Source organism: Pelmatolapia mariae, linkage group LG12, assembly GCF_036321145.2.
Source record: "Pelmatolapia mariae isolate MD_Pm_ZW linkage group LG12, Pm_UMD_F_2, whole genome shotgun sequence".
NCBI lineage: Eukaryota > Metazoa > Chordata > Actinopteri > Cichliformes > Cichlidae > Pelmatolapia > Pelmatolapia mariae.
This window is the reverse complement of record NC_086237.1, coordinates 7,041,439-7,184,957: the sequence shown is the minus strand read 5'-3', so window position 1 is coordinate 7,184,957 and position 143,519 is coordinate 7,041,439. Positions and strand designations below refer to the sequence as shown.

Genomic DNA, 143,519 nt, shown 5'->3' with positions numbered 1-143,519 from the left:
AAGACTACAATGTTGTTTTTCAACACAACACTGAAAAATGAACAACCCAAAGCCTTGCTGAACATCAAATAGACAGGCAAAAATGTAAAAACAGAAGAAGAAGAAGAAAATCTAATAAAAGGAAGAACGTTTAATCATAGAGAGAAATTCAGGTTAGGAACACATTTCTGAGCAAGTAGTGAACAAAGAATCAATTTGATCTCTTAACCACCTTATTTAGAGGTTAAACTAAAACCACCCCAACCATCATGAGAAATAACCCTTCACTAGTGGTATGCGGATTGATATTGAAATATCGATTCTTCCAATACCAGTAATTTATGCTCTAAAATCGATTCTCATATTAAAATATCGCCATTTTAGTACTTTGGGGTAAATTTGTAGTTTTTCCATTAACAGGAACACAGTGGAAAGAAACTATATCATTCGGATCATCTAAATTGGAAGGAACTACTTCCTCTTATGCATTTCACAGTCATATGCGAAATACGGCTTTATAAATGTGTTGCAGCCCGTGGCGTGCGCACTCACAACAATGGCTGAGCGTAAAGAAAGTCATGTGTGGACGTATTTTACCTCCACAAACAGCCAAGACGCGGTTTGCGATACATGTGGCAAGCCAGTGAGGTTTTGTGGCAACACTACTAACCTCGTCAAACACCTCAGAGTAAATCATATCACAGAATATGACGAGCGTATGTTGAGGCGAACTGAAGAGGAGGAGAGGGACAGGTGCTGCTAGGGCGAGACAGACGTCTCTTGCAGAGTCCTTTAGTGCTGCAGGCAGGCAACATGCTCAAATAGCGCACAACTTCAGGTTTTTTATTTCTATATGATTATTCTGCATTATTAACCAATAAGAACAAGTAGTCTGATGTCCTGTAATCATTATGAAGCTATATTATTATATTATTACTACAATTACATAATACAATTATATATTGTATTATGAAATACAATGAAACATTAATTTTTGGTAAAGAGTATCTGTATCAGATCAGTATCGTCGATACCACCCCGAACTTTACTTCGTATCTGATCAGAAAGGAAATCAGTGGTATCGCACATCACCTCAATCAACTAAACTGATGAACGTTTATAACAGTTGGAAATGAATTTACTTTTCGCTTCATTTTCTTAGACTAGTTATATAAGGTTGAGTAGCCTCCAAGACTAGCTTTTAAAACCTGTCTGGTCTTCAGACTGGTTGTTTATCAGCAGCTCCAGCGGTTGTGTGTATGCCATCAGGCAAAATTTGGCTATAGGAAAACACTGCAGGGCAGTTTTATACTGCATCTTTATTTGGTATAGACCATAATATTCTTTTTTTTCCTGGTGTGATCCATTAAGAAAGAAAGTAAGAGAAAGCGGAAGTAATTCTCATGTAAGTTAGCAAGCTGTTTGATATCAAAACCATTATCAAAAATACAAGAAAAGCAAAGAGAACTGAAGCAATGGATGCACAACACGACTCGGCAATTGACTACGTCATCAGGCTCAATCTGAGTACGCACCAAGAGCTTTTTAGAATAAATGTCGTGCCTAAACCAGTAAAGGCAATTTATACTATAATATAATAATCATAATAATAAAAAATACATACACACACACACACACACACACACACACACACACACACACACACACACACACACACACACACACACACACACACACACACACACACACAAACACACACACACACACACACACACACACACAATTAACATTTTGGGAGGAAAAGAAAACCAGTCCCATCCTCACAACATGCCAGAACATGTCTGTCAGACTGGGAAATGCAAGGGAAAATAAACACATGCAGAAATATTACATCAAGTTCACCTACCAGGTATGAGAAACTTGAAGGGAAATGTGTGCGTTCCCTCTTTCAGGGTACCTGTTTGGGACAAAGCACAGATAAAATTCTTCGATGGAAACAGTAACAATTGCCCTGTTGTTTCCCAACAGTCAGATATGCCTCAAGGCTGCAGTGGAAAATGAGAATCTGTAGTCTTCACATATTTTCACATCAACCAGTTCCATTTGCAAATTTGTCTCAATTATCACAACAAACCATCTCACAAGGAAGTATTTTGTGGACACTGGACATTTGCACACGGTTTTAATTAGCATTTGGAAGCACACCTTTGTCTGCCACTGAGATCGTGCTGTTGAAGTACTGCTCTTCCATCGTCCATGCTGTGTCATTGACCTTATTGGTGATGCCGCAGAAACCATTGCAGTTCACTTTGATAGCTGCAGATAAGAAAATACACAAGTTTAACTACAGACGATTCTTAGTAGCCACAGCAGGAAACACTTTTCGTAATCAGTCTTTTCCTCAAGGGTGTGTTATTGATCTGTTTAATGGCATATTACTCCAGATTTATACAACATCAATATGTGCAAAAGACCTGTAATAAACACCCTTCAAGAGAGTTTAGGATAGGGCTGTTCGATATAACGATATATATCGGATGACGATATAAAAACGTCTATCGTTTCCTATTACGCTATCGTTTGTTTCGTGGTGTCGTAAAATAAACTGTTTACAGCAATATTTTTGATGGTCACTGTAGCGGCTATATTAATTTCTTAAAGTTCTCTCTTTCTCTTATAGTTAATATAACCACACTACTGACGGACAAGCGCCTGTTTTTACTTGTTGTCGTTTGCAACAATGATGGTAAAACCATCGCGTGGCTCCGCTGTCCGCTTGTTTGTTTTCCCATGTAAACCTTTCACAATAAAGCTCAAGATCCTGTTGAGACTTTTCAAAATAAAGAATCACGTGAAAGAGTATGCGGAGAGTTTACGGATGAGAAGCAAAAAAGAGCCGTCAGGTGCTAAAAAAATAAACCTTAGACTCAAACTTTGAAAGAAAATGGTGGCTGTTACAACTTATGTCTAAAAATGTATAGTGTCATGCATCGGTTAAAACACTGGACTCCAGGTAAAGGATACCCAGCTGGAAACACTTCACGCAAGTTGCCCGAGATTCACAGAATTTACATAAATGTTACATTTTTTTTTGATTTATATCGTTGTCAGGACGATAAATGTCTTCTATCGGGATATGAGATTTTGGTCATATCGCACAGCCCTAGTTTAGGATGCATTATTTGATTTGGGAAATAGCCTAAGCCAGCTAATGTTTTGTAACAGAAACAGACAGAAAACAAATTACTGGTCAAAAGTATAAAGAAAGCTTGACTTTATACTGAAAACCATAAAATGCTTGCACCAGATTTTCACCAGATTAGGAAAGTGTTAAAGTCAGCCAAATATTCCAAAACATTGACCAACAGTAGACTGTAGTAACAATAGAAAGTCTTATGGTTATTTAACTAGTCTGAATGCTTTATTATTGTTTTATTATCTTTATTATTGTAATCCTTCATTAATAGAAACAAAAGTAATCATTACGTAAAATCCAGGTCCTACATTCTATGAACATAAAAAAAATACCCCAGCTTTACAGCTTCAAGCAGGCCAATCAATGTTAGCCAAATTTGTTTCTATTTTGTTCATACATCATTATTATTTAAGCAGTTTTTTGCTGTTGGTGCCTTTGGAGACCATCTCGATTGAAAAATGATCTAACAAGTAATATGGTTTGTTAAAATAATGACTTACCAAGAAGTTTGTGCTTCAGCTTTTGTGATTAAAATTTTAGAATTGGGTTATTGTGTCTATTACTGAATGCCAATTAAATTTCACGCGTTTCACCATATGCTCAAAATAAAGACACATCTACCTCTGAAAAAAACATACCAGCAACAATAATACCTGCTAATAATGTCCAGGACTTACAATGTGGTAATGTTTGGTCCAGAAATTTAATGGTTGACATCAAGGTAAGAATGTCCATCTTTTCAATACAGTCTGTGGTCCAAATACAGGTTGTCATATTCCCAATTTTAAGTCACATAAAAATGTTCTCAGTAACACATTTGAGTTAACAGCAATAGAAGAAAGCTTTGGTTTGTTGTCCAGGGGCACACTGCTATAATGATGGCGCCACATGAACAGAATGAAGAGCGGCAAAAAAAGTTTACAATATTAAACAAAACCTTTAACCTTTACCAGTCTCAAGAAATCCCAAAACAGAACAAAACATATGAAAAGTTGTTTGTAGGTTCTTCAATAAACTGGCTGTTTAAGTGAATAGTGGTGAGTGAAACTAAGATTTTTATTGCAGTGTTAATATTTTTTCAGTGGCGGGTCTCATCACAGTACTTAAAATAGTTCAATATACCATTAGTATTTTAAACTGTCAAACTGTAGCATGTAGCATAAGAGATCTTGAGCTGACAGTCCGACCAGCTTTACCTGAAGAGGAATGCAAACAGACCAGAGGCCTTGCAAGCATTCAAAGTAACATTCCAAAACACAAAGAAGCCACTCAGCAGGTTGAGAGCTACAAAGACGTAGAAAAAACCTTTCCCTTGCAATCTGCATTCAAATGTGTTACCTTTTATTGTCATTGTTGACACAGTAGAACCTTTGAGATGTTAAATATCCCAAATAAGAAGAAAGAATAAGCGTATTCAGATGGATGAGATGTTGCTTTGGAGAGCAACCTGGACAATGACACTCACTTTTCCTGTTTCAAGTTTCATTTTGGTCTCTTGATGACAGTCTTAAGTATATTTTCCAATGGATTAAAATGGACAGTTTGACTATACAACACTACAAAATAAATAAAACAACAGAACCAATTAGACACTGCTCAACCCCAGTGCATTACTTTAGAGCATAGGTGTCAAACTCCGGCCCGCAGGCCAAATTTGGCCCGCAGCCTAATTACATTTGGCCCGCGAAGCCATACCAAATTACTATTAGAGCTGGCCTACTGGTATTATACAGCTAATATTGTTTAGTATTAAGCTTTGCTTGTTCCATATTCAGTTTTTCAGCAAAACTTGTTTGAGTCCATAAGAAAAGATTCATTCTTATATCTGGAGGAAGATTTTATTTTTCAATAAATATTAATGTTAGCCCGCGACTTTGTTCCAGTTTTGAATTTTGGCCCACTGTGTATTTGAGTTTGACACCCCTGCTTTAGAGGGTCGCTTCAGAGAGGGGGGGCCTTGACACAGAGTCAAAACTGGAATAAGGCAGCAAAGTGATAGAGTATTTAGTACAGTCGCCTCACAAAAATGTTCCTGGTTAAAATCCTGGCTGGTGCTTTTCTTTGGGGACTCTGATGCCTGTGTGGGTTTCCTCAAGTTAGTTTTCACCAAAGCCATGCATGTTAGCTTAATTAGTCATTTTAGATTGAATATGAATGTCGGGTAGGTAAAGTGAGGTGTATAGAATACAGTACTGCAATAATGTATAATTAAACTTATTTTCCGAGCCAATCTTTCAACTTTTAACTAAATTTAAACTACACGTAACATAAAAACAGTAAGAAATCTATGCTTATAAAGCAGAGTAGGACTGAGGAGTTGAACTAGGAATCATGTTAAACAAATTATAAACTATCAAAACAGAATATTTACATAGTCCAAAATACAGGTATTTTGTTGTAATTTAATGAAAGACCGTCATTTTTTTGTTTTGGATAGTTTGGGAAATTGGGATAAAACATTGAACTAAGTGTTACAAAACACAGAAGCAAATTTCCCATTAGGCCTCATTAAACATTTTCCATTGAATCAGTGTGTAGAGCTACACTGCGGTAATCGGCCAATGAAAAATCATATGTAAGTTTTAGAACCACAAACACAGAATACCACAGGATGGCTTTTCAACCTCTGAGTGATCTTCAAATAGGAGAAGTTATTTCTAAAACGAGGTGTAGGAACAGTGTAGGAATTACGACTCGTTACCAAATCACCCCACTTCCTCGTTTCTCGAGGTCGACGTTTTCCCACCTGCTGAGCGCAGATGGCTCTTACCTTTACACTGCAGCGGTTGGCCCAGTTTTACTGTCACGGTTCCAGAGATGGACTCTCCCGGACTGTACACTTCTTTGTTTTTCTCAAAGGCAATCTTAAACTCCTGAAGCTTTCCCATTTTCTCACCCGACGCAATGCGAAACAAGACTGAAAATCACCTGTGCGTACAAACAACAGCACGCACTTTTACCACCTCGTCCCCACCCCTTTTAGTGACGTCATGTTCACCGGACGAACGTTACATAAAAGACTGTTTTTTTCAGGTGTATTAATAACGAAGTTGTCTCTTAGCACATCTCTTAGCATAAAACAAGTAAAGTTTTCCAAATGTTTCATTTTCTTTGCCCAGTATCATATGCCTGAAAATATCTACATACATAAAAACCCATTACACTTACCTGCAGCATTCACAGCCTCTGTATTCTCAGCGTAGATCAACTCCCAGAACTTAATGGCTGAAGGAGAAGGACCGCCTCACAACCATTAGCAATTCCAGAGTGTTTTTTCCCCAGAAACTGGGAAGCAGAATTGACGAAGAGTATCTACACACCACATACACCATCAGACCAACTGGTGAGCACTTAAACACTGTTAAATTAGGGATTACTTTATTAATCCCTCGGGTGTGGTTCCTCCTGGAAATTCAGTGGTGTCATTAAAAATGACACACTTTTTACATTAACACAGCTGAATGAAGCATGAGCCAGCTGAGGGGCAACTGTCACATTTAAGATATTTAAGTATTCTCAGTGATATTACTAAGGTTAGCAGTGAGCAAACTAAAATTAACCCATCAAACCAACAATATTTTCTCCAGACTGTTTTTTTTTTCTTATTTAATTAAACGTCACTCAGCTGCATCCCCAGAAGGTCTATTGTTTGGTGGCTTTCCATAACAGGTTAATATCAAATGAGCTTAGTTGCATTTGAATGAAGCTTATTAATAAAACCACGAGGTTGTATTACTGCATACTTACCTTGTTCTTATGTTAAAACAGTTAGTTAAGTATGTCAAAGACAATTAATTATCAGTGATACCAACATTATCTTCAGATAGTGACTTTTATCTATGTATGCAATGTAGTATAATGTGCTGATGTCATTAGGGAGTGCTCTTGCAGATTACATTCTTATGACTTAATGGAACAAAGTAACAGCTGCTGGATTGCATTAGGAACTGTTTCTAAACCTGTTCTTGTTTTCAGTGGTGAAAAATAGGGTGACAGATGAGGTTAGGCATCGGTCCCTGTAGACTTCGATGCTTGCATACAACATTGTGATCTGTAGAGAGACTAGGGACCAGGTGGCAGAGAATTTGGAAATGGAAAAAGTATGCACTGCAGAGAAGGGAAATCTAGTAGGTAGCAAGACAGATCAGAATCAGAATACTTTAATAATCCCTAAGGAAATTATGTATTCAGATTACCCAACCCTCATCCCCAATCAGTCGTGGCAGATGGCTCAGGCTCAGCCTGAGCCTGGTTCTGCCAGAGATAGAGAAGAGAGTGCAAGAGACAAGTGTTGGGGAAAATTGTGACAGAGGGATTGCAAAAAGAGTGAAAGGGAACATTTACAAACTAGTGAGACCTTTCTCCAACAGTTGGCTGACCTCTCCTTTAGTGATAGGATGAAGAGTACAGTCATTCAAAGGGGCACAGAAGAGAGCCACTAGCCCTCCACATCAAAAAGAGCCAGTTGAGGCAGTTTGAGCATCTGACTAGGATGCCACCTAGGTTCGTCCTGGGTGAGGTATTCTGGGCATGTCCTACTGGGGGGAAAGATATTAATAAACTTGTCTTTTTCACCTCTGATATTTGTTTTTGGGCTGCTTACAAGACAGGTAGACTTACCTGGTGAAGAGGCAAAAGGTTTAACCAAAACATCTTTAACCAAAACATATTGCTCAGACAAGGAGGAGAGAGAGGTGTCGTTTGGTCTTGCTTCCCCCGAGTTAGCCAGGGAGTACAGCCATTTATTAGCATTCAACAACAACAACACAACAGCGCTCTCTCACCCCACACAGAAAAACATAGTCGCAGAGAGAGCGCGTCATGTGGTAACCATGGCAACATAACGCTGCCGCCTGAAACAACAGAATACAGCTGCCAAATAAAACCCAAACAGCCCTGACCCGCTACATATCCCCCACCTAAGGGGTCAGTCATCCCCGACAACCCCATTACCCAACACAAAGTCCTGCAAATGTCCCGGTGTCTTGTCCTGCCCTGGCGACTGTTATGCGAGCGGTCGGTACGGTGAGAGTCTGTCCCGATGCAACACCACCATACCCCTCGGGCCCAGCATGTGGATCCTGTACACCACTTCTGGAGGTCGCTCCACAACCTGCACAGCTTGGAGGACACTCCTCTCTTATGGACAGGGCAGTACACCCAAACTTTGTCACCAAGCACAAAAGCTCCCCCACTGGCACCTGGTGTTGTAGGCCCTCTTCTGTCGTACTCTGGCACAAGGCATCACTGCATGCTGTTGGAGGCTCAGCATGTAGGTCAACAGAGGCAGCCCACAAAGCATTGTCCTAGTGTCTGTCATGAGAGCACTTCACTCTCAGGCTGCTGGCTTGCTTGTGGTTCCTAGTGTATTTAACCCTAGAACACTATCGCTGGGTGATTTTCACCCGAGCAAATACATTTACATGATTTCTCTCTCCTGCAGCTGTTAGTGTGTCGAGGAGATTGTGCCTTCACCAGGGAAGTCTCAAATGTCCCAGGAATGGGTGCATCAAAGACCAGCTTTCCAGCGTCTTTTTTTTTTTTAGGAATGTTTTGTTCTTGAATTCCAGATTTTTCTGTAACTTTGGAGCATTACTTTAGCATCCCCCATGACACTTTTTTTCATTTTGTTAGACATGGCACAGTTGAAAGTAAAAGCTGACCACTCTGATTTGTCATGTGCAGTGTTGGGGAGTAACGGAATACATGTACCGCCGTTACGTATTTAGAATACAAAATATGAGTAACTGTATTCCGTTACAGTTACCGTTTAAAAAGGTGGTATTCAGAATACAGTTACTTTGTTGAAATAAATGGATTACACGGCGGTACTTTCCTGTTTCATATTATCGCGAGTCAGGACTGTTTGGGTTTTGTTTGACAGCTGTTCTGTTGTTCCAGGCGGCAGCGTTGCGGTTGCCATGGTTACAGGGTGACGCGCTCTCTCGCTGCGTGTTTCCTGGGTGAGAGAGCGCTTTTTTGTTGTTGTTGTTGTTGTTGTGCTAAGCTAAAAGGCAGAATGCTACAGGCATAAAGAATGTAGCATCATGGGCAGTGTAGTCCGTGCTGCAGCGAGAATGGACTACCATACACGTTATGTGTCTGTGAGCGAGGGAGGGAGAGAAAGGAAAAGTCCGAGCTGTCACGGAGCAAAAACGGGAGCTGGAAGCATGTAAATATAATAATAACCACTGCAGTCAAGAAGAGTGCCTGACGAGCCCAGTTGTAAGTAAGCTATTAAGACTCGACTGTACACTGTGTTCGTGTTTTCCTCCGGAAAAAATAAGTTCCTTGGAGCAGCCTTTCAACGCCTCTCTCTGTCTCTCACTAGCAAAGTTGACCCAGACAACAAAGTAAAGCTAGTTTTCAGCTACCAGCCCGACACGGAACCCACCGTATTAGCCAGAGGTCCCTTTACTACGGTTCGGAGCCGCGGACCTTCAGTAACAGTAATAAATCACAGCAATAGTACATTCATGTAGTTGTAAACAGCATGATAATATATTAAGTAATCCAAAGTATTCAGAATACGTTACTCTCATTGAGTAACGTAACGGAATACGTTACAGAATACATTTTGGGCCATGTATTCAGTATTCTGTAATGGAATACATTTTAAAAGTAACCTTCCCAACACTGGTCATGTGTTTGATATATTTTGATGACAAGTACTTTTAGTTGGTCATATTATATCGGGTAAAAATCACCTGGCGTTAGTGATTGTGTTACTATTTATAGCGATAGTGTTCTAGGGTTAAAAGTAGTGTGGGAGGCAGAGCGTTCAGCTTTCAGGCCCTCTTCTGTTGAATCAGCTCCCAGTTTGGGCCTTGGGCCCCTGCCCTTGGCCCTCGTCAGGTTGGCTACCCTCTGGTGGGATTGCCTATTGCGTCTGGCTCACTGGGACGCTTGCCCTTTTGGCCGTGGGCCATGTGGAGCCTCCCTCCTTCTCTTGCTGGGATGGAAGCTAAATTGTCTCCGAGATGCGTGGGCTCAGGTCTTCAGGTACCCTTGGGGACTGTGGATACCTTGAATCTCCTGTATCGTTCCTTGGCTTCCCACCTTTATTATCAATTGATTGTTGATCTGTGTTCCTGTGCTCATATTTTTCTGTTGAAGGTGCTGTATGTTCTTTCTTTCTTTCTTTCTTTCTCTGTTTTTTTCTTACAGGTACAGCAGTTGGCGATACATCATGCTTTTGTATTAGTGCTCTTTCCTTTTTTTAATATTTTCTACTATTTTCTCCTGTCTTCAATTTTTTTATTTTCTTGCCTGTCAGCTTAGACATTGTCATACTACGCATTTTGTGTAGAAATGAATGAATAAACAGATAAAAGTAACATACAAACTCAAGGAGCCCATAGAGAATTTATAGAGCTCATCTTGTAAAAAGCAAAAATGTGTTTGGCACAACATCGCATCAGGTCATCATTCTCATTGCATAAGATAGGTTTGAAAAACACACATACTGATAGAAGAGAGAGAGAGCAAAAGAGAGAAATGGGTGAACTGGAACAGGAGGACTGGGAGACCATGACACCTGTTGGTGGAACACCACTAGAAAAAAATCTAGTATCTAGTGCAGGGGTGCCCAATCCCAGTCCTCGAGAGCTACTGTCCTGCAGCTTTTAGATGCATCCCTACTCCAACACAGCTGAATCAAATGGTTTGATTGCCTCTTCAGCATGCCATCAAGTTTGGCAAATGCCTGATAACAAGCCATTCATTTGATTCAGGTGTGTCGGAACAAGGATCCATCTAAAAGCTGCAGGACGGTAGCTCTCGAGGACTGGGATTGGACACCCCTGATCTAGTGTGTTGGTTAAATCTTTGATGCAGGCCTGTATGCTGAAATGCATTGGAGTTTTAGTTTAAGTTGAACTATGCAATGAGAATGCCTCATTGGGCACCTTTAAAAAAACAAAATAAAAAACAAAAAGAGAATGGCTTGGAGTTTTTTTTTTTAAATTTTATTTTAAAGCCCCAACTTTATTTATGTAGGATACTGTTTTATTATGAATCGAATTTTAGCTGCAAATATTTCTTCAATTACTTCACATCCCTGTGGCAAAGGTGTGGCTCTGCTGAAGAGGAGGGGTGGTGCAGTGTGTTTGGCAGAGGCAAAAGACAATCTCCAGACATTCTTTCATGAGGTGGAGGCTCGAGAGAGGTTTGGACCCAAAACAGACTAAAAAAAAAGCTCTCCAAGTAACACTTAAATATTAAATAAAATCCAGTTGTGAAGCTGAACTTTAAATGGGTGGGCAAGGGGGCAGGGGTGTGTAGAAAACGATGTGCCAGGAGTCAGGTGTTCTCGCCGGTTCTAGTGAGCCTCGACCTCCCGGTCAGTTATCGAGCTGGTGGGTAACAGACATCTCTGAAAACGTCAGAGCACTTTTGCAAATTTGTAATGTCTTGATATATCGAGCAGATAATGTAGAACAGGAGCACAGAACAATGATACAAAGATAATCAAAGTTAGAAAAACCCAAAGCCTCCCCAAAATTCAAAAACCATGACAGCCCTTCATTGCTTGATCAATGAAATAGAATTTGGGAGTCCTACATCTCTGAACTGATTTGCAATAATCAGATAAATTCCACTTTTTTGAACAGCAGTTTGTTTCCCTTCACCTTTAGCGTGATGGCAAAGGCTGTGAATGCATTTTATTTTAATATGAATTTCAAGGAAACATTCTTCACTTTATTTTGTGTTTCATTTTTGAAAATCTCTTTTAAAATTCTGAATTCAAAGATATTTTATATTAAAAATTTTAAATGATGTTTCTGTTGAGAGTCGAATCTTTTTTTTATTCTGTTAATCCCTTCCATTATGCCAGTTTGGGTGTCATCCTCAACAGTACTCTATCTTTCAATTCACACATTAATAATGTCACTCAGTCTGCATATTTTCAATTGTGCAACAATAATCGTCTCTGCCCTTTTCTCACTCCACATGCCACTTCCATTCTTGTCCATAGCCTTGTTACTTCCCGGATCGATTACTGTAATTCACTTCTTTTTGGTCTTACTCAAAAATCCATCCACAAGCTCCAACACGTCCAGAACTCTGCTGCTCATATTATCACCAGGACCCCTTCTATCCATCACATCACTCCTGTCCTGCAGCACCTTCATTGGCTCCCGGTCAAATATCGCATCGATTTCAAAATACTCTTCTACACATTTAAGACTATTCATCATCTCCCCCCTCCATATCTCTCTGATCTGGTTCAGATAACCATCCCATCTCGGTGTCTCAGATCTTCTTCTTCTCTTTCTCTCTCTGTCCCCTCTCCCCGTCTTGCCACCATGGGGAGCAGGGCTTTCAGCTGCTCTGCTCCTCGACTCTGGAATTCCCTACCTCCTGATTTAAGAAATATCTCTTCCTTCTCTCTCTTTAAGTCCCAACTCGAAACTCACTTGTTCAAAATAGCTTATCCCACATAACCTCTCCACTCTGCTATTTTAAATTTGTTTTATGTCTTATGCTTTTATCATTGTGTAAAGTGGTTGCTTTTATTATTCTGCTGTGTACAGTGTCCTTGAGTGTTCTGGAAGGCGCTTTCAAATAAAAAGTATTATTATTATTATAAATATATATTAATACTTGTATTATGGTCCCCCAGTCCTTCCTGGCTGTCTGCTCCAGGTTTTAGTTTTCTGTCTGTCTCTCCTCTCTTGTCTCCCTGTGCTGTTTGATTATGACTGTGTACACTGTCAGAAGTATCAGGTCGAGAGGAGGCAATTGATCCAAAACCTCAGTAAACTAAAAATGAAACTGGATCTTATTGATTTATTGCAAAAGGAATCGGGAAGTAAAAGTTATCAAGCCTTATTTTAGTTTTAAAATAGAGGGGAAATTGTTTGGAAGGATTTGAGTTTGGGTTTTTTTTGAGCGACATTCCAGTCCACACTCCATACCAGTTTGTGGTAAAGCACCATTCAGTTGTTTGCCATCCGCCAATAAAAATGTAAAAAGAAGAAGAAGGAGAGTATGACCGTGTTTGCGGGCGGGCCTCATTGCGGTTCCCGCCTTTGGCTGAACACATCTCTTCTAATCACCCACCTGTTCCTGATGATCTTGTCAAGAAGCCAGTACATAAGGTAGTGGCTAAGGATCAGTCTTTGCTGGATTGTTGATGTGATCAGGTAGAATCCTGTTTCTGCCTTTGTGGACGTTTGACCATCTGTTTCATGTGCACAGATCCTATGGATTTCCTTCCCTGGTGTGGTGAGCTTTACCCTGAGTTGAGAGGGAGTGTGAGTTATATCCATTTGATGTGTAAATTCTGGTGATGGGCAGAGCGAGGCTTTGTGAAACACTAAAACATTATTTGTGCCATAATTGTACCGAGGCTTTGAAACAGTCTGAAACGCATCTCCACAGTGACATCTGCTGGCCAATTTCTCTATTAGATCATCATGATGATACCTTTTTTGTGACACATCGATACAGACAAGCCCTACACAATTCCAGACAAAGCTACTTATTATACCAGGCTGTTAATTATAATTACACTTTTGTTTTGGGGGGGACATTTGTGTACAAACAAAACCAGAAAAATATTGGGACTGTTAAAGATATCAAGCTGTTACTCTGACTGTTTCAGCAAAATTATCCCTCTGTTAATGTTCCTGTTGGTCACAGTAACTCAATATCTAAAGTAAAAGACAGGTAACACACAGGTTTCTAGCTGTTTTGGGGCTGGGTTGGCTTGATTTTTTTCACAGCCCTTAAGCTTTGGATGATTTGTTTGTTTGTTTTGTAGGCATTTGTGTAGCTGGTACCACTAAGACAAAGACTAGTGAGCCTTCACGAAAGCCTGCCTCGGTTATGCCTTTATCCACACCTGACTAGGTGTAGTCAATTAGCAACAGCTAAACATTCATGCACTGCCACTGCAAAGAGATTAAGGGCTGCAGAGGAAAGGGTTCTGCTAGGACCTCTAAATTAATTAACGAGCCCCTCTGAGGTCTTCTGGCCCTTGATCGCCCAAACCTGAAAGAACAGTAAAAACTAGCAGAAACACAGTGTTCTCGTTCAACAAATGACATTCTAATAGACAAAGTAAAAGGCAATCTACATTTAAGTTTCACCCAAAACACAAACTTTTCATTTCACCATCAGATGTCTTACCACACAAAAATGCTCACATTACTTTAGTTGGTATCTTTAAGCACGAGGATCTCAAGTTGCCACACTAAACACACAAAAAGTAACATGTGACTAACACAAAGGAGAACAACAATCACAAAACCCAAAAGGATGACTGAAACTGCTACAACATAAACTGAAAGTAGCAACGAATAATCACAACCAAGTGATTTGTTGTCTCCACCACACAAATGATCACATACAAGTAGCCCTATACCACAACAACTTATTTAATGTTCAAAATTCAGTAAAGCAAGCGTACTGGTGACGAACCAGAGCTATGTCCACACAATGATCATATCAAGAGTGGCTCAGCATCCCACAGTGTTATTGACATCACCTGGCCAGTGCCACTCACAAGTGATGCAACTAAAGTAGCCAAATTCTCCACAACACTAAAAGTCACAGCACAAAACACTCACCTACTCATTTGGCATCCATAAATACAGATATGCTAGATCTAACCACATGGTGTACACTCTATGCCAACTCAAAAAAACTGATATTCAGTCTCCATATAAATGTCCAAACTACCGGATGAGTCCCCATTTATATTACGACCTGGCTCAAAAGCTGCAACATAAATATGGAGACTAATACCAAAATTTCACAGAGAAGAGGTTTTATTTTAAATTACATAACCAGTTGGCTAAAATAGCCAACTTTGCTGATACCACTAAGACAAAGGCTGTGTCCCAATTTAGCGACTGCATGCTTTGGGTACGCATTTTGAGACCTATTACGTCACAGCGACGCGACGACGGCTGTCCCAATTCGAAGTGTACTCCAAATGCGCCGTCGAATTCCCCAAATATCAAGCATGGTCCGGTGTACACTTCGTGGTCCCATATATGTTTAATAATGAAGAATATGAAAATTTTACTGTTGGCCACATGTCGGCAAAGTTATGTGACATTAGTAATGTTTGTACTAATTTGGTTTTAAAGCCTTTACTTTAAAATATACGCCGTTCAATAGCTGACCTTAATCTTACAGAGAATGTGATGATTTTGTGGATAATTAAAGTCAGTCATATATCCACAAACACAACAAGCTGAAAGTCAGTGATGCTGCTCGGTTTGCAGTCCTGAATATCACGGCACAAGCAGGATTCACTGCACTGTTAATGTTAGCTATGTTATATTGCTGCCTCTGTTCGGTGGTGTTGAGCCAAACGGACTTTAACGTGTGTTTGAACGAGCTGACGGTTCACTCGTTAAGCTGAAACAAAGACGCTTTAATCACAGGAGTCACACATGTGTCCACTGTACCATCTGGGAACTCTTCTTGTTTAGCACTCGTAATAACACAAACACTAAATCCTCCTTGTGAGGGTGCTGGGGAGCATCTCCCTCACTAAGTGATGTACGCACTCACAGACTAGTGAGCCTTCATGAAAGCCCGCCTCAGGTATGCCTTTATCCACACCTGACCAGGTATGGTCAATTAGTGACAGCTGAAGACTCTTGCACTGCCACTGCAAAGAGATTAGGAGCTGCAGAGGGGCGTAACACCTATACGCTGTCAAGCATTGCTAGAAGCCAGCATAATGGTATCCATTTGTTAAATTAAAATCTATTTAAATGAAAACACTCATTCTTCCTTTATAAAAAGGAAACATTAGCCCATAAAAATTGGATTAATTCTGACCAATGGTAACCACAATCACACAAGACTGCATGTCTCGCTCACTCTCTGTGTTCGATGTCCTTCTTACTCCTCTGTTCCTGTAGTCCCTGTTTATGTGTTTATTTTCATGTCTATCACAATTTAGCTCTTAATAGCTCCCCACACAGACCGCACGATTGTACAATTGACCTTCTGCCTTGACCTAATTGGCCTAGTGGCGTAGTCTTCACATATCAGGTCAGGCTGTCAACAGAGAACATGTTTGAAAAAGTGCTCCGATGCTTTTGCAGATGTCGCTAGCTTCACTAACAGTCAAGCTCACAGCCCCGGTGATCCAGGTTAACTGTTTATGTTAACCAGTTAGATTTGTTTACATATCTCACTCTCCATGTTCCAAATGTTGCTTCCGCAGTGTAGTGGCTTTCTTAATTTCTTCAGTTGTCTATTTTTCTTATATCTAAAATAACACTCTGGATGGACAAGAGACTGTTTTACGCATCAGTTTGTGCAACAACGACGGTAAAACCATTGTGTCGCTCCGCCATTCGCTTGTCCCCCCCCCCGCCCCCCCCCACAAACTCTCCACAATAAAAGCACCATATCCTTTTGAGGCTTTTCAAAATAAAACATGGAATAACTATAAATGGCGCTAACATTCCGGTCCTTAATTGTTACTGCTAAGGCATAACAATTACATATTAACACAATAAAGCGTCATTTAATAACAACACTCAGAATTTAACTGGCTTAACCAAACATTATATGAAACAAATCATTTGTGTTGAACATAAATCTGTTACACATGAGGCTAAGATTCAAACTGTTGCCTCCATTTCAAGCAATAAGCATAACTTGTCGATAGGCCTCTCCAAAATGCTAGTTTTAGTTTTGACAAACACACGTCTGACAAGTTCATGTGAGTCTGGAACTGTTCTCTCAACCTTTCCCATTAACCAGGAACTTCTTGGTGCACTGTCATCAACAATGAGAACGAAATCTCCTGGTCTCAGATTTCTCCTAGTCACTAAGCACTTCCTAACTGTCTTGTAGAAGCGGCAAATACTCTTTAGTCCAACGCTTCCAAAAAATGGCTGACAGATATTGCACCTGTCTCCACCTACCTCCTGGCTGCCCTTTACAGTTTTTGCCCGTTGCTTGAACACATTTTGCAAAACTTCGCTCATTGTGCCAAAACTCTAAACACAAGTAAACATGACACAACACTGGGAAATATACCATTCACATCTGTGCCAAATTGAAACTCTACTCTCAAAACCTAAACTCTGCTATCAAAACCTAACATTCCTTTGTCGAAATGTAACTCTGTTGACAAAATGACACATACTTGCATCATATGCAAACACTTTCAGATCAGGGGGAACACACTAGTCTACTTTATATAAAACACTGCAGTCTTTGAGTTTCATTCTTTATTCAGAAGGCATATTTTCAGGAGACACATTTTCAAACAACCAAAAAAGCAAATAGGCCTACTCAGTATTGTACATTGCAGCACTGTACATTGCAGTACCATGAATTCAGATAAAGCAAAAAACAAACAAACCATAATACAGTAATAGAAAAAACACTATACTGTAAACACAAAAAATCATGACAATTGTGCATACGTGGGCTCATGGATCCCGCCGTCTGTTGGGGTCTGGCCACAGGACATCATCGACATCGCAAGCAATGTCTTCTCCCGCTAGGCACCGGGGAAAATATCCCCTTGCATGTCGAAACCATCCATGGATTGCTGTCACCTGAATGTCGCCGCAGGCCTGTTCCATTGCCTGCAGAAGAGGCATGCGGGCATGTGGTTGGCGGTCATATACACGCCATCTCCAAGCTGAAAAAAATTCCTCTATAGGGTTTAAAAATGGTGAGTAAGGGGGCAAGTATACCACTTCAAGTTGACTGTGGTTGGAGAACCAGGCCTGGACCAGAGCAGCCCGATGGAAACTGACATTATCCCATATCACCACAAACCTGGGCTGATCTGGTCTGTTCTGTACAACTATATTATGGAGAGCATCTAGAAATGTGAGTATATGTTGGCTATTGTATGGACCTAGTTTTGCATGATGATGCAGAAGCCCTTGAAGGCTTATGGCGGCACACAATGTGATATTTCCCCCGCGCTGCCCTGGGACGTGCACAATTGCCCTTTGGCCAATTACAAGACGACATTGTCGTCTTGTTTTGCACAGGTCGAATCCAGCTTCATCAATGAAAATGAATTCATGAGGCTGTGCAGCTCCATCCATGGCCAAGATTCTCTGTAAAAAAAAAGAGAACATATTACTGCACTACAGTGCTACACATACAGAACCCTCACCCCGTCACACAGGTACCTGTGTAGCTCTCAGAATGGATCCATGTGGTACTGATATGGTACATATTCAGCTGCTACTGGATTTCACCAATACTGTATTGTAAATGTAAAGGACAGTTAAACTTACCCGTACATATTCAGCTCGAAGGCCTTTGACCCTGTCACTGTTCCTCTCAAATGGGACTCTGTAGAGCTGCTTCATGGTGATGCTGTGTTTTCCCAAGATGGGTCTGATGGTGGTGATGCTCACATGGTTTATGTTGTTGAACACTTGCCTGTCTGCAAGTATTTTCTTTTGTAGCTGGTGGAGACGGATGGCATTGTCTGCCCTCACTAGGTCCACAACAGCAAGTTCCTGCTGTTGTGTGAACAGGTGTTGGCGTCCTCCCCCAGAAGGTCTTCGAGTCATTCTAGAGACATACAACCACATATTGTCATCGGTTTGCTTATTTTTCTTACAGTACTTTACTGTATATACTGTACCATCCACTGTACAACACTGTACTTCAATATAAGTAATCATGGTATGTTTCACAAAAACTACCACTTTGGCTGCAAAAGGAGCATTAGCACCCTGCAATACCCTGTACACTTGATATGGTAATGTGATATACTGTAGAACAGTGCTATAAAAACCATCTGAGTAGAGTAGAAGGTAGAGAGGTGACGACATACCTGTTTTCTAGTCGGCATGTTCGTATTACAGATGCCACTGTGAAGCGGCTTAGATGTGGGTGGACTCTCTGCCCAGCTTCCCTCGTGGTCAGGCCATGGTTGATGACATGGTCCACCAAAGTTGCTCTTATATCATCAGAAATATGGGTCCGTGCATGGCCTCTTCGACCTCCTCCTCCTCCTCCTCTTGCTCTCCCTCCATCCATGCTTGCAAAGTTCTTGAAATGGCTAAACTGAGGGCTTTTGTAGTTGGCTAATTGGTGTTCAGTTTTGCAAGTAAGTGCCTTCAGGTGTGTATTTGAGTGGTTGCAATTACCCGATGTGTTTTGTATTTTGGATACATGTGTTTTCCAAATGGCACCCTGAAATTTCATTTTTGAACGAAGTGTCTTATGTATGAAATAGAGTGTAGTATGCAGGACCATGTGTGTTGCATAATTGCAACTAGAGTGCAAAGCAGCGCTTTTGTTTAAGGTATGGGTGCATGTGTTTGGGGTATGGTAACAAAAGCTTCAAGTTGTGTTACTTTAGTCTAAGCATGGGTTTATAGTGTTCAAGCAACGGGCAAAAACTGTAAGAAGAAGTAGATGATTGGGTGTAAGTGTGTCTTAATCATTGGGGTCATTAGACGCTCTTGTTATTGGCCTGCCGTTGACAATTACCTCAACTTCACATAGCAATGTCAGCAAGCGTTCATCATCCAGAGGTTGCTGCTTCAGGATCTGGTTAAGAATTATCCTAACTGAGTGTATTTGCCTCTCCCAGATTCCTCCAAAATGTGACCCTGCTGGGGGGTTAAATCCAGGTGATGCCTTTTTGCATGAGCATTTCTGAGATTTTTGAATGATTCCATCCCTTGATTGCTTCACGCATTTCCTTTTCTGCACCCACAAGGTTAGTGCCATTGTCTGATCTCATGACAGACACTTGACCTCGGCTAGCAATAAACCTCCTGAATGCATTTATGCAAGAATTAGCTGGTGCTAATTGGCCACACCTAGTCAGGTGTGGATAAAAGCATACCTGAGGCAAGCTTCCCAGAGAGCTCACTTGTCTTTGCCTTGGTGGCACCAGCCATTTTAGCCAACCTGCTATTCTCTCTTCTGTTGCTGCCCCTCTCACTGACTTAACCAGTCCCTCAAAGCCGTTTATTTGGTCTGAGAGTTGCCAGCAGGCTTTCGAAAGCCTTAAGTAACCACAGACACTGAGAGGCTGGATGAGTGAAGTATCCTTCATGTATCTTTGAAACTAAAAATCGGTCGTTCATCAGCTGTGCAGCTAGTTTTACAGCAGGGTCCTGCTGGAAAACTGCAAAACACATGTCTGCAAACCATGTGTTGACTGCAAACAATTTTACATATATGATTTTAAAACTGGACACAGACACTGATACTAATTGCTGACCTCATATCAAATGTGTACTTTGACTGAGCCCATGTTTGACGTTTGTTTTTATAACTAATCTTTGCTCTCAAACCTTTAAACAGCAGCGAGTCTGCAGCTGAGAGAATACAAACTCAAACTGTCGGAGGACGTTTTCACTCAGTCTTTTATTTACAGCATGTTTTAAGTGTTTCAGATGGGGAAATTATGGAAGAATGTGTCTTAAATGACCAGCGTGCAGCCTGCTGTACTAAATTCTCTTTAGAACAGTCTTATGCTGATGGAAATGCAGATAACACACAACACAAATCACAAACACCTGTACAAGCAATCATATTCATTCCACTTTGACAAACTGAAGTGTTCATCTCTTTTACAACAGTGTTACTTTTGACTGGTATATTTTTATATTCTTTGTACTGCAGATTTTCACATCTCTGGAATAGTTGGCAGCAATAAGGATGATTTTCTGTAAAAAAAATCTATACGACCCGTAAATTACATTCGCAGATGACCATTAGATTAGTTTGACGCTGCTAACACCACTTTTACATGACCACGCTGGGAAACCCTGGGTTAATTCACAGAGCTGATAATCAGCTTCGTGTGACCACTTATCATGTTGCCAGTGTTAGGGTCAGTGATTTCAGATAAGGGAAGATCCTGGATATACTGACCTAGCTCCATGGTGCACAGGGATCTGTTAGGCATAAAAGAAATATTTATAATGTGTATCTGCTCATTATATTGTTTTATGTACTTTAATAATGAAGGCTTGTAGAGCAAGGCCACCTTTGACTCACAAATGAGTGCTCAGCCAGACTGAAAAAACAGGAAGTTTTAGTGCACAAGGCATATTAATAAATCAAGACACAGAAAAGAGGAACTTTCCGTATAAACAGTGTTCAAGCCTGTGTGACGTGTAAAGTACCGAAATAACACCATATAAGTCACAGCTGATGATTCTAATGTTACGGTGTGTTCACACCGAACGCGATAGAGGCGGCCAGAGCGTCAGGTTTACATGTAAAGTCAATGGAAAAGCGCGATGACACGCGATTGCGCGTCCGCGAAAATTTGGAAGCAGATTTCCATCGCGAAAATGCCAAAACACGTGAAACGCGCGTCACAGCGCCAGACGCGCTGCTGTGACGCGCTGCTGTGACGCGCGTTTCACGCGTTTTGGCGTTTTGGCGACGCAAATCTGCTTCCGAATTTTCGCGGGACGCGCAATCGCGTGTCACCGCGCTTTTCCATTGACTTTACATGTAAACCTGACGCTCTGGCCGCCTCTATCGCGTTCGGTGTGAACACACCGTTAGAGAGCTCTTGCAACTGGCGTTTGAGCTGTGCAGGTCTCTCTCTCTTCCGGAAGATGATTAAATAAAGAAATATAAATGTTTTAACACACTATGAGTCGGTTTTCTCTGTTTTGTCATGGGGATAAAAGGATCGGGTTTAATATTTGGTGTTTCCGCCCAGTTCGTCATGCAACAGAGAGAACAAATGTGGCCGAAGGTTGGATCTGATATGAGGCGAACAGAGGACCGGTCTAAAAAGATTTAAAAAGGTAAGCACAAACCTGTTCAATAAGCAAATTTGTGCAAATTGGCTGAATTCTAAATTATCTGTTCGCTGAGTAGATGATCTTAACTATCAAAATTGGCTCAGTAGTGATAAAACTGAATTCTTGAGAATAAAGTAAAACGTCGAAGTAATGAAAGTGAAACTTTGAAGTACTGCTGTGTTCAAGGTCGACTCGTAAGAAGCAGTACTGAGCTAAAAGTAACTCGAGACGTTGTTTTAAGGAAATAAGAGAGAAAAGAGACCAATGTAGTTGAAGAATAATGAAGAATGTAAGAGTTTATTGGTCATTTTATGGTTTAATAAGTGTCAAGTTCAGGGGTGCAGACCCCCTCCCTACTGGAGACGTCCAGTAGGTGGTCCGGCGTGGCCGTACTGGAGACTGACCATCTACCAAGACTTGGGACCTTGGTTTTAAAATAGGTTATGATCAGAGGATCATTTTGAGAGACACTTATTTGTGAGTAAAAAGAGTAACAGTGACACAGAATTTCAGAAAAGCGAGTCAGAAATGGTTTTTAAGACAGCAGCTGGACTGCCTGTTTACACTCATGATTAATATTCACAATGAAAATATTAGTTGAACATTGCGAAGTCTGTATGTGTTTCATACTGTCTAACAAGCCTGGTACAGTTTAAAGCCAGCGTGACGGAAACACTAACGTTATCTCTCTTTTTTTTGCTTTCAAATTTTTATTGAACAAAACAAGAGAAATAACATTTATCGTACTCTATTTTACATGCACCAGACCTACCACTCCCCTGTTACACACCTCTGCACCTCAAGTGGTGGAGAGCCAACTGATAAAATGAGACCAAATACAGTTATACTGATAGAGTTACTTAGAGTCAGTTTAATCATTGTTGTTAGCCATTCTTCATAGGGAGGGGGGCGGCTTTTCCGCCAGTGTCTTAGCAAAATCCGTTTAGGCGTTGTAAGGGCAAAGATGAGCCATCTCTTTTGATGAGGGGAGAAGTCGCAGTTCTGTGGTTGTACCAAGCACGGACAGTTTTGGTGAGATGCGAAATCTTCTTTTCAGAACACTGAAGATGACCTCCATAATATTTTCCCACCACTACTGAAGAGTTTGGACAGCTCCATAGAATATGTAGAATCGAGGCACTCTGGCCATCACATCTCCAGCAATTGTCCATCGGTATCAAGTTCCATTTTTGCAATTATTGCAGTGTTCAATGCCACCTGTAAATTATCTTTAACTGGATAAACCTGCTGCCAATTTCCTTGTAAACCCTGACAAATTGTTTGTCAGCTAGTTTTATATTAAAATGTTAACACAACACACTGACACCACAAAAACAGTGGAGAGTTCCAGTTCAGTTACTTGGAGAGAAAGTGCAGTTGCCAGAGTAAGGATATCTGTAGATCAAAGTAGCAATGCCCCTAAGCCTTGACAGATGAAATTCACCCTAATGAAACTGTTGAGAACTATCTAAAACTAGCACAACTATTTAAGTGAATATGTAATGAGCCTATACACTAGTACACTATATGGGGAAAATTGTGTTTTGCATATGAATGAATGAAAATGGGTAAAAATATAATGGAATTTTACTCCACTCACCAAAAGCAATACTCGTAGTCGTAGTGTAGTTGCAACACAGACTAGTGATAGATTTACTTTTACTAAATATATTGAGCTTTGTTTTATAACCAAAGGCTAACTTTTTTTTGTTCTTGAGCGCCTGAAAACACACAATTTATTCTAGCAGAAAATGAAAAGCCAACAAGTTTGAAGTCTCTTCCTGTTTTGCTGACATTGAAACAGTGAATGCAGAATGCAAGTAAATTCCATTCAAATGACTGCACTAATCTGCAGTTATGATGCTACATGGCAGCACGCAGGCAGTGCATGCAAACTAGTGTGATTTTTCTCACTGCTTTTGCATGTACTGCTGCGAGCACTGCAGACGTTTCATAAGTATTTTTGACATGAAGAAAGAAAATGTTCTCAATTATGGAAACAGCCAGAGGGTTTATTTATGTTTGAGGTGTGATTTACATGTGTGTGGCTGTTAATAAAGTTGGCGCTCTCTCAGGGGCGTGAGCGTTCATCCAAAATGGCAGAAGGCTGATGTGTTTATTTCTCCCCAAGTATCGTCGGTGCAGTTTACCATGTACATCAGATTTTCCTGCGCATCTTCATACTTCTGCTAACAGGTTATGAACCCAGAGAGCTAAGAACCTTTCTAAAAGAGTTCATGTGTTTTTGCCTCATAGAGAGAAATGTCGCAACGTACAGCGTGCTTGGTGAGGATCAGCATACCATAGCGCCATGATCCGACGAGCCGCTGAGTCAAATAGCCGTTGGTCTGCGCTAGTTTTTGATGGAGTAACTATGGCAGACAAAGTTTTGGGCCACCTTCATTTGCAAGGACTAAAAGACATTATTTTGAAGCAGCCTACCGACACAGAGGGAGAAGAAGACAGAGCAAGGAATGTAGAGGCCTACGCGGAGCTGATCCAGTTTCTGGATGATAAAAGTTTGTCTCTTGTTATGCGAGAAGCTGCGGATGATGGATGGTGGAAGGTGCTGGGCATTCTAAAAAACTATTGTGCAAGTAAAGGGACTTCGCTCCAAAAGTCCAGCAGTGAGATTGTGACTGAGTATGTGATACGATCAGAGACAGCTATCACAGCCCTGAGAAATGCTGGAGAAACATTGAGTGATTGGTAGCAATGGTTTTGAAGGGACTGCCATAATCATTCAAACCGTTTGCTATCCATGTCACACAAAGTGGAGCTGAATTGACTTTTGCTGAATTCAGAACTAAACTGCGAAGCTACGAAGACACAGAGAAAATGCGCGCTGCAGCATGAGATGACAACGTCATGAAAGGACGTGCACGACCGAGTGACAAACCCATGTTTGAACATTTGAATGACCGGGGAGCCAGCAACAGAGACATAGTGTGTTTCAGATGCGAACTAAAGGGACACAAAGCCAGGATGTGCCAGTGCAAGCAGTGGTGTAGATAGTGTAAAACCACTTATTGGGACTCAACCTGTAGACGGAGACAGAACAATGCACGAAAAGTTTCTGAGGAGTTGAGCAGCAAAGACTACGCATTCCGGATAAGCAGCAAGGATACAGAGTTCCAGTCAGAACGTGGCATCAACAAAAAGGGTCTGATGGTGGACACAGGGGCAACTTCGCATATTATTACAGATATAATGAAGTTCGGAAAATTTGACGACAGTTTCCAGACCAAGACGCACTACGTAGAGTTGGCTGACGGCACTAAGTGCACCGGAGTTGCAGAGCAAAAAGGGGAGGCAGAGTTTTGCTTAATGGACAGCAGGGGGCAGTGCCACAAATGACAGGAACAGTCCAGCTTATATGGGCTACTACCTAGACAGTGGAGAAGTACAGAAGCATATACTGGTGAAGTTTGAGACCAAAACAAGAGTAGAGACAAACATAAACTGATGATGATGACAGTGACTTTGAGACACAAAACAGGTCCAGTAAGACCAGAGAAAAGAGTGGGTACAGAACACACAGATACTCAGGAAGAGATCCCAGTAACCATGTCTGAGATGAGCAGCCAGTCACAGGAGAGTGAAATTGACTGCGAGGCTGCAAGGTACCCTTCCAGAGTGAGAATAAAGCCTGGGTATTTAAGTGAATATGTTACCGACAAATAGGATTGTGATCAAGTACTCACAAACATGGATTATTGTTACAGACCAATGTGTAAAATACCCCAAACATTCAAGGAAGCAATGGCTTCATCTAACTCAGAGAAATGGGTCAGTGCAACGAATGAGGAGATGCAATCACTAAGAGAAAATGACACCTTTGCCTGAGGGTAAGAAGGCAGTGGGGGGTAGATGGCTGTACACAGTCAAAAACAATGTTGATGGTTCTGAGAAGTACAAGGCACGTTATGTTGCTAAAGGATACAGTCAGAAGATGGGTGTGGATTATGAAAGATTTTCCCCTTCTGCTAACCTGACTACTATCAGAGTGTTGATGCAAAAGGCAGCACAAGAAAACATGCTTTTACATCAGATGGATGTTAAAGCTGCCTATCTACACGCACCAATAACAACAACAACAACCTGAGGGTTATGAGGTGAAACCTGACACAAATGAAAAATGAGTGTATAAGTTGAAAAAGTCGCCATATGGTTACAGAGCTATGGGCTAAAACAAGGTGTTGCATGAATATCTGAGTGAGAACAACTTTGTGCAAAATCCCACTGACCATTGTGTTTACACAAAGATGACAGGAAATAAGAAGGTGATTTTGATAATATGGGTAGATGACCTGATCATCACTACTAGTGATGAAAGTGAACTAACTGTTGTGAAGGAAATGCTTGCAGCAAAAATCAAAACGAAGGATTTGGGTAAACTGAGACATTTCATTGGAGTAGATTTTGACCAGAGTGATAACTGTGTAAAAATGTCACAGAAACAATATGTGGAATAAATACTTGAAATTTTCAACATGCAGGATTGTAAAGAAAGACTGACACCTTGTGTGAAAAAACTGAACTACACTGATGGTGCAGAAAAAACGAGTGAAGAATTTCCCGGAGGAACCCACCCAGGCGATTAATAAAGTTTCATCTAATCTAATCTAATGTAAAGGTACAGAGAGGCAGTTGGTAGTCTGAGCTATTTGGCTACATGCACAAGACCAGACTTGAGTTTGATAGTCAGTAAACTGTCACAGTATTTTACTGAGCCAACTGAAGACCAGTGAACCACAGTAAAACATGTACTGAAGGGAACATCCGAGAAAGAACTGTGTTACAGAAAATGTGACAATGAAGAACTGAGGTTGTGGGCATACAGTGATGCTGATTGGGCAGCTGATGTAACAGACAGATGTAGTACAACTGGTTATTGTATAAGTCTGGCTCTAAATGGTCCTTTGATTTCATGGAAAACCAAAAGTCAACCTACTGTTGCATTATCTACCTGTGAAGCTGAGTACATGGCTTTAGCTGCAACCCTACAGGAGTGTTTGTACCTAATGTAACTGTTACAAGGTATCGATGGACAAACATATGCACCGCCAAAGGTTTATGAAGATAACCAGGGTGCAATTGCGTTGGCTAAGAATCCTGTAACGAGACAGAGATGTAAACATGTTAACATAAAGTACCACTTTGTAAGGTCAACTGCGAGTGAAGGAAAAGTAACTCTGGATTATTGTTCAACAGAAGAGATGGTAGCAATTGTAATGACAAAACCTGTAACAAAAGTTAAGTTGTTCAAGTTTGAAAAGTTTATGTTTGGACATTAATCAGGTATACAGACATATATACAGTACCGGGTGAGAAACCCTATATGTGTTTTTGTTACTTAAGAGAGTCATAATATGAGAGCAAGTGGGGGTGTTGACATGAAGAAAGAAAATGCTCTCAATTATGGACACAGCCAGAGGGTTTATTTATGTTTGAGGTGTGATTTACATGTGTGTGGCTGCTAATAAAGTTGGAGCTCTCTCAGGGGCTTGAGCGTTCATCCAAAATGGCAGAAGGCTGATGTGTGTTTATTCCTCCCTAATTATCGTCGGTGCAGTTTACCATGCACGTCAGATTTTCCTGTGCACCTTCATACTTCTGCTAACAGGTATGTTTTTCCCCTTTGTTCACGTGGTTTAACTTCACTATAAGTGTATTTGACATGCGACACATGATGGGAATTCTGTTCTTTAAAAATAAATGTCCCTGCAGCACAAGTGTGTATACACTTCAACACAATAAGAACAGTAACAGTATATATTTGTGTGTGAAAGATTCAAGACATAACCACAGTGCTTAGGGGCTAGTGGAGCTAAGAGCAGACCGCCGTAACCTCCCTAAACAGGATCCAGTAACCATCGCAGTGGCAGATATCCAGGAAACAGTCCCCAGCATGAAGACTTGTCCTGATCCCCAAGGATACATCTGCACTTCTGCCATCTTTGATCATTAACTTGGGGTTGGTGAAGCAAAAATAAAAATCCTAGTTTGGGGCCATTCTGACTGGAAATTTGAACGCCTAACTTAATTTGGAACCTGCCTTTGACCATATAGCAGAGAGGATAGCCTTGCTAAAGCCAGCCCATGTCTGAATTGACTTGCAACTAGATCAGCTATGCAGAAATAATATTGGTCTCTGTTACTTTGATGTGCTTGACAAATAATTTATAAAAAGTAAAAGTCTTGTGTTTTTGAACATGGTGCCACTTGAAGACAAAGCTAGTGTGTGTAACATAGACACCACAGGGTCTACGTTACTTAATCTGACTGGATTCAGTGATCCAATCAGATTGCAAAAAGTTGTTTGCACTAATGACCCATTATATTTGTGGCTCCTCTAAGTTACAGGTTCCTGGGCTCAGCTAGTAAACAGGCTTTAGGTGATAGAAGTAATTCTTAATGGAACGCAGTGATTATTCTAGGAATACCTTTCTGTAAATGCTAGTTGCAGCCTTTAAATTACTTATTACTATTGATGCATCCATTTAATTTGTTATTAAAGTGCAAGTGTCGATTAGCTGTGTAAAGTAACACTGAAAAGGTGTGGTTCTGCCAGCCTCTCACTTTCGACCACTAAGAAGCTAAATGAGTCACTAACTTTCACACAACAATAGGCTCATTCTGCCTTACAGATTTTTTTTATTTTTGGCAAATTATTATGTGCGAAGTATGTAAGTCTGTTCCTCTGTAATGCTTACTGTGTTTGTCACATTAAAAAATAGTTTTCTTGAAGTTGTAACATTATTATTCAAGAAAGTGTGTTGGGCACTGATTATTGCGTCACTACAAGAATGTATTAAGAGGATAATCGAAGTAAGTTATGGTAAATGGACTGATTCTTATATAGTATAGATTCTTTTCTACTCTCCCAGAGTACTCAAAGCGCTCTTTACAACATGCCTCATTCACCCCCAATCTCACAAGCACTTCTAAACACAAGTGCAAACTAATCAACATTCACACTCCGATGAATGCACCCCAAGTTAGAATATAATATGGAGTTTGTGGTTTGGAGTACTGGGTCATTAAATGGCCATTGCATTTTCCAATTCTCCTTTTTTTTTTGTCAGTTCGAAACACACCAGCATTTAGTTTGTGGTTATTTGACTTCTGCTGGCACACTCAATATATTTTTTTGTTGAGTTACGAAAGTGGCCACCTGACACAGTAGTGGTCTGTGCAGCAGTGCTTGTTAATGTCACTTGAACAGTGTTACAGAGTCTTGGACTCTTGGGACTTGAGCTAAGGCAATATTTCACAAACCCACAGTTACTGCGTTACTAACATTGAAACTCCTTCTGTGTATCACATCTGTGCTATAGAAGGAGAGGAAACTGACCTTTTTCTAAATTGGGGAAGGACAAATCTAAATTTGCAGAGACCTTATGATCTGCAATGGCAAAGTCTGTTAGTTTTTGTAGCATTTTGGTCAAAGAATCAATGGGCATAGGAAATAAGTGGTGCGCTGGGAATTATTATATCAAATTCTTAGCACAATAAAAGCATTGCTGTATGGATTACAGTGTTGGTTGGCATGAATACAGCCATTCATCATTTTTAGTCAAAATGAAGACATGAGTGATTGTGTGATGGCGTCAGCCACACATAGATAAAACAAGTCCATTCATTCACTTTATTAGTTTGGTTTGCAGTTGCTTCACTAATATAATTCATTAATGTTTTTACTTAAACCTGACACTACTTTAATGAAGCGTGCACATAATAGTATTGTGTGGTTTTTCTAAAGATGTTTTTTATTATATTAATTATGTTTTTCTTTCTTTACCTGGTTTGGGGCGGTGGCTGTTTCCTGTCTGGGCAAAAGGCGTGGCCAAGGGCTGAAGACTTTGAATGCCAACCAAGTGCTTATCAGAAACGCTTGGGTGTTTTAGGTTTACTTACGTTATTTTGTGCTTAGTTAGTATTAGTGTTTTTTTCAGGGTTAAAAGAAAGAAAACCCATTTTGAAGACATTATTTCTGTGTCCTCTATAATATAAAACTTGCACAACCAAGATATGGAGTTGTCTTTTATTATAAGACAGTTACTTTAATACACAGAGAACACATTGACTTCAGAGTCAACATTTTGTTTCACACCATGGTCTTTCCTTTACCTTAACCTAGGTGCTTTTATTGTCTAACCACAGGCTGGAGTCTGGATGTGAAACTTGGGGTGTGGTGTGGCAACACATGACATGGTTTTCTTGCTGGCAGTTTGGCATGTGACAACAGTAAACGCACAGGTGATACTGAAAATGTTAGAATACATGAGATCATTCCAGAATCCCTTATAATACAGACTGTCATGGTTTGGTGGGATGCAATCATGAATATCTGCTGTATGGTTTGTAAGTTTATTATCAATCCCACCCACTTGCTGGTCCCCTGTGCAGTTCATAAATATGGTGATTACTACCACCACCATTTAGTAATAGATATAGAAAAGGAAAAAATACAGAAAATAGTTTTGTGTATAAGATAGTTGTGAAATAATAGATAAAAGATGGGTGATAGGTACTGTATGATATCTGTTAATATTTTGGGTTTTTAGAGTACATAGAGAGATCTTCATCGTAAACCAGCTAACAATATAACATCTGTATTGTTTCTAAATGGGAATTTCAAACATAGTCTTCCGCCAACACTGGATCTTGAGACTCAGATACCAGTCATATCCATGTCATATCCACATGTTAGAAATTTCCAGTCATTTCTGAATCACTTCTGTTCTGAATGTCAACCTGCCCCATCCTGAAAGACTGGAAGGTATCTCGAAAGTTTTGCGAACCGAAGTAGTACAACAGTGGATCCAGGCAGCTGTTTACTCCCGCAAAAATCCAGGTTGCATAATATGCTGTCTCAAACTGAAGGAGAAGATGGCATTGTTGCGGGTAGTATTTTTTTAATATGACTCCTACAGTCCGTACCACATTCAGAGGCAGGAAGCACAAAGCGAATATAACCAGACACACACCTATCATCCTCTGAGATTTCACCTTCACTTTCAGACCTTTAGCTGTGCTAATGTTTAAGCGAGTTAAGGTGTTTGCTAGACGGCTATAGCATGCAGCAGACACAAAGAAAGGGAGTAAAAACCCAAAGATAAACAGGATAAAGTTAATGACAAAGTAGGATTCTGTCAGTTTGGTCTGATGGATGGAGAGACATTGTTTGTTTTTCCCTTCTGTGGTGGTAGGAAGAGTAAAAGCAAAGATCAGAGCCTGGATCAGTAGCAGAGACCAAACTCCAGCACAGAGCTTCCTGACAAACTCCTTCCGTTTTATACAAGAGCTCCTGTTGAAGTGAACAACAGCCACATACCGATGAATGCTGATGAGAGTGAGGAAAATGGTACTGCCATAGAAATGTGAACTCAGCAGGGCAATCTTGAGTTGACACAGGAACTGACCAAATGGCCAGTTGTTACCCATAGCAAAGTAAACTGCCATCATGGGAGTGACTGGTGTGGCGATGGCATCGCTGAGGGCCAGGTGGAACTGCAGCGTGGTTCCAGAAGTCCAGCAGGGCAACCGGCAGCAGAACACCCACAGGCTGAAGGTGTTCAGGAGGAAGCCAATGAAGAAGACCAGGCAGAGCAGGATGGTGATAGACACATGCTGACTCTCCGCCAGGCAAAGGCCAGAAGCATTGCTGTTATTCCCAAGCTGAGAGAGAACTTCACCAGGCATCTTTTAGTTCCTTACACCTGTGAGAAAACAAAACAATCATCACAACACAGTCATGTGGCAGCCTCTGTGGCTGAAAAATGAAGCCAGCGGGAAGTGGCAAAAGCTGTAGTTTGACCGCTTGAGGCTGGCTCCAAAGAGAGTAATGGGTAGTTATGCTCACTGCGTTGCCTGTGTCGTGGGTGTCACACCATGTGTATCTTTTTGTAACCTGTTCAGCTGTGCCTTGGTCGCCACAGCTGAAGACGCAAGTGTATGGTTGTGTCGGTTTAATGATGTTCCCGTACAGAGGCGCAGAGACATACAGATATACAGAGGGAGATGTTGGAATAGTTTGAAAATTCTGGACCTTGTGAAAAACAAACACATGACAAATTCTTGGCTTCTGGTTTTGACTTCTTCCTCTTTTATATCAGCGTTTGTGTGACAATATTGTCTGAGTGTCGACACCTGTTGTTCAGGATAATACTGCAGCGGCTCCTGTACCTCAATGGCGGTTTTAAATACAAGTGACTGTGAGACAAGGTTGCAGCAGTGAATATAAATGGGCCCTTTGTACTCGCTGTTCTTGCCCAAAAATGACACACATACTGGTGCAAGTCACATTTTGGTATGGTTTTGGCCAGTTGTGCACATTTCAGTTTTTGTAACCTTGTGTGTTTGCCTGGGGTTTATGGACTGTTTCCCACTTACATAACCACCACAGTTCTCTAGGTGATTTTTGTTTGCTTGTTTTTTAAAAAGCTTATTAGTTGAGATTTTGTTGAGGATATGGCTGTTTTGATTTGCATGTAAATGAACCGGTGCTTACATAGCTCTTTTCTACTCTAACCCAGCACTCAAAGCACTTTACACAACTTGCCTCATTCACCCTTTCACGCAAGCAACCCTAACCCTCCTTGGGATTGATCAAGAGATTGCTGAAAATAAATGAGGCCTTAAATTACACGGAGTAACATTTTACTGGCAATTTTTACCATCTGTTTAATAGAATGGGTTGAGATAAACTGGGTAATCAAATGCCATTAAAGTGTTGTGTGCTGTTAGGAATCCTTAACTGACCAATCAGCATGCAAAAGTATTAGTATTATTGTCCTGCTTCTGGATTATTATTTTAACCGTTTAACCATTTAATGCCATCTGCTCCTGTTTATTGAGGACTATGAGTGACAGTCACTTCAGGCTCCCAAAGCCTTTGTTTGAACTCTGAATTGGCAGTATATTTAGCCAATTCCTCCTAAAAAGAGAAAGCTCATGGAGAAAAATCCTTTCATTTTGTTGATGCTGTTCTGCAACTGAGAAGTGTGTGTTTGTTTTTCCTTTATAAACACACCTACACATCCGTGTCCATCATACTGCTTCCCCAAAACAAGGCTTCCTGACATTTTACTGTGGTAAAACTGCACAGCAACATGTTTAACCTTGAAACCATTCAAACAATTCACTTCAGTAAAGTAAGAGTAAAGTACTCAACAGATTCAGTTTCAGTGCCTCGTGTTAATCTCACTTTATTCATTCTTTTTTCCTTTGATCCGTTTATTCTTACTGAATCTTTTCTATATTATTGCCCTTGCACTCTTTTTGCATTTTTTTCATTATTTATTCATAATGCTGAATGAATAATGAACAACTTTTAAGAAATCCGGCCACATTGTTCTACAAGAACAATGTGGCCGACAATCTCAGTCTCTTCAATCTACTTCAATCTCAGCACAGTTTGAGATTGAAGTAGTTTCCTTTGTTGCCCATGCTGATATGACTTCAGGCTCAGCTTTGAAACTGCCTGTCTGAGTACAACAGTCTGCGTTTTTTCTTATTTGTTATTCACAAATAAATAAATGTCTCCTGTATGCATCAGGCTTAAATAGGCTTATTAACTGCTTTGTACTTTCTTACTGTCAGCCTTTCTATGATCCTGTCTGAAAATTTTGAATTGCACTATCCTATATGCTGTAGTAATGAGTGAAGAGCTGCATGGATTCCAGATTCTGGTGACTCAGACATCATCCCAGCATGATGTGGCAGTTTTCCAAACAGCGTCAGTGTTCAGTGGAGCTAAGGTCAGGTGACATGGCAGTTATGTTTGCCTGTTGGTCTTCTTCTGTCTTCAGACTTTAACCTCCCTGGTAGAGGTAATGTAAAAATGATGTCTGTTTGTAGAATTCATGATGCCTGTGATTTCAGAGATTTTAGAGATCTGGATCCAAGAATTTTTGGAAGAATTCTATTAACCTATTTTAGATTCAGATATACTTCTGGAGCTATGGATCTATATGCAGTTTTGAATCTTGAGGTGCTGCTTCTTCTTGTAAACTGTTTGGATGTCTTTGTCTGCATGAGCCATTTGTCCTGCTTTATCTTTCTGAACAGTGTTTTGAAGATTTTCCTCATCCTCTAAGAACACCAATAGCTACCTGTTGATAGGACCTGTGCTTTTTTGTGGAATCAAATCCTGTATCTGTGATTGGTTTACTTTTCTATCTCTCACTGAACTGATCTTCCAATAGTGAGCTCACCTTTGGTCTGCCTGTTCCTGCATTTGATGCAACTGATTCAGTTTCCACAAAGAGTTTTACAGCTTCACATGCTTAACTCTTACCAACCTTGTGTCTAAGATCAAATTAACAGCTCTTCTGACACTTTTAGATGCCATACTGTCCACTATAACTGTTTACATTTAAGAGTGTTTTTTGGAACAATGAGTTGATAAAATCAGTTTCATCTCCTTAACTCAAGGAAATTTGACCTTTGGTTCGGAGGGGCACTAAAGTACATCGGTTTTCTTGCTCATTAGTCCACAGTCTGAAATATTAATGTTCTTTTATTTTTACAGTTAGAACTGTACTTGTGTAATTTCTCACAGTTTCTTATTATTTCTAAGCTTACATGAAAATGTGAAAGATTTCCTTGGCTACAATCATACATATGTGACGCATATATATGAATTAACCACATGCTTTAAAGCAAAAGCAAAACATGTAAAATATGTAAGTCTTGTACTTTCTTGTAATTGCAATTGTTTTTTAAAGATCTTACCAGAGCTGAAGTTATCCTCAGTAATTTGTATCCAGTAACACAATGACTGCTTCTCTTGAGGAGTGTCAGCATGTAGAGTTGTTAGGGGCGGAGCGCTACAGTGACAACTACTGACAGCAGCTTTTTTTCTGTTTCAGAAAGCTGCCAACTATGTCAGGACTCAAAGTAACAATTTCCTTAAATGTGCCTTGTGTAGATGACGTGATCAGCTGTTTCGTATTACAACACATATTCTTGTTACTGCTCGAGGGCATAACCATCAATATCCTCGCATCTTTTCATGATTTCATGTTTTTCCGTCTGACCAGATGCAGCTTTCTGCACCATCTTCTCACCATCCTTATACTGATCACCACAATATGTTTAAGTGCTAAAAGAGACATAATTTCCTTCCTTGTTAGTCAAAGTAATTATGAAGTACTCAGAGGGTGTAGCAGCCGTGAAGTGTCTTGAAACAACAACTCTAATCTCCACATTTTTTTTGTTTTTCACACTTTTTTTGTAACACAGTTTCAGTTTATTCTCAAAATGACCAATAATAACTTTGTTTCTCTCAATATGGCCCTCATACTTCACTGCGGTTAAAGGTAAACATTCTTTTTAACATTGCACCAGCACTGTTAAGAGTCTCCTTCTGTGACTTCTCTTAGAGAAAGACTGACTGGCTACAGCTGCCTGTTGGGATGCCCATCAGACAAAGCAGTCTTTTTTTCTGTTTCAGTTCTCTTTAGATTTTTCAGTGAATGGATCTATACAAAGATAAGACTGCTGCTATATAACTGATAAATAATTAATCAAATCTTCCTTCTGTTTACGTTCTAATAGAGTTCTTCATTAAAACACATTTAAAAACTCAACCAAAGAAAAAGTGTCAGGAGTGCACACTAACGTGTGTGCCTCTGCAGTATGCAGCTTTTCACATGAAATGAAAAAGCAGTTGCAACAGAAACTAATGTGAATTGTGAACTCTTTTACTTTTTTGCAATCTGCAGTTTCATCAGACCACATGAGCCCGAGACCTCCGTTTCCACCCACAGAGAAAAAAATCAGACTCTTTAAGAGAATGAATTTCTTATTGCTGATTTTATGAGGGGTACTTCATATACAAAGTATATTTATTGTCTTGTGTTTCTGTCTGTTTTGTGACTCTTAAAAAAAAAGGATTTTGAGAATTTAACCAAGATAAACTGCCTCCGCTGTTCTCTACAAAAGCCTTGTGTAGATTGTCGGCTCGGATCTGTCTTGTGATACAACATAAATCCACTTTACTGCACGAGGATGTAACCATTGATTTACAGGCATATGTCTTATAAGCTCTGAAAAGCAACAGAATGCAGTGCCTTGTTGGTGCTTTTCAAAGCACAGCACATAACACAAAGCAACAGAAAAAAGTTTTTGCAAGTGACCTAAACACACTTTCCTACATTTTTTTTGGTGCAGATTTTACATGTGCCTTTAATATTTTCCAGTCATGTCAAGAAAGGCATGGAGTATGATTTTATTTTGTACAATATTAGATCTGGATTGTCACAGTAAAGCATTCAGCAATAGTTTCATTCCAGAAACCCCGGTAGCAACCCTCTGTTAGCTGAATATCATGTTGGAAACGTTCTCCTTTGTTACTCACCATGCACAGACTTTTCAAATATGAATGTAGGAAATGGATTTTCAGTGACATGCAGCAGCCCATTTTCTGTTTTGTTTTTTGTTTTTTTTAAACTACTTCCCTGTATGCAGGTGATTAAGTTTTCACAGAGCCACTTGAATGCTTTTCAAGCTTAAGGCTTGGTTGCTTACAGACGTAGTCGAAAACCATCGTCCTTACATACACATGCAAACAGCAGACCGCTTTTACCAATAAGTCTTAATTTCCTTTTGTGCTATATGCTTTGACTTCTGGTCCAAAAATACTGGTCAACAAACACAAAATGTATAATAAAGTTCATCAGAAGAACTAATGTCCTAGAGAAAAACTAGGTACAGGTTTGAAATCATTGTGAAAATAACTAACAGAAAAGTACCTCTGATGATTATTACCTGCTGACCTGTGTAATGGATGAATGCTGGAAAGTTGCATTGAGCATGGAGCTGAACATTTTTACTGCCACCACACTGATATGCAGAGAATGAAGGGTGACTCTAAGAAACCAAGAAATACTGCAGACACATATGGTGCTAAATTTTCAGCCATAACACAGGGCCACCCGACAGTATGTCATCTTAGCCGTCTTTCTGATTCTAAAAGGACCAAAATTTACTAAATTAATTTCATGGTGTTTTAAGTGACATGAAACGACCTTAAATCTATCAGAAAAGTGTACTAAGGTCTCAGGCAACACTGTAACCAAAGAAGCCACCATGTTTGGCGTCACGTTTCAGACCTGAAAGCTAGATTTTTTTTTAAATATACATGCTATGTTTAGTGAGCAGGTGCTTCAATGGTGACTTGCAGTTCTTTAATGAAACCCGTGTGGCCTGAAAAACACTTGCTCTTTCACTATGAAAGAAGAGACATGTCCTTTTGCAGATGACAAACTACACAAAGAAGGAGATGCAGTGTGTGTGTATTAGCAGATATTACTTGTGAATTCAAAGAGTTCCTGTTTTGTCCTGTTATGCCACTATTTGGTTTGTGAAGAAGTCCAGTACTCAAGACATAATCCAGCATAGCTAGTAACATTTTAAAATGCTGTGAGGGGCAGACCAAAATCATCTTTCATCTGTCTGATGGATCCATTTATATTAAAATAATGTTGGAGAGAAGTAGTCTACTATTGAACTGCGTCAGCTGTAAACACATGGAGAAACCTGTTCCAATTTCTAGTCTTAGTGTGAAAAAGTATGCTTTGCATCTTCTGTTGACAACGGACCTGCTTTTATTAGTAACACATGCCAGGGACACATGATAGTGTGTAGAGGATGTGAGAGTCAGTAGGGAATTGCCAGGTAACCTAATGGAAAAACAATAAGGGGAACAAAAACGGTGCATATTTCCAGCTGGGGAAATATTGTCAACATTGTGGTATAATGTAGAATCCTGGATAGTACAGACAGAATAACACTGTATGCTCTGTCTGAGGGCAGACAGTACACTGCTTTTTACAGAATGTGTTCTGCAGTCTTTTCTTAAACTGATGCATTTATTTGCAGCTTTCAGACGTCTGAGATTTGTTTGGACTGCTTCATATTATTCTGTGTTATTTGTGTTATTGTGTTATAATGTTATAATATAAGAATATGTAAAGCGCTTTGGGGTCCTTAGGGACTAAGTAAAGCGCTATACAAATACAAGCCATTTACAGTTTACCATGTTATACATTACAGTGACAAAAGGATTTGTCCCCTTGCAAATTTTCAGTTTTTTGTATACTTTTCACACTTAAATATTGTAGATAATGAAAAAAAAGTAATATTACAGAAAGCTAACCCACATAAATGAAAATGCAGTTTTGAAATGATGATCTATTTTTTAAACATAATTTCCCTCTAAAGTTAATACCTGTTTTTTCCACCCTTGGCAGCACAAACTGCAATCAAGTGTTTGATACTTGATAATGACTCTTTCACATCCCTGTGGAGGAATTTGAGGTGGCTCCTTTTGCAGAATTATTTTATTTTGGTCACACTGGAGCACGAACGAACAGTTTGAATGATGTCAATAGCAATTTAGTCTGGCCTTTTAGGACTAGGCTACTCTAAACCCTTCTTTTTCTTCCTTTTTGAGTGATTCAGGAGTGCACTTGCTGGTGTGTTTTGAATCACTGCCCTGCTGAATAACTCTGCTTAATTACAGTTAACAAGGAAGGCAATTACTTTTTCACACCAGGCCAGGTAGGTTTGGATAGCTTTTATCCCTTAATAAATAAAATCATAATTTAAAACCTGCATTTTGTCTGCATTTTACTTGTGTTGTCTTTATCTGATATTAAAATGTTCTCAATGATGATGATGATGAGGAAATATACAGAAAACTAAGAAAAATCGAAGGGAGTCTGTTTACTGTATACTGTCCACATGGGTCACACTTATTGCTCTCCACCCTGTTTGGTCACATTCTGTTCTCTTTTTACTCAGCTTATCTCGGTATTGCATAGGAACTGAAAGATCAGAGTCACAGTATCTGTAAATACACATTATACTACAAGTGTTTCCAGGATTGTTTTTAAGGGCTTGTACAGAATGGATCACAAACAACAACATGAGGGCACAGGAAATAAAAATATTTGTTTAAATACACTGAGGACAGTTTTGAGGCATGAAGAAGGTTCGGCCCTGTGCTCTCATATCGATGTATGTCATTAAAATAAGCTGCACAAAAGTTTAAACATTGTTTAGTATTGAATAAACATTTTGCAAAGAGAAAACATTTAAGCATCAAAATACACTTTAGGAACCTAGAGTGAAAGTACTCATTATTGATGGAGATTATTTTAAGTATTTGTATGCTGCTTGGTACCTTTATCTACAAGTACAAAATGCAACATTTGCAAACAGCATGAAATAGCCAAATAAGGTATACTGGAAGTGCAGAGTACATTCAAATATCAAAGTATATGTACGAAGTTACATTGCTACCCATGCTATCAGTGGCACTAGGCACTGTGAGATTACAGTACTGCAGTGCAGGGGCACTGGGAGAGACCAATCATCTGCATTACAGTCAAAGTACAAAACAAATACCCTACAAAAGTATTTATTTTTTAAATACGCTGCAGTAGGATTACAATGCCTACTAAAGTATTTGGACGATCTTAAAATACGATGAGTCAGAAATAACATTACTTCTGAAGAAACAGCAAAAACTGTTTTACAAAATAAGTTCAGATTGATGAGGAAAAAAAGTACTTGTACTCTTATTTTCTGTAGAATAAAGTTACTTTTTAAAATATGGTTTGGCACCATTTTGCTCACAGCACTAATTAGGACCTCAACCAGTTTATGTAACAGCTGTGTTGAAACCTCTGGGTACAACACAAAAAAGCACAAAAGCTTAGTAAGGCTTCATTAAACTTGCAAGTAATGAGGCAAAACATTTGCCATTAATACTGTTGCTGAGTCAACATATACATATGTCAAAATGTGACAATCAGAGTGCAATGAGCCTTTTGTCTGACATTAAGTTACTTTTACATCTTTTGCGTGAAAAAATTCATCTCATTTACGTTTTAACTATATTAATGAGATTTACTGAAGCCTAGGCAACAATTCCCAAACTTCAGATGTTGTTCTTGTTGTACAACAACTGAAAAGAAATACTTCATCAAAACTGCCATTTGGATTAAAAAAAAAAAAATCCTTTTTTTCAGCTGGTCTGTGTGCAGAGGAATACCTGAGAGCTAGAGGATACACAGTGAGAACACATCACTGTATATGCATGTGTGTGTGGTGAGGATAATTAAGGTTTTATCATATTTGAGTAAAAAAGACCCACTGATGAAGAAAACAGACTCGTCAGAGGCATCACTGATCATTTTTGTTTCACTGTGTGTGTGTGTGTCCCACTCACTCATGCAGTTTCCAGTGGTCTCGGAGCAGATCCGTACTTGGTAATTCTCACTGTAATCCCTGTTTTTCTGCTTTGTTTTTTCAAAGTGTAACAAATGCGCAGGGACATCTAATTGACATGTTCATGCTTGTGTGAGATCTTACCAGAGTCAAAGTCTTCAGCATGTCGAAATCTGCCTCTATGTTTGGCTGTTGGTAAGTTAACCAATGGGGTTTACACACATCAGTCTCTTATTTCCTGTTGCAGTCGAGTGTGTCTCATCAAGTGATTGTGTTAGTATCGAGGTGGTGCATTTTGCCTGGCTGATAGTAAATCAAACTGTATTTGCAAACAGTTCTTTATTTACAGGGTTCTTGCACTACTGACACACTTCATAAACACACACAGCCCAGTTACATATGAAAATACTGTATATCTGAACAATAATGCAAAAAAAAAAAAGAACTTTGGCTGTGGAGTACACTGTCAGAGCTGGAAGACACATGTCTACAGAAATTAAACCTTGATGAAAAAGAAAAGAAATCCTACACAACTGTAAAATTTCCAGCCTTTCATGAATCAGCTGGAGTCTATCAGTGATTAAGATCTTCAGAGAGGTGTGGTTGGTGTGGAGGCCGTAGTGGGAACGGTCACTGGGTGCAGCCCCAAGTCCAGGGATGGAGTTTCATCTGTTGGAGGCGGGCTCTTTTTCTGCGCCTCCATTTTCTCTGTCAGCTGGTTGTAGAGCTCCTTCAGTGGCTCACTGCACTGTGAACACACAGCACACATGTCAGCACATACAATATACTGACATTTATCTTCAACTCGCGTTCACACGTGTGTGTTTGTGTGTGTGTGTGTAAGACTACAATGATCACTGTCCGCATTTTAAAAATGAATTAAAATTAAATTAAAAATTCTGTTCTTAGTGAGTAGAGGAGCTGTGTGTCTGTCTGCAGCGGTACAGTGTGAAGTGCAAATTTCAAAAACAGAAAGACTATTACGAGAATTGACAGCGAGGGGGAGGAAGTACACGCCACTGTGGTCGAGGAACTGCAAGTTCTACAATGTTCTAAATGCTTAATTACTTTCACCAACATGGTCAGCTACCAGTAATTATTGTTAAGTCACATTTTTTTAATTAGATATAATTGTTATCTAAATATTCAAGTTCATCCTTATATACACAGGTATTCGGGCCAGTTAAGATAGATATTTTGAAGGAGGAGTAAAAAATGAATGATGTGATCAACCATCATTGAACAGAGGGAGTGGCTTACAACACCAACTGCCTACCACCTGCAATGTAGCAATGTACTCTTGAGAGTCCATCCCAGGCCCTTCAACCCCCACTCACACCTTTTCTCAGGTGACTTTAAGTGTTCGCATGATAGGGTGGGGTAATGTCTCACAATAGTTCTTCCCGAAACCTCTGGTGAAAATGACCAGTGTTGTGCAAGTTACTTTGAAAGGGTAATTAATTATAGTTACTAATTACTTATTCAAAAAAGTAACTGAGTTAGTGACTGAGTTAAAATTAATTACTAGGAAAAGTAACTATTGCATTACTTTAAAAAAAAAAAGTTTAACCCTCTGGGGTCCAGGGCATAATTGGCTGTTTTTGACCACTTTTGATGTTTCCTCTACATTTCACCTTTAAAAACTGTTTATTTGCCTTGTTTGGTATTGCCCTTTTCAGCACAACCTCACGTGCCTGAATTTACAGTTATGTTTTCATTTTGATATACTGTATTAACACAACTGAACTGAAATCAGAGAAAAAACATAAACTCTGAGTAAAAAAAGTTAAATTTTTTACTGTAACAACCACAAACATGTTTACTGAATCATATTTCATAACTTTAAATGCAAATATAAATGGCAAATTTTAAAATCATATGCACAAATTTTACAAACAACAAAGTTATTTGCAGCCATTTACCTTTTACCCTTTTTTAAATAAACATTCCAACCTATTTACAGAACAATCAGGTGTTCTGCATGAAATAAGATGCCACACAAATTATTTGTGCCACTCCAAAAAATAATTTCTGTCCACTTTAAGGAGAATATCACAAGCCTGACACCTGCAGGTCTGACATAAGGTCATAAGCAGAGTACTTGCTAGCGCTGTCCTTAGACAGTAAACGTGACGAAACTATTCAGGAAAAAACGCCGCGTATATATTGTTTATCATGATTCTGGTTTTACATGGACTATCAGCACAATTTAAAACTGGTATATATCACCTTGTTGCTTTGTCATCGTGAAGTGGTCATGTGATTGGTTTGCCACGACTACTTTATTCTTCCAAACAGCAGCACTCATGCAATTGTTTTGCTCCCTTAGCTCCAGGTGTTGTGCCAAAAAGTGGTTCAACACGAGGGTTTAAATGGAGCTCTCCACCTGAAGTCAAACTCAATGTAGAGATAAAACCTACCTGTTTTGGAGGGTCCAGAGTTTTCATTAAAGTTTCCATATATGATGGTAACACTTTGTGGTGTAGATGTAGTAACATCCTCAGGGTGTGTCTGTGGACATTTTCTTTACTGTAACGAATTCAGACAGAAGAAACAGTCGAGACAAACGACAGACATGTTTACTGTACACGATCACACCAAAGGTGGTTTTATCCTCATCTTTTAGAAAGAAGCTATTCTATCTCACAGTTAATAAAAAATGCAAAAGATACACAAAGAAGTAAATAGATAAATACTTTGACGTCTTGGTTAAAACAACAACAAATCATGTGATGAGAGATGGGTGTTTGCTCTTTGGGCAAAGACTTGTCGATCATGAGTCTTTAGCCCGTGATAATCCTCTGTTCTCGAACACTGAATGACCAAGAGTGCTCACTGCCCCAACTGGAGAGCTGTTCACTGTGCTGTGACCTATGTAAAAGGGACTCTAGGGGGTGAGACCTATGCAGCACAGTTTATTCCAGACTTGAAGGTGACTTGTGTGATTGCCTTGTTAGCTTCCTGTATTATGCTAAAAGGAACTCAAGTTTACATGCAGTATTATGTTCCACAGTCAAATTGTGTCCAAAAGTTCACTGATACACACAGAATAAACTTTTCTTCCATGTTTTCATGCTTAAGGACATGGACTGGCAGTTTTGGGATGGCCCCTTTCAGCACCTGCTTACATCTTTAAAATCACTTTTAAACTTCTGTAAAACGTGTTTATAAGATGCTACAGAAATTAAATCTTTATTGTTATTATTATCACCCATTCACCTTCCTAACTGCTCAACGAATTTAGGCTGGTGGCGTTGAAAGGGGACGGTCAGCAGTTGGGGATCTGAATCTACTGAACCACTAGGCTTTCCGCTATTGTCAGAAGCTGGGTGGTAATAAGAGCTTTGCGTATTTTTCAGTCAACTTTGGTGGTGTGGGATGAGAATGGTGATGTAGTCTTATACTGTAACACTGAATCAACCTACCTGGAGAAAGATGTAAGGAGGAATCCATCAAAGACAACTGAACAAAACTCTTCTGATCCAAACTCATCAGAGAGAAGTGTGAGGTGTCCAGTCAGCAGGTGAAGGAAGATATCACCAAAAGCCATATCATTGTAGGTCTCCACTATGGGGGAACAAAAAAGGAAACACTTGTAAGACTCAAACTGTTCCTATAAAGTGGAATGGTCTGTCATTAACACACTGAATGTGAAGTGAAGTTTTTGAATATATGTTCCTGGTGACTAATTTCTTAGTTGACTAAACTAGAAAAGCCTAAACATTGAAAGTGTCCTTACTCTACTGAAGAAACATTTCTGTTCAGCGAAATTAACATAGGGGTGAAACACGTGATTTCAGTTCATTGGCAATAAGTCCAGCAGCAGAAAAACTCTTTCACAACAGCAGATGTAGTGGGAACATAGACAGCGACTTGCAAGTTGATGTAGTCATGGGAAACGACTAATACATGGCTGACTTTGGGGTTGGGAACAATTTTATAATTGAAAATTATTCATTTCTTCCCTCATGTGTTTTAATTATGTTAGGAGGGTATTGTTCAGCAAACTCATGGCACTTTTGAGGGAATACAGCACAGGGACCACGCCCTTAATTGTCATCTGACAGCTCTAAGGTAGGGACACACAGCATGTGCGTCCATCAGTTTTGTGACTGTCCTGTTTAGATCAGAACAGTCAGTTTTCATCAAATTTCATCATCAAAACAAGAAACTGCTTCCTACTCCAACATGATGTTGTTTGCCACTACCTTATTGCTTCTGTTGTCATGGATACGTAACGACCTTGTCTTCCAGTCCCAACTTGCTAACAGCACCTCGCAGATATGCTGCCAAGTTTTCCTCTAATCCACAAATTAAAAGCATATCTAATTTCCTTCAGTAATAAAAGTACAGATTTTTGACAAATGACTCATTTGTCATGGAATTTGAACAACCTGCTGTTGTATATTTAGCTTAATTTCCTCTGTCATTTTTTAATGGTTGTGCTACAGTCTGCCAGGCACCGTGTATTCAGGCTCATTATATTTAATGAACTTTTGAAAGCCTCTGCATTCAACAACACTGAGTGAAAGCATATCTTCTGCAGTCATTGCTGTGATGAGCTACGGACTGTAGCATTTTCAGGTAAACAATGTCATACTGGTTTGCCGAGTGTGGCTAACGTTAGCGTGCAAAAAAAAAAGTAAAAAAAGAAAAAAGCTTTCTTTACATGAAAATGAACATCCCCGTGCCTGTGCTAAATATGTGTATTCCTCATGTTGAGTGTTGACAGCCAGTTTATTCTGACAAAGCCTAGATACAACTCTGTTTTCATTTTCTGGAGCAAAATACTTTCAAACCACATTAAGAGGGGCACAGCTCCATCTGGGGGCAGAGGGCTACATATCAACTATGCACTGGCACTGGTGCGTCTGTTGCAGACTGCCGAAAATATTGAAGAGTAGTCGACTAATCGTGCCCATCTTTGTTAATATTGTGATTTATTAACAAAAAAACCCAAAACAAAACAAAACCAAAAAACAAGCAATGCAACTGAGAGATCAGATAGGTATAAGACTCAGTTATGTGAAAAAAAAGGCAGTGATACTGCATTTTGACTCAAGTTACAAGATAAAATTGTTGTTGTTATAGTTATAATTCAGACACTCACCAAGTGCAGGCAGTAACCGTTGTAAGGCATTCTTGTTCCTCAGTTTGGCAATGTGGAGGACATAGTAGAGACCCATTTCACAGGCCACTCTGTTCTCCTGCAGGTATCTGAGGGGGTAGGGAAAAAAATAACACGCTCAATTAAAGCATTTTAACCTGCTACACTTCTGTGTGTCTGTGTGTGGTCCTGGAGACAACCACTGTCACCATTTGTTCAGCTTAGTGAACCGACTTAATGAATTGCCTCCACAAAGGGATCCACCCACTAATTCACTACATCCCATTTCAAATTCCACCCTTCGAAAGCTCAACAGGACAGAATCAGAATCAGAAAGACTTTATTTATCCCCAAGGGCAATTAACATACAGCAGAGCAGCATAACGTTGAAGGACAATAAGAACAGGCAATAAGAGTGAGATAATAAATACACAGAATATACAGTATATACAGTTTTCAAATTAAAGTGACTGAAAGGTGAATAAATAACTGTAAGTGACTAAAAGTGAATAAAGTGTCGGTAGTATATTATTTTATGTGTGTCATCGATAGTCTGGATGCCCATGCATCATTAGGGCAAGGTGAACAGGCCAGCTACTGGTAGACAGAGCAGACATTGAGATTGTAAAACCAGAATGACCAACCCGTGTACTTGTGTAGGAAAGCCTATGATTCAATCCAGGAATGCCTACAACTGCAAGATTAACAAAACCCCAAGAGCCTTCAACATTAATTCAGTGGGCATATGGAAAATGACACTAGAGGCCAACTTCAAGCCAAAGCCACCATCAAGTGCGGGATTTGCCAAAGAGATGCTCTGTCCCTACTGCTGTGCTGCATGGCTCCTCACCCAGGTCCTTAAATATGACAGGCCACTTCCTCTACAGATGGTTGACTCTAACGTTATGCCAGAAATAAGTAAGATATCAATTCATTGATCCACAATACTTGGATGCAATAAATCGGTGTAGCTGGAAGATAGACGGAGCTGTAGGGACTGCTCTAATAGAAGGCAACATTGCAGACACTGAGGATCGTTATAAATACCTTGAAATCCGACAGGCAAATTTTAACCACAAAGAGGCCACTGGGAAAGATGCAACTACCAAACAGCTGCAGAGGAAGCACGAGATCTGTGTAATCAACATGTATGCCCTGCCAATCATCGGATGCTACTGATGATTGGCCTGCTGGGATAATAAACTGGCCAAAGAAGAAGTTGCTAGAAGCACAGAGGTCATTGTCATAAAGACAAACATGCCCAAGGTTTCAAGTAATGAAGTCAATGCAACTGATCTCTTATATCTCATACATGGTTACATATATCATGTTACATCAACATCTCTATAGTTTATAATTTAAAACTACTATCTCTGAGAAGAAAAATAAAGGAGCAGTACAAAAGACTTGTGGTTTATGATTTCTCACTCGTGCTTGGTGATATTTTTTTTGTACAAACATGTGAAGAATTTACATTTTATAATTAAATTTAGAATTGAGAAGTGACCTACATTAGAGTAAGATGTGAGGGTTAACGTGGTAACAGTGCTTCTTACCTCCCCAGAAAGGAAGCTATGAGATGAAAGTACTGATGACAACCTACATTTGATGCAATATAACATCTGCCTCTTTGCTGCTGTGTTTTTACCTGTTGAAGGATTCAGGCAGGGTGGTGGGGTATGACAGCGAGCTCTTTTCTTCACTTGGGAGCTTCTGTTCCACAGTAAAGGTGTGATCATCCACAACCACTGACATCATTGCAGGCAAAAAGCGAGTAACCACTTCCAAATCCTGAGGGTGACATAAAAATACCAATAATGTCACAGTGACTTCTTCTGTGATACTTGCAGTGATATCTTTTAAAGTAATGTTTGAAATTATTACAATGGAGATTTATCATTTGTTGATTTGGATTACTGTAACCGGACAATATAAAAGACTTCAACAATGCGCATAATCACTTTTAAAAAGCAAAACGAGGAAGGAACAAGGCACGTGCAAAGGTAAAGAGGAGGTGGAGAAGGAGCTTTTCCCTGTTGCTGTTACAGTACAAACAGGGAGCAGAAAATGCCAAATCTAAACTCAGGTTGAATTAGAGTGCTCTTGGTGCTTCTAAAATGTTTTTATTACAGGGGTAGGGCTCCCATCTCTGATGAATTGAGACACCTAAGCCAGTCAATGTGGCTGCATTGGTCACTCTGACAAGAACAGCAGACCCAAGCTGATCCCAAAAATATTCAATGGGGTTGAACCTGCATGCAGGCCACTTCATTCTCTCCACTCCCAAATAGTGGATGTAGTCTTTGAGATTGCCTCCGGTGATGACAAGCCTAAATTTCCAGTGACAGAGATGCTGCCCCGTGCCATCGGCAGAATCTGGACTCACTGCTGAACATAATGCTCCTCCACAAGTTTCCAGCATATATTACCATCACCAGTACAAATGGACCTGACAGTGAAAGGCAGTGAATGGCGATTGGATGTGTGCAGTGTGTTCTGGATAGTCTGGGTAGAGGGCTAATCTCAGCATATCTGTAGAAGACTGTCTATGGTTCCTAAGTGCTGAGAGGGTAAGGATACAGTCGTTGCGCGGCGTGGTCTTCTTGGGACAGCCTATTTCTGACATCCCACGTTACACTGGAGCTTGGCCTTCAATTTGGAGATGGTACTAGGCTTCACTTCAAATAATGCTGCAAATTGGTTTTGGGGAGCACCAGCTTGAAGTTGCCATATGGCACAGGGCATAACCAGATTGGCATGCACACACAATCTTACTACTGTAGCAGGGTCCATGCTCACAGGTACAAACCAGGCATTTGACTATCAGCGCCTGGGGTACCAGAAGCTCAAGACAAGAGTCCATAGAAGAATTAGCTGTATGTCTTGATGCATTCAACAGATTCAACTTTTGGAGAATTAGCTGTATGGCACTGGTAGAGAAGATTTGGCAAATTTTAGGTGCAACCCACAGTCAACTTTGCTGCTCAACCTATTAATGGATTGCCCTTACAAATGTGGCACAATTTAATGGGACATAAATAGGCTTTCCAACAGCATAAGATTTAGGGCTAAGAAGCATTCTTACAAGAAAGAAATAACTGACTAAACATGAATGATCTTACTTTTTGTGGTAAGTGTATTTAGTTCTGTGTCTTTCAGTTTTAAACTGAAATTCAAGAAATCAAGGTTTATTGAGATATTCAAGTTAATGAGCTGTGTAGCTCTGCCTATAACACAATGCAAGGACAGCATGAGGGGAGTAATTATTAAGTCACTAGGGCCATGACCTTCTCAAATTTTGGAATTGAAAATACGAGTTACAGGTGTAGTGACCACATCAGCACTGCGATGGAGACATGCGTCTAAATTGTCTTCACCCCTACACTTCTATGGGATTAAGGCGGCTAGTTTATTGTAGACTTCCCTACGGTGAGATAAAAGAGAATTTGTTTTCATAGCTTTCAATACTTGTTGGGAAAACACAAAAACACAGAGAATTGGAGAGATTATGTTTGTTAGACAACAGGTGCTTATGAAACCACTTCCCAATCAAAATGATAGAGAATTGAAAGCCAAACTGATTTTTGAGAAACGTGATGTGAGGTTCTGAAGGTTTTCCAGAACTCAGATGCATTTCCAGAGATGTTTTCAAGAGAGGACATATAGAAATCAGATTTAGCTTTTCTAAATGAGTCCAAAATAGTAATGGGTTTTGTTGTATACGGTCTGATTACTAGCAAAAATCTGCACTATGGGCAGTTTTTTTTAATGTTATGTATGTTTAACATGACACATGAAACAAATGCAGAGAATATTGCATTCATACTGGGGTGATGAAATTAACGTATAAGAAGACCAAAACAGTTGGGATTTGTAATAAATAAAGAAAAGAAAATATAGATGATAATCACTATGTGAGTGACAATTTTTACGCAAAGTTTACCTCAGATTGGCCCGCCCATCAAGAAGGAAATAAGGTACATGGAGACATACACACACACACACACACACACACGTATATATACATATATACAAAATAAATACACACACATATATATATACATATATATATACATACACAGGGAGTGCAGAATTATTAGGCAAGTTGTATTTTTGAGGAATAATTTTATTATTGAACAACAACCATGTTCTCAATGAACCCAAAAAACTCATTAATATCAAAGCTGAATGTTTTTGGAAGTAGTTTTTAGTTTGTTTTTAGTTTTAGCTATTTTAGGGGGGTATCTGTGTGTGCAGGTGACTATTACTGTGCATAATTATTAGGCAACTTAACAAAAAACAAATATATACCCATTTCAATTATTTATTTTTACCAGTGAAACCAATAACATCTCCACATTCACAAATATACATTTCTGACATTCAAAAACAAATCAGCGACCAATATAGCCACCTTTCTTTGCAAGGACACTCAAAAGCCTGCCATCCATGGATTCTGTCAGTGTTTTGATCTGTTCACCATCAACATTGCGTGCAGCAACAACCACAGCCTCCCAGACACTGTTCAGAGAGGTGTACTGTTTTCCCTCCTTGTAAATCTCACATTTGATGATGGACCACAGGTTCTCAATGGGGTTCAGATCAGGTGAACAAGGAGGCCATGTCATTAGTTTTTCTTCTTTTATACCCTTTCTTGCCAGCCACGCTGTGGAGTACTTGGACGCGTGTGATGGAGCATTGTCCTGCATGAAAATCATGTTTTTCTTGAAGGATGCAGACTTCTTCCTGTACCACTGCTTGAAGAAGGTGTCTTCCAGAAACTGGCAGTAGGACTGGGAGTTGAGCTTGACTCCATCCTCAACCCGAAAAGGCCCCACAAGCTCATCTTTGATGATACCAGCCCAAACCAGTACTCCACCTCCACCTTGCTGGCGTCTGAGTCGGACTGGAGCTCTCTGCCCTTTACCAATCCAGCCACGGGCCCATCCATCTGGCCCATCAAGACTCACTCTCGTTTCATCAGTCCATAAAACCTTAGAAAAATCAGTCTTGAGATATTTCTTGGCCCAGTCTTGACGTTTCAGCTTGTGTGTCTTGTTCAGTGGTGGTCGTCTTTCAGCCTTTCTTACCTTGGCCATGTCTCTGAGTATTGCACACCTTGTGCTTTTGGGCACTCCAGTGATGTTGCAGCTCTGAAATATGGCCAAACTGGTGGCAAGTGGCATCTTGGCAGCTGCACGCTTGACTTTTCTCAGTTCATGGGCAGTTATTTTGCGCCTTGGTTTTTCCACACGCTTCTTGCGACCCTGTTGACTATTTTGAATGAAACGCTTGATTGTTCGATGATCATGCTTCAGAAGCTTTGCAATTTTAAGACTGCTGCATCCCTCTGCAAGATATCTAACTATTTTTGACTTTTCTGAGCCTGTCGGGTCCTTCTTTTGACCCATTTTGCCAAAGGAAAGGAAGTTGCCTAATAATTATGCACACCTGATATAGGGTGTTGATGTCATTAGACCACACCCCTTCTGATTACAGAGATGCACATCACCTAATATGCTTAATTGGTAGTAGGCTTTCGAGCCTATACAGCTTGGAGTAAGACAACATGCATGAAGAGGATGATGTGGACAAAATACTCATTTGCCTAATAATTCTGCACTCCCTGTATATTACATATGACCATTATAGTAAGATTATCAGTATTTTAAAAACCATTTCTTATTATCTGTCGACAGTTGACATTAAATACCATGAATTGGATAAATTACTCAATTTAATAAATTTTCATAAAGGTTAGATAGCAAATTATTTTATAATTCTAATGATCATTTCTGAGTACTGGCCAAATAAGACAGTGTTTAGGGTGCTTCTCATCCACTGTAAAAGCTAATGCGCAGAACCATGGGTTTATTTTAGATCAATCTGTTTGGCCTGTCTTAAGCATCTATTAATTCCCTCCAATCTGTCCAAAAATGTTCTCAAAGGTTCTGCACTGGCTTCCTGTAGCATTGAGATTTCTATTTCACATCTTGGTTCTTACTTTTATACCCTTACAAGGCGAGGCTCCCTCCTACATCCTTGATCCACTCCACTCCTATTCTCATGTCTACAAATAAAATTCTTCTTGTTATCCCACACACCTGTCTGAAATCCAAACCTTAGCTCCCAAACTACTGAATAGCTTACCGCCCTCTCTTCGTACCACAGCCTCTGTGTTAAAAAACAGTTTAAAACTCATCTGTTTTAGACAGGCGTTTGGCTCATATTTTATGTTCTGTGTTGTTTTACAAGTTCATACATGTTCATTTTGATGTAATCATTCCGATTACTTATTGAAACCTCTGTAAAGCCCACTGTGACTGGTTTCTTGTCTTTCAAAGGGCTATATAGTGTGAATAAATTTTAATTTTTTTTATTAACCGAAAGAAATTCACAGGTTGAAATCAAACTAAAGGAATATGCTTCAGTTTGATTTATAGCTGGTTTAAATAAAAATACAGATTTTTCCAGAGACACTACAATACTGTGAGTAACAATTTGGATATTTACGTACACAGCAGATCCCCTGTTTTCTAATCAGTGAAAGCAAAAACTTGATGTACAGATACAGGTAAACCTGTGTTGTCGGCGTTTACGCACCAAACGAGGCTCTTTGAAGACCTGACTGTCAATCATGTCCCATGCTCCTTGACCCAGTGAGAGCATCCTCAGCAGCAGCATCAGGTCCGGACTATCCTGTGAGCAAAAACATAGATACAGCATGAGACTGTTATCAAAAATACACTGCTGCCCCATCACAGTATATGCATGCGGGTACAGACAACTAGTAATTAGCATAAGACAACATTTAAAATTAGAAATGCACTGTTGAACAGCATTGAAATATTATGGTTAAACTAAATTAGTGCATGGATTTTTTTCTTATTTCGACTAGTTTAAAACAAGCCCACATTCAACATAACATTAGCTCACTAACTGAAACTGATTTTAAAAATATAATATGTACTGGGGCAGTATGGTGTTGTTGTGGTTAGCACAGTTGCCTCACAGTAAGAAGGTCCTGTGTTCAAATCCTGCCTGGGGCCTTTATGAGTGCAGTTTGCATGTTCTCTCCTGGTATTCCAGCTTCCTGCCCCCCAAGGATAACTGGTGAATCCAAATGTGAGTGTGAATGGTTGTCTTTTTCTGTCAGTGGATGGATGAATTAAATGCACCGCTCTGACTGCTTGCTTAAAATCAACCATTTTTACACTGTTGTATTTTCTTCTTTTACTGAAGTAACCTCACAACCTCAAACATAATATGACACTGCATAATAACTGCAGGGAATTATTGTGTTTTGGGTTTCATCGTCTAAACCTCTAAATGTGCCTCCCTTCCTTTTCTTTGCCACATTACGTGCTAAGGTTTTTGCTGTATCACCACAAAGTTGTCAGTCAGTATAATACCGCAAATTGTCAGCACAATTGTGTATCACTTCTTCTGTTTTTCATGCACAGTATACTCACTCGTGGTAAAGCATCCTGACTCAGCAGCTCTTGCAGGTTCCTCATGATACTCAAGACTAGGGTGTTGCAGGCAAACGGGTCACACAGGATCATAGATAGGTCCCTGGAATGCACAATGATCAAAACATTATTTTGTGCATCTACCAATGATCAGCAACTATTTTCATAAACCAGCTCCTCGTCTGTTACCCAAGGACTTGCTCTTGCCCTTTCTTCACTCCATCCAGGAAACCCTGTAACTCTCTGGCTCGCTTACCATCCACAAACTTCTCACGGATACAGGCATCTAAACACCAAGTGAACTGTCAAAGTGCACAAAACAAACGAGAAAAACCCATTCAACACACAAAGTAAAATACACTGGAGATGTGATTAGGGGCTTTATTTACCACCAGTATCTGTGCCCTCACCTTATGGCAGGGATCCACCGAGCAGATCTCACTGATGTCCAGGTCATGAAGAGACATGAGCAGTTCTGCTCTCAGGGTGCAGTAGTGGACATTCCGGGTTCGCAGAAAGAGAGTTCGCAAAAACTGCAGCACCATGTCATACAGTTTCACATTCTTCCCGATCATCTGAGTCAGCTTTAGAACCACCTACAGTACATAGGCAACAGGAATGGTTAGCAAAGGTAATTCCAAAACAGGACCTGTATATAATTTACATGCTCCTGATAACTCCAGACCTTTGACTAAGAATGCCAAGTTATTTTTACTCTCCCCTAAATACAGCACTTTCATCAACTATTTAGACCTGCTGTTTTGAACATTAGTGATGGGATTTCCGGCACTTTTTAGAGAACTGGCTCTTTTGGCTCGGCTGACTAAAAAGATCCGGCTCTTTCGGCTCCCAACCTGCTCTTCGGGTTGTTTTGTTGCTTTAATTTATTATCAACAACAATATAAAATTATGCACAAAAGGAATTACTAATGTAAAAAAACGTGGTTTTATTTATATATGTTTATATATAAATATATACGGTGGCCCCTAGAGACAAAGCACGTACAAACTCCAAAACACATTGTTTTGGAAGTTCAGTTAACGCTAGCAGAGCTGCCTAGATCACTTAAACTACACAATTGAAAGCATATGTGTATTGTTTGTGTATTTATACACAAGCACTCATATATACTCAAATAATGTAAAAAGAAATATTCATTTACCTCTTACTACCACACACCAAATCCGGTCGTTGGTACTTGCTGGCTTGTGTAGCCACTAGGGTAACAAAAGCTCAACACTGCCCCTAGCATCCTGGAGCACTTCTGTTGTGTTTTGGAGTTTGTGCGAATTTTGCAGGTTTCACGTGCTTCGGAATTTGTACGTTTTGGAATTTGCATGTGTTTTGGAGTTTGTATGTGCTTTGTCTCTAGGGGCCACCGTAAATATACTTGTATTTATTCACTCCACATAAAATGTAATAAATAAATTATATAATACAAAAACCAACTATTTACATTTCAACTTTTAAATATTTAAATGCATGAATAAACTTACTGAATCCTTTATCATCTGCAACTGAATATAGTTGTGGATGATTACTATACCTTATAATGTGACGTTGTTGTCCCTGGCTCTCTTTCTCTCTCTCTCCCTCCCGCTCTGTTCCTGTGCTACTGCGAGTGTAACTACCGCCCCTCCCCCCTCTGCCCAGCGCAAAGCACAAGGCTCGCGTGCGGAGTGAAGCGGGAAAAAAGTGCGAGAGAGAGAGAGGGTGAGAGAAAGAGAAACAAAAACACAGCTCCCAATAAGAAGCTGGCTCCCGTCGTTCACTTCAAAGAGCCGGCTCCAAGATCCATTTTGTTCGTGACCGACACATCACTATTGAACATTTACGAGTTTCCTATGCATCTTTGGTGACATATTATTTTTTTCTTTCATTGCTTTTCAGTGCCTATGCCTCTCTTCTACTTCCACTGTCAGAATAGCGAAGAATTGTTAACAAAATAATTTCAGAGTGACAATGCTAGCACCGAATAGTTACAACCAGGTACAGCACGATCCATGATACTGACTTATTCTAACATATTGACTTTAGTCATCTGTAACTCATGTTACAATGGTACAATGCAAACATAACTAGCATTTGATTTCTACAGATTGATAACACCGTGGCAAGGTGCCAGCTAGCTGCATGTTGTGCAAGACACATTATGAAAAGCACATACAACATAATAGGACAACAGGACAGGCAAGTCCTCTGTATGTCTCTCAACCATTTTGGTCCATGACAGCTTGCACACAATATGTCAACATGAGCTATATGCAAAGCAAAGCGAAAGTAACAGAATGTTGACTGGAGCTTGCTTATTGATAAGTCTATTTGGATGACACCCGTGCAAGTAAAGAAGTTGCACCAAACTTCTTTTATTTTAAATAAATGAATCTGATTCACAGCTGTGGGGACTGGGAGACTAATCAGATCTAAGGAAGGCCAAACAGACAATGCACATGGCCTGAGACGAGAGCTATAGAAGCCTGTCAACCTAAACAACACTACAGTGGCTTTTACTGTCTGTGAATGGTGCAAAAGAAGCCCACGCTGGGACCACCACTATGTTTTCTCAGCCCCTACTGTACGCCCTGTACACCAATGACTGCACACCAACCCACCCAACCAACATCATCGTCAAGTATTCCGATGGAGATCAGACAGCGTAGAGGGCGGAGATAGAAAACTTGTTCCGCTAGTGCTCCGAAAATACCCTGAAGTTGAACGTCCTTAAAACAAGAGAACTCATAACTTCAGGAGGGACAGACAGGTCCACTACCCTCTTATTATAAATGGAGAACGGGTGGAATCTGTTTCCATCTTCAGGTGTCTGGGGACCCACATCTCTGCTGATTTAACCTGGACCCACAACACCATCGCTCTGGTAAAGAAGGCCCAGCAGCAGTTGCACTTCCTCCATGTCCTGAGGAAGAACCACCTGAACCTGAAGGTGCTGCTGGCCATAATTTCATTATACCTGTCCAATGACAATAAAGAGCTATTCTATTTGATTCTACTATTCTATCCTTCTTGTTATACAAGAAAAGTCCAGATTGTAATGGCTGCTAAAGGAGCTTAAGGAAATTAAAATTGTGTTACATTGTTTAGTCTGAAATAAATCTGAAGCCAGTGTTTCTTGTGTTCTGCAACTCACCTCGCCTTGGCGTCGTGTTTTTGGAGAAGGGCTGAAGAAATTGTGCAGGATGGAGAGGTCACTGCTGAACAGAGCTGCTTCCTTCTCCACAATGTACTGTTTTAGGAGAGGTGAGACTTCATCCCCAAACAGAGCCTGGTTGTCCTGCCAGATCTGCCTTTTTACCTCTACTGCACACACCTTGTAGAGCTCTTTGTCAGCCATCACCATCTTTAGTTTCTTCTCTGGCACCTGCAGGAAGAAGCAAGCAATAAAGATTAAAAAGAGGTCCGCCTAAAATGGATCCTTGGCTTCTTGTCAAAACTATATTTTCTCATGTACTGCTTACAACATCCCCCTCCCTTACTATGAGCATCAGGTAATGCAGGAGACTGAAATTAGTCAACTTCACCAGTTTGCACGATGGCTGATTATTTCTATGCTGTACCAGTGTCTGGCAATAGTAGACACTCACAGTGGTTGTTCTGTGGGAATTAAAGAGAGTTGGCCAAGAAACAAATGCAGCATGTCTTAGGTTATTCTCACACCTGTGGTATTTAATCCCTTTAAATCAAACTCTGGTTCACCCCCACCTCCCTCCCACCGAGGCTCTTTGGAGGATGTGGTCTGAGTATGGTTCCAAATGAACTCCAGAGTGCTTTGTTTATGGTGTGAAAGTGCCAACTACCAGGTGATGGTTACAAGTTTAAACTAAAATAAATCCCTTAGTCACATATGATTTAAGGATGAAATTATTAATCCTTTCAATTAAGGATCAATTCCTATAACGGATAATGGTTGAAATACTTGCCTTAGGTAGATGCTTCAGGACCTGCATCACCACCGGCTGAATAGATGGCATTTTAACAAGTGGGAAGCTCTTCTCGAGCAGCTCTTCAAGCTTCCTGTATCTATAGACAGAGGAAAAGAGCAAAAAAAAAAAAAAGTCATAAAAACACTGGTTCCCTCAGAGAGCACACAAATAAAAAAAAAAACAAAAAAAACACAACCAATCACAGACCTGTCCTCCTCCTTGCCCTCTGCTATGACGGCGACTCGCTCCATCAGCTTTTCTCTAAGCTCATCAAAGACAGACTGGTGGAACTCCAGCCGAGGTGTCCCATGGAGATCGAGAAAAGGAAGAGCAGACTGGAGCGTTGGCAGCAAGATTCCATTTTCCATCTGCAATAATGTAACATGTCAAGCACTCATCAAGAATTAGTTCTAGCTGTGCAGCTACTCTATTCAAAGTCAGCTTACCCATAAGGGCACACACCTGGTAAAACATGGCCAACCACATTTTATACTCCATGATATGTTTCATATAATATGGGCTTTAAATGGTCCACAAAGTATTAAATGTAAGTTAAATTAAGTATGAAATGTAAATTGCATAAATGAATAAACTTAGTAGGTTTATTGACTCTTTGCCCAAAAATGTAAACAGAAAAAAGAATTAAGCACGTCAGGAAAAGAAATACACCATGTTTCATTTTGAATATTTTGATTTGAAACCGAACTAAGAGCTGAATAACAAATCAACTTTAACTGTGCTATAATAGCTACACGACATGGGCATAGCCTATATGCATAATAGGAATATATGTCTGTAAAAAACTGCAACTTATTGTGGGTTGTCCAGAAGAATTATTCTCATATTCCCCCATACATTTGTTATTCATCTGAATTATAAAGTTTAGGGAAATCCCTTATAAAAAAAAAATTCAATCAATACGTCATGTTTTTGTTAAAAAAATTTAAATTGTTATCACTGACCAAAGTAATTTTGATGATGGCTGTTTTGTTTTTCCCATCGCCTTTGGAAATATCCTTTGTCCCCTGATGACCAGTCAAAAACCTAAATATTTTGAGCTTAGCATGATGCCAAAAAAACCAAACAAACAAACAAACAAAAAAAACCACCCGACAAAGCCACAAATACTCAGTATTACCAGTGAATGCTGGGGATTGGTGCTTGAAAAACTCAAAAAGTTATTGAATTTGTTGCAAGTGAATCTGATCTTGATTAAATCACTGATTTGCTGTAGCTCTGTCATAATGGTTGGTATCTGGGAAAATAATAAAACTGCCTAGGCATGTTCCCAAGCTGAAAATGCTCAAGATTGTTAAAGCTCTGATAAGATAGACTCCGTTTAATGCAAAAATTTGAGTTGGCAAATCTGATCAAACTGACAAAAACAGAAACACAGGATATTTCTATTTTAATTATGTTATATTTTAGTTTACATTATAACACCTCTGAAAACCTAAGGTATTACCTATGTTGTAACTTGACATCCTCCGCCCTAAAAATCATACTTACTTCAGCTACTGTGATCGGCTGATTCAGCACTGTTCATTCTTCCTCCAAATTTCTAGCTACTTTTTGGCTGCAGTGTTTTAATTTATCAGTGAAAGTATAACAATGATCATCTCAATATAGGAAATAATAAACAAAGCATCATTACAAGGACTTACAGACGTCAGCAAAGACTGGTGAAGCTATTGGAAGGAAGATGAGGGGATGTACAAAGAAGTGGAACAACTTGAGGGACAAATGTGTTTGCTCCTAAAAAAAAACTGAGGACAAAAAAAAGAGACCCAGGAGGGAAAAATGTTGGAGCATCTTATTTCAAAGATTCACCGCAGATGTGGACAAGATGATAAACTTTAACTTTTCTACTTTTACAATCATTTATTAAAATGTGTTTCTTATTTTACTACAGCCAGTCTCTTCATGACCTGGACATCAGTGAGATCTGCTCGGTGGATCCCTGCCAGTCAGTTTTAAACTGCAGGCAATCACTGGTTCAGTGTGTTTCACTGGACTTCTTTAAGTTTCTTGAAGATGTTTCGTTCATGTTTCTCTCATCCAAGAAGCTTCTTCAGTTTTCTGATGTAGTTCCCTGAACTGAAGAGGCTTCTTGGATGAAAGGTGATCTTCAAGAAACTTTTATTTCCAAGCTCCTAGATTACCATGATCTGGGTGACTGAGAACCTACACAGACTCTTCTATGAAATACTCTCGTGGACACTGCATGGATAGTGCTCATCTCTTTGACTGCATAAGACTATTACATCTGTGACATTTTAAGGACAAGCGACATAGCTGGAATTTACAAATCAGCAGGGGCAGAAATGTGCAAAAGATGGAGTTAGCCACATCACCTGTTAGTTATCAAGCCAACGTTCTGAAGCACGCTGTTCAGTGCCATGGAGAGACACTGCATGCTCATATCTTACCAACTAGTCAATGACATGTAAAAGATATCCTGCTTTATCCTCCATAATTACGCTAACGGGACATGAATATCAAGCTGTATTAAATAAAACTGAAACTAGATACTGAGCCCATGAATCCCCCAGTAAAGTGTCTATTGAGGCCACAAATCAAAGAAGTTTAATGGTTGCTTTCCCATACATGTCTATACAACCAAAGGTATTGCCCCAAGGTGGCTATGTAAAAGAATGCAGGTTTAGATATGGTAGAGCCATTACTTTTAATCCCACTATACAATGTTCCTTCCTGTTAAAAACAAGTTTTTCCTTCCCACTGTTGCCATAAAGAGTGTCTGTGACATCCCTAATACTTAAAGAAGATTGACTTGACTACAAGTCTTTTTAAATATCATTTTTTTTAAATGGGACTAAATCCTCTTAACCTCTTCTACGCAAAAAAATAAAAATAAAAATAAAAAATGCACAAATCATGACAGGGGCAGGAATCTTTTTTTTTTTTTTTTGCTGCATCTCCATGGGGCCCATTCAGTCTGGGTTATCTCCTGAGCACCGATATAAAACCGAAACGCCAAATAGTACGATTACTATTACGGTTTCACTTTTCACATTTTCACATGACAAAAGTATGCCCATTTTTCATATACAGTCTATGGCTTGTCCTCAAACTGTATTACCTATTTAAGACAATAAATAGCTGTTCAAACTCTCTAAAGCTCTAAGTTGTCGTCGACTTATATCACCTACTCTCACCTCATGGAGGTAAAAAACACTCCAAACACACCACAACAGAACGGCATACGTTCTGTGCATTGTGAGATTACGCTCAAAGACTGTCTGCCATCTCCAATCCCCTCTCCTGCTTTCACAGATCTGGCGGGAGAGATCAGAATAAAGGGTGAGAAGGCGATGAATATCCTGCATTTTGATTTTCTTTAAATGCAGGGTATTAGCTCAAAAATATGAACGTGAAGTGGAGAGCAAATTTCACTGACCATTTCTCCCACTTTCTCTTTTTGCAGTCTGTGTTGTTTTGTTGTTGTTGTTGTTTATCGCTACAACAGTGATGAAAATAGCTTGGTAGGAAACAACGGAGAACGGTGACTAGCTTTGGATGGTTAAGAACATACGTTATCGTTTGTTTATTAATCCGGGAACGCTTATTTACCGTTAGTCGAAATGTACACTCTATCACTCGAGGCATTAAGCTGTTGGGTGTTACCTGAAACTGATCGATGGCTTTCAGTGGCTCTGTGCAGTTAGTGAGAGTTTCTTTAAGATCCTCTCCGTTGGATATACCAAGCTCAGGCAGCCCCGCGAACATCTTGCTTTCAGTTTAAGCATCAATTAAATGATCTGAGTCCAAATGATGTCTTCTGACGGGAGTTTTGTCAACAAAAGTAAGTTCCTTCTGCAGAAAACAACACATTCGCCTTTTCAATGCGAGCTTCCTGTGTTGCAACTTTGTAAACACTCCGCCAGAAACATCCGCGATGAAACGTTCCAGCGTGCTACGCGGTAAAAGGGCGAGCATCAAGGGGTTCGATTGCAAGCTGCGGAGAAGCGCGAAGTCATAACGTACAAAGAGCTGATGTAAAACCGAGTGTTAAAAAAGTGTCCGCTGCATTTACTGTCTGTGATTTTCATGCTGTGTTTTTTTTCGCGGATCGTGGTAGAAGTATAATTACCTCGGAAAACTACGTTTAAAGTTTTATTTAAAGTCGCATATAAAGCCATTTTAAAATGCTTAACTAAAGAGATCAAAAAGCATGTTTGCAGACTCATACAAAAAAGTTTGAACATATTTGAAAAGTTTTACTCCATCAAAACAACTAACAACTTTTTTTCAAAAGCCTTCACTTAGCACATGGCTATTTTGAACGACACATCAGCTGTTAGTGGTGTCTTAGAGTATGTATGCCACAGTTCTTCTATATTGAACCTTAAATTGTCCCTGATTTGTTCAGAGGTAGTATGAGTGTGTGATAGAAAATGCATTCATAGACTGCCTGAATGTGTGTGTGAATGGGTTTATGTACTATAGCTTGTAGTAAAAGCTACTTTCAGTGCTCATTCAAACTAGAAAAGTGCTAAATAATGACAAGTTAATCACAAGTGGTATTGTATTGCACATTGAGTCTGGAACATTTAAAAAACGATCCCATTTATTTTGGATTTTGTGCACACTGACATGAGTAAGCTGAACATTTACTGAAATTTGTGAATCTAAAGCAAAAATTGTATAGGGCAAGCTTTACTTTAAGAATGATTTTTGCTACATAATATAAAAAGCCAACATTAAAAAGGTGTGTACTGAAGGTTTTTTGCCTGAGAGAAATTTACTTCAACTTGGCTATCTTTGGTCTCAAACCATTCCTTCATTAGCCTGTGTTTTTCTGTAGACAAAGAGAAGGTATCCCAGTGCAAAGAAGATGAGGATGATGGAGAGGAAGAGGATGCCTTTCCAGGGCCCTATGGGCAGGGCCTTCATCACTACAGGATTTTCGGCTGGAACTAGATTGGTCAGGTTTAGCATGTAACCCAAAGCCCAGCCTACAGATGCTCCTCCGGCCTACAGAAACACAAGAAGAGGTGCAGTGATATCACATCATATAGTCGATTCTATCAGTTTTTTCATTCCAGCAAATCATTTCGTTTCACCTCTCACCTTTTTTTCAAAAGAAATAGAAGGATTGTTTTGGTTTTAAAGCCCCTAAAATATAATAATACAATAGCTGACCTTAATCTTACAGAGAATGTGATGATTTTGTAGATAATTAAAGTCAGTCATATATCCACAAACACAACAAGCTGAAAGTCAGTGATGCTGCTCGGTTTGCAGTCCTGAATATCACGGCACAAGCAGGATTCACTGCACTGTTAATGTTAGCTATGTTATATTGCTGCCTCTGTTCGGTGGTGTTGAGCCAAACGGACTTTAACGTGTGTTTGAACGAGCTGACGGTTCACTCGTTAAGCTGAAAGAAAGATGCTTTAATCACAGGAGTCACACATGTGTCCACTGTACCATCTGGGAACTCTTCTTGTTTAGCACTCGTAATAACACAAACACTAAATCCTCCTTCTCTTGTGCTGTTTTGTAGCAGTGTATACACCTGAGACTGTCACCTGTCTGTCTGTCCTGCACTCTCTCTCTGTTTCTTTCTCTCTGATTGTGGAATAAAAGTATGAACATGTATTTATAAGTTACACTTGTGTTTGAATCCTGCAGCTTATCACACATTTGATTTCCATGTGTGACAACTGCAAGTGTCCAGAGTGAGGACAGACTGAGGGACCCACTGCTGCACATCATCTGTGAGGCTTTGTACACCTGATGATCCACCAGGACAAACTCAGCAGTGTGTGAGGAAGAGGAGGAGGAAGAGCCAGCAGCAGCTGACAGATGGAGAGAATAGACAGACTGTTCCCTGTTTGTGAAGGAGGCATTAAGCTGTTGGGTGTTACCTGAAACTGATCGATGGCTTTCAGTGGCTCTGTGCAGTTAGTGAGAGTTTCTTTAAGATCCTCTCCGTTGGATATACCAAGCTCAGGCAGCCCCGCGAACATCTTGCTTTCAGTTTAAGCATCAATTAAATGATCTGAGTCCAAATGATGTCTTCTGACGGGAGTTTTGTCAACAAAAGTAAGTTCCTTCTGCAGAAAACAACACATTCGCCTTTTCAATGCGAGCTTCCTGTGTTGCAACTTTGTAAACACTCCGCCAGAAACATCCGCGATGAAACGTTCCAGCGTGCTACGCGGTAAAAGGGCGAGCATCAAGGGGTTCGATTGCAAGCTGCGGAGAAGCGCGAAGTCATAACGTACAAAGAGCTGATGTAAAACCGAGTGTTAAAAAAGTGTCCGCTGCATTTACTGTCTGTGATTTTCATGCTGTGTTTTTTTTCGCGGATCGTGGTAGAAGTATAATTACCTCGGAAAACTTAACATTTATCTATATGAAATTAATTTCATATAGATAAATACATTTATTTAAATATTTAATTGTATATGCTTGTGAGTAATTTCAGATTTATCTTCTGTTATTACTGTGGCGCACCTGCAGTACCTTCATCGTCCACCAGTGGGCCCACATTTCACTGGTAAAAGAGGTGTTGTATCTGAACTTAGAACTTTTTTTTATTGTCATTGTACAGTTTCTTGCACATCAAAATTAGGTAGCAAGACCACAAAGTGCAAAAGTCTATTTTAAAAAAAAAGTAAAGAAAACAATATACAAATAAGAATATATATCTAACTAATATATAATATTCTCTCTCTATATATATACACGGTGTATGAGTCACAGAAACATTGTGGGTGTGTGTATAAGGGCAGTAATATAATATATAGATAAGGGTGGAAGGGAGGTCATTGGTCATTTAGGATGGGGATGGTAATTGCACATGTGCCAGAATATTGCACAGAGAACAAAATATTGCACAGAAAAAGGGGAAGACCAAAATATTGCACATGGAATAGAGGCAACATAGTCAATAGCAGCGACAGAGTGACTGATATGTAATAAAGTGAATGCCGGATTCCTGTGATTTTATCCAAACGTTTTCTTGAAACTTTCCAGCTCTTTAAGTCTTGTATGCTTGTCTGTATAACTTTTTGTGTGGGAGTAAGTCTCTTAGGCAAAAATTGCAGAAAGTGTGTATAAGGGATTCAAAATATCTACCAGAGAGCTTTCATACACGTGACGATTTCAGTGTAACCATCTCCTGGAAGGTTTCAAACTGTGTCCACATAGGAAGCAATTCACTCGTTCCATATCTTTAAAGTTGGTGGTTGTTCACTAATGAACATTCCAGGGTCTGGTTGCATAGCTGTTTGATGCAATTACTACCATACTACCACTGACTCTCTCTTTCTTTTCTTTCCCGTCTGTGTTTGTGTGTGTCTGTCTGTGGGCATGTTTTCTGTTGACAGTGTGTCTGCCATTGGACAGCCTGTATTATCTCTGTCTCTTAACCTCCGATTCAAAGATAGCAATTTTACTCCAACAATCTGTAAATAAACCTGTTGAATATTTTAACAGTGCTTTGTGAAGGTGTTTGGATGGAGGGTTCCAGGGGATCATTGAGATTATCCTAGATGAAAAAAGAAAAGAGGCACGGTACATGCTGGATAGGTCGCCACTCCATCAGAGAGCGGGGAGGAAGCTACTCAGCATCACATTCATACTAACAGCAGGTTAAGATATCTCAATTAACCTACCATGCATAGGTTTTAACTGATCACTCAGAAAACATGCACACAAAAACCCAGGTGACCTAGAGCTTCTTTTCTATGAATTATGAATGCTAATAATTGTGTGGGAAAAACAGTAGAATTAGAACTTAAGAACTAAAAAAAAACCTCACTGTAATCAATACAATGAGCAATCCAAGAACAAAGAATTAAAAATGATACCCAAAACTGAGTCTACGTTATGCTTCTATGCTTTTTTGCCTCAATATAGGATATTTTAGACAACATCTAAAAGCCTCTCACCATGAATCTTCCTCTCAAGCTGGGCTGAAAGACTCCATTAAAGGAGCACTTGGAGTATTTGCAACTCTCAAAGGAGAACATCTTCTTTACAGTCTCTAAGCATTTTTGGTAGTCTCCTGTGCCCACAACGTTTACATTCCTTTCCAGGTCAATCTTGTCTGGTTTGGAGTCCACAGTACACGGAGAATCAAAGACGTCCTTCCCCAGGATGACAGATTCGTTGAACTGCTTTGGATAGCAGGGGTGCAACACTGTGCTCTTTGGATAGTTATCCTTAAAGTTAGAAGATTAAAATTTTATTAGAAAACATTTTTTAACAATTTTTTTCACAAAGATCATTTCACCATATTGAAGCTATAAAAGCCAATCATAACACAGACACTGCATTGTTCTAAGGTTCCTCGTAGCAACAACTCTGATTTTCCTAAAAATGGTAAAGGCTGGTTATTTAATTTGGTTAACAAGCTAGCAGTTCTCCTGTCCAATCTTTATGGCAAGCTTTCATCTCTCTCTTAACAAGAATGTAACAATATGATCCCAAAATGTGTCAAATGTGAACTTAATCCATTTAGTAAGCTTAATGGAGATGTGTTTCAAACATCCTTATTGCTTAGTAGGACTGCAGCAAGACAATAAAATGTTTACATATGCTGTTTTATATGATCTTGCTATTTGAACTTCTCAGTTGTTGAGAAGATACAGAATCATTATAACAAACAGGGATTATTACAATTGAAATGGTTGCCATTAACAGTTAGAGTCTTTTAACTTGTTGAACAGTACCTTAATGAGATGAGCCAGCAGTTTCCTTAAATACTGGTCTTGGCCGTAGCATAGGAAGCTCTGGGTGTATAGTCTGTAGGTGTTTCCAAAAAGCTTCAACTCCATTGTGTTACTTTCATTCTCCACCTTTTCAGAGGTCTCAAAGGTAATCTGAGTAGATGCTCCTCCTAAATCCAAAGCTCCAATTGTCTCTCTGCCTGGATTCATCCAGTGACCTACAAAACCATACTGGGTAATAACAAAGGACATGACACCACAGTGAAATTAGAATCACTTAGAATCAACCAATAACATTCAATGAAAACGTTTAGAGAAAAATGACCAAAGCACTCTAATGCTCTAAAACTGTAAGAGAAATTTAGTCATGCAACCATGTTGCAGTAATAACATCACTTAGTCAATTACCAGTGTATTTCTATGCTCCCAGCAGCTACCAGTAAGTCCAATGTATTTCAGTGGAATAGCTATAGTGCTATAGATCTAATAGGAATTCATCTTTTCTAGATTATGGACACTAATATATTTCTAGAATATTCCCATAATGTTTGATCTAGTGTCACCATTGTGTAAAATTTCTCATTACAATTAGCCTCGGGTATATTTTGTGTGTTAGTGTTTGTGTCCTAAACCAAGAAACTGTTCCAGTACCCGCCCTTGTGGTAATGGTATCCGTTCTTTAATAACTGTTAAAATTACAGTATTCATCTCACACTTGATGTACACTTATTCCTACCCAACATTAGGGAGTAGATTTACTAATGGACCATAATCTTTCTGGTCATCAAGAAAAAGTACTGTCTATATTACTAAAGAGGCACAGTTCAAGCTGAATAGTGTACCCGGGGGCTGTACTAATTTTATATGTATGTGTAGGAGTTTCTCTTGTAGACCATAACATTTTTGAATATTTAAATTAATCATGAAAATGTATTTTATAAAAGCTGCAGCACATCATTTCCTGCAAATTGTGCTGAATTTAACAATTAAAAAATTCTTGATTTTGTGTCTGAAATGGCAGACTGTTGTGAGTGGAAGCATTCCCCTTTTTTGTAATTGCAAAAGAAGCAGTTCTCATAATGAATGCATGAATTGAATTAACTAAACTTGACTGAACTTAAGTGTTGGAGGGAGGTAGAGAATCCCAGTTCAACACTCATACAGGGATGCATCTTGCAATCTAAAATAGCTGTTTGGCTTCACTTGTAAATGTAAAAGGTGGCCACATCCCCACCTAAACATGCAACTCATGCGTCATAAAATACCTACATGTAATTTTCAACTGGGACGCTTCCAGCACTTGGCATCTTCATGTACACCAGTCAATCCATCACATTTCTAACATGGTGCTTAATTAAAAATGTTAACTAGATCCTGAACTCAGTTTTCATTATGTTGTTAATAATACTCACTGTAAGTAAGTTAACAGTCACAAACAAGTTACTCAGCTAAGTACAAGTAAAATTATTAGTTAATAAGTCAGTTTAACTAATAAATATCTAACTTGGAAAATAGGTGAAGCGATTTACTGAAACATATATAGGCTAAAACAAACAATTCTAACAGGCTTGAGCATTAATACTTAGGATGACTATCTTTAATCATCAGTACAGCCTGAAATCTCTTAGGATAGCTTTTTTGTAATTTCTATAAGTAGTCTTCAGGAATAGGACAATAGACAATAAAACAATAAAAGGACAATAAAAGGACAATATAAAAACTCTTCTTTAGGTGATGGCTGTTATTAGTCCCTTTCTAGAAATTTCAACTTTTGATTGATTACTCCATCAGACCTGTTGCTCCTATTTTTCATTCCAGATCTTGTGCAATGTGACACACCTCATCTTTTTTCCCTCTTACCCTTCTTTAAGAATGGCTTGTAATGGCTTTGTATTTCTTTTTTGCAACTTTAATTTTTATTAGCTTTAGTTAGTATTGAAAACAATACAGTAAAGAAAATTACAAACAAACAAACAGTCTGGAGTTTACATTTCTTTCCCCACCTTCTATCACATGCAAATCTCTTTTTATGTCGTGTTTTTGGTGCCACTTAAAAATGTTTTCCACTTCCTCCATTGTCTATCATACTTACACCCCATCAGTCTAATGTTGAATGTAATTTCTGAGATACCTTCTACAATCCTAATCCAATCTTGTTGAGTGGGAGGGTCTGGGTGTAACCAGTTCTTTGTGATTGCTTTCTTTGTTGCGGCTGGGATTATTTTTACTAGATACATGTCCTCCTTTTATACCAGTTCCTTTATGTTTCCAAGGTACATCACTTGACAGGTGTTTGGGAGTGCATAACCCAGAACATTATCCATGGTCATTTTAAGGTCTTCCCAATACTTTTTTATTTTTATGCACTTCCAAAATATATGTGGGTAATCAGCTTCTGTTTCTCCACACAGTCTCCAACATTTCGGTGGACTTGAGATCTGTTTACTTTTAACTTTGGGTGTAATGAAAAAACGCGTCAAATTTTTCCAGCAAAATTCCCTCCACAACCTCAAATTCGTTGTACTGTGTTGTATTTCACAGATACTAAACCATTCCTTCTCTGTTATAGTTATGGTCAGTTTCTTTGTATTTCTTAAGTACATCACTTTCAGATACTGTTCATCTGCTATATAAATAGGTTTTTAGGCATACCACTACTTTAGTCTTTAGTATCCTCAGATATTGTTAACAGCACACTCCTAACACGTCTTGACCTTACAACTTTACAACACATTGAGGCAAATGTTGTTGTGATTTGGTGCTATATAAATAAATGGAATTGAATTAAATTGCATTATTTTATTGGTTTATGCCAGGTTCTTCGGGAATTACTTTGCTGGTGCAGTAATAACATTTTGTGCAAGTCAAACTGTGTTATTATGGTATTTGCCATAACAGTTTGGAACAAAAGATAGGAACAAAGTGTGTTTTTGTGAAAAGCTGCTAGTAACAAAATGCTTAAAGAAGTGCTTAAAACTGTCCATGTAGGCACAACACTGGTTAATCCCATGAGTTATATATATTTAATGCTCGAATGGTTCATAGGTCAGTGTTAAGTGGCTTAAAAACTTTAAAGGCCTTCAAAAGAAAGGGCAGTTGTTCGTGGCTTAAGACTTTTGCACAGTACGGTATATGGTTTTGAATTATGAATTATATTTTGGTTTGATTGTGCTTATTAGTTTTCTGGCCCCTGTATTATTTCATGTCTCTAGTGTTGTCATAAATGACTTTAGGTTTATTAGTTTCCTTTAGCCATCCAGTCCTTAGTCTCACCTCTGTGTTTGTTCTTTAGTGTTTTCCATGTCAAGTCAGTTTTGTCTTTGTGTTGGTTTACCATTTTGTTACTGTCAAGTTTGCATGTTGAGTCCGTGTTTCAGTGTTGGTGATTTCTTGTTTTATTGGCAATCTTTGGCTGTATCCCAATTCAGGGTCTGCAGCCTTAAAGGCTGCATTTTAAGGCCGATTACGTCACAGCGGCGCGCCGAAGGCTGTCCCAATTCAAAGGCTGCTCGAAATGCGGCCCTCAAATGCGTCCTTCATTTCCCTGAATTTTAAGGCTATGGCGGTGTAGACTTCGCGGCCCGACATATCCCACAATTCATAGCGCGGCAGTCGGTGTGGATAATTTTGCCGCAGACGGCAGAAGCGTAGCGGCCGAAGAGTAAACTGTTAAACGTAAGTACTGAATATTATGTCACTTATTTATGTGCAAATGTTTAATAACGAAGAACATTAAAACATTACTGTTGGCCACATGTCGGCAAAGTTATTTGCCATTAGCGATGTTTGTACTTTCAGCGTTTACTTGGTTTTAAAGCCCCTAAAATATAATAATACAATAGCTGACCTTAATCTTACAGAGAATGTGATGATTTTGTAGATAATTAAAGTCAGTCATATATCCACAAACACAACAAGCTGAAAGTCAGTGATGCTGCTCGGTTTGCAGTCCTGAATATCACGGCACAAGCAGGATTCACTGCACTGTTAATGTTAGCTATGTTATATTGCTGCCTCTGTTCGGTGGTGTTGAGCCAAACGGACTTTAACGTGTGTTTGAACGAGCTGACGGTTCACTCGTTAAGCTGAAAGAAAGATGCTTTAATCACAGGAGTCACACATGTGTCCACTGTACCATCTGGGAACTCTTCTTGTTTAGCACTCGTAATAACACAAACACTAAATCCTCCTTCTCTTGTGCTGTTTTGTAGCAGTGTATACACCTGAGACTGTCACCTGTCTGTCTGTCCTGCACTCTCTCTCTGTTTCTTTCTCTCTGATTGTGGAATAAAAGTATGAACATGTATTTATAAGTTACACTTGTGTTTGAATCCTGCAGCTTATCACACATTTGATTTCCATGTGTGACAACTGCAAGTGTCCAGAGTGAGGACAGACTGAGGGACCCACTGCTGCACATCATCTGTGAGGCTTTGTACACCTGATGATCCACCAGGACAAACTCAGCAGTGTGTGAGGAAGAGGAGGAGGAAGAGCCAGCAGCAGCTGACAGATGGAGAGAATAGACAGACTGTTCCCTGTTTGTGAAGGAGGCATTAAGCTGTTGGGTGTTACCTGAAACTGATCGATGGCTTTCAGTGGCTCTGTGCAGTTAGTGAGAGTTTCTTTAAGATCCTCTCCGTTGGATATACCAAGCTCAGGCAGCCCCGCGAACATCTTGCTTTCAGTTTAAGCATCAATTAAATGATCTGAGTCCAAATGATGTCTTCTGACGGGAGTTTTGTCAACAAAAGTAAGTTCCTTCTGCAGAAAACAACACATTCGCCTTTTCAATGCGAGCTTCCTGTGTTGCAACTTTGTAAACACTCCGCCAGAAACATCCGCGATGAAACGTTCCAGCGTGCTACGCGGTAAAAGGGCGAGCATCAAGGGGTTCGATTGCAAGCTGCGGAGAAGCGCGAAGTCATAACGTACAAAGAGCTGATGTAAAACCGAGTGTTAAAAAAGTGTCCGCTGCATTTACTGTCTGTGATTTTCATGCTGTGTTTTTTTTCGCGGATCGTGGTAGAAGTATAATTACCTCGGAAAACTACGTTTAAAGTTTTATTTAAAGTCGCATATAAAGCCATTTTAAAATGCTTAACTAAAGAGATCAAAAAGCATGTTTGCAGACTCATACAAAAAAGTTTGAACATATTTGAAAAGTTTTACTCCATCAAAACAACTAACAACTTTTTTTCAAAAGCCTTCACTTAGCACATGGCTATTTTGAACGACACATCAGCTGTTAGTGGTGTCTTAGAGTATGTATGCCACAGTTCTTCTATATTGAACCTTAAATTGTCCCTGATTTGTTCAGAGGTAGTATGAGTGTGTGATAGAAAATGCATTCATAGACTGCCTGAATGTGTGTGTGAATGGGTTTATGTACTATAGCTTGTAGTAAAAGCTACTTTCAGTGCTCATTCAAACTAGAAAAGTGCTAAATAATGACAAGTTAATCACAAGTGGTATTGTATTGCACATTGAGTCTGGAACATTTAAAAAACGATCCCATTTATTTTGGATTTTGTGCACACTGACATGAGTAAGCTGAACATTTACTGAAATTTGTGAATCTAAAGCAAAAATTGTATAGGGCAAGCTTTACTTTAAGAATGATTTTTGCTACATAATATAAAAAGCCAACATTAAAAAGGTGTGTACTGAAGGTTTTTTGCCTGAGAGAAATTTACTTCAACTTGGCTATCTTTGGTCTCAAACCATTCCTTCATTAGCCTGTGTTTTTCTGTAGACAAAGAGAAGGTATCCCAGTGCAAAGAAGATGAGGATGATGGAGAGGAAGAGGATGCCTTTCCAGGGCCCTATGGGCAGGGCCTTCATCACTACAGGATTTTCGGCTGGAACTAGATTGGTCAGGTTTAGCATGTAACCCAAAGCCCAGCCTACAGATGCTCCTCCGGCCTACAGAAACACAAGAAGAGGTGCAGTGATATCACATCATATAGTCGATTCTATCAGTTTTTTCATTCCAGCAAATCATTTCGTTTCACCTCTCACCTTTTTTTCAAAAGAAATAGAAGGAAGGGAAACCTCATTAAAATGGTAGCCCTGTGTTAAGAGCACCTGGACGAAATTGGAGACGGCACAGACATTCTTCATGTATTTCTTATCCTGCTTTGTCCTATTCGTCATCTATAAGTGAAAATACAATGTGTGAGGTTTTGTATTATGTTATTTAAAGCTCGTCAGAATCAGAGAGATTTTATCAATCCCAGAGAGAAATTGAGTTGTCAAAGCCGGAAATATACAACAAACATCAAGCACTCATAAAAACGAGTGTAGAAACAGAGATATTGATAGATATATGATAGATAATATATGTAGATATATGTCGACAGTCACTTTAGAGCCTTCAAGTAACATGATGAAGAATTGGTGGCTTGTTTGCTGGATTTACAAATCAACACGTCTCAAAGTCTTTATGGACAGTACCTCAGAGATGCTCATGCTGCAGACGTGCCGGACAGCCTCTGCGGTTTGATTAGGAGACGTCATATCCATGTTGGTGAGGGTAGAGATGTATTTGTGAGTGAAGTAGAAAGCAGAGAATGCCTGTGGAGAAGAAAGAATAGTGCAATGGATGAAGGTTAAGTATCCCCCTACTGCTTCGACTGAATTTCAATCTGTTTTTGAAGACAGAATTAAAAATGTGATCTGTAACCACGAAGGAAGCATTAGTACAATCCATTAGGTCCTGATACAAATGCCTGTAATGCATTCCATTTTTAGTGTTTAGGAGTATTTTCAATCATCAATCAATCAATGTATGTGGGAGTGTGTGTGCGTGCGTGCGCGCATGTGTGTGTGTGTGTGTGTGTAAAGAAGAAAGGATATCAGAAAAAGCAAAAATTAGTGCTCATTCAGTGAAGAGCATACTACACTATTATTGATCTGGAACTGAGGAATTACTGACTAGAACACTGATTTCTACTGCTTTGTCAAGATTAAAAACCTGGCCATTCCCAAAGTCAAGATTGCTGCGGCCCACTTAAAAAAAACAGAAAAATCTCATAGGGCACACTAAATCTTAAGTCTTCACCCTAATCCAGGAGAAAGTGATGTATTTTCTTGAATAAAATGCATTACAAAACATAAGGAATACAGGCTGTTGGCTATTAATTGTTAATGCTGTCCAGTCATATGCATAAATCAGTATTAAGGCCAATGTGGGACCGAGCCAACCACTAGGGCACAAACTTCAAAACAAGAGCCATATATTTAGGTCAGAGTAATGAGCCATATTGCAAACTAATCACTTCATATTATCAGTTTAATTAATTTCATATAGATAAATACATTTATTTAAATATTTAATTGTATATGCTTGTGAGTAATTTCAGATTTATCTTCTGTTATTACTGTGGCGCACCTGCAGTACCTTCATCGTCCACCAGTGGGCCCACATTTCACTGGTAAAAGAGGTGTTGTATCTGAACTTAGAACTTTTTTTTATTGTCATTGTACAGTTTCTTGCACATCAAAATTAGGTAGCAAGACCACAAAGTGCAAAAGTCTATTTTAAAAAAAAAGTAAAGAAAACAATATACAAATAAGAATATATATCTAACTAATATATAATATTCTCTCTCTATATATATACACGGTGTATGAGTCACAGAAACATTGTGGGTGTGTGTATAAGGGCAGTAATATAATATATAGATAAGGGTGGAAGGGAGGTCATTGGTCATTTAGGATGGGGATGGTAATTGCACATGTGCCAGAATATTGCACAGAGAACAAAATATTGCACAGAAAAAGGGGAAGACCAAAATATTGCACATGGAATAGAGGCAACATAGTCAATAGCAGCGACAGAGTGACTGATATGTAATAAAGTGAATGCCGGATTCCTGTGATTTTATCCAAACGTTTTCTTGAAACTTTCCAGCTCTTTAAGTCTTGTATGCTTGTCTGTATAACTTTTTGTGTGGGAGTAAGTCTCTTAGGCAAAAATTGCAGAAAGTGTGTATAAGGGATTCAAAATATCTACCAGAGAGCTTTCATACACGTGACGATTTCAGTGTAACCATCTCCTGGAAGGTTTCAAACTGTGTCCACATAGGAAGCAATTCACTCGTTCCATATCTTTAAAGTTGGTGGTTGTTCACTAATGAACATTCCAGGGTCTGGTTGCATAGCTGTTTGATGCAATTACTACCATACTACCACTGACTCTCTCTTTCTTTTCTTTCCCGTCTGTGTTTGTGTGTGTCTGTCTGTGGGCATGTTTTCTGTTGACAGTGTGTCTGCCATTGGACAGCCTGTATTATCTCTGTCTCTTAACCTCCGATTCAAAGATAGCAATTTTACTCCAACAATCTGTAAATAAACCTGTTGAATATTTTAACAGTGCTTTGTGAAGGTGTTTGGATGGAGGGTTCCAGGGGATCATTGAGATTATCCTAGATGAAAAAAGAAAAGAGGCACGGTACATGCTGGATAGGTCGCCACTCCATCAGAGAGCGGGGAGGAAGCTACTCAGCATCACATTCATACTAACAGCAGGTTAAGATATCTCAATTAACCTACCATGCATAGGTTTTAACTGATCACTCAGAAAACATGCACACAAAAACCCAGGTGACCTAGAGCTTCTTTTCTATGAATTATGAATGCTAATAATTGTGTGGGAAAAACAGTAGAATTAGAACTTAAGAACTAAAAAAAAACCTCACTGTAATCAATACAATGAGCAATCCAAGAACAAAGAATTAAAAATGATACCCAAAACTGAGTCTACGTTATGCTTCTATGCTTTTTTGCCTCAATATAGGATATTTTAGACAACATCTAAAAGCCTCTCACCATGAATCTTCCTCTCAAGCTGGGCTGAAAGACTCCATTAAAGGAGCACTTGGAGTATTTGCAACTCTCAAAGGAGAACATCTTCTTTACAGTCTCTAAGCATTTTTGGTAGTCTCCTGTGCCCACAACGTTTACATTCCTTTCCAGGTCAATCTTGTCTGGTTTGGAGTCCACAGTACACGGAGAATCAAAGACGTCCTTCCCCAGGATGACAGATTCGTTGAACTGCTTTGGATAGCAGGGGTGCAACACTGTGCTCTTTGGATAGTTATCCTTAAAGTTAGAAGATTAAAATTTTATTAGAAAACATTTTTTAACAATTTTTTTCACAAAGATCATTTCACCATATTGAAGCTATAAAAGCCAATCATAACACAGACACTGCATTGTTCTAAGGTTCCTCGTAGCAACAACTCTGATTTTCCTAAAAATGGTAAAGGCTGGTTATTTAATTTGGTTAACAAGCTAGCAGTTCTCCTGTCCAATCTTTATGGCAAGCTTTCATCTCTCTCTTAACAAGAATGTAACAATATGATCCCAAAATGTGTCAAATGTGAACTTAATCCATTTAGTAAGCTTAATGGAGATGTGTTTCAAACATCCTTATTGCTTAGTAGGACTGCAGCAAGACAATAAAATGTTTACATATGCTGTTTTATATGATCTTGCTATTTGAACTTCTCAGTTGTTGAGAAGATACAGAATCATTATAACAAACAGGGATTATTACAATTGAAATGGTTGCCATTAACAGTTAGAGTCTTTTAACTTGTTGAACAGTACCTTAATGAGATGAGCCAGCAGTTTCCTTAAATACTGGTCTTGGCCATAGCATAGGAAGCTCTGGGTGTATAGTCTGTAGGTGTTTCCAAAAAGCTTCAACTCCATTGTGTTACTTTCATTCTCCACCTTTTCAGAGGTCTCAAAGGTAATCTGAGTAGATGCTCCTCCTAAATCCAAAGCTCCAATTGTCTCTCTGCCTGGATTCATCCAGTGACCTACAAAACCATACTGGGTAATAACAAAGGACATGACACCACAGTGAAATTAGAATCACTTAGAATCAACCAATAACATTCAATGAAAACGTTTAGAGAAAAATGACCAAAGCACTCTAATGCTCTAAAACTGTAAGAGAAATTTAGTCATGCAACCATGTTGCAGTAATAACATCACTTAGTCAATTACCAGTGTATTTCTATGCTCCCAGCAGCTACCAGTAAGTCCAATGTATTTCAGTGGAATAGCTATAGTGCTATAGATCTAATAGGAATTCATCTTTTCTAGATTATGGACACTAATATATTTCTAGAATATTCCCATAATGTTTGATCTAGTGTCACCATTGTGTAAAATTTCTCATTACAATTAGCCTCGGGTATATTTTGTGTGTTAGTGTTTGTGTCCTAAACCAAGAAACTGTTCCAGTACCCGCCCTTGTGGTAATGGTATCCGTTCTTTAATAACTGTTAAAATTACAGTATTCATCTCACACTTGATGTACACTTATTCCTACCCAACATTAGGGAGTAGATTTACTAATGGACCATAATCTTTCTGGTCATCAAGAAAAAGTACTGTCTATATTACTAAAGAGGCACAGTTCAAGCTGAATAGTGTACCCGGGGGCTGTACTAATTTTATATGTATGTGTAGGAGTTTCTCTTGTAGACCATAACATTTTTGAATATTTAAATTAATCATGAAAATGTATTTTATAAAAGCTGCAGCACATCATTTCCTGCAAATTGTGCTGAATTTAACAATTAAAAAATTCTTGATTTTGTGTCTGAAATGGCAGACTGTTGTGAGTGGAAGCATTCCCCTTTTTTGTAATTGCAAAAGAAGCAGTTCTCATAATGAATGCATGAATTGAATTAACTAAACTTGACTGAACTTAAGTGTTGGAGGGAGGTAGAGAATCCCAGTTCAACACTCATACAGGGATGCATCTTGCAATCTAAAATAGCTGTTTGGCTTCACTTGTAAATGGAAAAGGTGGCCACATCCCCACCTAAACATGCAACTCATGCGTCATAAAATACCTACATGTAATTTTCAACTGGGACGCTTCCAGCACTTGGCATCTTCATGTACACCAGTCAATCCATCACATTTCTAACATGGTGCTTAATTAAAAATGTTAACTAGATCCTGAACTCAGTTTTCATTATGTTGTTAATAATACTCACTGTAAGTAAGTTAACAGTCACAAACAAGTTACTCAGCTAAGTACAAGTAAAATTATTAGTTAATAAGTCAGTTTAACTAATAAATATCTAACTTGGAAAATAGGTGAAGCGATTTACTGAAACATATATAGGCTAAAACAAACAATTCTAACAGGCTTGAGCATTAATACTTAGGATGACTATCTTTAATCATCAGTACAGCCTGAAATCTCTTAGGATAGCTTTTTTGTAATTTCTATAAGTAGTCTTCAGGAATAGGACAATAGACAATAAAACAATAAAAGGACAATAAAAGGACAATATAAAAACTCTTCTTTAGGTGATGGCTGTTATTAGTCCCTTTCTAGAAATTTCAACTTTTGATTGATTACTCCATCAGACCTGTTGCTCCTATTTTTCATTCCAGATCTTGTGCAATGTGACACACCTCATCTTTTTTCCCTCTTACCCTTCTTTAAGAATGGCTTGTAATGGCTTTGTATTTCTTTTTTGCAACTTTAATTTTTATTAGCTTTAGTTAGTATTGAAAACAATACAGTAAAGAAAATTACAAACAAACAAACAGTCTGGAGTTTACATTTCTTTCCCCACCTTCTATCACATGCAAATCTCTTTTTATGTCGTGTTTTTGGTGCCACTTAAAAATGTTTTCCACTTCCTCCATTGTCTATCATACTTACACCCCATCAGTCTAATGTTGAATGTAATTTCTGAGATACCTTCTACAATCCTAATCCAATCTTGTTGAGTGGGAGGGTCTGGGTGTAACCAGTTCTTTGTGATTGCTTTCTTTGTTGCGGCTGGGATTATTTTTACTAGATACATGTCCTCCTTTTATACCAGTTCCTTTATGTTTCCAAGGTACATCACTTGACAGGTGTTTGGGAGTGCATAACCCAGAACATTATCCATGGTCATTTTAAGGTCTTCCCAATACTTTTTTATTTTTATGCACTTCCAAAATATATGTGGGTAATCAGCTTCTGTTTCTCCACACAGTCTCCAACATTTCGGTGGACTTGAGATCTGTTTACTTTTAACTTTGGGTGTAATGAAAAAACGCGTCAAATTTTTCCAGCAAAATTCCCTCCACAACCTCAAATTCGTTGTACTGTGTTGTATTTCACAGATACTAAACCATTCCTTCTCTGTTATAGTTATGGTCAGTTTCTTTGTATTTCTTAAGTACATCACTTTCAGATACTGTTCATCTGCTATATAAATAGGTTTTTAGGCATACCACTACTTTAGTCTTTAGTATCCTCAGATATTGTTAACAGCACACTCCTAACACGTCTTGACCTTACAACTTTACAACACATTGAGGCAAATGTTGTTGTGATTTGGTGCTATATAAATAAATGGAATTGAATTAAATTGCATTATTTTATTGGTTTATGCCAGGTTCTTCGGGAATTACTTTGCTGGTGCAGTAATAACATTTTGTGCAAGTCAAACTGTGTTATTATGGTATTTGCCATAACAGTTTGGAACAAAAGATAGGAACAAAGTGTGTTTTTGTGAAAAGCTGCTAGTAACAAAATGCTTAAAGAAGTGCTTAAAACTGTCCATGTAGGCACAACACTGGTTAATCCCATGAGTTATATATATTTAATGCTCGAATGGTTCATAGGTCAGTGTTAAGTGGCTTAAAAACTTTAAAGGCCTTCAAAAGAAAGGGCAGTTGTTCGTGGCTTAAGACTTTTGCACAGTACGGTATATGGTTTTGAATTATGAATTATATTTTGGTTTGATTGTGCTTATTAGTTTTCTGGCCCCTGTATTATTTCATGTCTCTAGTGTTGTCATAAATGACTTTAGGTTTATTAGTTTCCTTTAGCCATCCAGTCCTTAGTCTCACCTCTGTGTTTGTTCTTTAGTGTTTTCCATGTCAAGTCAGTTTTGTCTTTGTGTTGGTTTACCATTTTGTTACTGTCAAGTTTGCATGTTGAGTCCGTGTTTCAGTGTTGGTGATTTCTTGTTTTATTGGCAATCTTTGGCTGTATCCCAATTCAGGGTCTGCAGCCTTAAAGGCTGCATTTTAAGGCCGATTACGTCACAGCGGCGCGCCGAAGGCTGTCCCAATTCAAAGGCTGCTCGAAATGCGGCCCTCAAATGCGTCCTTCATTTCCCTGAATTTTAAGGCTATGGCGGTGTAGACTTCGCGGCCCGACATATCCCACAATTCATAGCGCGGCAGTCGGTGTGGATAATTTTGCCGCAGACGGCAGAAGCGTAGCGGCCGAAGAGTAAACTGTTAAACGTAAGTACTGAATATTATGTCACTTATTTATGTGCAAATGTTTAATAACGAAGAACATTAAAACATTACTGTTGGCCACATGTCGGCAAAGTTATTTGCCATTAGCGATGTTTGTACTTTCAGCGTTTACTTGGTTTTAAAGCCCCTAAAATATAATAATACAATAGCTGACCTTAATCTTACAGAGAATGTGATGATTTTGTAGATAATTAAAGTCAGTCATATATCCACAAACACAACAAGCTGAAAGTCAGTGATGCTGCTCGGTTTGCAGTCCTGAGTATCACGGCACAAGCAGGATTCACTGCACTGTTAATGTTAGCTATGTTATATTGCTGCCTCTGTTCGGTGGTGTTGAGCCAAACGGACTTTAACGTGTGTTTGAACGAGCTGACGGTTCACTCGTTAAGCTGAAAGAAAGATGCTTTAATCACAGGAGTCACACATGTGTCCACTGTACCATCTGGGAACTCTTCTTGTTTAGCACTCGTAATAACACAAACACTAAATCCTCCTTCTCTTGTGCTGTTTTGTAGCAGTGTATACACCTGAGACTGTCACCTGTCTGTCTGTCCTGCACTCTCTCTCTGTTTCTTTCTCTCTGATTGTGGAATAAAAGTATGAACATGTATTTATAAGTTACACTTGTGTTTGAATCCTGCAGCTTATCACACATTTGATTTCCATGTGTGACAACTGCAAGTGTCCAGAGTGAGGACAGACTGAGGGACCCACTGCTGCACATCATCTGTGAGGCTTTGTACACCTGATGATCCACCAGGACAAACTCAGCAGTGTGTGAGGAAGAGGAGGAGGAAGAGCCAGCAGCAGCTGACAGATGGAGAGAATAGACAGACTGTTCCCTGTTTGTGAAGGAGGCATTAAGCTGTTGGGTGTTACCTGAAACTGATCGATGGCTTTCAGTGGCTCTGTGCAGTTAGTGAGAGTTTCTTTAAGATCCTCTCCGTTGGATATACCAAGCTCAGGCAGCCCCGCGAACATCTTGCTTTCAGTTTAAGCATCAATTAAATGATCTGAGTCCAAATGATGTCTTCTGACGGGAGTTTTGTCAACAAAAGTAAGTTCCTTCTGCAGAAAACAACACATTCGCCTTTTCAATGCGAGCTTCCTGTGTTGCAACTTTGTAAACACTCCGCCAGAAACATCCGCGATGAAACGTTCCAGCGTGCTACGCGGTAAAAGGGCGAGCATCAAGGGGTTCGATTGCAAGCTGCGGAGAAGCGCGAAGTCATAACGTACAAAGAGCTGATGTAAAACCGAGTGTTAAAAAAGTGTCCGCTGCATTTACTGTCTGTGATTTTCATGCTGTGTTTTTTTTCGCGGATCGTGGTAGAAGTATAATTACCTCGGAAAACTACGTTTTATTTAAAGTCGCATATAAAGCCATTTTAAAATGCTTAACTAAAGAGATCAAAAAGCATGTTTGCAGACTCATACAAAAAAGTTTGAACATATTTGAAAAGTTTTACTCCATCAAAACAACTAACAACTTTTTTTCAAAAGCCTTCACTTAGCACATGGCTATTTTGAACGACACATCAGCTGTTAGTGGTGTCTTAGAGTATGTATGCCACAGTTCTTCTATATTGAACCTTAAATTGTCCCTGATTTGTTCAGAGGTAGTATGAGTGTGTGATAGAAAATGCATTCATAGACTGCCTGAATGTGTGTGTGAATGGGTTTATGTACTATAGCTTGTAGTAAAAGCTACTTTCAGTGCTCATTCAAACTAGAAAAGTGCTAAATAATGACAAGTTAATCACAAGTGGTATTGTATTGCACATTGAGTCTGGAACATTTAAAAAACGATCCCATTTATTTTGGATTTTGTGCACACTGACATGAGTAAGCTGAACATTTACTGAAATTTGTGAATCTAAAGCAAAAATTGTATAGGGCAAGCTTTACTTTAAGAATGATTTTTGCTACATAATATAAAAAGCCAACATTAAAAAGGTGTGTACTGAAGGTTTTTTGCCTGAGAGAAATTTACTTCAACTTGGCTATCTTTGGTCTCAAACCATTCCTTCATTAGCCTGTGTTTTTCTGTAGACAAAGAGAAGGTATCCCAGTGCAAAGAAGATGAGGATGATGGAGAGGAAGAGGATGCCTTTCCAGGGCCCTATGGGCAGGGCCTTCATCACTACAGGATTTTCGGCTGGAACTAGATTGGTCAGGTTTAGCATGTAACCCAAAGCCCAGCCTACAGATGCTCCTCCGGCCTACAGAAACACAAGAAGAGGTGCAGTGATATCACATCATATAGTCGATTCTATCAGTTTTTTCATTCCAGCAAATCATTTCGTTTCACCTCTCACCTTTTTTTCAAAAGAAATAGAAGGAAGGGAAACCTCATTAAAATGGTAGCCCTGTGTTAAGAGCACCTGGACGAAATTGGAGACGGCACAGACATTCTTCATGTATTTCTTATCCTGCTTTGTCCTATTCGTCATCTATAAGTGAAAATACAATGTGTGAGGTTTTGTATTATGTTATTTAAAGCTCGTCAGAATCAGAGAGATTTTATCAATCCCAGAGAGAAATTGAGTTGTCAAAGCCGGAAATATACAACAAACATCAAGCACTCATAAAAACGAGTGTAGAAACAGAGATATTGATAGATATATGATAGATAATATATGTAGATATATGTCGACAGTCACTTTAGAGCCTTCAAGTAACATGATGAAGAATTGGTGGCTTGTTTGCTGGATTTACAAATCAACACGTCTCAAAGTCTTTATGGACAGTACCTCAGAGATGCTCATGCTGCAGACGTGCCGGACAGCCTCTGCGGTTTGATTAGGAGACGTCATATCCATGTTGGTGAGGGTAGAGATGTATTTGTGAGTGAAGTAGAAAGCAGAGAATGCCTGTGGAGAAGAAAGAATAGTGCAATGGATGAAGGTTAAGTATCCCCCTACTGCTTCGACTGAATTTCAATCTGTTTTTGAAGACAGAATTAAAAATGTGATCTGTAACCACGAAGGAAGCATTAGTACAATCCATTAGGTCCTGATACAAATGCCTGTAATGCATTCCATTTTTAGTGTTTAGGAGTATTTTCAATCATCAATCAATCAATGTATGTGGGAGTGTGTGTGCGTGCGTGCGCGCATGTGTGTGTAAAGAAGAAAGGATATCAGAAAAAGCAAAAATTAGTGCTCATTCAGTGAAGAGCATACTACACTATTATTGATCTGGAACTGAGGAATTACTGACTAGAACACTGATTTCTACTGCTTTGTCAAGATTAAAAACCTGGCCATTCCCAAAGTCAAGATTGCTGCGGCCCACTTAAAAAAAACAGAAAAATCTCATAGGGCACACTAAATCTTAAGTCTTCACCCTAATCCAGGAGAAAGTGATGTATTTTCTTGAATAAAATGCATTACAAAACATAAGGAATACAGGCTGTTGGCTATTAATTGTTAATGCTGTCCAGTCATATGCATAAATCAGTATTAAGGCCAATGTGGGACCGAGCCAACCACTAGGGCACAAACTTCAAAACAAGAGCCATATATTTAGGTCAGAGTAATGAGCCATATTGCAAACTAATCACTTCATATTATCAGTTTAATTAATTTCATATAGATAAATACATTTATTTAAATATTTAATTGTATATGCTTGTGAGTAATTTCAGATTTATCTTCTGTTATTACTGTGGCGCACCTGCAGTACCTTCATCGTCCACCAGTGGGCCCACATTTCACTGGTAAAAGAGGTGTTGTATCTGAACTTAGAACTTTTTTTTATTGTCATTGTACAGTTTCTTGCACATCAAAATTAGGTAGCAAGACCACAAAGTGCAAAAGTCTATTTTAAAAAAAAAGTAAAGAAAACAATATACAAATAAGAATATATATCTAACTAATATATAATATTCTCTCTCTATATATATACACGGTGTATGAGTCACAGAAACATTGTGGGTGTGTGTATAAGGGCAGTAATATAATATATAGATAAGGGTGGAAGGGAGGTCATTGGTCATTTAGGATGGGGATGGTAATTGCACATGTGCCAGAATATTGCACAGAGAACAAAATATTGCACAGAAAAAGGGGAAGACCAAAATATTGCACATGGAATAGAGGCAACATAGTCAATAGCAGCGACAGAGTGACTGATATGTAATAAAGTGAATGCCGGATTCCTGTGATTTTATCCAAACGTTTTCTTGAAACTTTCCAGCTCTTTAAGTCTTGTATGCTTGTCTGTATAACTTTTTGTGTGGGAGTAAGTCTCTTAGGCAAAAATTGCAGAAAGTGTGTATAAGGGATTCAAAATATCTACCAGAGAGCTTTCATACACGTGACGATTTCAGTGTAACCATCTCCTGGAAGGTTTCAAACTGTGTCCACATAGGAAGCAATTCACTCGTTCCATATCTTTAAAGTTGGTGGTTGTTCACTAATGAACATTCCAGGGTCTGGTTGCATAGCTGTTTGATGCAATTACTACCATACTACCACTGACTCTCTCTTTCTTTTCTTTCCCGTCTGTGTTTGTGTGTGTCTGTCTGTGGGCATGTTTTCTGTTGACAGTGTGTCTGCCATTGGACAGCCTGTATTATCTCTGTCTCTTAACCTCCGATTCAAAGATAGCAATTTTACTCCAACAATCTGTAAATAAACCTGTTGAATATTTTAACAGTGCTTTGTGAAGGTGTTTGGATGGAGGGTTCCAGGGGATCATTGAGATTATCCTAGATGAAAAAAGAAAAGAGGCGCGGTACATGCTGGATAGGTCGCCACTCCATCAGAGAGCGGGGAGGAAGCTACTCAGCATCACATTCATACTAACAGCAGGTTAAGATATCTCAATTAACCTACCATGCATAGGTTTTAACTGATCACTCAGAAAACATGCACACAAAAACCCAGGTGACCTAGAGCTTCTTTTCTATGAATTATGAATGCTAATAATTGTGTGGGAAAAACAGTAGAATTAGAACTTAAGAACTAAAAAAAAAACTCACTGTAATCAATACAATGAGCAATCCAAGAACAAAGAATTAAAAATGATACCCAAAACTGAGTCTACGTTATGCTTCTATGCTTTTTTGCCTCAATATAGGATATTTTAGACAACATCTAAAAGCCTCTCACCATGAATCTTCCTCTCAAGCTGGGCTGAAAGACTCCATTAAAGGAGCACTTGGAGTATTTGCAACTCTCAAAGGAGAACATCTTCTTTACAGTCTCTAAGCATTTTTGGTAGTCTCCTGTGCCCACAACGTTTACATTCCTTTCCAGGTCAATCTTGTCTGGTTTGGAGTCCACAGTACACGGAGAATCAAAGACGTCCTTCCCCAGGATGACAGATTCGTTGAACTGCTTTGGATAGCAGGGGTGCAACACTGTGCTCTTTGGATAGTTATCCTTAAAGTTAGAAGATTAAAATTTTATTAGAAAACATTTTTTAACAATTTTTTTCACAAAGATCATTTCACCATATTGAAGCTATAAAAGCCAATCATAACACAGACACTGCATTGTTCTAAGGTTCCTCGTAGCAACAACTCTGATTTTCCTAAAAATGGTAAAGGCTGGTTATTTAATTTGGTTAACAAGCTAGCAGTTCTCCTGTCCAATCTTTATGGCAAGCTTTCATCTCTCTCTTAACAAGAATGTAACAATATGATCCCAAAATGTGTCAAATGTGAACTTAATCCATTTAGTAAGCTTAATGGAGATGTGTTTCAAACATCCTTATTGCTTAGTAGGACTGCAGCAAGACAATAAAATGTTTACATATGCTGTTTTATATGATCTTGCTATTTGAACTTCTCAGTTGTTGAGAAGATACAGAATCATTATAACAAACAGGGATTATTACAATTGAAATGGTTGCCATTAACAGTTAGAGTCTTTTAACTTGTTGAACAGTACCTTAATGAGATGAGCCAGCAGTTTCCTTAAATACTGGTCTTGGCCGTAGCATAGGAAGCTCTGGGTGTATAGTCTGTAGGTGTTTCCAAAAAGCTTCAACTCCATTGTGTTACTTTCATTCTCCACCTTTTCAGAGGTCTCAAAGGTAATCTGAGTAGATGCTCCTCCTAAATCCAAAGCTCCAATTGTCTCTCTGCCTGGATTCATCCAGTGACCTACAAAACCATACTGGGTAATAACAAAGGACATGACACCACAGTGAAATTAGAATCACTTAGAATCAACCAATAACATTCAATGAAAACGTTTAGAGAAAAATGACCAAAGCACTCTAATGCTCTAAAACTGTAAGAGAAATTTAGTCATGCAACCATGTTGCAGTAATAACATCACTTAGTCAATTACCAGTGTATTTCTATGCTCCCAGCAGCTACCAGTAAGTCCAATGTATTTCAGTGGAATAGCTATAGTGCTATAGATCTAATAGGAATTCATCTTTTCTAGATTATGGACACTAATATATTTCTAGAATATTCCCATAATGTTTGATCTAGTGTCACCATTGTGTAAAATTTCTCATTACAATTAGCCTCGGGTATATTTTGTGTGTTAGTGTTTGTGTCCTAAACCAAGAAACTGTTCCAGTACCCGCCCTTGTGGTAATGGTATCCGTTCTTTAATAACTGTTAAAATTACAGTATTCATCTCACACTTGATGTACACTTATTCCTACCCAACATTAGGGAGTAGATTTACTAATGGACCATAATCTTTCTGGTCATCAAGAAAAAGTACTGTCTATATTACTAAAGAGGCACAGTTCAAGCTGAATAGTGTACCCGGGGGCTGTACTAATTTTATATGTATGTGTAGGAGTTTCTCTTGTAGACCATAACATTTTTGAATATTTAAATTAATCATGAAAATGTATTTTATAAAAGCTGCAGCACATCATTTCCTGCAAATTGTGCTGAATTTAACAATTAAAAAATTCTTGATTTTGTGTCTGAAATGGCAGACTGTTGTGAGTGGAAGCATTCCCCTTTTTTGTAATTGCAAAAGAAGCAGTTCTCATAATGAATGCATGAATTGAATTAACTAAACTTGACTGAACTTAAGTGTTGGAGGGAGGTAGAGAATCCCAGTTCAACACTCATACAGGGATGCATCTTGCAATCTAAAATAGCTGTTTGGCTTCACTTGTAAATGGAAAAGGTGGCCACATCCCCACCTAAACATGCAACTCATGCGTCATAAAATACCTACATGTAATTTTCAACTGGGACGCTTCCAGCACTTGGCATCTTCATGTACACCAGTCAATCCATCACATTTCTAACATGGTGCTTAATTAAAAATGTTAACTAGATCCTGAACTCAGTTTTCATTATGTTGTTAATAATACTCACTGTAAGTAAGTTAACAGTCACAAACAAGTTACTCAGCTAAGTACAAGTAAAATTATTAGTTAATAAGTCAGTTTAACTAATAAATATCTAACTTGGAAAATAGGTGAAGCGATTTACTGAAACATATATAGGCTAAAACAAACAATTCTAACAGGCTTGAGCATTAATACTTAGGATGACTATCTTTAATCATCAGTACAACCTGAAATCTCTTAGGATAGCTTTTTTGTAATTTCTATAAGTAGTCTTCAGGAATAGGACAATAGACAATAAAACAATAAAAGGACAATAAAAGGACAATATAAAAACTCTTCTTTAGGTGATGGCTGTTATTAGTCCCTTTCTAGAAATTTCAACTTTTGATTGATTACTCCATCAGACCTGTTGCTCCTATTTTTCATTCCAGATCTTGTGCAATGTGACACACCTCATCTTTTTTCCCTCTTACCCTTCTTTAAGAATGGCTTGTAATGGCTTTGTATTTCTTTTTTGCAACTTTAATTTTTATTAGCTTTAGTTAGTATTGAAAACAATACAGTAAAGAAAATTACAAACAAACAAACAGTCTGGAGTTTACATTTCTTTCCCCACCTTCTATCACATGCAAATCTCTTTTTATGTCGTGTTTTTGGTGCCACTTAAAAATGTTTTCCACTTCCTCCATTGTCTATCATACTTACACCCCATCAGTCTAATGTTGAATGTAATTTCTGAGATACCTTCTACAATCCTAATCCAATCTTGTTGAGTGGGAGGGTCTGGGTGTAACCAGTTCTTTGTGATTGCTTTCTTTGTTGCGGCTGGGATTATTTTTACTAGATACATGTCCTCCTTTTATACCAGTTCCTTTATGTTTCCAAGGTACATCACTTGACAGGTGTTTGGGAGTGCATAACCCAGAACATTATCCATGGTCATTTTAAGGTCTTCCCAATACTTTTTTATTTTTATGCACTTCCAAAATATATGTGGGTAATCAGCTTCTGTTTCTCCACACAGTCTCCAACATTTCGGTGGACTTGAGATCTGTTTACTTTTAACTTTGGGTGTAATGAAAAAACGCGTCAAATTTTTCCAGCAAAATTCCCTCCACAACCTCAAATTCGTTGTACTGTGTTGTATTTCACAGATACTAAACCATTCCTTCTCTGTTATAGTTATGGTCAGTTTCTTTGTATTTCTTAAGTACATCACTTTCAGATACTGTTCATCTGCTATATAAATAGGTTTTTAGGCATACCACTACTTTAGTCTTTAGTATCCTCAGATATTGTTAACAGCACACTCCTAACACGTCTTGACCTTACAACTTTACAACACATTGAGGCAAATGTTGTTGTGATTTGGTGCTATATAAATAAATGGAATTGAATTAAATTGCATTATTTTATTGGTTTATGCCAGGTTCTTCGGGAATTACTTTGCTGGTGCAGTAATAACATTTTGTGCAAGTCAAACTGTGTTATTATGGTATTTGCCATAACAGTTTGGAACAAAAGATAGGAACAAAGTGTGTTTTTGTGAAAAGCTGCTAGTAACAAAATGCTTAAAGAAGTGCTTAAAACTGTCCATGTAGGCACAACACTGGTTAATCCCATGAGTTATATATATTTAATGCTCGAATGGTTCATAGGTCAGTGTTAAGTGGCTTAAAAACTTTAAAGGCCTTCAAAAGAAAGGGCAGTTGTTCGTGGCTTAAGACTTTTGCACAGTACGGTATATGGTTTTGAATTATGAATTATATTTTGGTTTGATTGTGCTTATTAGTTTTCTGGCCCCTGTATTATTTCATGTCTCTAGTGTTGTCATAAATGACTTTAGGTTTATTAGTTTCCTTTAGCCATCCAGTCCTTAGTCTCACCTCTGTGTTTGTTCTTTAGTGTTTTCCATGTCAAGTCAGTTTTGTCTTTGTGTTGGTTTACCATTTTGTTACTGTCAAGTTTGCATGTTGAGTCCGTGTTTCAGTGTTGGTGATTTCTTGTTTTATTGGCAATCTTTGGCTGTATCCCAATTCAGGGTCTGCAGCCTTAAAGGCTGCATTTTAAGGCCGATTACGTCACAGCGGCGCGCCGAAGGCTGTCCCAATTCAAAGGCTGCTCGAAATGCGGCCCTCAAATGCGTCCTTCATTTCCCTGAATTTTAAGGCTATGGCGGTGTAGACTTCGCGGCCCGACATATCCCACAATTCATAGCGCGGCAGTCGGTGTGGATAATTTTGCCGCAGACGGCAGAAGCGTAGCGGCCGAAGAGTAAACTGTTAAACGTAAGTACTGAATATTATGTCACTTATTTATGTGCAAATGTTTAATAACGAAGAACATTAAAACATTACTGTTGGCCACATGTCGGCAAAGTTATTTGCCATTAGCGATGTTTGTACTTTCAGCGTTTACTTGGTTTTAAAGCCCCTAAAATATAATAATACAATAGCTGACCTTAATCTTACAGAGAATGTGATGATTTTGTAGATAATTAAAGTCAGTCATATATCCACAAACACAACAAGCTGAAAGTCAGTGATGCTGCTCGGTTTGCAGTCCTGAATATCACGGCACAAGCAGGATTCACTGCACTGTTAATGTTAGCTATGTTATATTGCTGCCTCTGTTCGGTGGTGTTGAGCCAAACGGACTTTAACGTGTGTTTGAACGAGCTGACGGTTCACTCGTTAAGCTGAAAGAAAGATGCTTTAATCACAGGAGTCACACATGTGTCCACTGTACCATCTGGGAACTCTTCTTGTTTAGCACTCGTAATAACACAAACACTAAATCCTCCTTCTCTTGTGCTGTTTTGTAGCAGTGTATACACCTGAGACTGTCACCTGTCTGTCTGTCCTGCACTCTCTCTCTGTTTCTTTCTCACTGATTGTGGAATAAAAGTATGAACATGTATTTATAAGTTACACTTGTGTTTGAATCCTGCAGCTTATCACACATTTGATTTCCATGTGTGACAACTGCAAGTGTCCAGAGTGAGGACAGACTGAGGGACCCACTGCTGCACATCATCTGTGAGGCTTTGTACACCTGATGATCCACCAGGACAAACTCAGCAGTGTGTGAGGAAGAGGAGGAGGAAGAGCCAGCAGCAGCTGACAGATGGAGAGAATAGACAGACTGTTCCCTGTTTGTGAAGGAGGCATTAAGCTGTTGGGTGTTACCTGAAACTGATCGATGGCTTTCAGTGGCTCTGTGCAGTTAGTGAGAGTTTCTTTAAGATCCTCTCCGTTGGATATACCAAGCTCAGGCAGCCCCGCGAACATCTTGCTTTCAGTTTAAGCATCAATTAAATGATCTGAGTCCAAATGATGTCTTCTGACGGGAGTTTTGTCAACAAAAGTAAGTTCCTTCTGCAGAAAACAACACATTCGCCTTTTCAATGCGAGCTTCCTGTGTTGCAACTTTGTAAACACTCCGCCAGAAACATCCGCGATGAAACGTTCCAGCGTGCTACGCGGTAAAAGGGCGAGCATCAAGGGGTTCGATTGCAAGCTGCGGAGAAGCGCGAAGTCATAACGTACAAAGAGCTGATGTAAAACCGAGTGTTAAAAAAGTGTCCGCTGCATTTACTGTCTGTGATTTTCATGCTGTGTTTTTTTTCGCGGATCGTGGTAGAAGTATAATTACCTCGGAAAACTACGTTTAAAGTTTTATTTAAAGTCGCATATAAAGCCATTTTAAAATGCTTAACTAAAGAGATCAAAAAGCATGTTTGCAGACTCATACAAAAAAGTTTGAACATATTTGAAAAGTTTTACTCCATCAAAACAACTAACAACTTTTTTTCAAAAGCCTTCACTTAGCACATGGCTATTTTGAACGACACATCAGCTGTTAGTGGTGTCTTAGAGTATGTATGCCACAGTTCTTCTATATTGAACCTTAAATTGTCCCTGATTTGTTCAGAGGTAGTATGAGTGTGTGATAGAAAATGCATTCATAGACTGCCTGAATGTGTGTGTGAATGGGTTTATGTACTATAGCTTGTAGTAAAAGCTACTTTCAGTGCTCATTCAAACTAGAAAAGTGCTAAATAATGACAAGTTAATCACAAGTGGTATTGTATTGCACATTGAGTCTGGAACATTTAAAAAACGATCCCATTTATTTTGGATTTTGTGCACACTGACATGAGTAAGCTGAACATTTACTGAAATTTGTGAATCTAAAGCAAAAATTGTATAGGGCAAGCTTTACTTTAAGAATGATTTTTGCTACATAATATAAAAAGCCAACATTAAAAAGGTGTGTACTGAAGGTTTTTTGCCTGAGAGAAATTTACTTCAACTTGGCTATCTTTGGTCTCAAACCATTCCTTCATTAGCCTGTGTTTTTCTGTAGACAAAGAGAAGGTATCCCAGTGCAAAGAAGATGAGGATGATGGAGAGGAAGAGGATGCCTTTCCAGGGCCCTATGGGCAGGGCCTTCATCACTACAGGATTTTCGGCTGGAACTAGATTGGTCAGGTTTAGCATGTAACCCAAAGCCCAGCCTACAGATGCTCCTCCGGCCTACAGAAACACAAGAAGAGGTGCAGTGATATCACATCATATAGTCGATTCTATCAGTTTTTTCATTCCAGCAAATCATTTCGTTTCACCTCTCACCTTTTTTTCAAAAGAAATAGAAGGAAGGGAAACCTCATTAAAATGGTAGCCCTGTGTTAAGAGCACCTGGACGAAATTGGAGACGGCACAGACATTCTTCATGTATTTCTTATCCTGCTTTCATTCGTCATCTATAAGTGAAAATACAATGTGTGAGGTTTTGTATTATGTTATTTAAAGCTCGTCAGAATCAGAGAGATTTTATCAATCCCAGAGAGAAATTGAGTTGTCAAAGCCGGAAATATACAACAAACATCAAGCACTCATAAAAACGAGTGTAGAAACAGAGATATTGATAGATATATGATAGATAATATATGTAGATACAGTGGCTTGCAAAAGTATTCGGCCCCCTTGAACTTTCCCACATTTTGTCACATTACAGCCACAAACATGAATCAATTTTATTGGAATTCCACTTGAAAGACCAATACAAAGTGGTGTACACGTGAGAAGTGGAACGAAAATCATACATGATTCCAAACATTTTTTACAAATAAATAACTGAAAAGTGGGGTGTGCGTAATTATTCAGCCCCCTTTGGTCTGAGTGGAGTCAGTTGCCCATAGACATTGCCTGATGAGTGCTAATGACTAAATAGAGTGCACCTGTGTGTAATCTAATGTCAGTACAAATACAACTGCTCTGTCGCGGCCTCAGAGGTTGTCTAAGAGAATACTGGGAGCAACAACACCATGAAGTCCAAAGAACACACCAGACAGGTCAGGGATAAAGTTATTGAGAAATTTAAAGCAGGCTTAGGCTACAAAAAGATTTCCCAAGCCTTGAACATCCCACGGAGCACTGTTCAAGCCATCATTCAGAAATGGAAGGAGTATGGCACAACTGTAAACCTACCAAGACAAGGCCGTCCACCTAAACTCACAGGCCGAACAAGGAGAGCGCTGATCAGAAATGCAGCCAAGAGGCCCATGGTGACTCTGGACGAGCTGCAGAGATCTACAGCTCAGGTGGGGGAATCTGTCCATAGGACAACTATTAGTCGTGCACTGCACAAAGTTGGCCTTTATGGAAGAGTGGCAAGAAGAAAGCCATTGTTAACAGAAAACCATAAGAAGTCCCGTTTGCAGTTTGCCACAAGCCATGTGGGGGACACAGCAAGCATGTGGAAGAAGGTGCTCTGGTCAGATGAGACCAAAATGGAACTTTTTGGCCAAAATGCAAAACGCTATGTGTGGCGGAAAACTAACACTGCACATCACTCTGAACACACCATCCCCACTGTCAAATATGGTGGTGGCAGCATCATGCTCTGGGGGTGCTTCTCTTCAGCAGGGACAGGGAAGCTGGTCAGAGTTGATGGGAAGATGGATGGAGCCAAATACAGGGCAATCTTGGAAGAAAACCTCTTGGAGTCTGCAAAAGACTTGAGACTGGGGCGGAGGTTCACCTTCCAGCAGGACAACGACCCTAAACATAAAGCCAGGGCAACAATGGAATGGTTTCAAACAAAACATATCCATGTGTTAGAATGGCCCAGTCAAAGTTCAGATCTAAATCCAATCCAGAATCTGTGGCAAGATCTGAAAACTGCTGTTCACAAACGCTGTCCATCTAATCTGACTGAGCTGGAGCTGTTTTGCAAAGAAGAATGGGCAAGGATTTCAGTCTCTAGATGTGCAAAGCTGGTAGAGACATACCCTAAAAGACTGGCAGCTGTAATTGCAGCAAAAGGTGGTTTTACAAAGTATTGACTCAGGGGGCTGAATAATTACGCACACCCCACTTTGCAGTTATTTATTTGTAAAAAATGTTTGGAATCATGTATGATTTTCGTTCCACTTCTCACGTGTACACCACTTTGTATTGGTCTTTCACGTGGAATTCCAATAAAATTGATTCATGTTTGTGGCTGTAATGTGACAAAATGTGGAAAAGTTCAAGGGGGCCAAATACTTTTGCAAGCCACTGTATATGTCGACAGTCACTTTAGAGCCTTCAAGTAACATGATGAAGAATTGGTGGCTTGTTTGCTGGATTTACAAATCAACACGTCTCAAAGTCTTTATGGACAGTACCTCAGAGATGCTCATGCTGCAGACGTGCCGGACAGCCTCTGCGGTTTGATTAGGAGACGTCATATCCATGTTGGTGAGGGTAGAGATGTATTTGTGAGTGAAGTAGAAAGCAGAGAATGCCTGTGGAGAAGAAAGAATAGTGCAATGGATGAAGGTTAAGTATCCCCCTACTGCTTCGACTGAATTTCAATCTGTTTTTGAAGACAGAATTAAAAATGTGATCTGTAACCACGAAGGAAGCATTAGTACAATCCATTAGGTCCTGATACAAATGCCTGTAATGCATTCCATTTTTAGTGTTTAGGAGTATTTTCAATCATCAATCAATCAATGTATGTGGGAGTGTGTGTGGGTGCGTGCGTGTATGTGTGTGTGTGTGTGTGTGTAAAGAAGAAAGGATATCAGAAAAAGCAAAAATTAGTGCTCATTCAGTGAAGAGCATACTACACTATTATTGATCTGGAACTGAGGAATTACTGACTAGAACACTGATTTCTACTGCTTTGTCAAGATTAAAAACCTGGCCATTCCCAAAGTCAAGATTGCTGCGGCCCACTTAAAAAAAACAAAAAAATCTCATAGGGCACACTAAATCTTAAGTCTTCACCCTAATCCAGGAGAAAGTGATGTATTTTCTTGAATAAAATGCATTACAAAACATAAGGAATACAGGCTGTTGGCTATTAATTGTTAATGCTGTCCAGTCATATGCATAAATCAGTATTAAGGCCAATGTGGGACCGAGCCAACCACTAGGGCACAAACTTCAAAACAAGAGCCATATATTTAGGTCAGAGTAATGAGCCATATTGCAAACTAATCACTTCATATTATCAGTTTAATTAATTTCATATAGATAAATACATTTATTTAAATATTTAATTGTATATGCTTGTGAGTAATTTCAGATTTATCTTCTGTTATTACTGTGGCGCACCTGCAGTACCTTCATCGTCCACCAGTGGGCCCACATTTCACTGGTAAAAGAGGTGTTGTATCTGAACTTCGAACTTTTTTTTATTGTCATTGTACAGTTTCTTGCACATCAAAATTAGGTAGCAAGACCACAAAGTGCAAAAGTCTATTTTAAAAAAAAAGTAAAGAAAACAATATACAAATAAGAATATATATCTAACTAATATATAATATTCTCTCTCTATATATATACACGGTGTATGAGTCACAGAAACATTGTGGGTGTGTGTATAAGGGCAGTAATATAATATATAGATAAGGGTGGAAGGGAGGTCATTGGTCATTTAGGATGGGGATGGTAATTGCACATGTGCCAGAATATTGCACAGAGAACAAAATATTGCACAGAAAAAGGGGAAGACCAAAATATTGCACATGGAATAGAGGCAACATAGTCAATAGCAGCGACAGAGTGACTGATATGTAATAAAGTGAATGCCGGATTCCTGTGATTTTATCCAAACGTTTTCTTGAAACTTTCCAGCTCTTTAAGTCTTGTATGCTTGTCTGTATAACTTTTTGTGTGGGAGTAAGTCTCTTAGGCAAAAATTGCAGAAAGTGTGTATAAGGGATTCAAAATATCTACCAGAGAGCTTTCATACACGTGACGATTTCAGTGTAACCATCTCCTGGAAGGTTTCAAACTGTGTCCACATAGGAAGCAATTCACTCGTTCCATATCTTTAAAGTTGGTGGTTGTTCACTAATGAACATTCCAGGGTCTGGTTGCATAGCTGTTTGATGCAATTACTACCATACTACCACTGACTCTCTCTTTCTTTTCTTTCCCGTCTGTGTTTGTGTGTGTCTGTCTGTGGGCATGTTTTCTGTTGACAGTGTGTCTGCCATTGGACAGCCTGTATTATCTCTGTCTCTTAACCTCCGATTCAAAGATAGCAATTTTACTCCAACAATCTGTAAATAAACCTGTTGAATATTTTAACAGTGCTTTGTGAAGGTGTTTGGATGGAGGGTTCCAGGGGATCATTGAGATTATCCTAGATGAAAAAAGAAAAGAGGCACGGTACATGCTGGATAGGTCGCCACTCCATCAGAGAGCGGGGAGGAAGCTACTCAGCATCACATTCATACTAACAGCAGGTTAAGATATCTCAATTAACCTACCATGCATAGGTTTTAACTGATCACTCAGAAAACATGCACACAAAAACCCAGGTGACCTAGAGCTTCTTTTCTATGAATTATGAATGCTAATAATTGTGTGGGAAAAACAGTAGAATTAGAACTTAAGAACTAAAAAAAAACCTCACTGTAATCAATACAATGAGCAATCCAAGAACAAAGAATTAAAAATGATACCCAAAACTGAGTCTACGTTATGCTTCTATGCTTTTTTGCCTCAATATAGGATATTTTAGACAACATCTAAAAGCCTCTCACCATGAATCTTCCTCTCAAGCTGGGCTGAAAGACTCCATTAAAGGAGCACTTGGAGTATTTGCAACTCTCAAAGGAGAACATCTTCTTTACAGTCTCTAAGCATTTTTGGTAGTCTCCTGTGCCCACAACGTTTACATTCCTTTCCAGGTCAATCTTGTCTGGTTTGGAGTCCACAGTACACGGAGAATCAAAGACGTCCTTCCCCAGGATGACAGATTCGTTGAACTGCTTTGGATAGCAGGGGTGCAACACTGTGCTCTTTGGATAGTTATCCTTAAAGTTAGAAGATTAAAATTTTATTAGAAAACATTTTTTAACAATTTTTTTCACAAAGATCATTTCACCATATTGAAGCTATAAAAGCCAATCATAACACAGACACTGCATTGTTCTAAGGTTCCTCGTAGCAACAACTCTGATTTTCCTAAAAATGGTAAAGGCTGGTTATTTAATTTGGTTAACAAGCTAGCAGTTCTCCTGTCCAATCTTTATGGCAAGCTTTCATCTCTCTCTTAACAAGAATGTAACAATATGATCCCAAAATGTGTCAAATGTGAACTTAATCCATTTAGTAAGCTTAATGGAGATGTGTTTCAAACATCCTTATTGCTTAGTAGGACTGCAGCAAGACAATAAAATGTTTACATATGCTGTTTTATATGATCTTGCTATTTGAACTTCTCAGTTGTTGAGAAGATACAGAATCATTATAACAAACAGGGATTATTACAATTGAAATGGTTGCCATTAACAGTTAGAGTCTTTTAACTTGTTGAACAGTACCTTAATGAGATGAGCCAGCAGTTTCCTTAAATACTGGTCTTGGCCGTAGCATAGGAAGCTCTGGGTGTATAGTCTGTAGGTGTTTCCAAAAAGCTTCAACTCCATTGTGTTACTTTCATTCTCCACCTTTTCAGAGGTCTCAAAGGTAATCTGAGTAGATGCTCCTCCTAAATCCAAAGCTCCAATTGTCTCTCTGCCTGGATTCATCCAGTGACCTACAAAACCATACTGGGTAATAACAAAGGACATGACACCACAGTGAAATTAGAATCACTTAGAATCAACCAATAACATTCAATGAAAACGTTTAGAGAAAAATGACCAAAGCACTCTAATGCTCTAAAACTGTAAGAGAAATTTAGTCATGCAACCATGTTGCAGTAATAACATCACTTAGTCAATTACCAGTGTATTTCTATGCTCCCAGCAGCTACCAGTAAGTCCAATGTATTTCAGTGGAATAGCTATAGTGCTATAGATCTAATAGGAATTCATCTTTTCTAGATTATGGACACTAATATATTTCTAGAATATTCCCATAATGTTTGATCTAGTGTCACCATTGTGTAAAATTTCTCATTACAATTAGCCTCGGGTATATTTTGTGTGTTAGTGTTTGTGTCCTAAACCAAGAAACTGTTCCAGTACCCGCCCTTGTGGTAATGGTATCCGTTCTTTAATAACTGTTAAAATTACAGTATTCATCTCACACTTGATGTACACTTATTCCTACCCAACATTAGGGAGTAGATTTACTAATGGACCATAATCTTTCTGGTCATCAAGAAAAAGTACTGTCTATATTACTAAAGAGGCACAGTTCAAGCTGAATAGTGTACCCGGGGGCTGTACTAATTTTATATGTATGTGTAGGAGTTTCTCTTGTAGACCATAACATTTTTGAATATTTAAATTAATCATGAAAATTTTGTAAGCTGCAGCACATCATTTCCTGCAAATTGTGCTGAATTTAACAATTAAAAAATTCTTGATTTTGTGTCTGAAATGGCAGACTGTTGTGAGTGGAAGCATTCCCCTTTTTTGTAATTGCAAAAGAAGCAGTTCTCATAATGAATGCATGAATTGAATTAACTAAACTTGACTGAACTTAAGTGTTGGAGGGAGGTAGAGAATCCCAGTTCAACACTCATACAGGGATGCATCTTGCAATCTAAAATAGCTGTTTGGCTTCACTTGTAAATGGAAAAGGTGGCCACATCCCCACCTAAACATGCAACTCATGCGTCATAAAATACCTACATGTAATTTTCAACTGGGACGCTTCCAGCACTTGGCATCTTCATGTACACCAGTCAATCCATCACATTTCTAACATGGTGCTTAATTAAAAATGTTAACTAGATCCTGAACTCAGTTTTCATTATGTTGTTAATAATACTCACTGTAAGTAAGTTAACAGTCACAAACAAGTTACTCAGCTAAGTACAAGTAAAATTATTAGTTAATAAGTCAGTTTAACTAATAAATATCTAACTTGGAAAATAGGTGAAGCGATTTACTGAAACATATATAGGCTAAAACAAACAATTCTAACAGGCTTGAGCATTAATACTTAGGATGACTATCTTTAATCATCAGTACAGCCTGAAATCTCTTAGGATAGCTTTTTTGTAATTTCTATAAGTAGTCTTCAGGAATAGGACAATAGACAATAAAACAATAAAAGGACAATAAAAGGACAATATAAAAACTCTTCTTTAGGTGATGGCTGTTATTAGTCCCTTTCTAGAAATTTCAACTTTTGATTGATTACTCCATCAGACCTGTTGCTCCTATTTTTCATTCCAGATCTTGTGCAATGTGACACACCTCATCTTTTTTCCCTCTTACCCTTCTTTAAGAATGGCTTGTAATGGCTTTGTATTTCTTTTTTGCAACTTTAATTTTTATTAGCTTTAGTTAGTATTGAAAACAATACAGTAAAGAAAATTACAAACAAACAAACAGTCTGGAGTTTACATTTCTTTCCCCACCTTCTATCACATGCAAATCTCTTTTTATGTCGTGTTTTTGGTGCCACTTAAAAATGTTTTCCACTTCCTCCATTGTCTATCATACTTACACCCCATCAGTCTAATGTTGAATGTAATTTCTGAGATACCTTCTACAATCCTAATCCAATCTTGTTGAGTGGGAGGGTCTGGGTGTAACCAGTTCTTTGTGATTGCTTTCTTTGTTGCGGCTGGGATTATTTTTACTAGATACATGTCCTCCTTTTATACCAGTTCCTTTATGTTTCCAAGGTACATCACTTGACAGGTGTTTGGGAGTGCATAACCCAGAATATTATCCATGGTCATTTTAAGGTCTTCCCAATACTTTTTTATTTTTATGCACTTCCAAAATATATGTGGGTAATCAGCTTCTGTTTCTCCACACAGTCTCCAACATTTCGGTGGACTTGAGATCTGTTTACTTTTAACTTTGGGTGTAATGAAAAAACGCGTCAAATTTTTCCAGCAAAATTCCCTCCACAACCTCAAATTCGTTGTACTGTGTTGTATTTCACAGATACTAAACCATTCCTTCTCTGTTATAGTTATGGTCAGTTTCTTTGTATTTCTTAAGTACATCACTTTCAGATACTGTTCATCTGCTATATAAATAGGTTTTTAGGCATACCACTACTTTAGTCTTTAGTATCCTCAGATATTGTTAACAGCACACTCCTAACACGTCTTGACCTTACAACTTTACAACACATTGAGGCAAATGTTGTTGTGATTTGGTGCTATATGAATAAATGGAATTGAATTAAATTGCATTATTTTATTGGTTTATGCCAGGTTCTTCGGGAATTACTTTGCTGGTGCAGTAATAACATTTTGTGCAAGTCAAACTGTGTTATTATGGTATTTGCCATAACAGTTTGGAACAAAAGATAGGAACAAAGTGTGTTTTTGTGAAAAGCTGCTAGTAACAAAATGCTTAAAGAAGTGCTTAAAACTGTCCATGTAGGCACAACACTGGTTAATCCCATGAGTTATATATATTTAATGCTCGAATGGTTCATAGGTCAGTGTTAAGTGGCTTAAAAACTTTAAAGGCCTTCAAAAGAAAGGGCAGTTGTTCGTGGCTTAAGACTTTTGCACAGTACGGTATATGGTTTTGAATTATGAATTATATTTTGGTTTGATTGTGCTTATTAGTTTTCTGGCCCCTGTATTATTTCATGTCTCTAGTGTTGTCATAAATGACTTTAGGTTTATTAGTTTCCTTTAGCCATCCAGTCCTTAGTCTCACCTCTGTGTTTGTTCTTTAGTGTTTTCCATGTCAAGTCAGTTTTGTCTTTGTGTTGGTTTACCATTTTGTTACTGTCAAGTTTGCATGTTGAGTCCGTGTTTCAGTGTTGGTGATTTCTTGTTTTATTGGCAATCTTTGGCTGTATCCCAATTCAGGGTCTGCAGCCTTAAAGGCTGCATTTTAAGGCCGATTACGTCACAGCGGCGCGCCGAAGGCTGTCCCAATTCAAAGGCTGCTCGAAATGCGGCCCTCAAATGCGTCCTTCATTTCCCTGAATTTTAAGGCTATGGCGGTGTAGACTTCGCGGCCCGACATATCCCACAATTCATAGCGCGGCAGTCGGTGTGGATAATTTTGCCGCAGACGGCAGAAGCGTAGCGGCCGAAGAGTAAACTGTTAAACGTAAGTACTGAATATTATGTCACTTATTTATGTGCAAATGTTTAATAACGAAGAACATTAAAACATTACTGTTGGCCACATGTCGGCAAAGTTATTTGCCATTAGCGATGTTTGTACTTTCAGCGTTTACTTGGTTTTAAAGCCCCTAAAATATAATAATACAATAGCTGACCTTAATCTTACAGAGAATGTGATGATTTTGTAGATAATTAAAGTCAGTCATATATCCACAAACACAACAAGCTGAAAGTCAGTGATGCTGCTCGGTTTGCAGTCCTGAATATCACGGCACAAGCAGGATTCACTGCACTGTTAATGTTAGCTATGTTATATTGCTGCCTCTGTTCGGTGGTGTTGAGCCAAACGGACTTTAACGTGTGTTTGAACGAGCTGACGGTTCACTCGTTAAGCTGAAAGAAAGATGCTTTAATCACAGGAGTCACACATGTGTCCACTGTACCATCTGGGAACTCTTCTTGTTTAGCACTCGTAATAACACAAACACTAAATCCTCCTTCTCTTGTGCTGTTTTGTAGCAGTGTATACACCTGAGACTGTCACCTGTCTGTCTGTCCTGCACTCTCTCTCTGTTTCTTTCTCTCTGATTGTGGAATAAAAGTATGAACATGTATTTATAAGTTACACTTGTGTTTGAATCCTGCAGCTTATCACACATTTGATTTCCATGTGTGACAACTGCAAGTGTCCAGAGTGAGGACAGACTGAGGGACCCACTGCTGCACATCATCTGTGAGGCTTTGTACACCTGATGATCCACCAGGACAAACTCAGCAGTGTGTGAGGAAGAGGAGGAGGAAGAGCCAGCAGCAGCTGACAGATGGAGAGAATAGACAGACTGTTCCCTGTTTGTGAAGGAGGCATTAAGCTGTTGGGTGTTACCTGAAACTGATCGATGGCTTTCAGTGGCTCTGTGCAGTTAGTGAGAGTTTCTTTAAGATCCTCTCCGTTGGATATACCAAGCTCAGGCAGCCCCGCGAACATCTTGCTTTCAGTTTAAGCATCAATTAAATGATCTGAGTCCAAATGATGTCTTCTGACGGGAGTTTTGTCAACAAAAGTAAGTTCCTTCTGCAGAAAACAACACATTCGCCTTTTCAATGCGAGCTTCCTGTGTTGCAACTTTGTAAACACTCCGCCAGAAACATCCGCGATGAAACGTTCCAGCGTGCTACGCGGTAAAAGGGCGAGCATCAAGGGGTTCGATTGCAAGCTGCGGAGAAGCGCGAAGTCATAACGTACAAAGAGCTGATGTAAAACCGAGTGTTAAAAAAGTGTCCGCTGCATTTACTGTCTGTGATTTTCATGCTGTGTTTTTTTTCGCGGATCGTGGTAGAAGTATAATTACCTCGGAAAACTACGTTTTATTTAAAGTCGCATATAAAGCCATTTTAAAATGCTTAACTAAAGAGATCAAAAAGCATGTTTGCAGACTCATACAAAAAAGTTTGAACATATTTGAAAAGTTTTACTCCATCAAAACAACTAACAACTTTTTTTCAAAAGCCTTCACTTAGCACATGGCTATTTTGAACGACACATCAGCTGTTAGTGGTGTCTTAGAGTATGTATGCCACAGTTCTTCTATATTGAACCTTAAATTGTCCCTGATTTGTTCAGAGGTAGTATGAGTGTGTGATAGAAAATGCATTCATAGACTGCCTGAATGTGTGTGTGAATGGGTTTATGTACTATAGCTTGTAGTAAAAGCTACTTTCAGTGCTCATTCAAACTAGAAAAGTGCTAAATAATGACAAGTTAATCACAAGTGGTATTGTATTGCACATTGAGTCTGGAACATTTAAAAAACGATCCCATTTATTTTGGATTTTGTGCACACTGACATGAGTAAGCTGAACATTTACTGAAATTTGTGAATCTAAAGCAAAAATTGTATAGGGCAAGCTTTACTTTAAGAATGATTTTTGCTACATAATATAAAAAGCCAACATTAAAAAGGTGTGTACTGAAGGTTTTTTGCCTGAGAGAAATTTACTTCAACTTGGCTATCTTTGGTCTCAAACCATTCCTTCATTAGCCTGTGTTTTTCTGTAGACAAAGAGAAGGTATCCCAGTGCAAAGAAGATGAGGATGATGGAGAGGAAGAGGATGCCTTTCCAGGGCCCTATGGGCAGGGCCTTCATCACTACAGGATTTTCGGCTGGAACTAGATTGGTCAGGTTTAGCATGTAACCCAAAGCCCAGCCTACAGATGCTCCTCCGGCCTACAGAAACACAAGAAGAGGTGCAGTGATATCACATCATATAGTCGATTCTATCAGTTTTTTCATTCCAGCAAATCATTTCGTTTCACCTCTCACCTTTTTTTCAAAAGAAATAGAAGGAAGGGAAACCTCATTAAAATGGTAGCCCTGTGTTAAGAGCACCTGGACGAAATTGGAGACGGCACAGACATTCTTCATGTATTTCTTATCCTGCTTTGTCCTATTCGTCATCTATAAGTGAAAATACAATGTGTGAGGTTTTGTATTATGTTATTTAAAGCTCGTCAGAATCAGAGAGATTTTATCAATCCCAGAGAGAAATTGAGTTGTCAAAGCCGGAAATATACAACAAACATCAAGCACTCATAAAAACGAGTGTAGAAACAGAGATATTGATAGATATATGATAGATAATATATGTAGATATATGTCGACAGTCACTTTAGAGCCTTCAAGTAACATGATGAAGAATTGGTGGCTTGTTTGCTGGATTTACAAATCAACACGTCTCAAAGTCTTTATGGACAGTACCTCAGAGATGCTCATGCTGCAGACGTGCCGGACAGCCTCTGCGGTTTGATTAGGAGACGTCATATCCATGTTGGTGAGGGTAGAGATGTATTTGTGAGTGAAGTAGAAAGCAGAGAATGCCTGTGGAGAAGAAAGAATAGTGCAATGGATGAAGGTTAAGTATCCCCCTACTGCTTCGACTGAATTTCAATCTGTTTTTGAAGACAGAATTAAAAATGTGATCTGTAACCACGAAGGAAGCATTAGTACAATCCATTAGGTCCTGATACAAATGCCTGTAATGCATTCCATTTTTAGTGTTTAGGAGTATTTTCAATCATCAATCAATCAATGTATGTGGGAGTGTGTGTGCGTGCGTGCGCGCATGTGTGTGTGTGTGTGTGTGTAAAGAAGAAAGGATATCAGAAAAAGCAAAAATTAGTGCTCATTCAGTGAAGAGCATACTACACTATTATTGATCTGGAACTGAGGAATTACTGACTAGAACACTGATTTCTACTGCTTTGTCAAGATTAAAAACCTGGCCATTCCCAAAGTCAAGATTGCTGCGGCCCACTTAAAAAAACAGAAAAATCTCATAGGGCACACTAAATCTTAAGTCTTCACCCTAATCCAGGAGAAAGTGATGTATTTTCTTGAATAAAATGCATTACAAAACATAAGGAATACAGGCTGTTGGCTATTAATTGTTAATGCTGTCCAGTCATATGCATAAATCAGTATTAAGGCCAATGTGGGACCGAGCCAACCACTAGGGCACAAACTTCAAAACAAGAGCCATATATTTAGGTCAGAGTAATGAGCCATATTGCAAACTAATCACTTCATATTATCAGTTTAATTAATTTCATATAGATAAATACATTTATTTAAATATTTAATTGTATATGCTTGTGAGTAATTTCAGATTTATCTTCTGTTATTACTGTGGCGCACCTGCAGTACCTTCATCGTCCACCAGTGGGCCCACATTTCACTGGTAAAAGAGGTGTTGTATCTGAACTTCGAACTTTTTTTTTATTGTCATTGTACAGTTTCTTGCACATCAAAATTAGGTAGCAAGACCACAAAGTGCAAAAGTCTATTTTAAAAAAAAAGTAAAGAAAACAATATACAAATAAGAATATATATCTAACTAATATATAATATTCTCTCTCTATATATATACACGGTGTATGAGTCACAGAAACATTGTGGGTGTGTGTATAAGGGCAGTAATATAATATATAGATAAGGGTGGAAGGGAGGTCATTGGTCATTTAGGATGGGGATGGTAATTGCACATGTGCCAGAATATTGCACAGAGAACAAAATATTGCACAGAAAAAGGGGAAGACCAAAATATTGCACATGGAATAGAGGCAACATAGTCAATAGCAGCGACAGAGTGACTGATATGTAATAAAGTGAATGCCGGATTCCTGTGATTTTATCCAAACGTTTTCTTGAAACTTTCCAGCTCTTTAAGTCTTGTATGCTTGTCTGTATAACTTTTTGTGTGGGAGTAAGTCTCTTAGGCAAAAATTGCAGAAAGTGTGTATAAGGGATTCAAAATATCTACCAGAGAGCTTTCATACACGTGACGATTTCAGTGTAACCATCTCCTGGAAGGTTTCAAACTGTGTCCACATAGGAAGCAATTCACTCGTTCCATATCTTTAAAGTTGGTGGTTGTTCACTAATGAACATTCCAGGGTCTGGTTGCATAGCTGTTTGATGCAATTACTACCATACTACCACTGACTCTCTCTTTCTTTTCTTTCCCGTCTGTGTTTGTGTGTGTCTGTCTGTGGGCATGTTTTCTGTTGACAGTGTGTCTGCCATTGGACAGCCTGTATTATCTCTGTCTCTTAACCTCCGATTCAAAGATAGCAATTTTACTCCAACAATCTGTAAATAAACCTGTTGAATATTTTAACAGTGCTTTGTGAAGGTGTTTGGATGGAGGGTTCCAGGGGATCATTGAGATTATCCTAGATGAAAAAAGAAAAGAGGCACGGTACATGCTGGATAGGTCGCCACTCCATCAGAGAGCGGGGAGGAAGCTACTCAGCATCACATTCATACTAACAGCAGGTTAAGATATCTCAATTAACCTACCATGCATAGGTTTTAACTGATCACTCAGAAAACATGCACACAAAAACCCAGGTGACCTAGAGCTTCTTTTCTATGAATTATGAATGCTAATAATTGTGTGGGAAAAACAGTAGAATTAGAACTTAAGAACTAAAAAAAAAACTCACTGTAATCAATACAATGAGCAATCCAAGAACAAAGAATTAAAAATGATACCCAAAACTGAGTCTACGTTATGCTTCTATGCTTTTTTGCCTCAATATAGGATATTTTAGACAACATCTAAAAGCCTCTCACCATGAATCTTCCTCTCAAGCTGGGCTGAAAGACTCCATTAAAGGAGCACTTGGAGTATTTGCAACTCTCAAAGGAGAACATCTTCTTTACAGTCTCTAAGCATTTTTGGTAGTCTCCTGTGCCCACAACGTTTACATTCCTTTCCAGGTCAATCTTGTCTGGTTTGGAGTCCACAGTACACGGAGAATCAAAGACGTCCTTCCCCAGGATGACAGATTCGTTGAACTGCTTTGGATAGCAGGGGTGCAACACTGTGCTCTTTGGATAGTTATCCTTAAAGTTAGAAGATTAAAATTTTATTAGAAAAGATTTTTTAACAATTTTTTTCACAAAGATCATTTCACCATATTGAAGCTATAAAAGCCAATCATAACACAGACACTGCATTGTTCTAAGGTTCCTCGTAGCAACAACTCTGATTTTCCTAAAAATGGTAAAGGCTGGTTATTTAATTTGGTTAACAAGCTAGCAGTTCTCCTGTCCAATCTTTATGGCAAGCTTTCATCTCTCTCTTAACAAGAATGTAACAATATGATCCCAAAATGTGTCAAATGTGAACTTAATCCATTTAGTAAGCTTAATGGAGATGTGTTTCAAACATCCTTATTGCTTAGTAGGACTGCAGCAAGACAATAAAATGTTTACATATGCTGTTTTATATGATCTTGCTATTTGAACTTCTCAGTTGTTGAGAAGATACAGAATCATTATAACAAACAGGGATTATTACAATTGAAATGGTTGCCATTAACAGTTAGAGTCTTTTAACTTGTTGAACAGTACCTTAATGAGATGAGCCAGCAGTTTCCTTAAATACTGGTCTTGGCCGTAGCATAGGAAGCTCTGGGTGTATAGTCTGTAGGTGTTTCCAAAAAGCTTCAACTCCATTGTGTTACTTTCATTCTCCACCTTTTCAGAGGTCTCAAAGGTAATCTGAGTAGATGCTCCTCCTAAATCCAAAGCTCCAATTGTCTCTCTGCCTGGATTCATCCAGTGACCTACAAAACCATACTGGGTAATAACAAAGGACATGACACCACAGTGAAATTAGAATCACTTAGAATCAACCAATAACATTCAATGAAAACGTTTAGAGAAAAATGACCAAAGCACTCTAATGCTCTAAAACTGTAAGAGAAATTTAGTCATGCAACCATGTTGCAGTAATAACATCACTTAGTCAATTACCAGTGTATTTCTATGCTCCCAGCAGCTACCAGTAAGTCCAATGTATTTCAGTGGAATAGCTATAGTGCTATAGATCTAATAGGAATTCATCTTTTCTAGATTATGGACACTAATATATTTCTAGAATATTCCCATAATGTTTGATCTAGTGTCACCATTGTGTAAAATTTCTCATTACAATTAGCCTCGGGTATATTTTGTGTGTTAGTGTTTGTGTCCTAAACCAAGAAACTGTTCCAGTACCCGCCCTTGTGGTAATGGTATCCGTTCTTTAATAACTGTTAAAATTACAGTATTCATCTCACACTTGATGTACACTTATTCCTACCCAACATTAGGGAGTAGATTTACTAATGGACCATAATCTTTCTGGTCATCAAGAAAAAGTACTGTCTATATTACTAAAGAGGCACAGTTCAAGCTGAATAGTGTACCCGGGGGCTGTACTAATTTTATATGTATGTGTAGGAGTTTCTCTTGTAGACCATAACATTTTTGAATATTTAAATTAATCATGAAAATTTTGTAAGCTGCAGCACATCATTTCCTGCAAATTGTGCTGAATTTAACAATTAAAAAATTCTTGATTTTGTGTCTGAAATGGCAGACTGTTGTGAGTGGAAGCATTCCCCTTTTTTGTAATTGCAAAAGAAGCAGTTCTCATAATGAATGCATGAATTGAATTAACTAAACTTGACTGAACTTAAGTGTTGGAGGGAGGTAGAGAATCCCAGTTCAACACTCATACAGGGATGCATCTTGCAATCTAAAATAGCTGTTTGGCTTCACTTGTAAATGGAAAAGGTGGCCACATCCCCACCTAAACATGCAACTCATGCGTCATAAAATACCTACATGTAATTTTCAACTGGGACGCTTCCAGCACTTGGCATCTTCATGTACACCAGTCAATCCATCACATTTCTAACATGGTGCTTAATTAAAAATGTTAACTAGATCCTGAACTCAGTTTTCATTATGTTGTTAATAATACTCACTGTAAGTAAGTTAACAGTCACAAACAAGTTACTCAGCTAAGTACAAGTAAAATTATTAGTTAATAAGTCAGTTTAACTAATAAATATCTAACTTGGAAAATAGGTGAAGCGATTTACTGAAACATATATAGGCTAAAACAAACAATTCTAACAGGCTTGAGCATTAATACTTAGGATGACTATCTTTAATCATCAGTACAGCCTGAAATCTCTTAGGATAGCTTTTTTGTAATTTCTATAAGTAGTCTTCAGGAATAGGACAATAGACAATAAAACAATAAAAGGACAATAAAAGGACAATATAAAAACTCTTCTTTAGGTGATGGCTGTTATTAGTCCCTTTCTAGAAATTTCAACTTTTGATTGATTACTCCATCAGACCTGTTGCTCCTATTTTTCATTCCAGATCTTGTGCAATGTGACACACCTCATCTTTTTTCCCTCTTACCCTTCTTTAAGAATGGCTTGTAATGGCTTTGTATTTCTTTTTTGCAACTTTAATTTTTATTAGCTTTAGTTAGTATTGAAAACAATACAGTAAAGAAAATTACAAACAAACAAACAGTCTGGAGTTTACATTTCTTTCCCCACCTTCTATCACATGCAAATCTCTTTTTATGTCGTGTTTTTGGTGCCACTTAAAAATGTTTTCCACTTCCTCCATTGTCTATCATACTTACACCCCATCAGTCTAATGTTGAATGTAATTTCTGAGATACCTTCTACAATCCTAATCCAATCTTGTTGAGTGGGAGGGTCTGGGTGTAACCAGTTCTTTGTGATTGCTTTCTTTGTTGCGGCTGGGATTATTTTTACTAGATACATGTCCTCCTTTTATACCAGTTCCTTTATGTTTCCAAGGTACATCACTTGACAGGTGTTTGGGAGTGCATAACCCAGAATATTATCCATGGTCATTTTAAGGTCTTCCCAATACTTTTTTATTTTTATGCACTTCCAAAATATATGTGGGTAATCAGCTTCTGTTTCTCCACACAGTCTCCAACATTTCGGTGGACTTGAGATCTGTTTACTTTTAACTTTGGGTGTAATGAAAAAACGCGTCAAATTTTTCCAGCAAAATTCCCTCCACAACCTCAAATTCGTTGTACTGTGTTGTATTTCACAGATACTAAACCATTCCTTCTCTGTTATAGTTATGGTCAGTTTCTTTGTATTTCTTAAGTACATCACTTTCAGATACTGTTCATCTGCTATATAAATAGGTTTTTAGGCATACCACTACTTTAGTCTTTAGTATCCTCAGATATTGTTAACAGCACACTCCTAACACGTCTTGACCTTACAACTTTACAACACATTGAGGCAAATGTTGTTGTGATTTGGTGCTATATAAATAAATGGAATTGAATTAAATTGCATTATTTTATTGGTTTATGCCAGGTTCTTCGGGAATTACTTTGCTGGTGCAGTAATAACATTTTGTGCAAGTCAAACTGTGTTATTATGGTATTTGCCATAACAGTTTGGAACAAAAGATAGGAACAAAGTGTGTTTTTGTGAAAAGCTGCTAGTAACAAAATGCTTAAAGAAGTGCTTAAAACTGTCCATGTAGGCACAACACTGGTTAATCCCATGAGTTATATATATTTAATGCTCGAATGGTTCATAGGTCAGTGTTAAGTGGCTTAAAAACTTTAAAGGCCTTCAAAAGAAAGGGCAGTTGTTCGTGGCTTAAGACTTTTGCACAGTACGGTATATGGTTTTGAATTATGAATTATATTTTGGTTTGATTGTGCTTATTAGTTTTCTGGCCCCTGTATTATTTCATGTCTCTAGTGTTGTCATAAATGACTTTAGGTTTATTAGTTTCCTTTAGCCATCCAGTCCTTAGTCTCACCTCTGTGTTTGTTCTTTAGTGTTTTCCATGTCAAGTCAGTTTTGTCTTTGTGTTGGTTTACCATTTTGTTACTGTCAAGTTTGCATGTTGAGTCCGTGTTTCAGTGTTGGTGATTTCTTGTTTTATTGGCAATCTTTGGCTGTATCCCAATTCAGGGTCTGCAGCCTTAAAGGCTGCATTTTAAGGCCGATTACGTCACAGCGGCGCGCCGAAGGCTGTCCCAATTCAAAGGCTGCTCGAAATGCGGCCCTCAAATGCGTCCTTCATTTCCCTGAATTTTAAGGCTATGGCGGTGTAGACTTCGCGGCCCGACATATCCCACAATTCATAGCGCGGCAGTCGGTGTGGATAATTTTGCCGCAGACGGCAGAAGCGTAGCGGCCGAAGAGTAAACTGTTAAACGTAAGTACTGAATATTATGTCACTTATTTATGTGCAAATGTTTAATAACGAAGAACATTAAAACATTACTGTTGGCCACATGTCGGCAAAGTTATTTGCCATTAGCGATGTTTGTACTTTCAGCGTTTACTTGGTTTTAAAGCCCCTAAAATATAATAATACAATAGCTGACCTTAATCTTACAGAGAATGTGATGATTTTGTAGATAATTAAAGTCAGTCATATATCCACAAACACAACAAGCTGAAAGTCAGTGATGCTGCTCGGTTTGCAGTCCTGAATATCACGGCACAAGCAGGATTCACTGCACTGTTAATGTTAGCTATGTTATATTGCTGCCTCTGTTCGGTGGTGTTGAGCCAAACGGACTTTAACGTGTGTTTGAACGAGCTGACGGTTCACTCGTTAAGCTGAAAGAAAGATGCTTTAATCACAGGAGTCACACATGTGTCCACTGTACCATCTGGGAACTCTTCTTGTTTAGCACTCGTAATAACACAAACACTAAATCCTCCTTCTCTTGTGCTGTTTTGTAGCAGTGTATACACCTGAGACTGTCACCTGTCTGTCTGTCCTGCACTCTCTCTCTGTTTCTTTCTCACTGATTGTGGAATAAAAGTATGAACATGTATTTATAAGTTACACTTGTGTTTGAATCCTGCAGCTTATCACACATTTGATTTCCATGTGTGACAACTGCAAGTGTCCAGAGTGAGGACAGACTGAGGGACCCACTGCTGCACATCATCTGTGAGGCTTTGTACACCTGATGATCCACCAGGACAAACTCAGCAGTGTGTGAGGAAGAGGAGGAGGAAGAGCCAGCAGCAGCTGACAGATGGAGAGAATAGACAGACTGTTCCCTGTTTGTGAAGGAGGCATTAAGCTGTTGGGTGTTACCTGAAACTGATCGATGGCTTTCAGTGGCTCTGTGCAGTTAGTGAGAGTTTCTTTAAGATCCTCTCCGTTGGATATACCAAGCTCAGGCAGCCCCGCGAACATCTTGCTTTCAGTTTAAGCATCAATTAAATGATCTGAGTCCAAATGATGTCTTCTGACGGGAGTTTTGTCAACAAAAGTAAGTTCCTTCTGCAGAAAACAACACATTCGCCTTTTCAATGCGAGCTTCCTGTGTTGCAACTTTGTAAACACTCCGCCAGAAACATCCGCGATGAAACGTTCCAGCGTGCTACGCGGTAAAAGGGCGAGCATCAAGGGGTTCGATTGCAAGCTGCGGAGAAGCGCGAAGTCATAACGTACAAAGAGCTGATGTAAAACCGAGTGTTAAAAAAGTGTCCGCTGCATTTACTGTCTGTGATTTTCATGCTGTGTTTTTTTTCGCGGATCGTGGTAGAAGTATAATTACCTCGGAAAACTACGTTTAAAGTTTTATTTAAAGTCGCATATAAAGCCATTTTAAAATGCTTAACTAAAGAGATCAAAAAGCATGTTTGCAGACTCATACAAAAAAGTTTGAACATATTTGAAAAGTTTTACTCCATCAAAACAACTAACAACTTTTTTTCAAAAGCCTTCACTTAGCACATGGCTATTTTGAACGACACATCAGCTGTTAGTGGTGTCTTAGAGTATGTATGCCACAGTTCTTCTATATTGAACCTTAAATTGTCCCTGATTTGTTCAGAGGTAGTATGAGTGTGTGATAGAAAATGCATTCATAGACTGCCTGAATGTGTGTGTGAATGGGTTTATGTACTATAGCTTGTAGTAAAAGCTACTTTCAGTGCTCATTCAAACTAGAAAAGTGCTAAATAATGACAAGTTAATCACAAGTGGTATTGTATTGCACATTGAGTCTGGAACATTTAAAAAACGATCCCATTTATTTTGGATTTTGTGCACACTGACATGAGTAAGCTGAACATTTACTGAAATTTGTGAATCTAAAGCAAAAATTGTATAGGGCAAGCTTTACTTTAAGAATGATTTTTGCTACATAATATAAAAAGCCAACATTAAAAAGGTGTGTACTGAAGGTTTTTTGCCTGAGAGAAATTTACTTCAACTTGGCTATCTTTGGTCTCAAACCATTCCTTCATTAGCCTGTGTTTTTCTGTAGACAAAGAGAAGGTATCCCAGTGCAAAGAAGATGAGGATGATGGAGAGGAAGAGGATGCCTTTCCAGGGCCCTATGGGCAGGGCCTTCATCACTACAGGATTTTCGGCTGGAACTAGATTGGTCAGGTTTAGCATGTAACCCAAAGCCCAGCCTACAGATGCTCCTCCGGCCTACAGAAACACAAGAAGAGGTGCAGTGATATCACATCATATAGTCGATTCTATCAGTTTTTTCATTCCAGCAAATCATTTCGTTTCACCTCTCACCTTTTTTTCAAAAGAAATAGAAGGAAGGGAAACCTCATTAAAATGGTAGCCCTGTGTTAAGAGCACCTGGACGAAATTGGAGACGGCACAGACATTCTTCATGTATTTCTTATCCTGCTTTGTCCTATTCGTCATCTATAAGTGAAAATACAATGTGTGAGGTTTTGTATTATGTTATTTAAAGCTCGTCAGAATCAGAGAGATTTTATCAATCCCAGAGAGAAATTGAGTTGTCAAAGCCGGAAATATACAACAAACATCAAGCACTCATAAAAACGAGTGTAGAAACAGAGATATTGATAGATATATGATAGATAATATATGTAGATATATGTCGACAGTCACTTTAGAGCCTTCAAGTAACATGATGAAGAATTGGTGGCTTGTTTGCTGGATTTACAAATCAACACGTCTCAAAGTCTTTATGGACAGTACCTCAGAGATGCTCATGCTGCAGACGTGCCGGACAGCCTCTGCGGTTTGATTAGGAGACGTCATATCCATGTTGGTGAGGGTAGAGATGTATTTGTGAGTGAAGTAGAAAGCAGAGAATGCCTGTGGAGAAGAAAGAATAGTGCAATGGATGAAGGTTAAGTATCCCCCTACTGCTTCGACTGAATTTCAATCTGTTTTTGAAGACAGAATTAAAAATGTGATCTGTAACCACGAAGGAAGCATTAGTACAATCCATTAGGTCCTGATACAAATGCCTGTAATGCATTCCATTTTTAGTGTTTAGGAGTATTTTCAATCATCAATCAATCAATGTATGTGGGAGTGTGTGTGCGTGCGTGCGCGCATGTGTGTGTGTGTGTGTGTGTAAAGAAGAAAGGATATCAGAAAAAACAAAAATTAGTGCTCATTCAGTGAAGAGCATACTACACTATTATTGATCTGGAACTGAGGAATTACTGACTAGAACACTGATTTCTACTGCTTTGTCAAGATTAAAAACCTGGCCATTCCCAAAGTCAAGATTGCTGCGGCCCACTTAAAAAAAACAAAAAAATCTCATAGGGCACACTAAATCTTAAGTCTTCACCCTAATCCAGGAGAAAGTGATGTATTTTCTTGAATAAAATGCATTACAAAACATAAGGAATACAGGCTGTTGGCTATTAATTGTTAATGCTGTCCAGTCATATGCATAAATCAGTATTAAGGCCAATGTGGGACCGAGCCAACCACTAGGGCACAAACTTCAAAACAAGAGCCATATATTTAGGTCAGAGCAATGAGCCATATTGCAAACTAATCACTTCATATTATCAGTTTAATTAATTTCATATAGATAAATACATTTATTTAAATATTTAATTGTATATGCTTGTGAGTAATTTCAGATTTATCTTCTGTTATTACTGTGGCGCACCTGCAGTACCTTCATCGTCCACCAGTGGGCCCACATTTCACTGGTAAAAGAGGTGTTGTATCTGAACTTCGAACTTTTTTTTATTGTCATTGTACAGTTTCTTGCACATCAAAATTAGGTAGCAAGACCACAAAGTGCAAAAGTCTATTTTAAAAAAAAAGTAAAGAAAACAATATACAAATAAGAATATATATCTAACTAATATATAATATTCTCTCTCTATATATATACACGGTGTATGAGTCACAGAAACATTGTGGGTGTGTGTATAAGGGCAGTAATATAATATATAGATAAGGGTGGAAGGGAGGTCATTGGTCATTTAGGATGGGGATGGTAATTGCACATGTGCCAGAATATTGCACAGAGAACAAAATATTGCACAGAAAAAGGGGAAGACCAAAATATTGCACATGGAATAGAGGCAACATAGTCAATAGCAGCGACAGAGTGACTGATATGTAATAAAGTGAATGCCGGATTCCTGTGATTTTATCCAAACGTTTTCTTGAAACTTTCCAGCTCTTTAAGTCTTGTATGCTTGTCTGTATAACTTTTTGTGTGGGAGTAAGTCTCTTAGGCAAAAATTGCAGAAAGTGTGTATAAGGGATTCAAAATATCTACCAGAGAGCTTTCATACACGTGACGATTTCAGTGTAACCATCTCCTGGAAGGTTTCAAACTGTGTCCACATAGGAAGCAATTCACTCGTTCCATATCTTTAAAGTTGGTGGTTGTTCACTAATGAACATTCCAGGGTCTGGTTGCATAGCTGTTTGATGCAATTACTACCATACTACCACTGACTCTCTCTTTCTTTTCTTTCCCGTCTGTGTTTGTGTGTGTCTGTCTGTGGGCATGTTTTCTGTTGACAGTGTGTCTGCCATTGGACAGCCTGTATTATCTCTGTCTCTTAACCTCCGATTCAAAGATAGCAATTTTACTCCAACAATCTGTAAATAAACCTGTTGAATATTTTAACAGTGCTTTGTGAAGGTGTTTGGATGGAGGGTTCCAGGGGATCATTGAGATTATCCTAGATGAAAAAAGAAAAGAGGCACGGTACATGCTGGATAGGTCGCCACTCCATCAGAGAGCGGGGAGGAAGCTACTCAGCATCACATTCATACTAACAGCAGGTTAAGATATCTCAATTAACCTACCATGCATAGGTTTTAACTGATCACTCAGAAAACATGCACACAAAAACCCAGGTGACCTAGAGCTTCTTTTCTATGAATTATGAATGCTAATAATTGTGTGGGAAAAACAGTAGAATTAGAACTTAAGAACTAAAAAAAAAACTCACTGTAATCAATACAATGAGCAATCCAAGAACAAAGAATTAAAAATGATACCCAAAACTGAGTCTACGTTATGCTTCTATGCTTTTTTGCCTCAATATAGGATATTTTAGACAACATCTAAAAGCCTCTCACCATGAATCTTCCTCTCAAGCTGGGCTGAAAGACTCCATTAAAGGAGCACTTGGAGTATTTGCAACTCTCAAAGGAGAACATCTTCTTTACAGTCTCTAAGCATTTTTGGTAGTCTCCTGTGCCCACAACGTTTACATTCCTTTCCAGGTCAATCTTGTCTGGTTTGGAGTCCACAGTACACGGAGAATCAAAGACGTCCTTCCCCAGGATGACAGATTCGTTGAACTGCTTTGGATAGCAGGGGTGCAACACTGTGCTCTTTGGATAGTTATCCTTAAAGTTAGAAGATTAAAATTTTATTAGAAAAGATTTTTTAACAATTTTTTTCACAAAGATCATTTCACCATATTGAAGCTATAAAAGCCAATCATAACACAGACACTGCATTGTTCTAAGGTTCCTCGTAGCAACAACTCTGATTTTCCTAAAAATGGTAAAGGCTGGTTATTTAATTTGGTTAACAAGCTAGCAGTTCTCCTGTCCAATCTTTATGGCAAGCTTTCATCTCTCTCTTAACAAGAATGTAACAATATGATCCCAAAATGTGTCAAATGTGAACTTAATCCATTTAGTAAGCTTAATGGAGATGTGTTTCAAACATCCTTATTGCTTAGTAGGACTGCAGCAAGACAATAAAATGTTTACATATGCTGTTTTATATGATCTTGCTATTTGAACTTCTCAGTTGTTGAGAAGATACAGAATCATTATAACAAACAGGGATTATTACAATTGAAATGGTTGCCATTAACAGTTAGAGTCTTTTAACTTGTTGAACAGTACCTTAATGAGATGAGCCAGCAGTTTCCTTAAATACTGGTCTTGGCCGTAGCATAGGAAGCTCTGGGTGTATAGTCTGTAGGTGTTTCCAAAAAGCTTCAACTCCATTGTGTTACTTTCATTCTCCACCTTTTCAGAGGTCTCAAAGGTAATCTGAGTAGATGCTCCTCCTAAATCCAAAGCTCCAATTGTCTCTCTGCCTGGATTCATCCAGTGACCTACAAAACCATACTGGGTAATAACAAAGGACATGACACCACAGTGAAATTAGAATCACTTAGAATCAACCAATAACATTCAATGAAAACGTTTAGAGAAAAATGACCAAAGCACTCTAATGCTCTAAAACTGTAAGAGAAATTTAGTCATGCAACCATGTTGCAGTAATAACATCACTTAGTCAATTACCAGTGTATTTCTATGCTCCCAGCAGCTACCAGTAAGTCCAATGTATTTCAGTGGAATAGCTATAGTGCTATAGATCTAATAGGAATTCATCTTTTCTAGATTATGGACACTAATATATTTCTAGAATATTCCCATAATGTTTGATCTAGTGTCACCATTGTGTAAAATTTCTCATTACAATTAGCCTCGGGTATATTTTGTGTGTTAGTGTTTGTGTCCTAAACCAAGAAACTGTTCCAGTACCCGCCCTTGTGGTAATGGTATCCGTTCTTTAATAACTGTTAAAATTACAGTATTCATCTCACACTTGATGTACACTTATTCCTACCCAACATTAGGGAGTAGATTTACTAATGGACCATAATCTTTCTGGTCATCAAGAAAAAGTACTGTCTATATTACTAAAGAGGCACAGTTCAAGCTGAATAGTGTACCCGGGGGCTGTACTAATTTTATATGTATGTGTAGGAGTTTCTCTTGTAGACCATAACATTTTTGAATATTTAAATTAATCATGAAAATTTTGTAAGCTGCAGCACATCATTTCCTGCAAATTGTGCTGAATTTAACAATTAAAAAATTCTTGATTTTGTGTCTGAAATGGCAGACTGTTGTGAGTGGAAGCATTCCCCTTTTTTGTAATTGCAAAAGAAGCAGTTCTCATAATGAATGCATGAATTGAATTAACTAAACTTGACTGAACTTAAGTGTTGGAGGGAGGTAGAGAATCCCAGTTCAACACTCATACAGGGATGCATCTTGCAATCTAAAATAGCTGTTTGGCTTCACTTGTAAATGGAAAAGGTGGCCACATCCCCACCTAAACATGCAACTCATGCGTCATAAAATACCTACATGTAATTTTCAACTGGGACGCTTCCAGCACTTGGCATCTTCATGTACACCAGTCAATCCATCACATTTCTAACATGGTGCTTAATTAAAAATGTTAACTAGATCCTGAACTCAGTTTTCATTATGTTGTTAATAATACTCACTGTAAGTAAGTTAACAGTCACAAACAAGTTACTCAGCTAAGTACAAGTAAAATTATTAGTTAATAAGTCAGTTTAACTAATAAATATCTAACTTGGAAAATAGGTGAAGCGATTTACTGAAACATATATAGGCTAAAACAAACAATTCTAACAGGCTTGAGCATTAATACTTAGGATGACTATCTTTAATCATCAGTACAGCCTGAAATCTCTTAGGATAGCTTTTTTGTAATTTCTATAAGTAGTCTTCAGGAATAGGACAATAGACAATAAAACAATAAAAGGACAATAAAAGGACAATATAAAAACTCTTCTTTAGGTGATGGCTGTTATTAGTCCCTTTCTAGAAATTTCAACTTTTGATTGATTACTCCATCAGACCTGTTGCTCCTATTTTTCATTCCAGATCTTGTGCAATGTGACACACCTCATCTTTTTTCCCTCTTACCCTTCTTTAAGAATGGCTTGTAATGGCTTTGTATTTCTTTTTTGCAACTTTAATTTTTATTAGCTTTAGTTAGTATTGAAAACAATACAGTAAAGAAAATTACAAACAAACAAACAGTCTGGAGTTTACATTTCTTTCCCCACCTTCTATCACATGCAAATCTCTTTTTATGTCGTGTTTTTGGTGCCACTTAAAAATGTTTTCCACTTCCTCCATTGTCTATCATACTTACACCCCATCAGTCTAATGTTGAATGTAATTTCTGAGATACCTTCTACAATCCTAATCCAATCTTGTTGAGTGGGAGGGTCTGGGTGTAACCAGTTCTTTGTGATTGCTTTCTTTGTTGCGGCTGGGATTATTTTTACTAGATACATGTCCTCCTTTTATACCAGTTCCTTTATGTTTCCAAGGTACATCACTTGACAGGTGTTTGGGAGTGCATAACCCAGAATATTATCCATGGTCATTTTAAGGTCTTCCCAATACTTTTTTATTTTTATGCACTTCCAAAATATATGTGGGTAATCAGCTTCTGTTTCTCCACACAGTCTCCAACATTTCGGTGGACTTGAGATCTGTTTACTTTTAACTTTGGGTGTAATGAAAAAACGCGTCAAATTTTTCCAGCAAAATTCCCTCCACAACCTCAAATTCGTTGTACTGTGTTGTATTTCACAGATACTAAACCATTCCTTCTCTGTTATAGTTATGGTCAGTTTCTTTGTATTTCTTAAGTACATCACTTTCAGATACTGTTCATCTGCTATATAAATAGGTTTTTAGGCATACCACTACTTTAGTCTTTAGTATCCTCAGATATTGTTAACAGCACACTCCTAACACGTCTTGACCTTACAACTTTACAACACATTGAGGCAAATGTTGTTGTGATTTGGTGCTATATGAATAAATGGAATTGAATTAAATTGCATTATTTTATTGGTTTATGCCAGGTTCTTCGGGAATTACTTTGCTGGTGCAGTAATAACATTTTGTGCAAGTCAAACTGTGTTATTATGGTATTTGCCATAACAGTTTGGAACAAAAGATAGGAACAAAGTGTGTTTTTGTGAAAAGCTGCTAGTAACAAAATGCTTAAAGAAGTGCTTAAAACTGTCCATGTAGGCACAACACTGGTTAATCCCATGAGTTATATATATTTAATGCTCGAATGGTTCATAGGTCAGTGTTAAGTGGCTTAAAAACTTTAAAGGCCTTCAAAAGAAAGGGCAGTTGTTCGTGGCTTAAGACTTTTGCACAGTACGGTATATGGTTTTGAATTATGAATTATATTTTGGTTTGATTGTGCTTATTAGTTTTCTGGCCCCTGTATTATTTCATGTCTCTAGTGTTGTCATAAATGACTTTAGGTTTATTAGTTTCCTTTAGCCATCCAGTCCTTAGTCTCACCTCTGTGTTTGTTCTTTAGTGTTTTCCATGTCAAGTCAGTTTTGTCTTTGTGTTGGTTTACCATTTTGTTACTGTCAAGTTTGCATGTTGAGTCCGTGTTTCAGTGTTGGTGATTTCTTGTTTTATTGGCAATCTTTGGCTGTATCCCAATTCAGGGTCTGCAGCCTTAAAGGCTGCATTTTAAGGCCGATTACGTCACAGCGGCGCGCCGAAGGCTGTCCCAATTCAAAGGCTGCTCGAAATGCGGCCCTCAAATGCGTCCTTCATTTCCCTGAATTTTAAGGCTATGGCGGTGTAGACTTCGCGGCCCGACATATCCCACAATTCATAGCGCGGCAGTCGGTGTGGATAATTTTGCCGCAGACGGCAGAAGCGTAGCGGCCGAAGAGTAAACTGTTAAACGTAAGTACTGAATATTATGTCACTTATTTATGTGCAAATGTTTAATAACGAAGAACATTAAAACATTACTGTTGGCCACATGTCGGCAAAGTTATTTGCCATTAGCGATGTTTGTACTTTCAGCGTTTACTTGGTTTTAAAGCCCCTAAAATATAATAATACAATAGCTGACCTTAATCTTACAGAGAATGTGATGATTTTGTAGATAATTAAAGTCAGTCATATATCCACAAACACAACAAGCTGAAAGTCAGTGATGCTGCTCGGTTTGCAGTCCTGAATATCACGGCACAAGCAGGATTCACTGCACTGTTAATGTTAGCTATGTTATATTGCTGCCTCTGTTCGGTGGTGTCGAGCCAAACGGACTTTAACGTGCGTTTGAACGAGCTGACGGTTCACTCGTTAAGCTGAAAGAAAGATGCTTTAATCACAGGAGTCACACATGTGTCCACTGTACCATCTGGGAACTCTTCTTGTTTAGCACTCGTAATAACACAAACACTAAATCCTCCTTCTCTTGTGCTGTTTTGTAGCAGTGTATACACCTGAGACTGTCACCTGTCTGTCTGTCCTGCACTCTCTCTCTGTTTCTTTCTCTCTGATTGTGGAATAAAAGTATGAACATGTATTTATAAGTTACACTTGTGTTTGAATCCTGCAGCTTATCACACATTTGATTTCCATGTGTGACAACTGCAAGTGTCCAGAGTGAGGACAGACTGAGGGACCCACTGCTGCACATCATCTGTGAGGCTTTGTACACCTGATGATCCACCAGGACAAACTCAGCCGTGTGTGAGGAAGAGGAGGAGGAAGAGCCAGCAGCAGCTGACAGATGGAGAGAATAGACAGACTGTTCCCTGTTTGTGAAGGACTGCTAGGAAAGTTTAAAATAACTAATTGTCTGTCCTGAATCAGTCTTATTAGGTAATGTTCAAATAATGTTATCATTCCAGTGTTTTCAGTGTCGGAGAAAGTACTCAGGGCCTTCAAGTTACACACTATGAAAGGCAGCAACAAGTTTAATATTCAGAAACCTAAAGTATGTATCAGCAGCAGAATGGAGCTAAAAATAAATGTTTGTTTCAGTTCTATGAAGCTTTGAGTATTTTGGATTAGTAGTACTGCTGTGTTTGTTGCATCATATTGTTGTAATTGTTTATATGCTTTATATATTCTGAGCTAAGTTGATCTATAGTGTTACATCATATTCTATAAGGATGTTATGTGTTTGTATACTTTCTGCCCAGTTTGACCCATTTAGCAGAAGTCAGCCTGTTTAAGGCTCTGATATCTATTCTGTGTGACTTAAAGCAGTTATGACATGGTCTGATTTTCTCACCCAATAAAGGAATATTTAATATATCAGTCTACTCTTCGTTCTATCAGAAACAGTTATCACAGCTTGTACATTTTCTTTTTACACATATATGTAAGCATTGAGCCAAATTTAGTAATGCCAACATACTGAAAGAACAACATTTGTCTCTTATATATATAATACACCTATATATACACTGTAAAAGATTCTTGTCTTTGAGTGAAGATTTAAGGTGATAGGACATATAAATAACTGCAACTTGAATCTTTACTGAAGCTCAGTATTTGACACAGAGTTCACTCACATGTGCTGTACCAGTGTACCTGCACATGTGATGTGACAATAGAAGTGATTTGATTTGAGAGTTCAAATTCACTGCTGTAATAACTTATAATGATTAATATAATAACTATAATATTGGCCATCTCATATTTACACTGACTTTAGTCTCATGAACAACATTAACTAATTGTTATTTACTAGCTAATCTTGAAATGACTGTTCAGTACAGAAATGAAGCCCAGCAATCATGTTTTTACAGTCCTGTGGTCTCAGCCTCAGATACTTATCAAATCACACAAAGCTCATGTAGAAACAAACAAACGAACAAAATATGTTCTCCTTCATTTCTGTCAACCACACGTTTCCAGCTATCATGGTTGCTAGGCAACCTGGGCAGCGCGACGGAGGCTAGACCGTCCCATTTCACAAGCCTCGCACTTCCGGCCTTAGCGGTCTTTGAGTACGCGGCCCTTGAGGACCGTTGAGGCTGCGTACTTTAAGGCTGCAGACCCTGAATTGGGATACAGCCTTTGTCTTGCATGCAAAGTGTCCAGTTTACCTTCCCCAGTGTCATTTCCTCGATGAGTTCCAGCTGTGTTCCCTGGTGTTTCTATCCTGCCCAATTACCCTTGTCTGTATATATTGTCTGTTTGCTGCAGTCCTCTGTCAGAGTGTCTCTTCTTTGATCTCCCTGTGTAAGCCTGCTACAGTATTTCCTATTTGGAATGTTTCTTCTCTGTTTAGTACGTTTCAGTTTCTATTTATTTTTGTGATTTGTCTTTTTTTTTTTTTGTCATTTTGATGTAAGACTTTTGTTAAATGCACCCTGCCTCCACTTCGGTCCTCACATTCTCACCCCACACCTGACATTGGTTTTACACTGAACAAAATTATAAATGCAACACTTTTGTTTTTGCTCCCATTTTTCATGAGCTGAACTTAAAGATCTGAAACATTTTCTACATACACAAAGGACCCATTACTATCTAATATTGTTCCCCAAATCTGTCTAAATCTGTGTTAGTGAGAACCTTTCATGTTACAGCATGATAATGCACGGCCCCATATTGCAAGGGGGCAGTCTAAAGCACACCTGTGCAATATTCATGCTATCTAATCAGCACCTTGACATGCCACACCTGTGAGGTGGGATGGATTATCTCGGCAAACGAGAAGTTCTCACTAACACAGATTTAGACAGATTTGTGAACAATATTTGATAGTAATGGGTCATTTGTGTATGTAGAAAATGTTTCAGATCTTTAAGTTCAGCTCATGAAAATGGGAGCAAAATCAAAGGTGTTGCGTTTATATTTTTGTTCAGTGTATGTACAGATATGGGCTATGTCCAAAACAAATAATAACAATAACAATAAAATCATCTATGTGATTATAAATTAATCTTTTAATCAGAAGCTACTATTTAAGTTTATCTTTAAAGACATTGACCCTTTCAGTTTTAGTCATATTAGTTTGTGAGGCAGTGCACTCTGCTATCCAGCTGCCTTGCATGTTAACAGAAAAAGCAGAAATTCATCAAAGAGACAGCACTTACCTTAACAAAGTTTTCCAGTAAGTAGTTAACAGTGACCCAGCCAAATACCCCCTCTGCCTGCCCGCTCAGAATGATTGACTCTTTGAATTTGAAAGGGTAGGACTGCAGTTTGTTTTCCACTTCCTTCATTACACGCTGGGACTTTGAGGCATTGGTGATGCTATCAATACATTGGTTAAATGAAACAATTGTAAGACTTTCTGAATTCATTTCAATACAGATATTAATCACTGATGAAGTTTGTGGTGAATTATTAACCACTACTACTAACCTCAGGAGCCTCATGCCTGCAGTCGCTCCCAAACAGAGTGGAGTTTGATGGTGTCTGAATTTGGGGATATACGTCAAAGCTTGTTCCAAGCACTTCTCGAGACTCTTTGCTGCACCACTAGGGTTGTCTGCATAGCTGGATATCCCACCACCTGGACAAGAAGAAAAAGGAACTCTAATTGTTTAAGAACCTGATCTAAGGCTGCACTTTCTTGTCTTGGAGTCATCCACTGGTGTTTCTAAGGAAACATTGATAACAAGGTCAATAAAAGGGGAACAGCTGGTACTTACTAAGTTAGCAAAGAATGTCTGGTGAGGAAGTGGACCACTTAAGTCTTACACAACACATACAATTTGAATATCCTTAACGGCACTGGATATTTTTCTATAGGGTGATATTGTGGAAGTGAAACTGAGAGTGTCCTCACCAGTGGAACCTTCTGGGGTTAAATGGTCAGTTCTAGAGGCTTGCAAACATTTTCCACTTAACACCAGCAACATTTCTATAAATAGTTTTGGTATTGCTTAGCAACTATTTGAGAAATATTTGTGATCTGTAATTGAACATTGGTAAATGATCTGCTTCTTTCTACTCTGAGCACCTAAAGCACGGTTCTCTATCATATCTCCAAGAGTTGGTGAACTCCAGGCACTATCGGTCCACAGTGAGTGTTGCAGGTGATTGCCGGATGGGAAGGGGGTGGAAGCTCCCCTTCCCTCGGGTGTGCAGGCCCACTTGACCCGTGGGGTGGCCACCTCTTGGGTCATGTGCGGCGGCAACATGGTCCTCAGCTACCACCTTTACGCAGTTTTATCGCTTGAACGTGGCAGCCAGCCCATCTTTTGGGTGCTGGGTGCCTATCAGCAGTAGCCGTTGTTCCTCGGTCAGCCTAGCAACTTGAGGGCTGACCATGAGTGGCCGCTCAGTTGCGGTCCTTGCATCTTGCAGGACTCGCTCAGGTAAGTCTTGCATCTGGCAGACTGAAGCCTCCGCCTACTGGCTCGGCCTTTGCGTCTGGCGTGGCCTTGACCGGGGTGGCATGTATATATGTACATTTGAAAATTGTTCTTTTGGTACACTTTCACTCTGGGTTTTCGGCTGTGCTGTCTCCTTGCGGGGTGTCTTTAAGAGTTACCCCATACATATGGAATATGTAAAGGAGTGGAGAGATAGTTTCTCACTCAGAGAACCAAGGTTACAATGTAACCGTACGTGTGAGAGAGAGGCCTGATAGCTGAAGACTCTGCCTCTCATTATACTTTTAGAAACTAAAAATTAGATTTCATCCTGAGTATAAGCTGTTGCCCACATCTACCACTCAAACCATGAGTTAAAGTAATGATTGAGTTCTCATTTGATCAACTTTGTCTTGAACAATGCAAATGGACTCACCTTCTACATGACACTCCTTGAGCTGGGTAACGATGCCGGTATTGTTTTGCTTGTCAGCCGGCCATTTGTAGATATACATGGAGGTGTGGGATGAGCCTGCATCCAGAACAATTCCATACTGAAAGAGACAGATATACAGTATATTAGGTGACCACAGGCAGAGGTAAGCCTCCTAACTTCATCAGGTATTTGTAAGCTATCTCTGTGACCCTCTAATGACTTAACAATCATCCATCTGCTCTTCCAATATACACATGAATCACAGATATATCACAATTATACATATATCATAAATATATATATAATGCTCTAAAGTTTTAGACCATGATGTTTGTCAATAACAGCTTCTGATGGGATAGAACATATTACGCAGAAAACTGCATAATGCATACGTCCTAAATCTCTAATGTGTGTTAAGCCAGGTTGAGATCTGGTGACTGTGAAGGTAACAGCATAATTCACATTATTTATATCCTCATGAAATCACTCGGTAAGCCCTTGTGTCCTGGGAATGGAGGATTTAGCATCTAAAATAGACAAATCCCATTAGGATAAAATATTTGATCAAACAATAAACATGATCACCCAGAATAAATTTGTATTGAACTACAGACACTCTTCCCTGAAGACAAGTGTCTCCTCTCATATCGCCCAACTTTGGTTTGTTATTGGTAAATAACCGTGGTGCAGTGACTGGATTACACAATTAAGAAATGTTTTTTTCAGAATATGTAAATAATCAATTCAGGGAAAAAACGAAAATAGAAGGAAAAATATAAAAAGAAAAGGAAAAAAGGAACAAAACATTTACAGTACAAGTACAAAACAATGTAACATTTTAATGTTACACTCAATTAGTACAATTAAATATATTTTTAATGATTATTAAAAGAAAAAGAAAAAAAAATGTTATTACTATCCCAAAGGTTGATTCTGTTCATCTGCACGTAACGTTTTCAATGTCACTTGGATGAGTAACAAAACGTTTCTCCCATTGAAAATGCTACACCCAGATGAACAGAATCAACCTTTGGCATTTACTTACCTGGATGACTGAGCAAGCATCAAGACAGTTTATTTCTATCTTTGTTTTTTTATAAACATTTTTTTGTTGTTGTTTTTTGTTTTGTTTACAGAGTTAGGTTAATTGGAAACACTAAATTGCCTGTAGGATGGATGGATGGATTTTTTGTTGACCTTTTCTTAAATATTTCTTTATCTTTAGTGTGTAATTTTTTATTAGCATTATTTGTAGCTATATAACAGCATAAATATGACTTATTACATTAGTATTGTATGACTTATTACTCTGTTCAACTGTTTGCATGAAGTTAAAATTTGGCTATCGCATAATTTTCTTACATTGAACGAAAATAAGACCGAAATCATAGTCTTTGGTAGTCACACTCCGCTAGACCAGTTAGCAGATGCCCTAGGCCCTCTCGCTAGCCATCTCTCTCTCACTGTAAGAAACCTCGGGGTGTTCCTGGATGGCTCTTTTAAACTTGAGAAACAGGTCTCCACTGTGGTAAAAAACAGCTTTTACCAGTTGCGTCAGATTTCCAAAGCAAAGCCGTTCCTTCCTTTAAAGGACCTTGAAAAGCTTATCCACGCATTTATTACATCCAGATTGGACTACTGTAACTCCCTCTACTCGGGCCTCCAACACTCTTCTCTTTGCCGGCTTCAGTTAATTCAAAATGCAGCTGCGCGTCTTTTAACAGGTACGAGAATCCATGAACACATAACTCCAATTTTAGCCAAATTACATTGGCTCCCTGTTAAATATCGCATAGATTTTAAAATTCTTTTGTTCACTTTTAATATTCTGAATAATTTAGCGCCCAGCTATCTTTCTGAACTACTCCACTTATACAATCCCAACAGAGCACTTAGATCGTCCAATCACAGGCTCCTAGCACAACCTAGGTCTCGAATGAAGTCGAGAGGTGACCGGGCCTTTGCATCCGTGGCACCTAGACTCTGGAATAACCTCCCTGTTCATATTCGTACTGCCGAGTCTATCCAGTCTTTTAAATCACGTCTTAAAACTTATTTTTTTACTTTGGCTTTTGATTCTGTCTAGTTGGCTGGTCTAGCTTGTTGTGTTGTTACCTATTGTTTGTTGTCCTCTTTTATTGTTTGTTTTACTTGTCTCATGCTTTTACTGACTGTGAAGCACTATGGTCAACACTGTTGTTTTAATATGTGCTATATAAATAAATTTTGATTTGATTTATTACATGTCATTTAAAATTGTGGTCATTTCTAATTGAAAACAATACATTGTTGTCTCATGAAGAGCAATTCTCCTTGAGGTATCAAATTTTTCAGTCGTGCAGTAGCTTAAGAATTAGTGGCCTGATGTGTGTATGGTCTGTATTGTCAACGTCTGCAATCATAGCCATTTCACACTTTGGAGAGGCAAAGCATGAATTGTGGTAGCTCATGTGGTAGAGCAGGTGCCTGTGTGAATGAGGCAAGTTGTGTTAAGTGCTTTGAGTGCTCAGAGTAGAAAAGCACTGTAAGAACCAGTCCATTTCTCATTTACAAAGTGGACCGGTGTGTCTATTACATGCTTTGCATGATATTGAGTTGATACTGCTGCAAACTGCAACTTTTTTGCACATTAACCTACTCATTTTGATAGTTGCAACCACTCCAATGTGTGAAGGTGGTGTTATTTTCCACTTACTGAACTTTAAGTGAGGTTTTTACGGGATGTGGTTAAAACCTATAACATGACAAGTTTGCAACAGTCGCCATTTTTGTGCAGATTTACTGCTTCTTTTTTCTCATGTATGTGTACTCTTTTGAAGTGACCAAATCAAAGCAGACTTGTTTCATGAGACTTATTTCTGAATACCTATGTTGTGGTGCCCTTTAAAAGATTTCAAATTGTCTGTGAGATGAACAAAATGAAAAGCCCACGGGCAATTAGCACAGAATAACTATCAAATAAAACAAACCACTTCTTTTATGTCACACTCTTTGTCTTGACTCGTTCAGGGTATTCTGTGTCACTTCCTCTTGCAAACCATTGTCAGGAAATGCATTCAGAGCTGGATGTTAAATTACGAGCATTTAGCTCAGATGTAGACAAGCACTGAGCAGCTTTAAATGAGGCAGCTCATTTTTCACTGTGCAAAGACTCTCTCTCTGTCAGTATACCAACACACATCCCACAAACATCTGTCAGTTTCAATACCTTTTGGCCTAGTTTGGCCTATCATACAAAGTTGTTGCTCTAAGAACTACAGTTGACAACACATACAAACTAAAGTAAATTTTTGAAAGGTATCAAAAGCAGAGACAGGCTTTTAGGATCCTAATTTTTTCTACACATAGTGTAAACTCTGTGGTATAATTTACATAAAGTATTAAAATAAAGATCTTCTGTATTTCCTTACTTGGACTGGTACATGATAATGGCAGAAAACGTAGTATGGGATGAACTGTGCATGTTTAGATTTCTTGTACTTTCAGTCACACCTTTGCGCAGAGCCTTCTAAAAGGAAAATCTGACATTTTTCAAACTAATATTAAAATCTGGCTTAGCTGTGTACCCAAATTTAAATGGGTACACAGCTAAGCCATTACCAAAATCCTGATCTAGATTTGGAACGGTGTTCTGCGCCTTAATGAAATTGTATCTCATTATTATATTATTTTAACTTAAAGGCCTTTAATCTTAACCAAATCTTTTATTTCGAACAAAAGATACTAACTTCCGTAATACATAAGAACTCAAATAGTTTGTAATAATAATGATAATGATTTCATATGGATTCAGTATATATATATATATATATATATAGCGTCTAGAATAATATTTACCATGTTTTCTGGAGGCAGCGCCATCTCTTTAGCTGGAAGGACCAGCAACAGAATCCCCACAACTGCCACGACGATTAGCACAACCGCCGGTACGGTTTGGGAGCACCGGAGACCCATGCTGAACTCTGCTGCTTATGTTTGCCGCCAACAGTTCCGCGTAAAGGCGCATTAAATAACTCTGGCTTTCGTGTGAGCTCCTGGCGTGTTACGCGCATGTTACGGAGTCCCGCTTCCTCTAACTTGTGCCCACACGGGCACTCAGACGTGGTTGAAACACTGTGTATAGAATATGAGCTTCATTCATGGGAAGCACAAGACAAAAGCTTCATAGGGGAGTTTACTGCCTTTTCCCCGGCGCTCGAGCACCCCCAAATTTCACATATAGCGGGTTTTAGTATTGTTTTCTGAATTTGTCTTCAAATGTAATATTTCTGTAACTTTTCTATTGATAGAATGAAAACAGGTGTTATGTCCAGTGTTGTTGATGTCCTCAGGTTACAGTCTCTCTCACACAGGCTGGTTTCTTATCAATAATAAGACTTTGTTGCTGCAGCAGAGAACAGATGCAGAGATGCGTGATGCAGTTTCAAACACACTTTAACTTAAATAAAGCACATGTTCAAACTATTCTGATAATAGCTGCTGTGACTTATAGTGTGTGCTTATTTTATTTGTTCTCTAAATATCGTCAAAAACATTAGGCAGTGTAGCTTAAATCACTAGAGATTTTTAGCTAACTTTAACCTGCTGATCCACTACTCTGCTCGGATATCGAGAGTTTCCAGCCATGGAACTGATGTACTTAATTATTTTAGTTTGTTAAGTATATTCAGTGTTTGTTTACAGTACAGCTCCAGATCCAGGTGACAGCAGGTCACAGAAATTTGTCTCCTTCAGAAATTTTCTGATGACACGGCCATTATTGGAAGTGTGGATTGGTCGCTTCGTGAGGTGGTTTGAGGTGAACCACCTGCAGGTAAATGTGGCCAAAACAAAGGAGCTGGTGGAAATCTGTCAGCACGAGTCTTCAGGCTTAAACTTTAATAAATAAATGTGAAAAACACAGAACAGGGAGCAGCTATCCAAGACACTTATGGATGCATGAACTGGGATGTGAAATTCCTGTCCCTTGGAGAAACTCCAGAGAGCCAGCAACTACAAAAGAGTAGCTAGTTTCAAGGATAATTTCAGTGACTGAACTATTGCCGGTCACTCGTATACATTTACTGTATAATATAAAATATATAAACTAAATCTCTTTGAAACTTAAAGAATCTAATCTTTTGGTTTCTTTTTTTACATCGCACTTTATCAAACTGTTGTCTGCTACAGAGTTACAAATATTATACTAGTAGTAATATGGCATCCACCATCTCCTGCTTGCATAATTCTGAAAACATCTTAGTGGTGTGGCGGCCGTCGATTGAGCCAACCCTGCAAACCCTGTGGATGGACGATGTAGTGGACAGTGGGAGGAAGCATCCTAAAGCCCTCTTTGCAGAAAAGGCAAACCGCAGGTCTCAGTTGCAGCACCCCATCCATGTCTGATCTTGCTTCGGCAGATTCAGCAACATTGCCAGAGACTTCCTGTAATCTATTACAGTTGTTAAAGAAACGGTCCAGGAACTGGTCACTTCGGATAATCCTGTGTAAACAACTGTAAATATTTGTTTTTTCCCTTCCTCATTGCTTTTGTTTTAGTCACCCACTGCTGCGTTTGGCCCTGGAGTGTCCTCAGGGAGAGAGGAAATTAAGGCAGGAGGCCTAATGGAAGGCCTTTGTCCCATCACCTCATCCATGAGGGCAAACCAGGGCCAAGTAGCATTATATTTTATATCAAACAAGTTTTTATTTAATGAATATTGAACTCTTTTTTTAAAAACTGGTGGCATTACATTTGCTATTGTTGTGACAAATGACCTCGTCTGTGTATTAGGCAGAAAACAGTATGGTGCTGTTTAAAAAAAATCCAAACTGGGTCTGTAACGCTGTAAAAATGTCTTTGAATTTCAGGTGTTCCTGTCAGAAACATACATACCTACGAGAACTGAAAAGATCCAAATCACAGCCAATTTTTCCATGTTTCCAGAGGAGAAATGTGATGTTCGCTGGGACTTAGCTGTGAGTGGTCTGATGCTCACAGCTGGATTTGGTGTGTAACTTTGCCAAAACAATGTCGGACTCTGTAGTTTTCTCTGGTCCCCTCCCCAATCAGACCAGGAGTGACATGTTTAGCCACATGTTCTCCTTAAATTGCTGGCTGTCTGAGTGGTGTCCCAGAAACGATGTGGGCTTCATAGATAATTGGCAAACCTTCTGGAGGAAACCTGGTCTTGTTAGGAGAGACGGCATCCATCCCACTTTGAATGGAGCAGCTCTCATTTCTAGAAATTATGAAGTGCCTTGAGGCGACTTTTGTTGTGATTTGGTGCTATATAAATAAAATTGAATTGAATTGAATTCAAACAGTTTTCTGCAGTCAGGAGGAGGATGAGGCTCACGTCACATTAACTTCACTCCTAAGGCTCTTCATCAGAGCTGTGTGTTATGACTCTAGTTTGTATCATAAGAAAGGTGTGTAGCTCCCTCTGGTGGATGTTGTGGAGTATTTTGTTGTCTTTGCTCCAAACGTTTTTACACAGAGTTCTAGTGTTCCCCGTCACTGTGGGCTTGACAGCACAGCAGTACACAGCAGAGTCTGTCACTGCAACAGAGGAGCTCTCCAGATCCACACTTTTCTTAGTTTGGTCAGTGTGAGCTGAGAAACCCGACACAGTTTGATGAACTGATCCTCCCTCCATGATGTAGAGCAGGAACTCTGGTCTGGATCTTTGGTATTGTCGGTACCACTGGATGTTGTTGATAAGACCATCATATATACAGGTCAGGTTGATGGTTCCTCCTTCTGCAACAGCTTCATGAAATAGAAAAGCAATAGACAAATGGGGAAAGACTGAAATAAACAGAGGAATTGACACAAAAGCATGAGAAAAGTTAAACTGAGGGAAAAACTAAGCTCAAACAGTCTTGATGCATGCTCAATTATGCAGGTAAGGAAATCCTAAAAGGTTCATTCTGTGGAAAAGCAGTGCAAAAACGTTTCATCAAAGACCCAAGATCATGACGGGCTTAAATGTCAGGTAAAGTAATGCAAAAGTGTAAGTGAATTGATCAGGCCCATTGGAAGATAAATAGGGAGAACTTAACTCTTGACATCCACTAGAGGGAGGCACAGTCTAATAACTGAAAGGCACCTTTGACGAGGTACAGACTTCTTATAGCATTTAGTGTGATTCGACTTATGTGCAGGAATTTCTTTAGATACAGATTGCACAATATTACAACTCTTCCGTTAGTTAATTAGTTTCAAGGGCTCATGGTAATAGGAGAAAAACCATACATGTATACTTAAGTATGAGTTGTAGTTGTGTGATATGCAATAGTGCATTTATTCAAAGTTGGTGACCTTTTCATGAGTCACCTGACAACATTTAGTTTCACTGTCAGTAACAACAACAATAAACATTTAAAATACCATCACACAACATACAATACACTTAATAATATGTCAACATTCCCGGGAAAATAGCTCCACCAACACCTTGGCATCATTTATAATTGTAAAATGTTTTTCACAGTGAATTTAAGATATCTTTAAGGAGCCTTTCCTCAGCAGGTCAAGAAGTAGATTTAAGCAAATTAAAGCTGGACTGTCACATCTACCAAATGTGTATGTGTCTGTACCGAACTGTAGATGACACGGCAGTTTGTTCGGGGGGGGGGGGGGGGGGGGTGTCTCTGTGTGGTTGGTAGGGGTGTGTGTGGTAGTGGTGGGGATGATTACATGAACAGAACTTCAAGGGGTGACACAAATGGCCATGAGGTGAAGAGGTCAGCAACATAATTCTGAAATGCACAGATAAATCAGAAGTGTCCAGGCACGGCGTCCAACCAGCCACCTGATGTTTCCTTTCCAAACACCCACTCCTCCCCCAACAGAGCTGCTACACTGTAAAAAATGTACTGCTTCAAGGCTGCACATGTTACTGCCACATGCAAGAGCAGTGGAAGAAGAAATTCTTCTAGTAGACCTGTGCTAATCATATGGTTTTTGTTTCAGTAGTGCTCACCTGCAGCTCTTACTTGTAACTACAGTTGCAGCTGTTGCGCTACTGCTGCAGGACGATAGAGGTGGTGATTGCAAACATCCATCAAACTTCTCTAGAATGAAGTCGCCGGTTCTTACGAGGGACATTTTAGCTGTCTCAGAGAAAATTTGTTTGCTAAATACTCTAATTACAGCTTTGGTGTTGTTTAAACAGTGTTAAACCATTTAGTGACATAAATAAAAAGACTATTTTTGTTCACTATAGTAACTAAAAGTATATTTAAGCATACATATACAAATATGTATATGTCCTCTGTAATGGGTGGGTCAACCAGATCAAATCTTTGCACAGATGTCACGACACATACAGCAATTATTAACATCTATATGTAATTTAAAAACATTTATTACAAATAGCAATTCTTCTGTTTTTCTTATTTATCACCCCACTAGAACTGTGATGTTACATTATGTTCAGTTTGCATCATCTGTGTGTAAATTAACAGCCATCAAAGTTTGTATACGTTCTGTTGCTTTGGTCCTGAGGCAAATAGGACATGTGAAATAGGCTGACAGTTTGGAAGCAAAGTTTCACATGAGCAGTCTGGTTCATCCACACTGTGAACACTAACTTAAATAAATGACTAAATAAACAGAAGTGAAGCTAGACAAACAGATGATGACCTTTGACTTCTTTGTTTCTCCTATACAGAGACTAGTCTTATTGTCTACAGTGCCAATAAGAAGTATTTCTCCCCTTCCCGATTTATGGTTTTTTGCATATTTGTCATACTTACTTATACCTACATCCTCCGATGTGGAAAAGTAATTGCCTCCTTTGTGGGTTTTCTTTTTTTTTTATTTGGTCCGCAGCGGTTTTCACCTTGGAACTCTCCCATGGATGCTACTTTTGCCCACTCCTTTTCTTACTGTTGAACATTGACCTTAACTGAGGTAAGTGAGGCCTGCAGTTCTTTAAATTTTGTTTTTTGTGGCCTCCTGTATGAGTCATTGACGCACGTTTGAAGAAAGTTTTCTCCATTTGGGGATAATGTCTTTCATCATGGTTCGCTGGAGTCCCAAAGTCTTAGAAACAGCATCATAGCCCTTTCTGGACTGCCAGATGTCGTTGACTTTGTTTCTCATCTATTTGTAAATTTCTTCAGATCGTAGCATGAAGTGTTGCTTCTTCATCATTTAGCCTACTTCACTTTGTCAGACAACTTTTCTTTAAATGCTTCCTTGATTCATCAGGTCTGGTAAAATCTGCATTTTGTATTTACTCCTGTTGTTGTGAAATATGTTTCCACAGCACTGTAACTATGACAACACTGACAGTATCTATCAATAAAGAGTTGCTTTTAATAGCTTTAATCAACTTCCTTTCATTATCTTTATTAGCAGCTTTCCCAAATCCCTCCTGTAATCCAACAAAACACTTCAGAATATATTTAACTAGTGTTTAATTAGTGTGAATTGATCATTTAATGCAAGCCACTGACAGTTCCTGACAACTGATCATTTACCGTCCAAGCTTAAATATAATACATTTCAGAAGCTTGGCTCGATGGAAGTGACTCTAAAGATGAAAATGGACTGCATCTATGGTATTACTATGTTAGATAGGCGAACATGTTTTCTGTGCATCTTGTCAAAAGTAATTCAGCTGAGCTCTAAAGACTACATAGCTTCAGACTCAACATCTTTTGCAGTGTATCAAAGGTCCTGAGAACTACCGTAGGCTGTCCTGCATACTGGAGAGCCAGGGCACACAAAGGGCATTCACACCTTGTTAAGTTTTACAACTTGTGCATTTGTTGGTCCCAGGATCTATTGCCCCTATGGCTTGGTGTCTGCTTGAAGTGACCTTCTATGTCAACCTAGGTGATGGAGAAATTTAGGGTCTTCTCTAATCAGTGTGAACACACCTTTGGGTTTATATGGCTTGTTGGAAAACACTCTACAAACTAGGCTTAGTGAGACTGTCCTTCGAGACAAGCCAGTCTATGATGAGTTCAAAATGTTGTGCACCACACAAAACATTCTTGTACATTGAAATGCATAACCTTGATTGGCAAAAAGTCAGAAGTAAAAATGAGAATAAAAATAGGATGCAATTGTCTGCATTTAACTGATAAAAAATTTAAAAAATCAGCTCATATCAAATTTTTATAATAATATGATAAATGGTTGTGATTTTCAAGACCTCAAGGCACACAGTATGGACTCCACTATGAAAAAAAAAACATTTCACCAAGATAAAGCCAAGTTACCTGCAGCACATATTCCACCAGTATTGCTGCTTATCACCTTTTGAAAACAGTCCGTGTTGTTCACAGATGAGCTGAGAAGACACAGATGTCTCATACCCTTTTCGATATAAATGTAAACATAGTGTTTAAATGATCCAATGCAAACCCTGCTTTCTGTTTCTTTAAATCCATTACTTTCTTACATTTGTTTGTTTTTACAGTGTCCCAACATTTTGTGAAAAAGCAATGAATACAATCTTAACAGTGCACATTAAATGACCAAACCCAACAGAAATCTTCGTCTACCCATTAAAGTGTGTGCTGTGATAGAAGCAAAATAATGCTCTCTAGGGTATTCGTACTGGGATCTGTTCTCAACTACAATAACTGCTGCTAAAATTACAAAAAAATCCTCTAATCCCAGTTCAACTAACTGGTTATTATTATTAAACATTGGGCACAAATTGTTTGAACCCTGAATTTGTGTTTGTGTGTGTAGGAATTCTTTGTCACATTTAGATATTAGTGGTTTTTACAAGCGTGTTCCTCATGTGTTTTCTTCTTGTGCAGTGTTCCAAGGACTTTGTTGTAGTTATAGCTTGCATGGATTGCTTCACTCTTGCTTTGAGAATTTTTTTCGCTTCTTACCTGAGCATGACAGACTGCTGTAAACTGCATGAAGGAATGTCTATTGAGGTGATTAAAGAGCAGAAAGCAGGTGATATTTAAGAGTGGGGGTTTGGGAGGGGATGTGGTATGTGAGGATGGACTTCTTGAAACAGAGGGAAAAGAGGGGTGGAGGGGTGAAATCTCAGCCATGTTAGGAGGTGAAAGTATGAGGCTCAAACCACTGTAATTCTATAGCTTAGTTCCATCCTTTCACATGCATGGCCTACTGTTATTTGTGTTAGTCAGTCATCACTCACAAATACTACAGTCAGGAATAGTATCCTGGACAATCTGGCCTCTGTGAAAAAGCGAGCGCATTGAGAAGAGCTCCAGTGAAGGATTCAGAGGCGAGTCTGTTGAGGATCAGGTTCCCTACCTTGTTCACCTGAAGATGAAAAAAGTCAAAGATGAAAAAAACATACTATAATACTGATTTTTTTCATGTTCTTAGACTTTTGAGGGTGGGTAGGGATAAGAGGTAGACTGGAGGCACCTGAAACAGTGTTGTACCCACCTTTTCAATATGAATGACTTCTCTTGTCAGGACTGAATGTGGGATTAAATCTTTTGAGCATACCCACTTTGCAGAAGCTGGATGTGAAATAAAGGCAGCTATTGTGTGACACTGGCTCTCCCCCAGGGCTCTCACAGCTCCCCATCCTTCCCAGCCTCACCTCACATACTGAACCGGCAATTAGACGGTCAAATCAAAACCCTGGCACTCAGGGCTAATTGTTTCTAACATGCCTTTGTAAAGTGTCATGTTGTTTCCCATTCAAGACAGCTTCCCTGCCTCCTTGTGTGTCAGATAGGGGAGGGCAATGCTCCAGCTGGGAGATAAGCCGCAGGCTTTTTTTAATGCCCCAAAATAGACTTAATTTTTACCCTCCTTTCAAGGTTCAGGTGCACTTGAGCATTGAGATGGTCAGAATTTGCAGTGGGTGGGTTAGTCTGATGGATACAGTACCCTGCAGGATATCAATTATTGGTGGCTTCCGGAATGTCTTTAAAAGAGAGCATGTGTGAGGGTGTTTTATTGCCGTCCTGCATTTTTCTTCTATTCTGCAATTTTTTTGAGAGTGAGGGCTGAAACAACTATCAGGACATGAAATGCATTACTTTTGAAAGTGTTGCTGTTAGATCTAATCGTAGAGCAGCTTCATTCACTTTGGCTTTGTTCTTACAGGTGTTGGGGCTTTCTGCTTTAAGGCTACACTCAAAAGCCGCTGCTATGGCATGTAATGTTAAACACCATGAAAGGTATTTATTGGAACTGGAAATACTTTCAGATTTCTAATGAGAATTTTAGCCACTTGGGGGCAGCAGCCAACACACGGATATAATACTGTCACTTTGTGTTAGGATAAAAACGCTTGCAAATATTTGTGTGCTAGTGTCTAGCAGCAGTCAGCAGGCTGAAAACTGAAGCCAACACAGTTATCCAGGAGGTAGAGATGGACATCTACCAGTTAGAAGGTTGGTGGTCGACTCAGCCAACTGAGACGACCAATAGGTAGCTCAGGTGGTAGAGCAGGTCACCTTCTAACTGGAAGGTTGGTGGTTTGGTCCCAGTCTGCAATGAATGCATGTGAAACAGCATAAGAGAAAGGTGTTTGTTTGAATGGGGCAAGTTTAAAGTGCTTTGAGTGCTCAGAGTCGTAAAGTGCAATGTAAGAACCAGTCCATCGTCCACTCCCCAGTGATTTTAGTCTTGGGCAAGATACTGAACCCCAACTTGTACCCACACACAAAGTATTACTGCGTGCATTGAACAAACGCAGAGGACTTTAAACCAAACACTCAAAATTTGACTTAACTGCAGACCGTTAACTTTTGTGAAATAACTTAAATTTATGATGAAAAACTTGACTTCAATCATTGATTGAAAATATACTGTGATGGCCTACAGAGGCAAAATTACAAAAAACTTTGTACAATACATTTTTCAAATCCACTCACAGTGGTTACAGTCATAGTTTTTTCTACCTGTAAAGACATGGTATGTCTATTGTATGCGTGCTGGACACTTATGGAGCAACATTAGCACTCCTTAGCCCCCTGCATTTAAAAAGAGTGTTGCTGCTTTTACTTTACTGTATCATCAGAGGCAGTAGAGATTCTGCAGAGTGCAGCAGACACTAATGTTTTTGTCACTTTTTACAGAATCAAACTCAAAATAGTTTTAAACGCTTTAAACGCTGCATGGTCGTACTCCCTCCCGGACTCCATATTATCCATTGTTGATCTACACACGTCTGCTGCTGCCATGGACGTCGCATGCTTGTACATTATTGTCATGAGACACTCTCACAAACAAAATCACGGTTTAGTAATGCAGTAACGCAGCGTGCTTACAAGAAACTAACAGTAATCTAATTACTTTTTTTGCAGTCGTAATCCCTTACTTTACTCATTACTTGAAAAAACTAATCGGATTACAGTAAAGCGTTACTCCCATCTCTGCTGTCTACAAAGCTGGGTTAAAGACAGGAATGTACAATCGTGTTGGTTTTTATTCAGATCAGAGATTCACAGATTATACAGATCACACTGCCACTGCTGTAGTTCAAAGTTTGTCAAACCTCCCAGCCCCCCATTGCGGCCCTAAGCAGCTGTCTGCTTTACCTGGTAGCAAGCAGCGCTCGACATGGATGAATGGTTGACAAGTGGGCTAGCACAGAGAAGGGAGGGACAGTGGAGTTCACAAGGAAGAGGAGAAGCATAAAAGAAACATCAAAGGTAAAGAAAGAAAGATGAAAAGTGCAAAAAGCAGCTTCATTGTTTTTCACACTCATTTTTATTTCAACTCTTTGTGTGTTATAACGTTGCTCTTCTCGACAGTTGGCTGAGAAGACCAACAAAAGAACAAGCAAGAGTAGCCCATAGTCCATTGTACTTTGGAGAATGCCTCCATCTGACAGCAGAAGACTCTTTGCAGGTAGACGGACTGTCTGTAGTTCCCGTTGGTCTGTCCCCACACTGCAAATGGAGAATGATGCTCAGGCCTTCAGGATGCTGGGCGACTTCCCATGATGCACCAGGAACTTCTCCTTCACTCCCCTCTTTTTATTTCCCCTATGTGTTTAAATGTTACTATTGCATGTGTGTGTTCACTCACATAGATGTGAAAATGTGCTACGATAATGAAATTAAACTAAATGAAATTACACAACGAAACTTCTTTTTACAGCCAGAGAATCGGCTGGCCATTAGACCTCATGAAGATTTAAAACATTTGCACAATGTTTTCACTTTTAAAGAAGCACCACAAGAGAAAGATCTTTTTGATCTTATCAGCTGATAATCATGCAAATATTTCACAAAGTAGGAGTGGTGAGCCACAGCTGCCAATATAAAAAATACACAAAACGAAACAATAGATTTACGGAAAAAGGCAGATATTCCGTTCAAGTAAGTGGCTTAATGGCTTAATGAGTGTGGCCCGTGTCCTGCTTCTCATCTTTATTCAAATAATAAAATGCAATAAATCTCTTGAACATTTTACTGCTATGCTCTCAGGTAGAATGAAAGCTTACACTCTATTTTGAAACATCTCTTTCCCAACAGCCATGAGAGATTAGAAGTCGTGCTTGCACATCTTCTTCTTTGGTGTAAAAGAAAAACAATGTCAGGAGTGGGTGTCTAACTCTTTTTGTCTTTGACTGACCTTCTGTCTGCACCTAACCAGCCCTGAGAGCAGGGAGCTGCTTCTGTTTTAATTGGAGTGTGACTGGAAATATACAGGGAGCTGTGGGGGAGGGAGGCTGTAGGAGGGTGATGCTTGTCCATCAATGCCCCCCACACATACACACACAGACACACACTCCCTGCTGTGGACCCCTGTGTCTGCTGCCCAGCCTGTCAACCTGAGAGACGGGAAGGAGGGAGAGGGGACTGGAGTGCTGAAGTAAGGTATAGGCAGACATTTTCTCAGGAATGCTGGGAGCTATCAGAAGTGACATGTAACCGTATCCCCTGTCAGATCTCAGACTTTATCTTTGCTCTGCTGTTGACTGCTCCTTCAGTATGCTGATGTATCCTGTCTGAACCTGAGAGCCTTGCATGGGAGCTGACCTTCCTCCTTCCATCTCTCCAGGAACGTTTTGATCAGGACTAGGTGAATAAATACTTGTAAGTATCCCTGTGGCTTCATTATTTTGTCTCTGGAGATATTTAGAGGTATCTCAAGTGTATTTACTGGAAGTCTCATTAAAGCGTGATTTAGACTTCTATGTCGTAATTTGTGATTTAACCGGAAGCCCCTTTTAATCCTGTGTCATTAACTTCTGCGCCAGTCAGTCACTGCTGCATGTAGTTACATTTCTGGAGAGGTGCACCTCAGCTTACTCAGATAGTTATGGTGTAAGGGTTAAAAGTCAAAATCAGGCCAAAGAGTGAAATGTTTCCTAATAAGCTAATTGTTGATTTAAAATGTCAGAAATGTTAAAATATATTTGATAAATTACAAAAACAAAGAATGCTTGCAATACAAAACCCAAAGACAAATTTCCCATATTATAAAAGGAGAAATACCTAACACAGCCACGAGGGGTTAGTGCAGTTGGAGCACACTAGGAGTAAACCAGTGTACTCTTAGTGCTGGTCCTAAGCTAAGATAAATAGGGAGGTTTGCATCAGGAAGGGTATCAGGCATAAAAACTCTGTCAAAGCAAATTCGCAGGTTGTAAAGAACGATGTTTCCGTGCCGCTTTGGTTGGGGCACAGGTTAACAACCATATTAACCTGTTTGCCAACCACCTATGGTGCTGTTGGGCAACAGGATGCCGGAGGAAACTGTGCTACTGTTGGCTGAAAATAAAAGAAGAGCAAAGGGGGAACACTGGAGGTTTGGAGACACTGAGGAAAAAGGAAATGCAGGGGTGAGGTGGTGAACATGGGGGCTTTAAATGTTTAAAATTTAAACCATTAGAAAAAAAATTACTTGTAACTATCTCACAGACGTAACATTATGTAGCATTGTGTACTATGTAACACAGGCCTTCATCTCCAACCTTCCTTTCATATCAAAAAGTCTTGAAAAAGTAGTCGTACAACAGCTAACAGATCATCTGCAGAGGAATGGGTCATTTGAAGAGTTTCAGTAAATGGAGAGTCACCTTCAAACACTAAGGTTATTTATGGAGTTCCACAGGGTTCTGTGCTTGGACCAATTCTGTTGTCATGCTTTCTGTATCATTACAAGGCATAGCATACAGGTTCACTCATATTTAAGATAACACACACCAATTAGTTAAACTGTCTTCTTATCTTATCTTAATGACTATATAGTACCATATCACTCCATTAGAGCTCTCTGCTCTCAGACTGTGGACTTGAGGTTCCTAGAGTATTGAGGTTCCTGCCTCCCTTAGTAGAATGGGAGGCAGAGCCTTCAGCTTTCACACCCCTCTTCTGTGGAACCAGCTTCCAGTTTGGATGTGGGAGACAGACCCCATCTCTACTTATAAGATTAGGCTTAAAACTTTACTTTTTGATAAAGCATATAGTTAGGGCTGGATCAGGTGAATCCTCCCCTAGTCACGCTGCAATAGGTGTAGGCTGCTGGGGGATTCCCATGATGCCTTGACTGTTTCTCCTTCAGTCACCTTTCTCACTCACTATGTGTTTATACACCTCTCTCTATTTAATTTTTAGTTATTAATAATCTCTGGCTCTATTCTACAACATGTCTTAGTCCTGTTTTCCACCCCTTACCCACAACCAGTTGCGGCAGATGGTCACCCCTCCCTGAGCCTGGTTCTGCTGGAGGTTTCTTCCTGTTTTTTTGTATTAATGTAGGGTCTTTACTTTACGATATAAAGCACCTTAAGGTAACTGTTGTTTTGATTTGGCGATGTATAAATAAAATTGAATTGAACTAAAAATGCTGGGACACTGACTGGTAAAGAGAAGAAAAACTCTATTCGAGTAGCTCAATCAATTGAACATTTTTGTCACTGCGAGCAGCATGGTTACCTTGTGGTTTGACACTACAATCCAAACTCAAAAATCTTGACACCTGTTGAAATTAGCTAAGGACATTCATGTTCTAATCATCATGATCTGGGTTTTTATCTGCCACCACCATCAGGTTAACATTTACATTTGTTTTGGTTTGATTTATGACCAAGTGGCAGTGTTGAGTGCTAATTAGCTAACTAAAACATGTTAGCATGGTAACTAAGACATAAAGGCGTTAAAGATTCTTGCTGGATAGTTTCTTTATCCACGTATTATGTGCGTTACCTACCTACAGTAGATATTTGGTATACCCTCATTTTGGAGAAACTATAGGAGTAACTGGAAAGTAAGCAATGATTGCTTTAAGTGAAGTCAGAAAAAACTTCTACTAAACAAAACAAAATAAAAGAAACAACCAAAACAGTTTGCTTAAAAGGGGAGAAAGTGTATGCAGTATTTGAAGCATTTTCATTCCTGTACCTTTCAATCACATAGATTTTTGCCAAAGGAAAATTGAACTATTACATAACTCTTTCTCTTCCAAGCATCAGACTCCACTGATTTAAAAAACAAAACTGTAACTTTTGGCATTGTAGAACACTAAAATTGCTGGTTTACAATTTCACAATTTTGCTGTTTAATATTTCTGTTTGGGTGCAAAACAACCCTTTTAAACAATGAAGCCACATATTCTTAGGTCCATGTTCTGTACATTGACTATGGAGAAGTAGTTTTATGCTTAGGTGTGAATTACTGTGTGGTTGGGGACAGATGTGTCATATGCAGTGCCAGTGATAGAAATAAATAAAATGTTGGGCCTTTTTTCCTGCTTTTGTTGTGGTGAGTTGTTTTAGATTTTTTTCAGAGGCAAACATATTTGTCCCTCAGGTTTTTCCACTACTTTGTACATTCCCTTATGTCCATTTCAAAAATTTCAGCCATCTCCCTCCAGGAATCTCCTGATATACATGAGTCTTTATGTTAAGGCGATAATTATTATTCTTTATGCTGAGGTGATGATTAATATTATCTTACTGTTAAATTTTAAAAACTCCAACAACAAAAAAAGTAGCCAGAAATACACAAGAAGAAGGCATAGCAATAATTGTGGGCTATGTTGACCTGATGTGAAATACATGCCTCTGGAGGTACACACCAGCTTACATTGTATGGTACGAAGTAGGGTTCAGAGGGGTTTGCAGTTACCCTGCAGGTTACAATATAGATTTCCAACTGAAGCATAAATTAGGCATTAGAAAGCACCACTGTTCCTAAGTACAAAAAGAAAAAAAAAAAAAGAATTCGATTGAAAAAAAGTAGATTTAGTTTCTGCAAATGGGCTTTCAGTATTTAATAAATCTGGGTAATGTAATATTTCTTCCTGAACATTTTAATTTTTTTAATTGTTTAAGTGGAAACATTTAATGTTTACCTTAAAAAAAAAAGAGCTCTAGTACAGAGTGATTAGAAAGCTGTTATTTATTTCATAATACTATGCTAATACCTGTTTGAGGGTTCACAACCATCATCCAATTAGTTAATGCACCCATGACCCAACTGAATGTGCTAATGGAATTACTGCAAACGTCTTTGACCCCCACAGTCGTTTACCTTCCACTCAACCAAACAAGATCAAACGTTGTTATCAGAGCACCCTTTGAATAAGACCACTTGGCCATCAGCAAGTGAGATCCAGCTTCTGATTGCAGTAATGCCACTCAGTTTGGGCTTAATGGAGACAATTAATAGCTGATATGGGAGTTTAACACTCACAATTGCAGCCACACTGATAGATCCTGTAGGGACTTGCTCAGGGCTTGATCCAGGGCATCACACGGGAGAAGAAAAAAAGACGTGTGGGTTTTTTTTTTGAAGGGTTTAAGTGCTGTTCTCTTAGAGAGATCCCTCTACCAGACACTAAACTCTATTTAGTTTTGTATTCATTAGCTGACAAGCATGCTTTTTGAGTTGAAAATAGGTGACTGAATTGACCTTGGAAAAATAACCCATCTCTTTGCAATAAGAAACAAACTCATTTTTTTTTTGTTTTTGTTTTGCACTCATTTGGTCATTTGCACTGTGAAGCATTGCTCGATCAGTTTCAGAGAGTATAAGCCTTTACGCTTTTACAATTACAATTGCAATTACATCATCAATAAACACTAGCGTTCCTGTTATGGTATGTGCCTAACCTAACCCAACTTGGTGAAGTTCTTTTCTTAACTGTGCAAACAGTTTTATCATCATTCACACATGTTGTTCAGCTATGGCATGAAACTGTTTGCCAGTTAATTGATTAACTTCTTGGAATTGGGCGACCATGTATAAAAGCTGCTGCAATTCCTAAACAGTTATTGTAAAACTAAAAAAATGTATAATAATAACAACTATTTTATAATAATTGAAAAAGGCCGTTTCAAATCATAATATGTGGCATAATTAATTGCAGTTTAAATCAGTATTAATTACTGATTAATACTGATTCTTAACAGGAGAGAAGGCTGATAGCTGTAGCCTCTGGTCCTCGGTCTGTGGCCCAGCATGCTAGTTACTTCCTGTTTTATTTTGACAGCCCCTTGTGTTGTGTGTGTTATGTTTAGTTTTGCTTCCTCTGTTTTTAGTCTGACCTAGTTCACCTGTGCCTTGTTTTCCCCAACTATGTACCATCTCCCTAATTACCTCATGCGTGCATTTAAGTCCTCCGTTTCCGTTGTTCTTTGTTACGTCTCATTGTCTTTTCCTTCATGCTGTGTGCTCTTTTTTCCCTTGTCCCTCATTCCTAGCTTTGCCTTTATTTTGTATCTTGCTCCAAGTCTGTCAAGTTCAGCATTAAAGCTATTTTCGCTAAGTTCATGTCAGTGTCCTGCGTTTGGCTCCTCTCTCAGCCTGCCACACAGTGAACCTTGACAAAGGCTGTTGGGACTGAGAGTTTTAGGGCAATCAAGTCATAAAGAATCACAGCTTAAGGAAAATGCATAGATATTTCTATTGTTGACAATATAGACAGAAAGATAATAAAAATGTAGACAAAGAAAGTCCTAGACATTTGTTTCATCCTGTCTGGGTTGGTGACCCAGTGTTTTGTGTTTTTATTAATCTTGGTTTATTATTTTAGTTTATGGTTCTGTATTTCTGGCTCTCTGGTTCTTCTTTGTTTGGTGATTTCTAGTTCTTGGGTTTTGTTCCTTTGCCCCTCATGTTTAGTGTAGGTTTAGTTTTGTCTTCATG

General features: G+C 38.9%; 9 protein-coding genes across 12 annotated transcripts in view; all 9 read right to left on the bottom strand.

Moving 5' to 3' along the window:
• The window catches only part of arrdc1a (arrestin domain containing 1a), a 12,448-nt gene extending 6,424 nt beyond the window's left edge, over positions 1-6,024 (bottom strand). Inside the window, exons 1-3 of the mRNA XM_063490531.1 lie at positions 5,907-6,024; positions 2,146-2,256; positions 1,847-1,897 (exon numbers count right to left, since the gene is read on the bottom strand). Coding sequence (XP_063346601.1) covers positions 1,847-1,897; positions 2,146-2,256; positions 5,907-6,024 — 280 coding nt within the window. The remainder of the gene's footprint in view (positions 1-1,846; positions 1,898-2,145; positions 2,257-5,906) is intronic.
• A 24,428-nt stretch (positions 6,025-30,452) lies between these two features.
• Positions 30,453-40,200, bottom strand: LOC134639299 (P2Y purinoceptor 2). The gene is made up of 2 exons (XM_063490418.1): positions 40,127-40,200; positions 30,453-31,604 (listed from the first exon to the last, which is right to left on the bottom strand). The coding sequence occupies exon 2, from the start codon at positions 31,585-31,587 to the stop codon at positions 30,592-30,594; it is 996 nt and encodes a 331-aa protein (XP_063346488.1). The 5' UTR covers positions 31,588-31,604; positions 40,127-40,200; the 3' UTR covers positions 30,453-30,591.
• A 262-nt stretch (positions 40,201-40,462) lies between these two features.
• On the bottom strand, positions 40,463-60,665 carry nelfb (negative elongation factor complex member B). 2 transcript variants are annotated; one of them, XM_063489695.1, is made up of 13 exons: positions 60,289-60,665; positions 56,851-57,011; positions 56,641-56,740; positions 55,851-56,081; positions 53,115-53,300; positions 52,894-53,006; positions 52,705-52,807; positions 51,836-51,931; positions 46,881-47,023; positions 45,236-45,342; positions 43,551-43,692; positions 42,546-42,654; positions 40,463-40,873 (listed from the first exon to the last, which is right to left on the bottom strand). In XM_063489695.1, exons 1-13 carry the CDS (start codon positions 60,388-60,390, stop codon positions 40,715-40,717), a joined length of 1,752 nt encoding a protein of 583 aa, XP_063345765.1. In that variant the 5' UTR covers positions 60,391-60,665; the 3' UTR covers positions 40,463-40,714. The 2 variants fall into 2 exon arrangements, with proteins under 2 accessions (XP_063345765.1, XP_063345766.1); XM_063489696.1 differs by lacking the exon at positions 60,289-60,665 and adding an exon at positions 58,308-58,412.
• A 206-nt stretch (positions 60,666-60,871) lies between these two features.
• LOC134638802 (ectonucleoside triphosphate diphosphohydrolase 2-like) lies at positions 60,872-70,343 on the bottom strand. Its single transcript, XM_063489704.1, has 4 exons — positions 69,921-70,343; positions 65,349-65,576; positions 64,566-64,838; positions 60,872-61,638 (listed from the first exon to the last, which is right to left on the bottom strand). Exons 1-4 carry the CDS (start codon positions 70,020-70,022, stop codon positions 61,432-61,434), a joined length of 810 nt encoding a protein of 269 aa, XP_063345774.1. The 5' UTR covers positions 70,023-70,343; the 3' UTR covers positions 60,872-61,431.
• Positions 70,344-70,504: 161 nt separating this feature from the next.
• On the bottom strand, positions 70,505-79,981 carry LOC134638800 (ectonucleoside triphosphate diphosphohydrolase 2-like). Its single transcript, XM_063489702.1, has 6 exons — positions 79,533-79,981; positions 74,961-75,188; positions 74,178-74,450; positions 71,802-71,921; positions 71,367-71,501; positions 70,505-71,270 (listed from the first exon to the last, which is right to left on the bottom strand). Exons 1-6 carry the CDS (start codon positions 79,632-79,634, stop codon positions 71,064-71,066), a joined length of 1,065 nt encoding a protein of 354 aa, XP_063345772.1. The 5' UTR covers positions 79,635-79,981; the 3' UTR covers positions 70,505-71,063.
• A 130-nt stretch (positions 79,982-80,111) lies between these two features.
• On the bottom strand, positions 80,112-89,545 carry LOC134638798 (ectonucleoside triphosphate diphosphohydrolase 2-like). Its single transcript, XM_063489700.1, has 6 exons — positions 89,126-89,545; positions 84,554-84,781; positions 83,771-84,043; positions 81,407-81,526; positions 80,972-81,106; positions 80,112-80,875 (listed from the first exon to the last, which is right to left on the bottom strand). The coding sequence occupies exons 1-6, from the start codon at positions 89,225-89,227 to the stop codon at positions 80,669-80,671; spliced, it is 1,065 nt and encodes a 354-aa protein (XP_063345770.1). The 5' UTR covers positions 89,228-89,545; the 3' UTR covers positions 80,112-80,668.
• Positions 89,546-89,708: 163 nt separating this feature from the next.
• Positions 89,709-100,786, bottom strand: LOC134638801 (ectonucleoside triphosphate diphosphohydrolase 2-like). 2 transcript variants are annotated; one of them, XR_010095288.1, is made up of 6 exons: positions 100,336-100,786; positions 95,770-95,997; positions 94,987-95,259; positions 92,611-92,730; positions 90,572-90,702; positions 90,368-90,475 (listed from the first exon to the last, which is right to left on the bottom strand). XR_010095288.1 is itself a non-coding variant. In XM_063489703.1 (4 exons), the coding sequence occupies exons 1-4, from the start codon at positions 100,435-100,437 to the stop codon at positions 90,269-90,271; spliced, it is 810 nt and encodes a 269-aa protein (XP_063345773.1). In that variant the 5' UTR covers positions 100,438-100,783; the 3' UTR covers positions 89,709-90,268. The 2 variants fall into 2 exon arrangements, 1 of the variants encoding a protein (XP_063345773.1); XM_063489703.1 differs by lacking the exons at positions 90,572-90,702; positions 92,611-92,730 and having other exon boundaries at positions 89,709-90,475; positions 100,336-100,783.
• Positions 100,787-100,914: 128 nt separating this feature from the next.
• On the bottom strand, positions 100,915-110,354 carry LOC134638799 (ectonucleoside triphosphate diphosphohydrolase 2-like). The gene is made up of 6 exons (XM_063489701.1): positions 109,935-110,354; positions 105,369-105,596; positions 104,586-104,858; positions 102,210-102,329; positions 101,775-101,909; positions 100,915-101,678 (listed from the first exon to the last, which is right to left on the bottom strand). Exons 1-6 carry the CDS (start codon positions 110,034-110,036, stop codon positions 101,472-101,474), a joined length of 1,065 nt encoding a protein of 354 aa, XP_063345771.1. The 5' UTR covers positions 110,037-110,354; the 3' UTR covers positions 100,915-101,471.
• Positions 110,355-110,512: 158 nt separating this feature from the next.
• On the bottom strand, positions 110,513-127,424 carry LOC134638797 (ectonucleoside triphosphate diphosphohydrolase 2-like). Of its 2 annotated transcripts, XM_063489697.1 has the most exons (9): positions 127,302-127,424; positions 123,465-123,582; positions 122,073-122,223; positions 121,802-121,961; positions 114,975-115,202; positions 114,192-114,464; positions 111,816-111,935; positions 111,381-111,515; positions 110,515-111,284 (listed from the first exon to the last, which is right to left on the bottom strand). In XM_063489697.1, exons 1-9 carry the CDS (start codon positions 127,416-127,418, stop codon positions 111,078-111,080), a joined length of 1,509 nt encoding a protein of 502 aa, XP_063345767.1. In that variant the 5' UTR covers positions 127,419-127,424; the 3' UTR covers positions 110,515-111,077. The 2 variants fall into 2 exon arrangements, with proteins under 2 accessions (XP_063345768.1, XP_063345767.1); XM_063489698.1 differs by lacking the exons at positions 111,381-111,515; positions 111,816-111,935 and having other exon boundaries at positions 110,513-111,284.
• Between the last annotated feature and the right edge of the window lie 16,095 nt (positions 127,425-143,519).

Bases quoted from the DNA above. Each gene is read 5' to 3' on its own strand.
- LOC134639299 (XM_063490418.1), bottom strand. From the start codon at position 31,587: ATGCCTGGTGAAGTTCTCTCTCAGCTTGGGAATAACAGCAATGCTTCT.
- nelfb (XM_063489695.1), bottom strand. From the start codon at position 60,390: ATGTTCGCGGGGCTGCCTGAGCTTGGTATATCCAACGGAGAGGATCTT. The intron at 57,012-60,288 runs GTAACACCCAAC...ACATTATTGCAG, and splicing joins AAGCCATCGATCAGTTTCAG to ATGGAAAATGGAATCTTGCT. The intron at 56,082-56,640 runs GCAAGTATTTCA...TTCTTCCTGCAG, and splicing joins TCCTGAAGCATCTACCTAAG to GTGCCAGAGAAGAAACTAAA.
- LOC134638802 (XM_063489704.1), bottom strand. From the start codon at position 70,022: ATGTTCGCGGGGCTGCCTGAGCTTGGTATATCCAACGGAGAGGATCTT. The intron at 65,577-69,920 runs GTAACACCCAAC...GTTATTACCCAG, and splicing joins AAGCCATCGATCAGTTTCAG to TATGGTTTTGTAGGTCACTG. The intron at 61,639-64,565 runs GTGAGAGGCTTT...GTGTTTCTGTAG, and splicing joins GCTTGAGAGGAAGATTCATG to GCCGGAGGAGCATCTGTAGG.
- LOC134638800 (XM_063489702.1), bottom strand. From the start codon at position 79,634: ATGTTCGCGGGGCTGCCTGAGCTTGGTATATCCAACGGAGAGGATCTT. The intron at 74,451-74,960 runs GTACTGTTCAAC...TCTAACTTTAAG, and splicing joins TGCTGGCTCATCTCATTAAG to GATAACTATCCAAAGAGCAC. The intron at 71,922-74,177 runs GTGAGAGGCTTT...TCTTCTCCACAG, and splicing joins GCTTGAGAGGAAGATTCATG to GCATTCTCTGCTTTCTACTT.
- LOC134638798 (XM_063489700.1), bottom strand. From the start codon at position 89,227: ATGTTCGCGGGGCTGCCTGAGCTTGGTATATCCAACGGAGAGGATCTT. The intron at 81,107-81,406 runs GTACTGTCCATA...TTTCACTTATAG, and splicing joins GCAGCATGAGCATCTCTGAG to ATGACGAATAGGACAAAGCA. The intron at 80,876-80,971 runs GTGAGAGGTGAA...GTGTTTCTGTAG, and splicing joins CTATTTCTTTTGAAAAAAAG to GCCGGAGGAGCATCTGTAGG.
- LOC134638801 (XM_063489703.1), bottom strand. From the start codon at position 100,437: ATGTTCGCGGGGCTGCCTGAGCTTGGTATATCCAACGGAGAGGATCTT. The intron at 95,998-100,335 runs GTAACACCCAAC...GTTATTACCCAG, and splicing joins AAGCCATCGATCAGTTTCAG to TATGGTTTTGTAGGTCACTG. The intron at 90,476-94,986 runs GTGAGAGGCTTT...GTGTTTCTGTAG, and splicing joins GCTTGAGAGGAAGATTCATG to GCCGGAGGAGCATCTGTAGG.
- LOC134638799 (XM_063489701.1), bottom strand. From the start codon at position 110,036: ATGTTCGCGGGGCTGCCTGAGCTTGGTATATCCAACGGAGAGGATCTT. The intron at 104,859-105,368 runs GTACTGTTCAAC...TCTAACTTTAAG, and splicing joins TGCTGGCTCATCTCATTAAG to GATAACTATCCAAAGAGCAC. The intron at 101,910-102,209 runs GTACTGTCCATA...TTTCACTTATAG, and splicing joins GCAGCATGAGCATCTCTGAG to ATGACGAATAGGACAAAGCA.
- LOC134638797 (XM_063489697.1), bottom strand. From the start codon at position 127,418: ATGGGTCTCCGGTGCTCCCAAACCGTACCGGCGGTTGTGCTAATCGTC. The intron at 121,962-122,072 runs GTTAGTAGTAGT...ATGTATTGATAG, and splicing joins GCAGGCATGAGGCTCCTGAG to CATCACCAATGCCTCAAAGT. The intron at 115,203-121,801 runs GTAAGTGCTGTC...GTTATTACCCAG, and splicing joins TACTGGAAAACTTTGTTAAG to TATGGTTTTGTAGGTCACTG.